We start from the raw sequence: 131560 nt of genomic DNA, 5'->3' as shown, positions 1-131560 counted from the left end.
ATGCACGCTCATAAAAACTGACCTATGTAGTCTATAGAGGACTGTGAGAGACCCATTGGGAATATCTGTGACAATACTAGGTGTGAACATTCAGCAATCTCCTTGACCTCTACAGGATCATTGCAGGAAACATGGCCATTTGTGTCCAATTTATGTCCACATGGCTGACCACTGCTTCATCACTGTCACCGTCATTTCAATTCAAAATTATAGGTGTATATATGAAGAGTTTGGTTCCAAAATGAGATTAAATCATATTTTTTATTATATTATCATGTTTTTATTGTGTTTTATTGTGTTAGCTGAATTTTTTTGAGTTATTATGGCTTAAATCAAAAGAAAACCAACTGCAGTTTGATTGATATTAATTGGAATGCACAATAAAACAACATGATTTTTGAACAATTTAAAAAACGAATTCCTCATTTTGGAACCAAACTCTTCATATATTAATATAGATACGCTATACCTACATTTTGAATTTGGAATTGATTTTCCATTACATTTTTTAAATTTATTTTAAATTGCTTCATTTGTTTCTTCAATCCTGTTATTATTTGACATTTACACTTTTAAAAATATAATTTTTATATACTATTACTGAAGTCTGATGGAGTTAATGATCAGTCGTGTGGAAATAACTGTTGATCTGAGCCTACTTGGATGCTTTCAGCCCTCTGACAGTGACAGATGCTGTCTCACATTCCACACACAAACAAATTGCAAATTGCTGACCAGAACGCTTACATTGCTGCTCTCCAATGAAAGTAACTTTCCCAAGTGAAGTGAAGGACAGCAGCAGCAATGCAAACATTAAAAAATGTTCTGATTAGGCCCCAAATAGACTTTAGGCTAAAATATTGTAATGCGAAAATGATAGCAATGTGTATTTTTTTGGTGGATCTATTGACAGAAATGCAATATAATGTACATAACTATGTCTTGAGAGGTGTATAAAGACCTTACATAACGTTATGGTTTTATTACCTTAGAATGAGCTATTTCTATCAACATACCAGGGGCGGCGCTAGCGGTGGGTTAAGCGGGCTGAAGCCCCGAAAGTTTTTAGTAAAGCCCCGAATGTTTTATTACCATGCTGTAAATCACTTAGGGGCCGTTTACATTTTGCGTCTTTTGCACATCTACCCAAGGGCAAATGTGAGTGGGTCCTTAATTCTCCGTAAAATAATTTTGACGGTCAAAACAACACCACTTGCAAGCAGTTTCTGTGGTGTAGTGAGTAAGACGTGTGACAAGTAGTACTGGCACTACATATGAGTGCCAGATCGACTCCACCTTTTGCCAAACTACATTCACATCACATATCGGACCATACAGGCATTTATTTTCAATAAAATCAAGAAAATATTTGAAAATGGCTAACAGGTGTTTAATAATACAGTGTATGGTGAAGTTAAGGGTAGTAGAGAGGTCTTTACTGTCCCAATTAGTTGTCATCTATTTAATCGTTTTAACACAGATATGCCCGGTCTCACAGACAAGGTTTAAGGCTAATCCCAGACTAAAATTAATGTTTGAGCAGTCTTAACTGAAAATAACTCACCTTAAAACATCTTAAAGGATGTCAGCGCCATTGTTTTGTCTCAAGATGCACACCAGTAATGTTTCTTACTAGGGCATTTTTTATAAAAATATCTTAAATATCCTAATTTAACTAAGTGTTAGTCCGGGCTTAAGCTAAACCCTGTCTGTGAAACCGGGGCATAATCATTTACACAATCATTATTGTATAATGTATCATGTACAACATTACTTTGTTTACCTTGCTGTGTCGAAACGGAATGAAGTTTAATTTATATGGACTCTGAATGAGCTCGTCAATATCAATCTAATTAAGGTGGCCAAACAAATGAAGGAAGGCGGGGTTTTCTATGGACAGAAGCCGAGGTTAAGGTCCGCTTTAACTGTTAAAGAGCCAGCGTGATGTAAGTAGCTAAATGTTTAATGTTTGATAACTGTTTTATCATTGAAATGTTAGGGCCGTTCACATGTCGCGTGTAAAAACACGCACAAAACGCTGCGTCACTTTTTCCCTCTTTCTGGCTCTTGAGAGTTTGCGCTCCCTTGGGGTCTGCCATTACTATTCATCAGCGCGATTGACGCACATCAACATTTAAATAACCTGAGTAAACAACCGATGTCCAGTAATGCGCAATGTGGTCGAGAACAGACAGAGGTGGTCCGTTTAAAGTTTTTGCTAATGGGCCAGGACCTGACTTGCTACAGCACTGTATTCGAACACAATGTGGAGGTCTCTGGGCTAAGCCCCGGATAGCCATTTACCTTAGAACTGCCCCTGCTATATACACCTCGGGTCCCCTTACATGGAATTCGACATGTTATTTTAACAGTACACCTAAATGGACAAACTACTCTACAGAGCCCGTTATGAGCATATATTCGGCAAAAAAGCGAAAACGTGACGACATCTGCACGGCAGCTGCTGTGGTGCCTCGAAAGGGAGAGGTGTAGTGAGCCGTTGGTTGCAGTTCGCAACCTCACCATTAGATGCCGCTAAATTACATGATGCTAGTATAACCCCTTTCGCTGACAGTATTGGCAAGGATTTTATATTTATTTTAACATTTAATATTTAACATAATCTCACAGCAGTTTGTAACTATTTAACGAGGTGGCTAATTTGTATAAATTTGTTCGATCTGATTTGTACGTTTTAGTACAATCTGCTTTCATGCCAGTGATGGTTAGGTTTTGGCATGCAAGTTCTTCATTATTTTTTCAAATAATTATGTTTACGGACAATTCACATCATACCAATTCATACGTTATTGTTTTTTATTTGTATAGGAGCAGTAAGTCCAATCAGAATTAAAGAATAAAAACACGTGTCCAAGTTGGAAAAGATTATTAAACTGCTGGCCAGGGGTGCGTTTCCCAAAAGCATCGTTAGCCAACTATGGTCGCAAGTTCCTTCGTTCCAGCATAGTTCAACGATTTAAGTGTTTCCCAAAACCATCGTTCCAACGATCAATCGCAAGCAGCATCGCAAAGTTGCGTGGTTGGAACTACAGGTCTACAGCTGTGGTTAGAAGCATCGTTCCTTATTATTATGACATGTAGACTTGCATGCATTAAGCTTTTGATCAAAGTAAGCAAGCAACACGCAGTGCATTCCATATCCATCATTCTAAATATATACAAATTAAATTTTACATCTTTTAGTTTGTCACGAAAATAGAAGCGCTGTTGTTTGAGAAGGGCGCATGCGCATGGCCTGCGTTCTCTAAGACCCTGGGGAATCCCTGGGCGGAATGACGTAAGAGGACACTTATAAATGAATTAAATATTGTGAAATAAAATAACAGATAACAAAAATAGAATGCAATGTATGTTATTTAAAGCAAGAATTTGACATTAATTCGATCAGAACGTATTTATTTGTAGACGTCATTACTCCACCACCTGTGTGGCGTCATCAACTAGATTGCTGAACCAACTTGTTTCAAACAATTGATCTCCCACAGAGTTACTACTGTTTCGGGAAACAGTCGTAACTACATCGTTAATTTACCCAACGATGCATCGTACTATAGTGGTTAACCAGTGAGTTATGTCGTTGTTTGGGAAACGCACCCCTGGTCGGAAGTTTAATTTGTAACATTTATTTTTTTATGTGTTTTCATGGCTATCAATGTCAAAAGCAATGCCAGTATCAGTGTTGGTGTAAAGACAACCACATCAAATTGATAAATGTAAGATTGATCAATTTGCTACATGTTTCTGTTTCTCAACTGGTAGAATATTGTGCTAGCAAGTAAATGCACTGTAAGTCGCTTTGGATAAAAGCGAAAAATGCCAAATGTAAGATGATAAATAGCAACAAATTTCTATAAAATCTTGCAGAGAATGTGTTTAGAAGATGCAAAGTTTTTTCATAAAATTAAGTCTAAATGGGGCAATGAAGTGAGATCTTTTATTGATCTTGCACTGTGCTGTTAATTAGGTCTTTGTGACAGCTGAGAAGCAAACATAGTGTAGCTTAAGTAATCATGAGAAGGTGGAGCTGTAAGGGTACGTGCATGGAAAATGCTCACTTCTTCATTAAAAAGAAAAAGCTGCACATATTTGAAGATCACTCCCAATATATGAGTCACTTCGGCAATTACTAATGCTTTTATATGAACAATGTTTTCAATAGACCACCCAAATCCACAGCGGTCATCTCAGAAACAGCCCAAGTAATGACTACATCATCCCGGCCCTTCAGTTCTCGTTCACCTCAATAGCCAGGGGAAAACCGATCCTGAATGAAGAACACCTGAGAAAAAAGCCTTGAATCTTAACATTTGACCTAAACTGTCACGCTTTCATGTTTTATCCTGCCCAGTGCTGCAGTGCTCGGCATAACAAACAGACCATCTCTTTGTTACTCACTCAGACCTAATGGCGCTGCAGAACGGTGCAGGCCTTCTTCCTTTTTCCCCTCGTTCCTTGTTGACCTTACCGATGAGAGGGTCACAAACCACATGTAAAGACCTCCATATTACAAGTCAGCAGTCCACAAAATGGCCATTCACATCTAAACACCACTTTCCAGACCCTCTAATCCAGATCAGTGATGTGGTTGTTCGGAGAAGCGAGAAAAAAGGGGGAGAGAGGAGAAGAAAAATAACAGCTGGGGTCAGTTTACTCTTTAATGGTTGAAGGTTTACAAATTTAGGAAACCGCCGATGCCTAACACAGTGGAAGGATCTCATTTTGAAAAAGAGACGTTTCCGCCCTTTTCCAAGTCAGCTCCTGGAAAGTTTTAACTAGACGTCCCTCTTTATTAGAAGTATTCCCTGTGAATACACCATGTGCATTCAACACCAAGAGACCCAGTAGGAGATAAATCTGAGGAAAACATCTGTTTGTCTTGGCATGGGGATGACTCGGGGCATGGCACACAGAAAGTGTTAGCCATTGCTCTTTGTACTATGCTAAAAGGAAGGAAGCCTCTGAGTAAATCCGTGAATTATGTGGTTGAGAATAACAAAATATTTCGTACTATATTTCATATTTTTTATACGTATGTTGTCAAATATTTGTGAATATCAAATAATTACAATTGTTAAGGCCAACAATAATGTCTCTTTATGTTCAACTTCTATGGATTTGTCTTTCTATAAACAAGAATCAAAATTGGCAAACTTTTGAAAGTATATTAGTGAATCGCAAGATTGCATAATATTTCACATATATCGTTACTGTCCTTCTGAATCCTCGGATGTCCAAATTTGCTGTTTTTCAGGAAATGGAAAAACTGTACGTTTTAAATGATGACAAGCACGTTTTCATACTTTTCATTGGTAATATATTTGCAAAACCCAGTGACAAACATGACTAATAATAATAATTTATGGCAAAAAATAAAAATCACGAAATATGAAGATACAAGGTTTCTGAAGGACAGCAGCGATATCATTAACATTCATGTAAAACACTGTATATATTTTCCACATTCATTGAGATTGAGATAAAACATTTTTGAGAGAGACCTGACCAACACAAAACAAGAAACAATAATGTCAGGGTTGTCCTGGCTTTGTAATCCCAGTCATGGTTGAAGGTCACTTTACACCCAGCCCTCTCCCGTCTCTCTCTCTGTGGGAGTCTGAACAGGGTGGAACTTGCTTGACTTCACTTAAATGGCCTCTGTCCAAGGCAAACGGTCTAAAATCTCCAAAGCAGGGTGCCGCTCTGGGATGCCATTGACCTAAATCACTGGTCTGCTTTATGGTTACAAAGCTCACAATGCTCCTTTGAATTACTTTTGAACACTGGACTCTTTAGCTGATGTATACCTCAAAGCATCTGACAGACTCGCCTTCATATACTATATATAAATGTTGTGATCACATTTTCTTTGAACAAAATCGATCTACATATTAGCACAGTGTCTCTGAATTTCAAAGCATCTGTTAAAAGTATTTATGATCTCTTTGATGATAAATGGTAAGGCTGTGTAGTGAAAATGTTGATGGTTTCTACAGAATATTTGGAATAGTTGTTTTAAAGTTCTTTGTAACATCAGATGCCATTTTTCTCCTTGGTGTCTCATATAATACCTCTCAGCACAGTTGATTCCACAGTCTTTTACTGCAAATCAAACTTCTCAGTTGACTCTCATAGGGGCTTTGATGTCTGTCTTCCATTTGCAAGATCAAACAGCCCAATATGAAAGCATCACTAAATTACCATGGGGTGATGTTCAAAAGTTATCGATGCATTAACTAACTTCCAGCATTACACTATACTGCGTTATACTGTAATGGTCACGGATATTGTTTCTGCTGGTTTGGTCTATATTTAGTGGTACAGAATGAAGGTTTGTAGGATGGGTTTGGATGAACAGTTGTCATTTAAATATCAGAATGTTTTCATTTACAGAGTTGTGGTACAAGATTCTAACCTCTAACTGAAAAAGTCTTGGATAGTTCACCCAAAAATAAAAATTCTGTCATCATTTATTCACCATGATGTTGTTCAAAAACTGTATATGACTCTTCCTGTGGAACACAAAAGAAGATTTTTTGAGAAATGTTATTGTGGTTTGTGTTCATACAATGGAAGTCAATATGGGCCAATTTTGTTTGTTTATCAACATTTTAAGAATGATTTGTTTTAAGTAATTCATCCGGGTCATTTTAATTTCTGGGTGAGCTATCCCTTTAAATGCGCTCATGATCTTGTCTGCTGAAAAAAAGAGTTTTGCATCACAAAAACATCTTTTATCACATCACAAATCTACCAAAAACTGCTCTTCTTTGTCATAACTCATCCAATTCATGCTTATAAGATTGAGGTTCCTGTTGATATTCTCTTTTGTCTGCATTATGAGACTGCTCATAACCAAACAGTAATGAAGTTTGATAGTCCATAACAAAAAAGTATAATATAAAATGTCCCTTTTCTTGTATAATGGTTTTATTTAGAAAAAGTGAATGTCAGTTTTTATTTGATATCATTCAGGAAAACATTTTTATGTTTGTGGGTGTGTGCGTGCGTGCGTGTGTGCGTGTGTGTGAGGATGTTCTATAGGCTCACCCCATATACAGGTATGTGTATGAATGATCTGCATTCTGTTCGGATTTGTTAAATGTTTATTGGACAAATAAGAAAAATGCTGTGAAATTTTATTATTTGCCATTTATTTTCTATGGGTGCCCACAAATTGGCCTTAACAACTCATTAAGGAGTTTTTTATTTTCAGCTACTTAACATTGTCGAATAAAGTCCAACTTTTTTGGGTGTATAGGTGGAAAACATAGGAAAAGAAGCCGGGTTTTGTACCGATCAGATTTAGAGAAAAAAAGTTCTTAGAAAAAACAAAATCATTTTGCACACATTTGTCCCCAATATCACTTTAGGGTTAAAAAAAAGAAAGCAAGCTGACCGTCTCTCCATACTGACCTTTCTTAGGGTACTGAGCGTCACGTGGAAGCTAACAAAGTCCCAGAAGTCTTGAAAAAGGTAATATCTCACGTCAGCTGCAGCCAGTCGGTCAGCCTAATGGTAGACATTTATTCTGGGTGGGAAAATGGCCTCATTTCTACAGGATTTATGTTAACTGCTGGCTGCAAGACAAACTGTGCTGCTTGATTGCAGAGTCATACTGTATTAGTCTCAAGAATATATATGACATTGATTGATGTGCACAACACACAATTTGTGGTCATCATACTTTATTATGTATACAATATACATAATTAAACCACAGTTAAAATGCAAGCAAAAAAGATGACTGAAGATCAATTCAATTATAATTTGAACACTGGAAAAACAAAACATTCTTTAAAAAAACAGTTCACCCAAAAATAAAAATTATGTTTTCATACCCTCGAGTTGTTCAAATTTGGTGTAAATTTCTTTGTTCTGATGAACACAGATAAAGATATTTGGAAGAATGTTTATAACCAAATGCTGTAGTTCTTGGCCACCATTGACTGTAGTTGGAAAAATTACAATGGTTTTCAAAGTGCCCCAGAACTCTTTACTTTCCCATAAAAAACTGTTTGGTTACAAGCAGTTCTTCTAAGTTTATTTCTCTGTGTTCATCAGAACAAAGAAACAAAGAAATTTATACAGATTTGGAACAACTCGGGGGTGAGTTTTTTTTTTATTTTCATATTTGGGTGAACTGTTCCTTTAAACATGACATTCTGTAAAATCTTAAAATGTCTTACTCAACATTTTGACAAGCAAATGGTTAAAAATAGATGGTTTCTTTTTATCCCAGAATAATAAGACCGCCCACCCAATCTAAGATTCCTCCAAGGAGAAGAAGGCAGGATATACCAAAGATAGTGTTTCAGTCTGTCACTGCGAGACAAACATGTAATTCTGGTTTGTATTTATCTGAAATGGAGGTTTGGTGAAAGAACTGATGGAGAAACTCTCTGAGGATCCTGGTTTCCACTTAAAACAAGATTATAAAGCCAGATTAGATTCACACATGACACTTTGCTTCAGTTCACATGACAAAGCAATAAACAGTGTGCAGGTCAGTATGTTGTCTGTTGCCTCTGCTGTAAAATGAAGAAAACGTTATTCATTTAAAGCTTTTAGCAGCCACAAAACTATCAACAACATTTTATAATTGTCAACATTTTAGCTTCAGGGTGAATATAGAAGATTATTTTTGCAAAACATATTCGTAATTATCACAACACAGCATGCCTGTGCCCTTTTCTTACAGCTATTAAAAAACATATCACACCAATTATCACTTATTGATGGAATGTGTTAGTGTTTCACTTTGTGTTAAATATTTTGCTGAAGGCACCTCTCCTGGGAAAAGCATGACAATGACACTTGGTTGTTCCATATTAGGAAGAAGAAAAAAAGTAAGTAGCACTTTCATGGCAATATGCTGATGCTGTTCTTTTTTTGCTATGAAATGAAATTGCAGTAAAAGCACAGTAGCTACCGTAACAAGTGCAGGGCAGACCCCTTGAGAAGAGTAAAAAAGGAATGAATTAAACTAAAGATAAGGTCTCATCTGCTTCTTTTTTCTAGCATGTGGGCAGTGGGCTGTATTCTGACGGCTCTCACTAAATTATGTTTTATTAACTAAGTTCAGTAAGAGCACGTGCAGATAACTAACCCGGCTGGCTTTCCATGACCAATCTCACCAATCAGATAACTAACCCAGCTGGCTTTCCATGACCAATCTCACAAATCAGATAACTAACCCGGCTGGTTTTCCTTGTCCAATCTCACAAATCAGATAACATAACCTGGCTGGTTTCCTATAACCAATCTCACCAATCATCCTTTTAGCTCGGGAAAAAAAACCCTACAAATAGACAAGACGCCTTACCCTCATTCTCTCTACATTTTTGCAGCATCCCTCCTCCACCTCCTTACCATCAGCGCATTTTTACCGCAGTATAACAGGGTGGGGGGAACGACCCGAGTCCGGGCACATACCAGGGCAGGGCCCTCTCCCTGGACAAGGGGCGGGCGCGCCGAGTTCGGAGGAACTACCAAACTCGGAGCCCTCTCCCTGGGACAGCACGCCAAATACGCATATATCCGTCCCTTATCATCCGTACTTATTATCTGAGAGGCGAACTCGTGAAATCCTTGGTGTTTCGAGTCTTATGAAACCCTTACCCTAACCCACACCCTAACCCTAACCTAATCCTAACTATCTAAACTACCTATGATTCTTAAACTTGCCAAAAAACACGGCTACATCTACCTGATGACGTCAGACTCGAAACACCAAGGATTTAGTGAGAGCCGTTTTCTGACAATCAGTTTTTGCATCTTTCCTGTTTCTTACCCAACTGCTGAACTTGACCTCTGGCTAACCATTATAGGCCATAAGATCACTTCAGTTCTTCAGCTGTTCAAATGCACAGCATCTGTGGCCAGTTTTTGATTTTCATTCTTTTATTCTCAGACCTCCCAGGCACCCACAGCTGGCATGATTTGCTTCTGAGGTGCCAGCCAGTCCTGAACAATGCCAGGGCTGAGGAGGATCAAAGTGATGGTTCTTCAAGAGCACGGGTCACCAGAGTGTGTCTGCGCATGTATGTGTGCGTTTTCGTTCTCTTTGAATTTGATACAATAAACCAGTAAAAACTGTTCCCTGGTGCATTTCATTTATATCAAAAGAGCCTAACCCAAATGCAACATCTGCTACAAAATACCAAAACAAGTCTTTCCCGCCTCTCAAGCTGGACATCCTTGCATATCCACACACCCAGCTCCCCATGAAAGACACACCTTTAAACTAAACAGAGAACAATGTGTGCAATACTGTGTTCCAAAATGCAATGTTCATGATTTGCACTTAATTTCCAGTCTGATAAGTGCCAATATTTTTTCTTAAAGGAGTAGTTCGCGTTAAAATAAGCCCACATTGACCTTCCATAGTAGGAATAAAAATTACTATGGAAAGTCAAGGGGGCTTATTTTGAAGTGATAAAATATTACTTCAAAACTTGTCATCTCACATCATTTATGCATTTGGCATTTTTTAGTATATGCAGGATTTTGGCATGGTCATCCTACATTGTGCTTTCCCGTTTGATCTCCACAAATGCTCTCCACATATGATTATAAAACCATTGACTCACTTTAGATCAAGACAGTTGAGTTGCATGTTGTGCATAACAGCAGGAAACTCTTGACCACCCACTCATCACATTGTCTAGACAGAAAATTTGATCAAAGCTGTCATAATATTTGAGCTATGCGGGCGTGGCTGCCAAAACAGAGCAAAGTAATAAGACAGGAATGAAATAAAAGAAAACACCAAAGAGGGATAAAAAAGAGAATATAAGAGAATTATTCTCTTTTTTATAAGAGAATAAAAAAATCGTGGAATCAATGAGATCAGCTATGAATTGACAATATTACTGCAGTCTCATGTGTTAGCCATTCAATGTTTTAAGCTGTGGTTACAGATATTTATGTAGAGCTCTATTTCACTGCTCTTTAAACTGTTAAACGAATTAATATGTGAAGCTCAGTATATGTCAAATTAAAATTCTGTCTGTTCTGTTGATCTAACATCCTTATTTCTTAGAGTAGCTCAGACGCACACCCACCCTCGTTCTTTTTAAGCCAACCTTCAACACTGTTCCTAGATAGCGTTGCTATGGAAATAAGGCTTCCCTTGCAACACAGAGCCAGACACTTGCCATAAAAGGAGAAAGTTATGCAAAACTACCTCTCACAGTAATATAGTACATAGGATCCAGAAAATAGCAGCCATGCGTGGTACAAATAATATTGTGCGCTTTAATATGTTAAATGATGCTGTGATTTCTCTTATTTATTTAGTTCAATTATACCACGCACAATGTTTCTGACCACAGCCAATTTAAAGCTGATTGTTTAAAGTAGCTTGGGGTAAGAGAAAACAACTTCGATTCTACATCACATAATTTGCTGTTACATTAATCACATAATCTGAAGAATGCATTGCTTTAATAATTTATGGCAGTTATTTAAATTTCACAGGGATTGTTTTGTTCAGTTTACAATGCCACAGAGAGAAAAATAACTCAGCTGTTAAATCTTGATTACCCATAATTACCATCGCTGTATCATTAAAATCCTTCTAATTATTTACTTTGCTGCTAAAAGAACGTCCAAGGTATGATTAGAGTTTTGAGAGGCGAGTTAGCTGCCTGTGGCTCTTGGCTCCCTCCCTTTATATTTGTCAGCTGGAGATGAATGATTTGGCTTCAAAGACGACAGAAAAACCAGTTTAAGCGGTGAGATAGTCCTCAAAACAACAAATCTAGAGATCTTCTACAGCCAACTCATTTTGCATGGGATTCCTATCAGGTCCTTTAGCCATTTAAGACACATAAGGACACACACAGATGCGGGTTTGCTGGTGCAACATGAACACGATTGTTGTTTCCAGTTGTCAACTTTAGAATGTTGGTACAGTTTGTTGGTTTTCCATATTCTGTTTAGTAAAAACACCAATAGTGTTAACACACTCATGCAACCAATCCCAATAATTGGAATGCAGTGTGAATGAAATGGTAAATGTAGACTACTGGTTAATGTTGCATTTGTAATTACTTTTTCAATAAAAAGTCTTACAGTCCATGACATTTTTCATTCTTTTTTAAATTTTGGGACACATTCTTGGCACAGATATTTTTTCCATTATGGGACTTACTGTATACCCATTACATTACCCTTAAAGTCATAGTTCACCCAAAAATGTCATCATTTACTCTTGTCATTTCAAACCTGTATAACCTACTTACTTCCGCAGAACACAAAGGAAGATATTTTAAAGAAAGTTGCATCCATTCACTTGCATTGTATGGATACAAAACCAGAGCAAGTAAATGGGTGCCAGTTAACAACATTCTTCAAAATATCTTCTTTTGTGTTCTGCTGAAGAAAGAAAGTCAAACAGGTTTGAAATGACATGAGGGTGAGTAAATGATAACAGAATTTTTATTTTGGGGTGAACTATCACTTTAAGATTATTTGTTTGACTGTAGTTTGGATATGCTCAATAATTTTGATGGATTGACTGTGCTAAAAGGAAAAAAAATAGTTTTCACAGACACAGTATGAGTACATTAATTTTACAAATACAATTAGTTTGCAATTAGCAAATAATGAGACTTGATTATGGAAGCGTTATTCTCATTTAGTCAGCTTTAATAGTTCCCTCTCTAGACTATGACCTCTCATTGGGTCAACATTAGTAACTTTATTTTTGCTATTTAATCAGGTCTGGGCAGTTTGTCAAGTATGCAGAGCCAAATTAATCTCTGTGATTAAATAATCTGTCATCTTTTTTACGTAGCTGGTCAATTTATGAGCGTCTTTGGTCACAGATAATAGTCATGGTGATTAGAACAACTTTAAAAAATACACTTATATTATTTTTTAAAAGACCACTATAAAACCAACTTTTACACATTTTTCATAAATACCAGGCATTCGAAAGATGCAGCTGTAAATTATCCAGGCCAAAAGGTGGTAAAAATATTAATTTCCACTTTAACCCATGCAGATGCATCTCTCAAGAAGTTTTATTCATTTACATTTTTAGCATTCCCTCGCTTTTAACCAACAAAACGCCCCTGATATGCATACATTCAGATTAGGGAAAGAATATTATTATATGAGAGCACGACCATGTTGTGATGCAATGCTTTCATCTCAGAAATCCTATTTAAATGCAAGTGCTTCTCTCACACATTAATCAATCCGTGTTTAGTAACTGGAAAAGGATTTCAAAACGCATTGAGTATTTCTTTTGTTTGCCTGTGCCACTTCTGAATGGAGTGACACTCCTGTCTATATGGCCCGGCCCAAGAGAGATCGATTGGGCAGTCTGGATAATTGAGTTCTAAAATGAAAGGCTTTATTTCACTCTTCCTGCCAAAAGCATTTTTCATTCTGGCAGGGCATCAGTAGTGCTTTACAGCGCTGGATAATTCTGTGACAGTTTTGTGACACAACCTTAAACAGAGATGCTCTTTCCTTTTTTATTTCAGGGAATGTAAAAGTAATTTACCAGCTACATCAATGTTGTTGGAAGATAAACCTTTGTTTTTATCATGTTTGTCAGACTTCTGCATTTTTTCTTTGTGCATCTCATGTAGATCCAACCTCATTCAAAACGCTGGTGAATTATATCTTTGTGCTTCGGTGCTAAATTTACGTTTCTTTGTTTTTGGGAACATTGAGCTCTAAAAGTTTTAGTGGCATGGACACTTAAGTATTTTTGTGCCTTGTTGAGTTTATGTAGTGTACTTGTAGGAAACAGCAAAAAACAGTGACAACATATTATTATATTATTTGCTGACTTTTTATTTATTTATTTATCTATTTATTACTCTGTCCTATTTTCCTCTGCACAACACTTTGGTCAGCCTGCGTGCTGTTTTTAAATGTGCTTTATAAATAAATTAAACTTGAAACTTGAAACGTATTATTATTAGCATTATTATTATACATCATTCACTCCTCATGTAGTCACATTCAGTCAAATACATTATGAGATCATTTTTCCAATGTGTGTTATAATGTTTCACAGAGACTGTATTCCAGCCACTTCACAAGCCGTGTATGAAAATAATAAAAGTGTGGTAATAGTGGTTATTGGGGGTAAATGTATTCTCTGTTCGCAGGCATGACAGTGATGAAGTACTCCTCTCCTCCCAGCTGGCTTGGCAGCATAGCTCACACCTGGATGATCAAACTCTTAACTGGGTCAACTCGATGGGGATGTGGCCACTTACCTCATTAAACCTCCCTCTCATGTCAGCCATTCGTGTTCTACTCTTTGTTTTACTCCACAACAGCAGGTTGTAAAATGAAAAAGGACAATAATTGTGCTATTTAAACCTTCGTCTGAATGTTGTATTCAACAAAGGCAGCACAATAGCCTTTAAAGTCAGAATTTGTAATTGTTTGTGTTGGGCTGTAATTATTTGTTTGGAGTCTTATAACAGTAACTTTAAAGGGACAGTTCACCCAAAAAGTTTAACTAAAATTAATTATTATATTGAAGATCTGTTGAACGCAGAGAAAGATATTTGGAAGAACGCTTGTAACCAAAAGGTTCTTGGCCACCATTGACTACCATAGGAAAAATTACAATGACAGTCAAAAGTGCACCAGAACGGTTTGCTTTCCTACAAATATATATTTTTTGTGTTCAACAAAACAAAGAAATTTATACAGAAATATAAATATATATATTTTAATATATATTTTTCCTATCATGGTAATAAATGGTGGCCAAGAACTTCCAAATATCTTTCTCTGTGTTCATCAGAACAAAGACATTTATACAGATATGGTACAGGTATGGTATATGGTAACAACTTGAGGGTGAGTAAATGAAGGCAGAATTTTCATTTTTGGGTGAACAGTTCCTTTAAATCCACTTTTTGAGGTTTGTAAAACTGTTTGCCATTTTGTGACATCGGGCACATGAAACCCAGTGCATTGTGAAGATACTCTTGTAATGATTTGGTGATGAACAGCTTAAACTGTTGGTAATAATTTAATAATTTAAATATTTTCTATACGGTTGACTGGCAACATTAGATCACCCAAACATAGATGAAACACATTATTTGATATTATTTAATGTTCTGTAATTTCTGTGGATTTGCAGTAGAGTTAAGTGATAAGAGATCTGACCTATGTTTGCTAGAAACATGCAACAATAGACAAGAATCCAGATTGTTCTCTTTTAAAGCTTCCTTGGGGGATGGATCAAAGACACAAATATGAGGAGCGATGTGGAGCCTTTTATTCTCCTTTGCCTGCTTCTCTCTCTCTCTCTTTCTCTCTTTCTCTCTTTCTCTCCTTCTCTCATGTGCATTTGACAGTGGATGATAAATAATGGAGGTCATGTGTAGCCTAGGGCTACATAGCACAGCATCTCTGTAAAATCAACACCCAAAAGATTCAAATGTGGAAAACACACACACAAAACAATTACACACACAAAAATGTTCTTCACAAACTTATTGCAATTGCAGTTTGCCTTTACCATTGACACAAGACTATATTGAGTACCAACACATATTTGTAGATGCTTTCTGCACTAAAAACAGAAATGTTTCCTACTAATTTAACATCACTGTTTTAATAAATACAGGACACATTTCAAGCTTCATATATGTGCAGGATTTGTTCTGCTTTCTTAGTATTATTTCTTGTTCAACCCACCTGCCTGCAACCATTCATGTGCATTGTGCTTAAAATAGTTAAAACAGGGAAAATGTGTTTTATCGTCTTGACTATATCAATATCACATCTGCTTTCACATTCAAACATAAGGAAATTGAACACTCTTCAAGCAGGTAGTCAAACGTTGACATGCTGAAGTCCTTCAGTGAGACATACTGCCACTCGGAGGACATAAGCAAAACTGCACTGCTTTCCCTATTCTTCATTTATTGATCAGGGTTTGTTCAAAAGATTTAGTTAAATTGACTCTTATTGATTATTAAACATATTTAATAATCACCTCCTTGGTCATACTTTAAAACAGAGCCCGCTACTGAACAGCCTTGTTTTACATTGAATGGTTTTCAAAGTGTATTTGTATATATGCTGACTATGTGAATATCCAGTACCTCCATTTTGTGAAAACCATGTTTCCAGTAAGGTGAACATGAAACACATTTTTACTTAAGTGACGCTGTGTTTTGTGTGTGTAGGTGTGTACTCTGACATTTCAGATAGAGCTGAGGTGTATGTGGTGATGTGGGAAGCTGTGTCACTTTTTTCCCTCACCCACACCATCATCTACACAGTCAAACCATGTCTGGGTACCATTCTGAAATCCCTGTTGCATAGCAACACATTTCCAACACATACCGAGACAAGTGTTACTTCTGTTTCACAGTCTCATTCACATGCCTCTTCCTTATTGCTCTATTCTTTACTGTGAACATGACATGACGCATGTATCAGAGATATAGCTATAGACAATGAGAATAAAAAATAGGACAAATAACAAACAAAAACCTTGGTTAACAACAAAGTTACAGGTATCACATGTAATGAATGGCTTATAATTAACATAAATGTGTATGTGAGTTTTATCGTGCTGGCAGAACCGGCACATGGCTTGCACATCTCTCTTTTGTACTTTTGGTCTGTCATACAGACCAATCCTGACATTAATGAATACATTTATTATCTTGTGTTATTCATTTATCCTTAAAGGGGTCATATGGCGCGAATACGTGTTTTTCTGTGTCTTTGGTGTGTTATAAATTGCCCATGCATGTATTAGACTTTGCAAAACTCAAAGTGTGGGAACAAAAGATGCACTCTATCTAAAGCAAATGCTCACCCAGACCTGCCTGAAACGCCTCATGTAACCACACCCCCACAAATCCATGTCAGTTCGTGGTATGAGTTGACTAAGACCGCCCAATTGTATATGCAAGATGGGTGTACCTGTCAGTACAATTGCTTTGGAACCTGATGTTCCAAATATGGTAAGAGGCGTTACATTTCCGGCACACGCTTGCAGTATTCGACCAATCACTACTCACTGGTTAACTGGCCAATCATAGCACACCTCGCTTTTCAGAGCGATGAGCTTTGTAAAAAATCTGCACCTTTCAGAGAGGCGGGGCAAAGAGGAGATACAAACATGCACGGTATGTGGAAAATACAGCGTTTTTGAACCTTAAATCGTGTATGCACATTGCATTACATCTAAAACAAACGATAATATTCATTTTAGCTGTGTCATATGACCCCTTTAAATGTTAAATATAAATGGTTTCATGTTGTACTGCTTTCCCTTTGAATCCAAAGAACTAGAATAAAAGGTTGTATCCACAATCTTGTTTTAGTCCTGCACCAGCTCTGACATTTTTGTATCTAATGAGTCCATTGATTTTCAGTTTGAGCTCTGTCAATATGAAGCAGTGGAGCAGGTAGCCGACAATATTTGTGCTTGTGTGAGTGAGCAGCCTTCTGGATATGGATACATACCGACACTGTGTCTGGGTTGTTGACCTGGTGCATTGAAAAGATTCGTTGCGATCTTTTATTTCCACATTATGGCAGTACTGAGAGTTATATTTTATTTAACTTGTACAGAGTGTACAGTACAGTGAGTCGTCTGATTTGCTGTTTAGATTCTACAGGTGAAACCTTCTAGCTATACTCTACAATAGCTATAGCCTACTGATTTACAATTTCTACTGGTGTTCTAATATTAATCAAAATATTAAGAAAATGTAAAGAAAAGATTGTGACTCTAAAGCCATGATTTGCACACTACACGTAATCCTCCCCAAGTTATGGTTTTGGGTAAACTGCTCAACATTAGTAGACTGTAGTTGTAGGTTTGACTAACAGAAGCATACTTGTTCATTTGGCTGGAGAGCCATTTATTTTATCAAGGGGCGCAGACTCTTCATAGCATGCTAAAAATGCAGCACAAACAAATTGGCAAAATTAAAATGGCAAGCCATGCAGAAAATCCCTTAACATCCAAAGGTGAGCCCACCGCTTCCTGACAATATAGGAGTGGGATGTTAAGAGCTGTTAAGAGAAAAACATGTTTTAATTTAAACTATATTGAACTTCAACAGCAGTGGTTAGGCTGTGTTCCCTTACCATCACAATTATAGATATAATAAACGTAATATTAAACAAATATAAGTGTGCATGGGGTAAACCTTAATAAGACTGTAAGACTTGAAATTGTATTGTAAAACTAAAGGAATTGAAGGACTTTGGCTTTGTTCATAGAGAACATTTAGTTTTAACCATTTAAATAGCTTCAACGTTTTCAATGTCCTTAAGAAAAATTACCTTCAGGGAATAGGCACAGTGCATCCATGTTATACTAATAAATACCTTTTTAATAATCTGCCATTTATTCCGTGGTATCCCACAGTATATTCCAACACTGCCATGGTAGGCCTACTACCATAATACATGTCCACAAAACCACTGTTAACAATGATTCGGTTTATGTGTGTTATGTGTAGTGGGTGCATGTTTTTCAGTTGTAGTGTAATAGTGCATTCTTGTGGCCAACATAATATCCGATGTGGTACCAATTGAATGATTTGGAATTTAAAAATGGTAATGAACGTTATATTTAAATATTTTATATATGTAAAAATATTAAACGAACATTATTATTGTAAATTGATCTTTACTACTAGTCGGTGATTTCTAAACGGAACCCACGTGAAGACGCAATGCTTCCCCACGGAGCACTTTTGTAGTAAACCACCAAAATGGCGGCGCACTAAGTGGTCAGATGTAATGTTATCGCCATTGGCAAAGAATCTATAATTATAATTTGTTACTCGATTTGGAGGAGTTTTTAGGTCTATAAAATGGCTTTGTTCACTGATGTGCGTCGTAGTGTTCGCATTCTCTTAACTCAATGTCAGAGATCTACAGCAGCAGCATGGATTCACTGCCAGTCGTGTAAGTACAGATAACCTTCAAATATTAAATTACTCGTATGCATATATTTGATGAATTTAGGTAGCAAGCATTGTGTGGCAGTTGAACTTGATTTTGCTGTCTAAAAGTGAAAATATTCTCTGCTGAGAACAAATCTACACTATTAATGTTATGAGATGAACGCGTTACTGTACAATTCGGAATGATAATGAGGCTAAAGGAGAAGAAAGCAATATAAAAGAGAATGTTTTTGAACCCTTTCATGCATGAATTATGACAACTTGAGTCACGAGTTATTGCCTTTAGGGGATAAAAAACAAGACTTTTACTGTTTTTTTCAAATACATTTTGTGATGTCCCTTCAGGTGTACACCTGAAGAGGTGACACATTGATGCACAAGTGTCCCCTGTAGTGATTGATGTGCAACTATGCCATCAAAATGGTTCTATGTGTTAATGGGTTAACAACCTTCAACAATGTGAGTTAAGAATTAGACGTAATTTAGTGATTGTACTAAAAAATCCAAACGCAACACACAGGGCTGAAACCTCTCAAACACGATGTTCTTTTTGGTTGTCTTTTCCCTCTAGATCGGAGGTTTACTCAGAGAGCACTTAAGCCAGAGCCAGTGGTTAGCGATAATGAAGCCATCAATAAAACATTTGTCAACCGAAACCCAAGAAACTTGGAACAGATGGCCCTTGCAGTGAAGGATCGAGGCTGGGCCACAGTCTGGCCCTCTAGACAGTATTATCACAGGTTTGTGTGGAATTCTTGAGCACCCAGATACAAATTTAATCTTACATCTCTGGGGGCGCCAAAGACAGTATGAAAGTTATAATGATAATCTTGTTCACCTTTTTCATCAGGTTGGTGTTCAGGCGCTCACAGCAACACGTCACGGCTGAGGTGTTCTCCAGTGACTCGACAGTCCCTGTGCTCTCTTGCTCCACTAAAGAGTGGGCAGTGAAGCGTCAGCTGGGCTCCACGCGCTCTGTAGCAGCTTGTCGTGCTGTAGGTGAGGTGCTTGCCCAGAGGTGTCTTGAAGCAGGCATCATAAGGATTGTTTATCGAGAGGTGCCATGGACGTTTCGGTCAGAGGCGGTAAATCAGTACAATTCAGCTTTTCATTTTTTTGATATATTTGACCTTAATTATGGTGTAAATTCTTTGTCTATTTTTTTCACCTCCATTGCAGAGTCAGACGTTCTGGACAGCCATGAAAGAGGGTGGCGTTACACTTAATGAACCAAGGCGAAAATTCATTTAAATGTTTTTTTACAGTCCTAAAATGTCATAATTCTCTGTAAATATAACTGTTCTCATATTTAAATGGTGTGGTCATTGAGTCTGTTACAGAATGGTGAAGCTAAATATTTTCCACTATTTTTTAGCAATTTCATCATTGCAGGTCAGTTAATTCATTCTATACAAAATGATTTTGTACATCGAGAACAATTCGATTTACTTTAATAGTGAGTCAGTTCAGTTTTAAAATGCTTTTATAGGATTCTTAAAATTGTTCACTTGATTCATGTTAGGCAAGAAAACACATGACATTCTACTTCAGATGGTTTATTACAATAAAAGTAACGTACATATCCTGACCATATAGGATACTTTTATTACAAAATTTAAAATGCAATGTGCAGCTATTTTAAAGGGATACTTTACCAAAAAATGAAAATTCTGTCATCATTTACTCACCTCCGAGTTGTTCCAAATGTGTATAAATTTCTCTGTTCTGATGAACACAGAAAGATACAGTATTTAGAATAATGCTTAACCAAACAAATCTCAACACCCATTGACTACCATAGTAGGGAAAAAAACAATGGTAGTCAAAAGTGCCCCAGAACTGTTTGCTGTCCTAAATTCTTCAAAATGTCTTCTTTTGTGTTCAACAGAACAGAACAAAAAAAGATCAAGTATTTTCCTACTATGGGAGTCAATGGGTGTTGAGATCTGTTTGGTTACAAGCATTCTTCCAAATATCTTTCTCTGTGTTCATCAGAACAAAGACATTTATACACATTTGGAACAACTCGAAGGTTAGTAAATGATGACAGAATTTTCACTTTTGGGTGAAGTATCACTTTAATGCAAATTATTTGTTGCTTAGAAATTGTAATTGGTTGTAGGTGTTAGACAGCCTCAAGAAGCTACTTTGATAAAGTTATATCCCAAAAAGGTTCATTTTCGCTGAGTAGTGGATGAAACGGACAAGACAGTCAAGCAGGAATGAGTGACAGAGACATGAAAGCGGTGCACCACATACCACTCTTGAGAACATTAAAATACATGTTTTTAAAATAAATCTAAACTAAAACACTGTATACTTTGAATGCATTGTATGTTCTTTTAGACAAAAGTGTCGTTCAGATGTAAAATTCCTGTTCATTTATGCAGATAATTAAAAATCCGTATAGGCAAGGTGCTATAGTTGAATTCAAGTAGACAGATTTCGCAAACCCTCATAGATTCATTTTTAATGTTTATAGTACAGACAACCTTGTATATCAAATTAAAAAGATACATTTTAAGAACAGTCATAAATAGAAAAAGAAACAGTAACCTTGACATTTATATTATATTTAACACCACCCGATACCAACAATGGAATCTGAATAACATTGAAATAAAATATAGCATGGTTACTGAAGCTGGTAAGGCATGGCACATCAGGAAAATCAGCTCTGTGCTAAGTAGATTGATCATCTATTATTAATACACATTAGTATTTGTTCTCATGTGGAAAAAACTCCAAACCAGTGTTGCCTTAATATAATCATTCCACAACATGACTTTGGTTTCACAAATATGGCACTTTGTGCAAGAACAATACACACATTTCAACAAATGTGTTTTACAGCAGGTATTGTATATACTCAGGACACATGCTTAACAAAGACAGGTTTACATACAGTACGTAGAGCATGCATACTGTCTGGTACTTAAATGAGACATCATGTGGGTGCTTACAAGGAAACAAATCAATCACTTATAAAGCAAAAGACACCTATGTGTAGAATTTGTGTTATGTTAACTACAAAAACATTAAAACCAACAAATGTAGTTATTTTGGTTTTAAACCCAAAGGCACTGAACCAATACAAGTGTGGCATGCAGAATGAATATGATACAGCAAAGACAGCTTACACAGTAAATCACAAAACAACGTGGCACATTTCTAAGAAAATACTCTTCTCAGGTTTCATCTCCTGTATATTGTACAGATTAAATATATAGATTAAATGTCACAAAACATCTGCCAAATTGAAAGAGTTGTGTAAATAGCTTCATGTTTTTTAAATATATGGTTTTTGATGTATTAAAGCATTAGTAGCTAATTATTTAGTAACTACATGTAATACTCAATTGTGTTGTTAAAAAAAACATTTTCATCCTCATTATCTCCAAAAAGGCAGCACTAAGCTTCACATTCAGAGAGGGAACAGCTATAAAGATAAGTTTGCATAGTTTAAAAAAATGAGGGAGATCACCAGTGATGGGGAAATCACATGCATTATTCATTTATTTATTAAGAATACATAATAAATAAGAGAAAAATCTTTCATGTAGAATGACATGTGAGATCACAGCCAAGGTACTACTCCCTCATAAAACCATAATAAAATATGTGTGAAGTAAACTGAATATGGCTCAGTGTGAAGGTGCAAAGGATACGGAAATTCCTAAAGGCACATTCTGATGGAAACAACAAATTCCTGCTCCTTGTATCAACAACTACTTGACAAGAAAGAAACCAGCCGTTGTGGTTATTTTTTCAAACAATTGATCAGAAACTGAGCAGTTAATGTGTTTTGGGCTAGAAGGATGTGTGGGGAAAAGTAGTGGGATGTTTGTTGCTTATTGCACTAAAATGTCACCATGTGCACTGTGTTGCTGGTAGACCTAATATTAGAAAAGCAATTTTCCTCATCTTATTCTGTTACGATTCTCCAAAGAACTCGAAATAACACAATCAGAGGAATAAGGTCTGTACGCAAGAGTGTCCTATAATTTAATATCTCCATCTGTGTTTCCTTTTCTCACCTTTTTCCGTCTCCAATATATTTCTTAGCTGGAGTATTTCTAAACAGCTTCAGTTACCCGCTTCATCCTGGTTTTTGATCTGTGACTGTCTGCTGCTTGGCCCAGGTGAAACATCTACATGAGCTTTTTGATAGGTCAGACCCCTCCGTCCATGACTTCGCCTTCGCTGTGCAGGGGAATTCCTCAAACCAACGGGTAACTAAACCAAGGAAAAATGTTTATATATTTATTTTGCTAGAGCAATGTTGTTCTAGTGAACCAAAGAATTGCAATTTGCATATGCAACCACCCTACAAATGAACCGGACTCTTTTTTGCCCTCGAGTTCATACCTCTTTATCCTCATCATCAAGCTGAATAGACTGCATTAGAGAAAACAGATCCATCCTTCCACTTCGGCTAGGGCTTGAAGACACCTTGAATAAAAAGTGATACAGAAGTTTATTTTTTTAATTTTATTTTAAAAGTTTAAAAGTCATTATTTATGTCAATATTTTTCAGCCTTTTGACTGTATTGTCTCTTCTTTCTGTATTATCTTTCTTGATATTTATGTATTTGTTCTGTGTCGATTTTTCAGTGGTTTTTCAATAAGAGCCAGCATTTCAAAAGAAAATCCACTTCAGCTAAGTAGTTAATAATGTTTGCAAATAAAATGCAGTAAAAAAACAAGATAAAATTCAACAAATAAAACAAATCTGACGGTCTAACCTTTTCACTTTCCTGTATAGTAATGAGTGGGTTGGATGTGGCTGTCTCTGGCTCAGAAGAGTCAGGAAAACTCTCATCTGTTTGTTCATCAAAGACCTGAAAAAGAAGAATTCAATATTAAGCAACTGACATATGTTATATAAAAACTATAATAATCAAGTAAAATTAGCTAAGCTGAATTACATGATATTAAAAGTCATCAAAAGTTTGTAATGCATAAAAAGCCTGTGTACACGGCTATGCACACAGAACAGGTGCCAAAACTGTTCTTAAGATAAAATATAGGAAGTTTGTAAGAATGTTCCTAACTGTGATTCTCAAAACATTTCTTAAGAAGTTCTCAAATCTTTTCTTAAGAACATCTTAATTTTTTTCGTAAGAATAAATTACATATGCTTTGTCAATTATTACACTCGCCTGTTCGTTTGGTAACTGTACATATTCATCTATACAATAAATTTGTTTTGTATTTGTGAAACAAGCGTCTTGCTGTCTTATATACTGTATATTAGCATGTCATGTGTTAAACGGCATTTACGATCGCATGTTAGCCAAAATATTAGCAAGAATTACAAAATTATATTTATTATAATACTTTTTGTGTTACCCAGCCATAATATTTGTGACCCTCCCCGTTTTGAGTCGCTTTGTCCTAGACAAAAATGTAAAAAGCACTCCGTTTTTAATAATGATAGCTAAAGTAAGGGAGCTAGACCTTGTTGTTACTGTATCAATATAAAAAGTCCTCAATGGCAACTGAACGTCAAAATTATGATTCTGGCTTAATACAATATACTGTACGTCACTTGTAAAAAACAGATCCATGTATTATACATCTTACCTTTTGAGATTTAAGACAACTGTGAGGCGATCTTAATTTTAAGATGATATTTACGACAGCTTTTGTTTCGAGAATTTGGATTCTTCTTAATTTTTTTCCTAAAATCAATCTTGAGAAAAAAATGTAAGGACTGTCTCGACTCTTTTAGGAATGCATAACATTCTTAACTTTTTACTTAAATTATAATTTAAGAAAATATATGGCAGTGGAAAAATAATTTTCTTGTTGAAAAAGAATGTTTTGTGAATCCGGCCCCAGGTTTAGAAAAGCTAGAGGGAGCGCAATGTAAATGAAACAAAGTAGATAGACGAAATGGCACATTTTAGGGTAATCTGGGACATTGGTTCATACTGTTATAAGCGTTGTAATGTAACAGTCTCATTTGTTGGTTTAAAATATTGGGCTGACAATCAAAGATATTTACAAATGTTGAAAAATGTCCCAGATGACCTGTTTTTAACCTATATGACATATCTCCTTACATCTGTTTCCTCCTCTTCACTGCTTTCTTCTTCTTCTGGGCTCTCAAGTTCCTCTTCTTCCTCTTTCTGTTCATGTCCTGTGTCTGGTTCATTGTTGACAGATGGCTGACGGACTTCTGGTTTGGACTTCCTCCTCCAGAGTGTACTGTGGCGCTGCTTACTAAAGGACATAGAAGCGTCAGCATGGCTCACACTCTTGTTTGAAATGTAATACTAACAACCTGCTTACTGTATGGTATACATTATACAGCATAAGATTGTGCTATTGTGTTCCACATGTACATAATTCAACATCAATAAATTTGACAGTTTTAAGATAGTTTTGACAGCACAAGTTACCTGGCACTGAGGATGCCACTATAGGTTTGCAGCTGTTTGAGAAAACCTTCATTGGGCTGCACTATAGGCCGTCGTTCTCTTACGTGGTTGAGCGCATGTTCTAAAGTCCAGCCCTGATGCTTCATGAGGAAAGCCATTACTGTGGAGGCAGAGCGAGAGACGCCCATCTTACAATGCACCAGTACAGCTTGTCCATTTTTCCTGTATCATCGTCAACAGCAGAAAACAGTAACACATAAAACAACATTGTGAGTTAAGGAAAAAAAACTTTAGGTGTTTAGGCTCACAGCAAACAGTAAGTCACATTTTCATTAGTGCTGTACAATAAATGTAAATATTAAAAAATCACAATATGTATACTGTATGTGGCACACTAACGTTACATTTTACATCACATTTTAGTATAGTTTAATTGATTTTAAAAACGTAAGCCATTATTATTATTAAAGACAGCTGTTAGGGTAGGCAGTCTGCAACCAGAAAAACTGAATGCATGCCATCTTCACAGAAAAATGAGCATGTGTTGACCTTGCTTCACTGATAAACATATATGTGTTCTTCCAGTGTGAGAGCAGGTCGGTTGACTCCACATCGTAAACTCTAACATTCAAATAGGTGAAGGATTCTGGGAAAAAGTTGTCAATCTCCATGGTAACATTCAGGATGTAGCCCACACTGTGAACAATAAAATCAGATGTGATTTTAGAACATTTTGCAGTAGAAAAATCTTAAATAGAATAAAAACATTCATCTGTATACTTGTTCTTGTGTAGTTCTTCAAAGTTGGCAGCATTCCATTCTGAACCCTTTGACCAAAAGACAAATAAATGAACACATATTTGTCCAATACTGCAGCAGATTAAACGTAAAACGAGCATCCCCACTCACCAAGTAAAGATAATCCAAGATTCTTGAAGGTTTGTCCATCTGTGCCATTGTGACCATCATCTCATTGTCAATGTTCTCCTTGTAGTCTTTCATGTCCATGCCCATTCTAGACTCCAGAGCTATTCGCACCTACACAAACCACACAGATTTCTTTAGTCCTAACCTTTTTGTTCAATCCCTCTCGAGAGTCACATAAAAACCTCTAAAACACATCTTATATCTTTTACGTACAGTATATACGTTATGTATATGAGTCCCTAATAACTACAAACAGCATCAAAATCAATTGCACGAACAGGAAAATCAAGGTTTACTGAATTACTTAAACCCCACTATATATATTCATAGCATGAAGATTCTCAACATATGACAACAAGCCCAGACACATTACTCAAAGCCCTCCAGCAGGTGAGTCTTGTGAATAATTTAAAAAGGGCATGATAACCAGATTTAGCTCACTGTTTTGAAATAAAACCTATTGATATTCCAGAGTGTGCACCACCAAAATTTCCCTCCGCATCATTAACTCAGACATCATGAAGACTATTTTTCTCTTTGAAATACCATGCCCCAATCATAAGACAACAATAAGACTTTTCAAATATTTTGAAAGTAAATGAAATCAGTTTTATTTTACATCATTTATACACTTTACCTGTTTTGAGGTAATGTTTTCCAGGTCCTCGGTCCTCATAATATCTCTCAGCTGAGCTTTGATCTCCCTCTCCACTGACTCCCGGTTAGATGAGGATCTTCCTACATTGTTCTTCCTGACTGACTCCAGGCCAGTCATGGCCCTCCATTCATTAAGGCAGTGCTGGTCCGATTCCACATGCAGTCTATAATGTTGTGCCCACTCCAGTCCACAGCCAGGGATGACAGCCCCACTTACAGCTCGCTCACAGCAGCCATGCAGCGCTTGCAACACGTACCTCAAGCAAAGTGTGACACAGTACTGTAAGTTGTGAACAAGTAAACCACAAACAGGCACAAAGATAATTCTAAGGCTTTTCACAAATGCCTCAAACAGTGTTTGATGACTAACTTAAGACCACAAAGACAGTTAAAGGTAGTAAACAATTTGTGTGCAGGCTGCAAGGCAAAGCGTCTTGCATTTTGATGTTGATTGAAAAAAAAATAAGGATGTTTTTTCTTCAGCATTTCCTTCTTTAAAACTTACCACATGGTCTGAATGGACACAGGCTTGAAGATTCGTGTCACTTCTGCAGATGTCACACTGAAACCTCTGCAAGAGAACAAGCTGAACTGTTAAAAAAGCAGAACTTTGACGGTTACCAAAGTCAAATGTTCTGGTAAACTGTGCAGATTAAATCCAACTTGGACGTTTTTCATTTCTGTTTTTTTATTATACTGTAATGTATTCGACGAAAATTAGCTAAGAAACGTAACTGTGCTAAACATAGAATGTCGAATGTTCACATCAAGACAAGAGCACTCAACACTAACTGTTGCTGTGTCTCAATAGCTGTTGACTCAAGTCCTGGTTCCTAATTTTCTAAAACATTAAAGTCACGTTACAAGCTTCTCACAACATAAAAATCCTCACAGTATGCTAAAATTATACTTTAACATAATGACAATTTATATATTTTAAGGCTACATACACTAAACATAACACTTCCTGTTATTATCATATGTTTGTCTTTTTTTAATATTCTGGTCATATTCATATGTACTGTATATTCTCACGCTCTTACCCATCTCCATCCAGATAAACCTGCGTGTTGCTCCATATGGGCAAGACAAGGCCAATAGTGCACTCATCACTGAGCAAGAGAAAATACAAAGAAACAGTAAGAAAAAGACCTACTGGCCTACAGAAATAATAGTTTACTCCAAATTGCTACAAAAGCAAAAATGTGTTTTTACTAAAAAATGCAACTACACTATACGTTATTCATTTATGCAAAAAATGAATTATTGCTATCAAATGCAACATTTAGGCTGACCGATTAATAACTGGTAAAGCTGGACATGATGAATCAAATTTTCTCTGACTAAAAATCAGCATTCCTGTTAATATTTCCCTAAACTAACATGCAATGCAATTGATCAGTTAGTCATGCAATAAGTTTGCAACTGGTTCTGTCTATCCATCAATATAATGAAGATGCTGAACATCTAGTAATAACTACTATGTCTGTTTATTAAGTAATATTAATTATTTTTTAAAGTCTTACTACCTGTTTGATTCAGGGAAGTCCATGCCAAGCAGAAGACTCTCCTGCTTTTGGCTAAGGGTGCCGACTATGAGCAAATATCTCACACTAACTGGGCTCCCAGACTCTAAACGCACAGCCTGAGGGAGAGAACGAAATCTTTAACTCAGAATTTAAACTGAACAGACACAGTAGCAAATAGCCCGATTACATTTTTCCTACCATTTTAATTCAAACATAGTATATGATAATAACTCTGATCGTGACAATATGACACACGCACTGCCATTTAGTACACAGACACATGCATAGAGAAGATACACACTCAAATGTCATCACAGAGGTCCAAACACTTCCATAAACTAGTAGACAATACAGTGTGTATAGCCACAAATACATAAGGTATTCATTATTGACCGTGTAGGAGCATTATAGAGTACATGTAAGTTTACTACTGTATATTAACTATAGATATTCGTATTTCCAAATATTTGATTAATTTCCATGATTTATCTTCATGAAATTATGAAAATCACAACTTCATATTTCCAGACTTTTCATGACACGCGGGAACTCTCAATACTAACAAACACAATGTATAGAGGTTTAAAGAGAGAGAGTTGAGGAATCCTAACCAGTTTAACTGTGTCCTCTGGTCGAAGTAATGAAACCATTGCATGCAAATGTCTGTGCTGCGTGTCGGAGGCCTGGCCTTCTTGTCTTGGACCAAGCAGAGGGGGTATGGTTTCTTCATCTAATCCTTCTCTCTCCCTCTCTTCCACCAGAAGCACTGCCCCCTTAACCAGGGCGAAACTTTCTCTGGTGTGTGGAAATGAAAGATTAATCAGCTACGCATTTCTGCAGGAAACACTATACACGCCACAATACACATGCATTACAATCATTCACCTTTTCTGAAGTGGTCCTCGTCTTGGGATGAGTTCATCCTTGAAAACAAAATTTAGCAGACGACAAGTGCATTCAAATTAAGGTTGAACTTTAAGAGCTGCCTGGATAGTGATGCTAAAATGAGTGATGGGTGAATGATTTATAGTGAAGAATTTATGTGATGCAGTGTGCGCTCTTCAACAAACACGGTTTAGCTCTGGCGGATCACCTGTCAGCTCAGTGACAAGTGTTCTATATTAATATGCTCGAAAACGGGCGTAACTGGAAAACAGGAAACCCAGAAACAGAATGACAAGGCGTTCTGACAAACACGTTGAGTTGTTCTGCGGTGGCAGTACGATAAGACACAGAGGAAGTTCATACTGTAGTGAAGATGATAAAGGGTAACAGAGAACAAACACACAGGGAGAGAAGCAACAGCGAAGGAACACTGAGAGAAGGACACCAAAGAGCCTGTTATCAGCGCTTTTATGGAATGAAACAGGAGACAGTAACATTACCTGTTATGTGACTGGCGTGTCCAGACAAAGCCAGGTAGAAAGAGAAGAGAGAGGGTGGAGAGGAGAGGAGAGGAGAGGAGGGCCAATGAGGTTTTTCATAAATCTCTGCTTCTTAAAGAAGATACTATCCAGCTACAACGTATGCTGAGTTTATGGGTGGAAAGGAATTTTGTGTTCTGTAATAAGACCATACCCCAGCCAAAAGAGATACAGAATGATTGACGGGCATTATCAAAGAACAGCTCTTTCAAAGAATCTAAACACTTAAAGTTTGAGGAACTTTTGGTGTGCTACCAAGCAGACATTCCCACAAATAAACAAACACTTTAGACATAAAAAAACAAGAGGATTAGAGACACAAAGAGGGAGTGTGAGAATGGTGAAAATATGTGTGGGGAACTGCAACAAACATACAAAAGTTCCTTATATTTTATATATGTACTCACCGGTGTTGTGCAAATAGACGGTGCTCTGTGCAAGGTCAACAAAGCCATCCCACAACCGGTTATCCTGCATGTACACCGGCAGACGGGTCAGAGCAGAGCACCTCAAGAGTCTCTGCGAGTTAACACTGTTGCGAGTGAAAAACAACGAATTGAAATGACACAATGTTACAACGTCCGAAGAAGAACGGCAGATCTCTGTTACAATGCTGCCCGGGAATCTTAACTACAATCCTATTTATTAAGCCATATAACCGCATTTATCTGTTGTCGACATTCCCACTCCATTTACAAGATGGAGACGTGCTGTTGATTTCTTGGCCATATATCGTTGACAATACAGTAATGAGCTCATCCGATCAAACGAAATGAGACGCCAGCATTTCTGCTCTTTGTTTTAATGCGGACGAAACTGTAATAATACCGTAGTAACGTCGAGGTGCACGTCATCGTACATTCTGCACATCTCAGGCATTTGCTAATTCACCGCATTTAACCTTACTTGTCAGAATAACCAACATCGGTGCCTGTTAGACCGCTCAGTTAAACCGCTGGATTAAAAAAGCTGTTGATAAGTATGACACATACCTAATGTCTTTATAATGACGGTAGGTTGATGTTTAATGCTCCTAAAGCGCAGCCGCGTTTCAACCCAAAACACGACTCGAGGATGTGCATTGCCAGTTCCTCAAGTAAAGCAAAGATGGGCGGACTACAAATGCACAGTTCGCTTACCTGCTACGCACGCGGAAACCCTGCGAAAGGATAAGGATTCCCTCCTTAGTCAAATTTCCTCGAGAAATCAAAGTTATTTTAATCCTCGGGTCACAACTTCTGAACTGGTTCAGATACATTTAAAGGGGAAGGCAGTACTATACCATGAAACCAGGAAGACTTTTCTCGGCCGAGAAAAGTAAATGTGCCCTTAAATGGAAGAGGCGGATCGGGAGTAATTTCTCTATTAAAGAGACAGGGACATTATTATCTACTCGGTTATCGGTTCAGACGTTACGAAACATTTTATGGAAATAAAATAAAAGAATCTATTTTATATACTGTTTAAAAATAATTTCAAGCTATCTAACACAAGATACACATGTGCAAATAAGCAGAAACCCAAACAAAAACAGTAAGGATGGGCTCCTTCATTTCAAGTGGTTTTTGCCTCATGTATAACTCATGTATTACGTAATAATACGTTGCACAATACTACACTACTTATTTGACACCAAATCTGCAACCATTTTAAATTATTACCTTTAAAATTACGTTTTATAAATATGGAATCACAATGTCTGATTTGGCAATATGTCACCAAGGTCATTTTTCATTGCATTGGCAGGATATGCAGTTTTAGTGTTTTCAGTGCGGACACATTTAACACAACAGGTGATTGGCAGTGTTGGGCACGTTACTTTTAAAAAGGAATTTGTTATAGTTACTAGTTACTTCTCACAAATAGTAATTGAGTTAGTATCTGAGTTACATCATTATAAAAGTAGCTAATTACCAGGGAATGTAACTATTGCATTACCTTTTAAAAAATGTTCAAATATATCAAATAACTTGGATGCCCCCAATATTAAATATGTTAAATGAATGAAATGGAAACTAAATAGAATAAATTATTTGTATAAAACATTGTACACTAATCTACGCTATTTTAATGTTTCTGTGGGTCAATGTGAGAGACACCTATTAAATTCAATATTTTATATATCAATATATTATTATTGTAAATATTGTACATATTTTCATTACTATACTGGAACAATAAAACACAATAGAATAGTTCAGAACTTTCAATATTTATTGAACAGACCACAACTTGTCAACAAATAAGTCTAAAGATAAATTATGCTTCTAAAGACATGAGACGTATGGACAAGGTCTCAGCTACTAATTTTGTGGTGGCATGTGACGATGTAATTGTGAGGTGCTTCATTAGATTAGTATTACTTGCCACGGACGTGGAGCCATTACGAGGGAAAAGTAGTGCTTATATTTACAGTTTGCGAAAGCTACATTTGAACTTGTTGCTCTTGCCATCGCTCTCTGACTCCTAGGCATTGGAGTACTCTGTTTGAGGGTATCTGGGGGAAACATGGACAGAGGACCCAAGTGCAGACAGCGGGTAAGGGGTTAACAAAAAGACTTTAATTACAAAAAAATACAAACATGAAACAAAAACCCAGGAGGGGGTAAACAACAAAACAGCAAGGGAATTAACAAGAGGTAACAGGAACATAGACTACACTAAACTAGACTAGACAAGACTAAATATAAACACTAGACATAAACTACAACTAACTAAACTAGAAAACGCAGCAATACAGACCGGGAGGTTGCCGACGGGCAAACAAGGCAAAATGAACCGACACAAGACAGAAAACACAAGGGCATTAAATAAGGGAACAAATCAAGAGGGAACAGCTGACGGGCATGAAACAATAACGAGCAAATGAGGAGACGAGAGGGCGGGAACAGAGACGAGACCGGAGGGAGTATGGCGAGCCAAAGGGCCAAAATTACCTCCCTCCACATGAAACATGAGGTTCTGTCATGGCTCTGCCTCTTCTTGTCATGTCTTTCTTGGTCTTGTGGCAGAACCATGACATGTGACTATTGTTTGTGTGTGAAAACCCGCCCTACTCTGCCTCTGGTTGGCAAAAGATAGAAATTTACTTTACCTAAGCCAAATATCATCAGTTATGTGGTTATCTCCCACCCCACTCACACACACCAATCAAAATCAGTTATGTGTCCCACCCCCAACACACACAGCAGAGAGAAAAAAAACTTTGCATGTCCTTTGGATGAGATCGTACTCATGAGATTGGACCCGAGCGTACTCGGATGAAAACGGCTTCAGTGAGCTCAATTATAGTAACGCTTCCTTTATTGTCAGTAACGGCGTTGTAACTGGGGAAACAGTAATTCGTTTGATTACTCGTTACTGAAAAAAACTGTTTATTTATAACGCCGTTATTCCCATCACTGGTGATTGGTACAACATTTACAATCGGCATTAACAGAAATATTCTTAGTATATTTAAGGATATTGTTTTTCAATTTCTTATTCTTATATTTAAGGATATTGTTTTTTAATTTCTTATTGGCTCTAAAACGTAATGTTTAGTTATGATTAATTCTGTAAGAAAATAAATTCAGGATTTACAGAGTAGTAACATGTCAATTTGACTGAATGATCAAGAAAAAACATTACAACATTGTGCTCTGAAATGCATAGGTTTGAATACCATCTCTGTTATTCAGTGTGGGTTTGGTGTTCAAATGGAAATCTGCCGAAACAGTGCAATTTCGAGACAGTTTATCATACATCATTACCAAGTCAATGACTAGTAGCCTAATAGTTACAAGGCACCATCAAACAGTCCATATAATAATAAGGTGGCAGTGTGGTCAAGGATGGACTTATCACAAAGCTCTAAGTGAGTGGGAAGGTGTGCATTTCTGGATGAATTTGTTGTGCTAAAATGAGCATAATAAATATAATTCCTACATGCTTTCGATAAAGTGAAATTTAAAATCTGCTCAGATTTTAAATTATGTAATTCAGATATATATGAGAAGTTAGCAAAGTATCAGAATAAAAGTATCCGATTTGGAAAAACTGGGCTCCCTCCCACTCTCGTCATTACCCCGCCCACTTTAAGTATGCACTCTGAGGCCATTCATTTTGCACATCTGGGTCTGTGCAACTTCTTGGAATAATACCGTGTGAAAACAGATAAACGGTTTTTGTATAGTGTTGAGTGCCTTCCATTGTATTTTGTTGATTTTACCTGACAAACAGCAGATTTCCAGTGCAGTTCTGTTCACACACTACAAGTATATCCAAACTGCGTTTAAGCGCGTCAGTTTTGTATAGAGCTCGGTTTTTACACAGTGTAAATGTAACATGATGTCGACACGGTTTGCTGTGTCAGCATGGCTTTTGAAATGATGCGTATATCAAGCGTCCATAACTGTATTCAAATGTTTTTGTGCGCTCACATGCGCAATCACAACCGCAGGGAAAGAGGTGCATCAGCAACGCCACCGTTCCTCCTCCCTGCCTCTGCCTCTATGAGGGATTTAAAGTTCGACAAGCGGAAGATATTTGCTCTCAGACTTTGTAGAGACGCCAGTCGCTTTATCACTGCGTATCCTCTGCTGGCAGGAGTTATCCGAACTATTCTCTAATAGACTTACCAAAATATTCATTAGCTACAGTTACAGCTGCTATCTAGGTACATTTATAGTCACACTTCCGCCTGAAATCTAATGCAATGATACACATGTATATTTTCCTTTTAAAGATGTCCATCATATTTCAGACCCTGGGAGAATTCACTGAAGGTAAGATATCTTTATATTTTTTTACTTTATAAGACAATAAGATATTTCACAATAATATCTTTTGTGATGTTTTTGTTTATAATGCAAAAATATTTTCCTGAGCAGAACGGGGAACATCAGTTTTATAGTCGTGATTTTGTTTATCTTTGCCATGCAATGAGCTTTTCCTCCAGAGCATCTTAATGATTTGAACGTGTACACTGTAAAACTTTGCTGTAATTTCGCAGCAGGTTTGCCAGTAACAAACTGTAGATTGAATGTACAATTTTGTTTTAAGCATAAACTTACTTAGTTTATATATTTTTCTTTCATAAAACAAGACTAAATATCTTGGGTCACTTTTCTTGTTATGTAAATGTATCATAATTTAAGTTTTAAATATTTTTACAGAAAACAAGAGAATAATGCTTAGGAAGAATGCCATTTTTTGTTTTTGATTAAAGTAATGTAAAACAGTACTATTGGAAAGTACATTAAGTAGTAATTAAATCTACAGTAAGTTACTGGCAAACCTGCTGCAAAAACTACAGCAAAGTTTTACAGTGTAGGCTATATGTTAAAGCTGTTCTCGTTTTGTGTGCTATCGATCAGTTCTTTATTGCGGCGTTTGAGTCACAAAACCTCGTTGCCTTTGAAAAGGTGTCATGTACTGGCAAATGAGCATAGAGTCCAACTAAAAAAATAGTTTTTTACTCAATGGTTTACTCAGCAAAAGAGTGTGTTTACTATCAAAATTGTTCACTATTCATCATGTCCTTTAAGCATTTGAAACAGTCTTTTTGAACAATCTTAACAGTAGCCCAGTGACTAATGACTGAGTGCAAGCTCTCCAGCTGTGACAGTGCCCTAATGTGACCTTTAAACACAAGGCAATTACCTTTGGGTGATTGTTCCACTCTGGAGGCAATACAGATGATAGTCTGATACTCAGGCTATGTCAGTAAAGATAATGGCCTGATTATAAATTTGTATTCACATATTTTATAAAAGCAAAGAGACCTGAACACATTTGGCTGTCCAGTGGCGACTTGACAAGACTTGGATTTGGTACTACACACACATAGCATTTACATGTCAATATAAGAACAATGTTTTCCTCGCACAAATTGGAACACGGTACAGCTACATCAGTGGTTCCCAACCTTTTTTCCTTGGGGCCCCCCACGTACATATATAACAATCGGAGCCCCCCCAAACCTCATGTGTGTGTGTGTGTGTGTGTGTGTGTGCGTGTGTGTGTGTGTGTGTGTGTGTGTGTGTACACACATAATTGCTACTCAAACACACATATATAGATAGTAAATATAAATAAAGTAAATGAAATAATTGAATAATAAATTAAATGAAATGGTTAAATATGAGTAATATAAAAGATTTTAATTACATTTTTACTTGAGTACTCAAATACATTTTCAGGTGATTTTTCAGGTTGTTTCAGTCTATTTTCAGGTTTTTGTATGAACATACAGAGTATACTGAACGTTATGAAAGAACTGTTAAACATTAACATTGCTGTACTTGCATAACAAGATGGGCTACTGTCAATTACTGCGTATTTTTACAAGGTGTCTTTTCATTTTGCTTGGTTTCATGCTGTCGTTTACCAATTTTTCACCACAGAACACATTCTGGCCTAGACTTGTCTTGTCCTTCAATAAAACTTAAATTTACGTAGGTTTTGTCATAGCGTCTAAACTTTTTCCTTTATTTCTGACGAAGAATCACCGCATTTACGTTTCTCTGCTATTTTTCCTTTGGATTTTTATGTTAAAACGAACTTTGACGCCTGACAGAGGACGTTTCTCATGTGAGTCTCATAGTGAGAACAGCCAATGACAGTGCTTCTGGCTACCGCGAAGCCCAGTGTGAATGCCAATGGAGCCGGAAAATTTGAAATTATTATTTTATACAAGATATAACTATTTTTGACTGCATTATCTTGGCATTGTAAGCACATGATTTTTTTAAAACATACAAAAATATTTTTATTTAAAATGATTAGTGGAACATTTATGCCGCTATATTTAACCTCAAAGCATGTCAGCTCCCGCGCCCCTCATGTGAACTCTGGCGCTCCCCTAAGGGGGTCGCGGACCCCAGGTTGGGAACCACTGAGCTACATGATGCTTTCCAGGGCATAGCAATGCAGTTGTGTATTGATGACTGTTGAGTCACAGTCTGGGTATGTTACAACTTTTGAGTCAGTCTCTGGGTCTATAAAGAACAAATATTGAACGTTTAAATCTGTTTAAAGTAAGATTTTCCACAGTCTCACACATATGACTATTTTCCATAACCATGCATGGCTTGGAATCAGTTTCTTATTTGCTTGGACATGTCTCAGTCTGTCACAGTCTAATGTAAATGAACTCAGCTCTAGATTCGCTAACATTAAACAGTGTGCTACTTCATATCTCTATAGTGGTTTAAGGCATCAAATATATTGTTTCTTAAACATGCAGACATCATAACTTGTGTCCTAAATTAATTTTGTTGACATTTTGAGTTAAAGAAATAGTAAAATCTTCGAATGTATTTTATCTTTAGATAAGGTAAGTTTTATTTTAAGGGACCTCTCTTAAAAAATGTCGCAGTTATAGATTGAAACGTTCCCGGAAAAGCTTTAAAGAGGTTTATGTGTGTGAAACTGGAAAACGTGTGTGAGAGGAAAGAATGATGATGGCAGTTGTGCTGCATGGAAAATAAAACTTCGCTCTAGTTCTGAGGCCACAGGATACTGATGATGCAGCTCATTTGCTGCTGTGATATGCCTGCCAATGTTTTGATTCTTCGGAATGCTTTGAATCTTTTGGAACTCTTAATGGGGACTTATAAGGTTACTTTTTAAATGTTTACTCTCAGGCTCTGCCTCCAGCTACAATGACAATAATGAAGTGCATGAGGAGGAGACTTACTATACCCCCGAGTTAGATTACAAACGTAAGTATTGAAAATGACCCACAAACTGCTTAATAGTTAGTAGTGAAATATAAGTTTCAAAAATATGTAACTTTTTTCTTTACCATCAGATCCACAGTGGTGTCACATACTTAAACTGTCTCATGGGGAGGTATCTTGCTCTTCCCCCCGAGGTGGACGCCACCATAGCACACTTGGAACTCGCTGTTCGCTCTCCTGTGATCGAGGATATAAACTATTAGGACGCTCATCTGTCCAATGCATGCCCATCCGCCGCTGGTCTGGAACTGCTGTCTGCCGGAGTAAGTGCACTTAAATCAAATAAAAGGTGTCTCAGACGCTAGCCCATTCATTTATAAAAGCCATGTAATTTACCAGGTGCTGCAGAGTACTAAACAAAATCTATCCTTACATGAACCATGTGTTTTCCTGTGTATATTATGTCTGAATCTATTAGGGGTGCGTTGCCACGTTTTGCCTCTGGTTGACCATGGTACGTACAGTTGTACCCGTGGCTTTGTGGTAGACTCCAGGTGCGACTACACCTGCTTTGAAGGCTACCAGATTGAGGGAGATCAGTATCGTATATGCCAAGAAGAGGGAAAATGGAGTGGCACAGAACCCACCTGTACAGGTACAGTAAACAAAAAAGGAGACTAGTCATAAGTAATAATTTTGCAACAGGGTCACATAAGTTTAATGTGGTAATTGTTCAGATCAGTTCCTTCTGTTTTCTCACATAACCCAGAGAGGAAACATTGTAAAATGTCCTAAAAATTGCATTGTTTCAGATCATGACCCACCCAAACTGAAATGTCCTTTGTCCAGAGTGAAGATAGCAGAAACTGGAAAGCTAACTGCCACAGTGTCCTGGGAACGCCCTGTTGCTAAGGATACTGCTGACAGATCGCCGCAGTATGTTCGCCATATTTTTCCAAAAGCCACTCTGGTCTGTGTATGTCAAAACAGCAACTTATATTTTTTATCATTTCTTATTAGGGTCTTGAGAAATGGACTAGAATCTGGATCAGACTTTCCAGAAGGAATCCATGTTATTCGATATAAAGCCTACGACCAGGCACGCAACACAGCAACCTGCAATTTTACAGTGCATGTTGAAGGTATAGCTTAAATAAACACTGACGAATGCATATACAGCCGCAAAAAATTAGGAGACCATTCCTAATTTTCATTTAATCAGCATTTATGTATTGTGGCCATTCCAGTCCAGTGTCTGTGGATATTCAACAAAATCAAACCTCAGGAGTGACAAAGTCATCCAACAGCAATGTGAAAGACTGACAGCATGACAAGACACATGAAAACTGAGATTATAAAAAATGTTTCCTAAATACATGTACAGACATTACCGTTGTATTGCTTTAAAGTGAATATGAACTTGAATTCTTTGCAGTATTTGAGGTCTGAAAAAATACAGAGCATCTTATATTTTGACCTGCTTCTCCAGTTTTCATTTTCTGCAAATAAATGGAAATAGAAATAATATTTTTATTTAAAATTTGGGAGAAATATTGTTCACAGAATGAAACAAAAACGATAATCTTACTTAAACACATACCTATAAATAGTAAATTCAGAAAAACAATTTTGAAATGGTCTTTTTAATATTTTTCTGTTGCTATATTGTTTCACAGTATTTAACATCCTTTATACTGTGGCAACATTCTTAAACGAACCTTTTCTTGCCTTCAGTGAGACGATGTCCAAAGTTAAAACCTCCTCTGCATGGCTATCTGACCTGCTCATCTGATGACAATAATTATGGGGCTGTATGTGAAAATCACTGTGAACCTGGATATGAGAGGATGGGGTTTGCAACTCGCGTCTGTCAGCTCAACCGTAGCTGGTCTGATGAAGCAGCTGAGTGTGTTTGTGAGTATCAGTTGTGTATTATTTAACTGAAATAATTTATAAAAATATCAGCGTTAAAATATTTTTTTGTATACAGATATGGCCATTATATTATGGCTTTTAATTTCAACAGTTTTCTTCTTTTCTAAATGTTGCATGATTTCTTTTGTTACAGCAATGAACATAAAAACAGATGTCAGGTCTGCAGGTGCTCTGCTTGACCAGTTTTATGAAAAAAGACGGCTACTGGTTGTGTCTACTCCATATAATGCTAACCAACGCTACAAGCTTCAAAACGTTTTGCTGCAGGTACATCAGATGATTCCTAACCAACTAAAACAAAAATATCACAAGAAAAACGATTTAGTTGTAACAATGTACACATGTATGATTCTGACACAGAAGGCTGAGTGTGGTCTGGATCTGCGACATGTGACTGTGATCGAGCTGTTAGGAACTCCTCCTCGAGCAGTGGGTCGCATCAAAGAAAAACGACTAGAGTCTGAGGTCGTAGAGGGTCTTAGGTAACTTCCTTTATTGTGTTTACTTGTTAAATACTTTGCAGTTGTGATACTGGCAGATGACAACTGCAATGTTACAAACACATGGTCAAGTTCCAGCATATTGACTAATTTCTAATCAAGACCAGACCTTATTTTGATAAATCCCATATGATGATCTTTAGAAAAAAGATGTACGACTCTGCTGTTTATGTGTGTTTCTAATTTAAATGTAAAAAAATAAACAATTGTTTTTTTTACAGACAGGCACTTTATATCTCTACAGCATATTTCACTATGGTGCTGGTAGACGAATATGGTGTGGATCGGGAGCGCTTTGTTAACCCTACCACCTCAGATGAACTGTATACGTACATAGAGGAGTATCTCCTTACAGAAGAGCAACGGGAGAGACTGGAGATGAACAGAGACTTCTGTGACTAACTTATCTCAGATCAACTCCAGATCATTTCCCGGTTCTCGGGCATGGTGATGTGGTGGGTGGGGTTTCCTCTATGTGATACTAACTTCCGCTTATTGAGGCAAAAGACATCTCAACTGTACTATGCTTTTAAAACTACACTATAGAGCTGTAGTGTATGCAGAATGTGAATTAGTCTGGTTTTAATCTGCAGGCGGATGGCAAATCTTTAAACAAATATAATTCTAAAACAATCATTCTCAAACATCTGTAATCCAGTAACAGCACACAGTATGGATTGTTTAAAATATTGAATATTTATTGTATGCTAATAATTTTGTGTAGCTCCAACAAGAATGTGCTCACAATGGTAAACTAAGCTACAGCATAATGACAAAATTAACTTTAAAATGAAAATCAAGATGTTATATGGACATATAAAGTTAGTTAACTAAAGCATTTACTGTGGACATACATTTCAAATTATGTTGCATTTAAAAACATCCATTTAGCTACAACAGTTAAAAGAAATAAATACAATTAATATATCCATACTGCCATTTTCCATTTCAGTTTGTCAGAACGTTTGTTAAAATACAAAAGATGTATAACCCTTACAATTCTTTCTTAAAATCTTGAGCGTGTTGTAGAGCAACACATATAAACAGAATGAATCGCCCTTGTCTTTGATCCCTGGCTGGGTGTTATCAGACTAAGTTCTTACTTGCCCCTTCCCATGGATGAGCGCAGTGGAAGTGTGCCCTCTGCCCATGAGTCTGGGTATTGCATCACCTTCTGCCACAGCGAGATCTCCTCCCCTGTTGAGTCTGCCACCCACTCTGACTTTCCTTGCATCACAGTCACTGCAAACATCAGTTTCAGGTTATTTAGTATGCAAAATATACTGAAGTGCTTTTAAATTGAATATACTAGTACATCTAGTGCTGACTCGCAAAAGGCAGATTTTAGCAGGAAACAATTAATATTATTATTAACTTAAAATAAACATTTATTATACTAAGAGCATCTGCTTGAACCTGCTCCCAAGCTGAGACGAACTCCTCCCAGGAAGTCATTGCTGGAGAGAGCCTCTCTGTCCCAGACGGTGAGCTCTAGACACATGTCCTTCAGCTGTTCCAGGCTCAGATCCTTAAACACAAATGTGTGGTCGTAATGTGGGTTTAATGTCTTCTTCACTATCTGAGTCTTCCTCTTTGAATGATTTTTGTTTTTGGATGGCAGCAGATACCTGAGGGATAGAATTATTAGCATGAATAAAAAAATAAAGCTGTCAAAATAAAAGCAGAGGAAATGAAACAGCTGTTTGCAAACCCTTTCACGAAGGAATCACACGTGCGTCCGGATTTCATGGCGCTCAGATTTTTGGCCTCTTTGATCAACACGTGCAGTTCAGAATCCTCCTCCGCTTTGCTCTTTTTACCTTCAGTTGGGTGAAGAGACAATATTTTGATTTGTAAAACTGGAGCTGGGATCTTTCCAATAGATCTACAAACTGGTTTTCTTACTTTTCCTCTTAGGACTCTCTGCATGTGCCGTATTTGCTGTGATATACTTCAGTGAAACCGCCAGTTCTCCTCTGTATTGATCGAAGGGAGATGCTGCTGTGGATGCCTAGGAAGACAAACAGAACGTAACCTTTTAAAGGTTATACTTCATAAAAAAACTTCAGGAACATTAAGCAAAACAGTTATTCCACAGAAGCTTTACCTTTCCTCTGAGTGCCATACATTCTTCATGGCCTGATTCAATGTCATGGTTGTCCATTGGCACCTCCACCTCACCCAGGAAGACATTGTGGCCAAAACGGTCATAGTGCCAAACTGATAGCTGTAGTCTGCGAGTCAGCAGCTGGGTGCGAGTGATAGAATACTAAAGCAAAAGAGAAGAAAAGAAAAGAGACATACAAAATGAGGTAGAACATAACATGGTAAGCAGGAGATTGTTATGCAAGTGCTTTGTGCAGTTTGTACAGTGTTTAAGTGTGCAGTGCACAGTGTTTACTCTTGTTTAAACAGGGCAAACATTAAAACCAATATTTGACATAGTCACTTGGTGATACAGTAACCTATTACAGGTGTCAATGTTATGAAACCAGGTGTTCAGCGGTTTTATTAACTGTTACTAAAGCAGGGAATATACAGAATGCGAAGAAGCTATGGAAATGTGTGGAGAGTGTAATGTAAATATGAACTCAAAAATACTTCCAAAGGACTTTATTCCATACCTTTAGTGTTTCCTTAAAACTGGGGTTGATGGTGTTATGTTTGATAGAGGTTTTCTTCTTGCCCTTGTCTGGGAGGAGGTAAGACTTCACATACCTGCAGGATGTGACCACAGAAGAAAAATGAACATGTGGGTTGAGTTCAGCAACTGTCTCTGACTGATTTTCCCTCTGATCCCAATGGTATGAATCAAGGATGGAAAACAACTCCTACAACAGTCTCCTACGAAGACTCTCTCAGGAAATAACATGGTTTTTGGCTTAAACTGTATGGAGGCACACTTACGGGTTGCATTTCTTTTTTGCTGCATCAGCATAAGCCAGTCCTCTGCATTCATGAACCAGAATAGACAGACTCTGACTGGAATCATTATAGCAGAAAGAGAAGCTAATATCCCCACTCACGTCCACACTGTCATAGTCTCCTGCTTCACTGTATACAGTCATCGTACTGCCCAAAGTCATCTATAAAACCCAGCATATGAGTAAAATATTCAATTTTTTGATTATTATATTAAAAGTATTAGAGGGGTTACCGTTGAGCTTCGCAGACTTCCGTGACCATCACTGCATTTCAGCCTATGTATATTCACCAAATTATCAATATCTTCCTCCTCTTCCTCATCATCCTGATGAAACATATATGTATGTCAGTATAGTCACTATACATTCAAACTTGTATTTTTAACTACATTAAAAGAAATCAACTTACAGCATTGAGACCTGGAACTGACTTGCTCCTGTCTCCCATTGAGGATGCAGTGGTATTTGTTCCATCTTCACGCAAATCAAGGGTGGACGCTGGTTTAATTTCTATAAGGAAGCACACTGGTTTAAAACAAAGAATGAAATGTGTGTAGATGTAATGTACGGTGGGTTGAACCACTGGGACTCGTGTTATTCCAATGTCCAATGAGATCATTTTCCATAGCATCTTGCTTTAAGGGGATAGTTCACCCCACCCGTTCACATCATTTACTCACTCTCATGTCACCTGTGTGACTTTCTATTTTCTTAAGAACACAAAAGATGTTTTGAGAAACGTTGGTAACCTAACAACATTGTCCCGCTTTGACTTCCCTTATATGGCCACAAAACCACTGAGACATTTCTCAAAATATCTTCTTTTGTGTTCCACAGAAGAAAAGGTCATATACAGGTTTTGACAGACATGAGGGTGTATAAATTATAACAGAATTTTGGGTGAACTATCCCTTTAATGGAGGCAAATAAAACTGGCATATATTCCCAAGACTTTACCTGATAGTTTGTGCACTCTTCTGACACTTTTCTTAAAAAGCCCATCCACATCTTGCAGAGAGTCAGGGCAGGCGTTGATGTGATGAATTAAAGACGCCTTATTTTGGATTGAGAATGGTTAAATATGTAAGAGAACAGACACAGATAAACTTATAAACATGATGAAAGAAAAATAAAAACAAACCCTCTCATTGGTCGGGGTGGGGGTTGCAGGGATGTCAGTGTTAACAGGGGCTGCCAGGCTGGAAACAGTGGAGCCTGCTGGACTAATCTTAGCTGTCACTTCCTCTTTTCTATGCAAATCAGATGTTTGCATTACATTTTATATCACTAGTTATGGATTTCTGCATCTCTGACTAAGGTCTTACCTCTGCATCTGGGGGGTATTGTGTGATGATTCAGTCTCAGTGTGGTTGCTGCCCAGACTGGCTATCTCTGCTGATTCTGTTTCACTACGTTGTTGCTCTTGAACATCAAGTCCATCGTTAGGCTCAAGAGGCGAGCTGAGGGAAAAACGGAGGAAGTACACAATAAACCATTTTATGAAAGGGTTTCTACTGTATGAGATCGACCTGTCTGCCCTTTAAAGGGCCATTGTGTGATATTTAGTGGCATCTAGCGGTGAGGTTGCGAATTGCAACCAACGGCTCACTCCACCCCTCTCTTTCACAGCACTAAGATGTCATCAAGTTTCCGCTTCTATGCCGAAGGAGATAACGTATTTACGAAACACGCTCTGTAGAGCAGTTTGTCCGTTTAGAGCTACTGTAGAAACAACTTGGGGCCCGCGGTGTATGTAGATAGAAATAGCTCATTCTAAGGTAATAAAAACGTAACACTTCCTTATGTAAGGTCTTCATACACCTTGGAAGACATAGTTACGTATATTATATTGCATTGCTGTCAATAGATCCTTCAAAAAAATTACACACTGGACCTGTAAATGACGAAAATATATTAAAGAATGGTTGGGAAAAATAAACATTGTAAAGAAAAACATTTTATTGCTTGATTAGTGGAAACATGTGACTGTATTATTAGCGCCCATGATGACACACCTCTTGATTGATAGCGCGACGTCTTTTAGTCTAGGTTTGGGTACAGGCACAGGCTGGCAAGAATTCAAGTCACTGTTGCTTAATAGTAATTCCCCAGCTGTCTCACGCTTGTTACCTGGAACGGAGAGATTCAAAAGAGGGAAGTGGCAACAAAGCAGTGCATAATGATTCAACCCAAAAGACGGACAGCTTTTTGTTAGTCTAGGAAATCAATTAAATTGATTAAGAAATAACATTTAGAAATTAAATTAAACAAGACTAATGCACGTTTTTACACCCCCCTCTCTCTTTCTATCGCTTTCCTTTACATAAAAAGAAAACAGGTTTTTTAACAAATCTACTTCCCACCCACTGCACTCTCTGGCATCTGTCAGGCTTCCTCTACTTACTTCCAGGCCTCTTCCTGAGGGAAACTCGGACTAAATCATGTCCAGGAGCTGCAGAGAAACGGTTAACTCTCTCATCAAAGAACCAGTCTCCAGTGCTCATCTTCAGATCTCTGCAGAAAAAAAAACCATGCAAGTCAAAGTTCTGTTGAACATTAACCTTTTCCATTAAGCAAGGGCCTCATTTTCCAGTTCAATGTGCCTTTTAATAGTAGTGTTTTACATGGCCCGAGGCCCAACAGGGGAAGCTAGGAGGGATGGGGTACACACTCACATCTCCTTAGAACACACTGTGCACACCCATGATCCATTGGGTCGAACAGATTGACATTTTTTGCAGACGTAATGTTTGCATGCCCTGCACTGGCTACTGTTGCGGGACAGAAGGCTCATGGACTCCTGGCAGCGGCCGCAGCTGTGTTCACTGTATTTCCCACTGCTACGCTTGGCACCCTTTCTTCGGATTCCTAAAAATTCTGCTTTCAGCCTCCTAAGAGAAGACAAATGATTGTATGTATTAGATTCCCCAGATTGTATATTTTAACATCCAGTCATATGACATCCATAACTGACAAGGTTTGAAAAAACATACAGAGTATACACTCACCTAAAGGATTATTAGGAACACCTGTTCAATTTCTCATTAATGCAATTATCTAATCAACCAATCACATGGCAGTTGCTTCAATGCATTTAGGGGTGTGGTCCTGGTCAAGACAATCTCCTGAACTCCAAACTGAATGTCAGAATGGGAAAGAAAGGTGATTTAAGCAATTTTGAGCGTGGCATGGTTGTTGGTGCCAGACGGGCCGGTCTGAGTATTTCACAATCTGCTCAGTTACTGGGATTTTCACGCACAACCATTTCTAGGGTTTACAAAGAATGGTGTGAAAAGGGAAAAACATCCAGTATGCAGCAGTCCTGTGGGCGAAAATGCCTTGTTGATGCTAGAGGTCAGAGGAGAATGGGCCGACTGATTCAAGCTGATAGAAGAGCAACTTTGACTGAAATAACCACTCGTTACAACCGAGGTATGCAGCAAAGCATTTGTGAAGCCACAACACGCACAACCTTGAGGCAGATGGGCTACAACAGCAGAAGACCCCACCGGGTACCACTCATCTCCACTACAAATAGGAAAAAGAGGCTACAATTTGCACGAGCTCACCAAAATTGGACAGTTGAAGACTGGAAAAATGTTGCCTGGTCTGATGAGTCTCGATTTCTGTTGAGACATTCAAATGGTAGAGTCAGAATTTGGCGTAAACAGAATGAGAACATGGATCCATCATGCCTTGTTACCACTGTGCAGGCTGGTGGTGGTGGTGTAATGGTGTGGGGGATGTTTTCTTGGCACACTTTAGGCCCCTTAGTGCCAATTGGGCATCGTTTAAATGCCACGGCCTACCTGAGCATTGTTTCTGACCATGTCCATCCCTTTATGACCACCATGTACCCATCCTCTAATGGCTACTTCCAGCAGGATAATGCACCATGTCACAAAGCTCGAATCATTTCAAATTGGTTTCTTGAACATGACAATGAGTTCACTGTACTAGAATGGCCCCCACAGTCACCAGATCTCAACCCGATAGAACATCTTTGGGATGTGGTGGAACGGGAGCTTCGTGCCCTGGATGTGCATCCCACAAATCTCCATCAACTGCAAGATGCTATCCTATCAATATGGGCCAACATTTCTAAAGAATGCTTTCAGCACCTTGTTGAATCAATGCCACGTAGAATTAAGGCAGTTCTGAAGGCGAAAGGGGGTCAAACACCGTATTAGTATGGTGTTCCTAATAATCCTTTAGGTGAGTGTATTTCTTATGTTCAGAAATGTTCAGATCTGATGACTTACAAATGTTTGAAATTAACTATAGGCAAAATGTTTTTTAAATTATAAGTGAAACTAATGGTTGCATTGGACCAGCACATACCGAAACTCCTTTAAGACTGCTGAATAAAATAAATCTAAGATATATTTCATTGGTATGAAATTCTCTGGCCACTGCATAACTAAAATACCCTATCTGTTTTCATAGTTTTGAAAACTGTACTATTTTTCGAAAATGTAAAAAATATAAGTTGGTTTAAACGTTTGACTGGTAAATTGTTAGAATAAGAATCTGTTTTTCTAGTATTTTTCTAACTGGACAAATGCTCGGTGGGGAGCTCACTTCACACGGAGCTCCTCCAAGCGTCTGAGTTCCTCGTCGCGCCGTAGGACATCCAGTATCAGATCTTGCTCCGAGTCTGTCAGGGTGGACACATTGATCTCCATGTTCTGTACCATCCTCAGGTGTCAAATCCTGCTTCTAAGGAACGATAAAACAAACAACTACAGTAAATGGGTCTGATGCATTAAGTCAACATATTATTTCTTATGTCAACATACAGATTATAGAAACTTTCTGACCCACATAAAGCTATGCACTATGCATGAAACACTATAATCACCTGCTGTAATAAGAATATATTAAAGAACTGTGGTAATAAATCTTCATACAAAAACAAGAATGCGTCTACTCAGAGCGAGAAAGGACAAATATATATATAGTGAGTTACACAAATAAGGGAGGCCCTGCTGTTTGTAAAATGGGTAGAGACTTGGATACAGGGCAGAACTGACAAATAGAGGGAGTGACCTTTATTGATGCTTTCGTGACGTGTGGATGTCAGAGATGCTCACACATCCCTGCAGGAGGCGAGTAATTAATATAGACACAAGAACACCCCGAGACATACAGATCAACATGCAAATCTCTCTGTCAGCTAGCAATGCCAATATCACAGCAGGCAAGCGTAGATACTCCCATTTTAGTATCTACCACAAAGAGCTCAGACTGGACATCACAATGCCAAGTTCGAAGTCAATCACAACCTTGTTTAAAAAAGTGTGCTCATTAAGCATAGAAATACTATAAAATTAATATAAATTATTGTGAAGTATTCTTATCATAACAACCAGGGGTCATATTACAAAAACGTCTTAAATGCAATGTTCGAAATGGTTTAAAAATTGAAATCAGGATATTTCTAAAATACACCCCCAGAATTCAAATTAAATCATAATAAATTACAAAACAACCATCTTGAATTGAAGAGCATAAGAAAACCACGTTGTCTAGATTTGCTCTTGGGCAGTTGGGCACAAAAGTGAAAATGTGTCTACGAAGTGAAAAAAATGGAGTGAATGGCCAAAAATAAAGAAACAAAAACAAAACGGTTTGGTGGGAAGACAGGGACAGAGAGCATGAGAACCCTGTTTGGATTTGTTGCTGATGAAAATGAAGGACTGCACATGAATGAAATTTATGTTTTTGGGATTAAACCTAAAGGGCAACAGTGATATGGTAAAGAGTCAAGAGCCATGGAATGCCTTTAGGAAAAATAACATTCAGTCATCTTATCACAAAGAGTTACCGCCCTTTAAAGACACACGACCATGGGTGGAGATCTTTAGCAAACCTAGTTTGTTTTAAATGATGTACTTATAATGATTCTGACTCAATTTGATTTGAATCGAACTGGTGGCAAAGGTGTGAGAAAAGGACATAATATAACATAATATTCAAGCAACCTTCAATTAAAACTGGTTTAGTCCATATCCAACAAAACATGACCCTCCTTGGCAAACTTTTCCTCATTCTTTAAATGTTTGAGGAAAACAGAGAGGATTAAAACAAGTGCGTATGTGAATTGACCTTCCTACAGCAGCTACTGATAAAGGATTTGGAAGATACGTTATGGAAAACACAAAGTTACACAAAATACTTTGTATTATTAACTAAATAGCAAGTGGTCTGTTTTAATATAAAACACAAATATAACAATACAAACTGACGTATAAAAAGGCTAATATTGCTCTTGTTTGTGAAGGCAACAACAGTTAACATTCATGAATATAAAACACAAAATGTTTATTTATTTAAGATAAATAAATGAACACACTGGAGTTTATATGTAATAGAGGAAATGTTAATTAATAGTGAAATAATACAGAAACTTATTAGCTCATAGCAGGGAAGGAAGCATTGTGCTTAAGCGCAATACAAACAAACAGTGCATACAAGTAGAAAGAACTAACGTGTCTCTGTACAACACATTCAGCGGTAAAACACAATCCAAACGTTACAATTCCACTCACATTCACGAGTAATAACTTTAAGACTTACCGGTAGAGCAGGATTTCCCACAACCTTTCACTTGTCCCAACCGTGCAGACTCCCTGACTTTAGGATTTGCCCAGTAAGCTCCCTTAGGAACGTAAGCAAACTTTGCTTCTGCAGCCCTGCGCGTCAGAGACTCGACCACACCGTGGAACAGGTGCGCGTTCGCGATGCGCGCAAACATCAGCGTTTCCTCTTGTGTTGATGTCGATTCTTTAGTTAAATAAATCCATATTTCTTTGCCCTCCAAACCCAGAAAGCAAAGATAATTGACTTAGAGTTGAATCAATGTTAAGAATAACAAATTTAGCATCGATTCAACATTAGTCATATTTTCTATGTGGGAAATGAACTATTCATGTACAAATAATTAAAATATATGAAAATTTATCCGTGTCAACTACTATGTATATGTTTGATAATTAAACCCTTGTGCTTCATCTTAGTTCTGCCTTACAGAACTGTTTATTTCGTCTATTTTGTCTGCTCTGTAGGAAAAATAAACAGTTTTAGGAGCTGCCATAAATCTCTTTTCTTTAAGAGATAAAATGAAATATTCTGCTCTATAATATACATACAATAACACATTTTATTTAAACGAAATTAAAATCATTTAATGGTGAATTATTACATCATAAAAACAAAGTTTCCTTGTTGCGCAAAGATCTGTCACCAGATCGTAAAAAAGACCAGAAAAATTATAGACTGAGGGTATAGTTAAAATAATTATATATATATTACTATAAATGTGTGTATGTGTTGATTAGAGAGGTCTACACTCCAAATCCAGTACCACATGACTGATATGAGGTGCGTATGTTTTAACATGTTCTATATGCCTGATGTCTGTCGTCCATTTGTCCCCAGTGATAACTAACAAAAGTGTACAGATGCGGCTGCCAGTCTCTCTAGCCCAGGCTGTCCACACTTCCATATCTCTCTGGCTCTTCAGAGGTGATTGCTCAACATCTATAGCAGATGAATGTTCAGGTGTTTCATGGTGCAAGGGTGTTGTGACGTTTTGGTGGATATGCAGTATTCCTCCAGTGCGTCTCTTTAGCAGACGGCATGCCACGGGCCAACCTTCCTCCGAACTCGGAATAAGGCCCAAACTCACACGATCAGCAAGATCACTTAGAGGAAGCTAAAAACGATGTGCAATGGGTAAATTATTTAAACAGATTTATAGTACTGCATTTATTTCAGTTGTACATTTGGACATTTTTACACTGTATGTTGTGTATGGTATCATTCTCGTGCCTTTTTTGTGTTAAAAAACAGACATTGCTTTATTAGTTACTATGGTAACTTTTATGTGGTATAAATTCACACAATGGACATTTTTTATATAAAATAACATTTTAAAAGTAAACAATGAAACTAAACAAATGTTTCTTTTGTTTTTTTAATGCACACACTATAATCTTCACCTGTCTGTTGTCTCCCTGATGGACAGTGCAGCGGTCTGACACACCATTGATCTGCAAGTTTCTGTGAAGAGCCTTTATTGCATCTGGATTCCATTCACAAGCATGCACATGTGAAGCATTGGCATGTACCAGATATGGAAGAGTGAAGTAGCCAATCCCTGAACAGTAGAGCAAAGATGGTGCATTTAAATGTTCAACTAAAAACAAAAAAAATCTTAAATGGTAAATACACAGCATTCCTTTTACCCGCATATAGGTCAACCACAGTCTCTCCATTGCAGTCCAAAGAGGCTATTCTGAGCTTCTCTGTAATATTCCCAGAAGAGAACATGCACTTGGTGATATCAAACTCATACCTGAAATTTCAGGCAGACAAATAAGTCGAATTTCATATTTTAAAAACACTTTTGACATAAAATGACATCCTATGAGTTACCTGATGTGGTTATCAATGTGTGTTACATAGCTGCTGTCTCCTAAAAGCACTGTCACTATGGGTGTGCGGTACCCATCCTGGGAAATCTTTTTAATTTGTGCTAGACGTTTCACTCCCAGGATCTGGGCAACCATGGTCCAGAATTCAGGACCTAAAATAAATCACAAGTGAGTACATATTTAAAAAACATGTTTTATGTATGCAATGCTTCCTGTTACAAAAGATATTTGCACCAATAACTATAATATTACAATATTTGAAATAAATAGAGAAACCAGAAAACAACATTTTAAAGTTTAAACTCACCAATTTCTCTCCATATTGTATTGGAGAAGCAACTGTCGCCAAAGAGGACCATATCTCCATGGCACTGCCATCGACTAGGGATATCTCTCTCAAGATCAACACTCCATGTCTCCCCTTTGGAAACTAACAAGGACTTTGCAGTCTCTATCAGCCTCTCATTGAAAGACTTAACCTTTCCCTTCTTTGATAGTGGGGGAGCCTTATAAAATCAAAAAGACACTTTGATGTTTTTGATTATCTATTAACAATTTCTTACCTGCTCAATGGTAACAAAAATATATGCATACCTGTATATCAACAATTTCACAAAAGCTGTCCTCCTGTGCTACATATCCCTTTAGTGCCACCAGATCGAGGCGTGGCAGAACTGATGCCACCACTGGAAAGGTTACAGTTCCGTCTGAGTGTTTTTGAGTACAGTATCTAAGCTCCAGAACACCTTGTGACTGCAGGTATTTCCTGGTAAACAGTTCGATTAATACCAAATATTATGACCATATTATTGTTGTTGTTGTTAATATTATAAAACACACAAATACAAACTAACTTAGTTTTAACTCACTTGTACAGTTGTGCATGGCGCTGCGGCACTTTCAAACACGGAATTACAACCATTCTCTGCAAGAGGTGTGAGAAAGCATATCAAAATATTTCCTTGATCTAACCAAACATTCACCTTGCATCAAAAACTGTCAGACAAGCATCAATGTTTTACGAAACACACTCGCCTTCGAATGAGATCGTTCCTTGGCGGTTGCTTGCTTCTAGTCGGAATTCTTTAGTGTTGTACACGTTTGCAAGCAGTAGTTAGGGCACTGTAAAAATAAAAAAAATGAGTTGGGGTTTTATTAATTAAGTGCATATCCATATGGTTTTACTGCGTTTTAATAATAATAATTACATAATAATAACAACAACAACAACAATAAAATATAATAAACAATGAAACACCCTCTGATTACTTCCATGAATCGATAGATGGCAGCATACTTCAACTTGTACCGCGAAAAACGTGTGCATGTTGCCGAAGGAATTTTGTCTGTCCAATCACAGCACACATAGCACGCTGTAAACAGTGTTGAAACTGCACAAGGTAAGGATGAGAAGTGTAGTTTTTTAGTTTAGTGACTAATACACATTGTTCTGCTGCATACATGAAAGTTTAAATGTCATGCTAACTTTGTATGTATAAAAGTTACATGAATTCATTCAAATCACAGTTTTAGCAGATACGACTTTTAAACACTTTACCCACTGTTTTACTAGATGTCTGCAAACAGCTGTGTTACATCTTTTCGGCTTGACTCCATCAAACAAGCCGACAAACCTCAGGTTCACCTGTTTCCTTGTGAAATAGAGCATGACGGACCTGCTGAAGTCTCCGCATTTTTCACTCCTACTTTGAAGGAACGCAAACACGGTTAGCCTTTTACCACTACAGTGTTTAAAACATAATATGTTTTGACATCTTGCCAGATTAAGACATTGGATATTATGTTCTGCAGAAGTGTCCGTGTCATTCAGAGGTCGGGGGATGAAGGGACAAGAACTAAACTGCCCACAAGGATACACAGGACTGGTGCTGAAGGAGGTTCAGAAGCCCGCATCAGATCAAGAGGTGCACTGTCCTTTACTTTTTCATTTACTGAGAACTTACAGTCATCAAAATAATATTTAAGTGATCGTTATAAATGTGTATTTTGCTTACATTTTATTTTAGGACAGAATAGTCAAGGTGTCTTCAGTGTTCCATAATTTCACATACTGGAATTTGGAGACACCACCAACATCTGATGATGGAGTTGTGATGGCAATGGAATGGCCTATGCTAGCAGAGGCAGTGAGTAACACTTCATAACATGCTATTTGAAAAGTAACTGGTGTTAAAGTGATGTAAATCACTTGCAATATTAATCTACTAATATACTGTATATGTCTTTTTGTAGATACATGGACCAGTTGACAAGTGACGGTCTTTGTTTTATTAGGAAGACACCCACCTACTTTTCAAGTACAGTGTTACAAATAATAAATGTGAAATGTTGTCCGTTTTTTGCAAGACAGAACCACACACACACACTGACCTACTAGCTTATGGTATTGACAAACATTTTAACTTAACAGATGTTGGAGTAAGAATGTCACAATTTAATAAGATTGTAATATGATAATCAAACTATTAAAATGTCTTGTTTTATTATTTTCCCAGGTGATGACTTTTACTTTTGCATATTTGGCTGATACTTATAAGTTATTGATAAAATTGTATTTAGCTCCCCATTTTACAGGAAAATAAAGAACAATGATACTTAAGGCTATTTTAATTCAATAAATATCTAAACTTTTTACCGTGTCAGAAACAAAATGCACAAAACACATACACAGCAAAACTCTTTATAATAATGATACAATCTGCTGCCATGGACCTTGATGCTTTATTGGTATCACAGCTACAGTACTTTATAAGAGACACAAATAACAAATAGAACAATAAAGAAACTGTACAATTCAACAGAACACCACTATAAAAAGTTATTTGATATACAGTGCCTTGAAAAAGTATTCATCCCCTTCATTTTATTCACATTTTGTTATGCTGCTGCCTTATCTTAAACTAATTTAAATTATAATTTCTTTACAGTAACCTACACTCCATGCACAATAATGACAAAACAAAAACAGATTTGTGAAAGCTTTGCAAATGTGTTAAAACTAAAATAAGTACATTGCATAAGTATTCATGCTCTTTTCTGGGACACTTGAAATTTAGCTCAGAAGCATTTAGATTTGCTGTTTGCTGTGCAGAGTGGAGTTAACCTGTGGCAAATTCAATTGAATAAGTATGATTTGCAGAGGCACATACCTCTCAATAAAAGGTGCAACAGCTGAAAATGCATATCAAAGTAAAAACCAAGACATGAGGTCAAAAGAACTGCCAGTAGAGCTCTGAGACAGGATTGTATCAAGGCACAGATCTGGGGAAGACTTCTGAAAAAAATCTGCTGTATTGAAGGTTCACAGAAGCATGTAGCCTCCATTAGTCCTTAATGAAAGAGGTTTGGAACCACCAGATCTCTTACTTGAGCTGACCTCCTGTCCAAACTGAGCCATCGATGGAGAAGGGTCTTGGTTAAAGGGGTGACCAAGAAGCTGATGATCACTCTGGTTGAGCTCCATGATCATATATGGAGATGGGAGAAAGTTACAGAACGACAAACATCACTGCAACACTCCACCAATCTGGGCTTTATTGCAGAGTGGCCAGACTTGAGCCTTTCCTCAGTGAATACACACTTGAAATATGCATATACGTACTTCAACGAATCTTTCAAACTGTCAGAAACAGGATTCTCTGGTCTGATGAATCTCAGTTTTGTGCATCATGTACAGGTGTTGAGCAGTGCCTGGTTTTCTCCAGACAATACCATCTCAATAGTAAAGTGTGTTGGAAACAGCATCATGATGTGGGGGTGTTTTTCAGCTGCAGGGACTGGGGCATTTTCTCAACGTCACAAAATACAGAGATAATGATCATGAAAAACCTAGCCCAGAACATTCAGAACCTCGGACAGGGCAGAAGGTTCATTCTCCAACATGACAATGATCCTAAGCACACAGCTAAAACAATGCAAGAGTGGCTTATGGACAACTCTCTCTATGTCCTTGAGTGGCCCAGCTAGTGCTTGAACCCAACTGAACACCTCTGTAGAAACCTGAAAATGTCTGTCTACTGATGATCTCCATCCAACCTGACAGAGTTTGGTAGGATCTGAGGAGAAGAATGGCAGAAAATTGGCAAAAGCTTGTCACATCATACCCAAAAAGATTTGAGTCTGTAACGGTGCTTTAACCATCTTCTGAGTTAAGGATATGAATATTTATGCAATGTACTTATTTTAGTTTTTTACTTTTCATAAATTTGCAAAGCTGCCACAAATCTGTTTTTTGTTTTGTCATTATTGTGCATGGAGTGTAAATTGTTTTTAAAGTAGTTTAAGATAAGGCAGCATAACAAAATGTGAATAAAATGAAGGGGGATGAATACTTTTTAAAGGCACTGCAAGTTTGTGTGCTGGAACCACTCTTAAAAATGTCATATTTACTTACACACTTATATTTCCATTCTTAGGGAAACATTCAGATCAAAGAAAACAAAAGATATAAAAAAGGACACTTATAAATTAGAAAATAAAATGTGATTGTCCACATTTAATAAGTCCCAACTATGCGTAATCAGAACACTAATGCTAAAAATATCCATTGGTTATTAAAAGCACCATGGGTCTATGTCTGGGGAGCATGAGGAGGGGGCGGCGACAGAGGAGGATCAGACTCAACTCTGGTGCGTTTTACTGGCAGGCCCTGATCATGTGCCTTTCTGATGTGTCTGTACAAATCTCCAGACTGTGTGTAACTACGATAACAGTAGCTGCACTCATAAGGGCGCTCTCTAGTATGTACAATGGCATGTCTTCGCAGGGTGTACGCACAGGAAAACGTCTTTCCACACGTGTTACAAGTAGGTACATCCTCTACGTAGTTCCCTAGAGAGTCCTGAAATTCCTCAAGAAACATGACATGCTGCTCAGACTGTGAATTGGCTGGAAAAAGGGATGATGGGAAGCCGGAATTATCTGTTGCAGAGGAATTAGGACCTTGTGGTGAAGGAGGTAAAGAGAGGGGTTCTTGATGGGGAAGGTGAATTAAAGTGTGCGCAGGCATGAGTTGCATGGCTGTGAGCTCCTCCACATCGTGGCTGTTGTCATCATAATCATCCCCGTGATCTGAACCTGTATTTCTGTTCTGACTGTTATCAGTGACCATAGTATCGTCCGTTTCATCAGATTCTTCATCAGAAATCACAATGGCCTCCACTTTCACCTTCACATTATCCTCATTTTTCTTGCCTGTTTCAAGTCTATCAACTGCTAATGGATCTTTTGAAGTCTGGGAAAGAAGCTTTTTACCTTTATCACTACTTTTATTAGTGTCCCCCTGCTTTCTTTCAGTTCGGCTCTGAATGTGTTGTGATGGCCCTGGATTTCCAGTACACGGTCCTTTATTCTGAGCTCGATTCGATTTTTCCTGACTGAACATGTTAGACAAAGCGTGATCTTGGGCTGTGGTGGTGTTGTCTACAATGCTCAGCGTCGTTGCAGCGATTACAACAGGTTGAGTCTCTGTACTCGTCTGAATAATTTCTGTCGAACTGCACAGACTTGAAAGTGCAGACTCAAGGCTAGCTGATCTTGCGTGTATTCTTGTTGTGTCAGTCCTAGATGAAGAACTATATGCAGGCAAACTTGAACAAGAATTGCTTATGGGTGGCTGGGAGTCCATTCCTAGCTGGGTACTGTCAGCCATCTCTGAACTTTCCACACCACTATGTGTGAGAAGACTGGCCACCCCTGCTTGTGTCTCCGTCTTGGTATCAGCATAAAATGACATCTGTTGGCTGTACTGAGGACAGTGTGTTACAGAGGATGAAAACGGAGGATTTCCAACGGTTAGCGCTCCATCTCTTCCTAACCTCCTTCCTGTTTCAGCAGCAGGCACATCATCTGAACCATCAAGCCCTCCTCCGGTCTTAGCCAACTCATTTGATCCAACTTCAACCCTTGTGCTGTCTGCTTCCGCCAGTCCACGACCCTGCAGTCTTTTCTTACAAACTCGAACCACATCATTCATATGTAAGAAGCTGGCGGCAGCGAGCACGTCCTCTGGAGGGGGGTGGGCTTCTAGTCTCAGCACTCCCTCGTACATAAAATCGAGAAGCAACCCAAAGGCTTGAGGTGTCACTATATCGCCATTTATAGAGACTGTGTCTCTCTGTGGTCCTCCGTTGACTGTGCTGGTATTACCTATCGACTGATCCGAGTAGAACATGTGGAAGAAAGGGGAAAAAGATGCCAACACAGCCCGATGAGCTACGAAGCGAGTTGAGCCGACCTGCACAGTGGAGTCACAAAGGAAACCTTGCAGACGCTGGGAGTGCAGGGTGGTTAAGAGCTGCTGACTGTGTCCTGGAAACTCCATTTCTACTGACAACCTATGAATTAAATAAAAGCAGAATTATGTTTATTAATGTTCTCTAGTAGGCAGGCTGTACTTTGACTTGTTCAATAATAAATGAAATCAGTTTACACAATATATTACTAAAATTTTACGCAGAATATAGAGGACAAAATGGTTCTGACTCACAGAATTATCAGTCTCCACACCCACTTTAAAGTCAGGTCCAATGCATGTTATGACTGCATTAAAACAGTCCAAAATATCGACTCTCTATCACTTTATCGATCAAACACATCGAGTCAAATAATCGTAGGATTGAAAAACGAATGTAAAGAACGGCTATTCAATGTTCTACACAAATACATTAGTTAAAACTTTTTTGAGAAAGCTGCTTTATTCTTATTATTTGTAAAGAGCGCCTTGTTATGGTTGGATAACTAGACCATACCTTTACCAGAACACCGTATGCCAAACTCTAAAACAAAGAAACGTGTAATTAAAATATGAGCTATATCACCGTTTTAAAAAGTAATATTTGTTTTTCAAGATTAACAGATACGACCAGGAATGTTTTTCTTTAGAACAATACATCACGAACACACACTTCTACGTGTATTGTGTAAAAGTAATGCGAAGGCTCTGCTCTGCCATCTACTGGCGTGGAGGAGAGGCGAGCTATACTTACAATAAATTACATTAGCTAACGCCTACACCTACACCTACCCCAACCCTAAACCTAACCTTACAATAATACAAAAATATTAATCAACTGTTTTCATCGTGACAAAAATTATGCGGTATTGAAGTGCGCATGCCCAGTGGAGGTAGCTGTATCCCTTCTAGTCAAACCCCAAGCAAGGCAACAACGTAAGCAACTTTTCTTTATCGCCTTGATAAAAACTACACATCCCACATTATTTAAATAACTCTACCAACACAAAAAAATTAAGAATAAATAAAATGATGATTATACCTTTGTAAACTTAAATCCACAAAATATAGCTACATTCAACGTTATATGTAAGAATTGTGTAATTCATCAATTCATTAAATTGTTACACAAAAAATAACACCGCAAATTATAATAACGAATAAAGGTACTACGGTACAGTAAACAAAGGAAAAAAAATAAAAATCATAAAAGAAGAACAAATACTTCAAAATAAGATACGTATAGTGTGCTTTCATTTAAACAGGGGCAGTGAAGTATCATAAAACGGCCTGCATTCACGTAAAAGCTTTCCTATTTAAAAATGCATGTACATGGACACTTTTATGTGCTCAGTGTGGCTACACAGGAATAAGTTTACCCATGATCCTCTGCGCGGGCCGTGGAGTCTGCGGCTTATTCAAAAATGGAGGAAGATGTGAGAAAGTCAGAAAGTGAGCGTTGTCAGTCAGCTCTCCCACAGACGTCTGACCAGCAAACTACAAGCGAAACCAGCGGTCAAAACCCAGCAGCTGACGAAGATGATATCCAAACTAAACTGGACATCAGTTCGGATAAGTTTGACCCTCTTCTTGCACTGTATTCCCCACAAGTGCCACTGCCATTCCCCAAAATCAAGTGCTTTAACAACATAGCAGAATATGAGAGCTTCATGAAAGGCGGTCGAGGCAGAGCCAAGCCCGAAAATGTGGAGAAACGGCTCAGGAAAGCACAGAAAGGCAAAGTAGACCCGGAGAGGATAGAAAGACTGAAGAAACTTATGGTGAACAACCCGGTGGAGGAGGAGGGAGAAGGAAGCGGAGTGAAGCGAGCTTCGCGACAGCGAAAGACTGTAAAAAATGTGCTCACGAGAATGCCACGTACGTTTACCTGTTTATATACATTTTACAACAGAGAGTACACAGTGCAAAACTGTTCTGGACAAACAGTAGTTTGTTCTGTAAAGTGTAGATAAACCAGTTACTACGCTCTGTCTTTATTTACAGTGCATGGAGGCAGTCCATTAGGAGTACTCAACAGATGTGTCCAGGAGAAAATCAGAGTCAAAGTTCACATACGGACCTTTAAAGGGCTCAGAGGAGTGTGTTCTGGATTTGTGGTGGCATTTGATAAGTTCTGGAACCTGGTAAATATTAAAACATAATTACTGTAATCATTTATTATTAGTTCTGTTAAATCCAATTGTTTGTTTCACATTTTCTCCTGCTGTTTTTGTTGGTGCCAGGCAATGGTAGATGTGGATGAAACATACAGGGACCCTCTGCTGGGAGAGGCACTTTACCATGAGAAAGCACTGACTATCACAAGGGTAACAAATTTCCTTTAAAATAATATTTGAATATTTAATTAACACCAAAATCTCGAATTATATATATTACATTAAAAGTTTGGTCACTATGCGTGACTGTTTAAATGCTCTTACTGGTTTTTCACAGCTCTTTGAAAAGCTAAAAGTGCAAGAGACTGCGGCTCTGGCTGCGGTGGAGAAAAAGGAAGCAGAGATCTCGTCAGGCTCAGATCCCCACAGTAGTTTACCTCAATATTACAAAGATGCAAACGAAAGGCGTACTGACCCTAAACAAACCCAGAAAAGTTCCACAGTCTTGGAAAAAGATCAGTTAGGTAAAAAAACCTCAAAAGTGACGCAACCTGAAATAAAACGTAAGGTGGAGTACGGAAGAGTTCATACACGTCATGTCAATCAACTATTTATACGAGGAGAAAATGTTCTTCTCGTAAACATACAAGAAGACTGAAATATTGGTCGCCATTCTAGTGATCACCTGGAAATGATTTGCTGTGAGGTCTATAAGTGTATCATATTGATATGTATGTGAGCAAGTGGAAAGAATACATTTGAATAAAATGAACTCTGGTTGTTTTTTAGGTTGTCACCCACTTCTTTCTTTAAATGACCACTAGGGGGAAGCAGTACACCAAAGCTTAGTGAGCATACATATGCCACACCATTCAAGCATGCAGGGGAACATTGTGTTTTAAATTATTGCAAATATTCAATTCCCTCTATGCGAAAATGTCATAAATCTTTGTCTTGTTGAAACTCACTTATGGCACTTATCAATACTTAAATTAAAAGACCAACTCTGTTTATGCCTGTCTATGTGAATAAAATGACAGCAGGGTCTCTATAGATTTCTTTAAACACTTTAAATGGGCTTTTAAGGTAGGAAATTGCATGTGGCACTCAATGCTCTTGCCATTTTTGATTACTGCTTGTACTTGCTGCGTGTATTCAGTGTTCACACAATACTAACCTCATGAATTGTCTTTTTTACTTTTTGGTTTTGAGGTTTCTTTGTGATACCACACCCATGCATGATGCAAAGGTCTTGCATTTTGTCACAAATTCATAAAATCACCAGCTGGGGAAATAAAGATGTACAGATGAAAATAAATACACAAGACTACTTTATGTCCGCATCGAAATAGCACACACAGCACAAATTTATGTTAGGGTATATAATCATTTTGTGCAATTTTTTTACAACATAGACACTCTTGTGTGCTTTACCAAGTTTCTTACTAGCCATGTGATGTTTATGCCAATTAAAGTTTTCACTGGGAAGGAATCCAATAAATATGGGTCATACGGCTATAGCGCTTTCATCCTATTAATGGATGCAAAGTTAATGTTTGGAGTGGAGTCCTTGGAGGATCTATAAGAACAGACTATTCTGAACAGATGAGATTGATTAGTGAGATAAAAAGCAAGCTTTACAGTGAAAATGGAAATCAACTCTTTATTGTCATTCATAAAAGATCATAAGTACAATCAAGTCATTGTAAGAAATGGAAAACATTAAACATTCTCAATGGAAGATTTTTTGTTGCTTGCCGTAGATTTGCATAAACATATAGTGTTTCCAATAATATTCCCTAACCCATAACCAACTGAATTGTTGAGATCCTACAGACCTGACTACAAACATATAATCCATACCTTCAAAAGGAAAAAAGGAAGAATTTGGTCATTCTGTGTGTAAAAACCCACAGAACGGGTGAAGGCATCAGGGACAATACAGTGATGGTCCTCTAGATACAGCATCAAACTCACAGTGCTATACCTGCGCAAAATTCACTGGTTACACAGACTATACACTCAGCATGAGCAGACGTGTATAAAATACGAACCCATATCAGGTTCAAATGTATATAAAAATCCTCTTAGTCATCCAAACTCTTCCTTATAACTTAATCATGCAAAAACATAAAAAAAGTGTGCGCATATATATATACGTCACTAGATGTGTATCTATAACAGTACTTTTAGGAAATACTGTTCTTTTCATATTGTCTGATGAAATATTTAGGAAAATAGAGGCAACAGACGGATAGGCACAATGTGTTCTTATGACTTAGACTTTGCACTTTCATAAAGATGCAAAGTAGATCTGATTTCTATTCAAAAAGTATAGACAAACCATTCAAAAAGGCCACAATGGTTTTCATTTGTAATTGTCATTGTATATGTTTCTTCATTTTACTTCAGAAAATGTTTCTTAATAAAAATCAAATACAAAATGGCAAGTGATTAGAGGCTTTACTCCACACAAAAATCCTCACCAGCATAATTTGTTAATAATCTCAATAATTTATTGTCCGTGTGCAAATATATTTACATATTGTAATTTTAAGGCATATAGGGAAGGCATACTATAAACTCATCATTAGGACCTTTCTATAGCATAGGAACCCAAGTACATTCTGGGTTAATTCAATAAGTTGTGTAAGTGGGTTGAAGTCTACAGTCAACCAAAGAAATTCATTATTACATTTCTTCAACCAATCCTACAGTAAGGCTTGTTTTTACTTAAAGCGAAATCCCAACGTCATAGAAGTGTGGGATGTGCATGTGCAATGACCGACATGATTATCAGAACTAACCAACCGCCCTCAACAGGGCTCCTTGGTACAGCTGAACAGAAGAACATAGAAAATAACAAAATCATCCAGTTGTACATCATTACCATTTAAACAAACATTTCCTGCGTGGTTTTATTTGACATCTTCAGGTAGTCTTTGTATTCTAGCTCTTCATTGCTTCTTCAGGGTCGTATCGCAGAAGGATGTGTTTACCTAATACTCTCACCCATTCATTTCCCAAAGTTGGCAAAATCTGCAAAGGCATCTTGCTTAGGTTGTCCCACGGCCCCACTCATCCCCATGACTTGCATTCCTGTGCCCATGTTTCCTGTCATGCCCATGGCAGCTGTAGACATGCCCATGTTCATATTCATTCCCATCATGCCCTGATTGAGTGGCATTCCTCCCATGGCTGGCATGCACATAGCACCACCTGCCATACCAGGCTGCATACCCATGTTCATACCTCCCATCATGGTGTTGGCGGGTGGTCTGACCGTTGTCGGGGTGGCCTGCATGCCCAGGTTCATTCCAGCGAAACCCTGAGTCATCATGTTGACTGGAGTCTGAACTCCTATAGCACAATAATTTATTAATATTTTTTTTTAATGGAAAAAAGGGTTTTGGAATCAGATGAAACTAACAATCACTTGCAAAACATGTTCTAGAAAAATATAACCCATCCTTACCTTGCTGCATCATGCTGAGTGTCGGCTGAGAAGGTTTGGGTGGGTGCATGCCGGGGCCGAGGTAGTCTAGGCTTATGTCTACAATAGAATTGGACCAAGTTGATGGCATAGAGGCTTTGGGACTGGGCTGCTGGCCTACTGGTTGTTGGGGCACCAGTGGGTCACCTATAGTCTGCCGTGGCAGCAAAAATAAAAAAGTCAGTTTCAAGAACAAACCACACGAGATCCGATACATCTGATCAAAAACAGATTAACTTCTGATTCTGTAACAGTGATGCTGTTCTACTGCCGTTCCAGCATGGCAATTAAAATTCTACAATGGAAATAAAGCTTGCCAGACAAATCAGAGGAAGATCGAGCATATTAATACTCCACAACATTACACAGTGGTATTTCAGAGCTATTGGTTTATAAAAGACAGAAATATTGGTTGGGAGGCATTGTCTTCTACTGAAATTATTTCAGCATGTTAAAATGCATCTCAAGTCCCTCTAATTATACCATCGGAGGGCTGCTTTTGTCTTAAGCCAAACAAAACTTGCCATTTTAAAGTAGGTCAGGTTTTTAGCATGCAAATATTATCTTTGTGCAAGGCTTTTGTTTCAATTTAATGGTTTTCTGACTTAAACTTGTTCCTCCTCATTCTGCCACTCTCTGTGATGGGCGTCCCCAGGGAACTGGGGTTGATGTGTAATGTAGAGGGGGTGGGTGGAAAATTGTGCCGATGCTTCGTGTTAACCCTCGCTCGTTTTACTTTCATGTTGCCTGCTCTCTAAACCTTGGCCAGAATTGTCTTTTGTAGTGCAAGTAGCGTCTAGTGTGCAGTTCCAATGAGATGAGCTGCATTAAATACCATACAGATGAGGGACTTAAATCTATCTATATAAAACACATGATATATGTTGCTTGGCTTTATCTTTATATTTATGCATTTGGCAGATGCTTTATTCAAAGCCAATGACAGCACATACACATTATTTACTTTATCAGTATGTGTTCCCTTTATACTGCTAACGCAATGCTCAGCAACAATAACATATTTATTTATTTATTGTGTTTAAAATGTAATGTTGAAGCACTTTAAATATGAAGTGCAGAGAAATTACTTAATAAATTAAGCAAAAAAATATGTATGGTTAAATGACTATAATATTCATGCTATATAGTTTAGCTTATCAAAAACACAAAAAGTCTATAAAGTCAAATCATTGCACTGAGAAACTAACATACTGAAGGCCAAAAAAATAAATGTTCCTCATTTCAATGCAAAGCCCAATCATGTTTAGCTGAAAGAAAAAACAAACTGTGATTTCTAGAAAAATAATTATAATTAATGTTTTGCCTTTAGTCCATATCTTAAGGCCATTTATATGAGATATGCAAGTTGACTAAATAAACTTTGAGATATACACAACAAAGACATGTATGTTTCCTCTTCTGGGAAAATGAATCAAAAATATGACCAAAATCTTAAAGAGCCCAAGGGAAATAATGAAAGCAGCAGACACCTGAGATTTGGACATTGGCAGACCCATGGTCTGAGAGTTGGTCATGGAGAAGTTCATGCTTTGGGATGTGCTGAAGCTAGTGCTCTGAGAGGAGCCCATTAGGTCAAAGAGGTCAGCGGAGGGTGCTGTGGAGACAGGAGTAGGAGCAGGAGCGGCCTGGAGACCTGAGAAAAGATCTATTCCTGAAGGGTTAACAGGCTGAGCTGCAGGCGCGGTTGGCTGGGCAGAAGAAAAGGCGTTCCAATTCCCAAAGTCTCCGTTTCCACTAGATGCCGGGGCTGAGAAAAGACAAAAGTCTCCTATAAAATGCCATAGTGCAAATATACTGTATGAATTCTTTAACAACTTTGCACAAACTGGTCTTATGTCAGGCTTTATCATATAGCATACAAAGTAAAGAATAAAGAGAAATAAAAGAGAGGAAAAGTAAAAAAAACAATCAGGGTTTTGAAGACATGGTGCATAAACATCAAAAGAATCTCAGACTCTCAGTCATTTTAACTCGGTCCCAGAAATGTAGAGAATGACATGTCACAACCAACAAGAGTTGAAATGTGTCTGTGCTCATTAGCTTTTAGCACAGCAACCCACCATATGTCTGCCCTCCCTCTCACTATTTAAAAGCTTTCTGCATGGAGTTTTTTTTATAAACGGCCAGCTGAAGATTGCAAACTCTGGTCCGGCAGAAAATAAGCAGCCTTCTTTAATATTCCCAAAATATTAAAATAAAATGAAACGGCACATATCACCACCCCAAGACTTTGAGGTTGAAATTATATAATTTGTTATTTATACAAAATGTAAAAAAGCCAGATTTTCTTCTGTTGGTTTTGCCACGTTTTAAAGTAAAAAAGAAACAGAGGTTACAGAGGTTACATAAACATACCAGTGGATGATGGAAGACTAGCCGCAGCTGCAGGAGACGAAAAATCGGCAAACCCTCCAATCAGATCAGAGCTTAAATCTAGAAAGAGATTGATTCACAAATTAAAGAAAATAATCTGAATTTAAAACTAAGGAACATCTGTTATTCTCTGTAAGGGACACACACTCTCAGGTCATTCCCGTTCAATTCCAGTAGCCTGTAGCTACAGTTATGTGGAGGAGGACATATGCAGCTGTTTGGATGGTGGAGGAGAGAGCAGGTCAATGTGGAAGAGCAGCTACGCATCTGCTCAGACACCACACACCCACCAGGGACAGTTTTAACATCTGGCCTCGGTGACTAAATGCTCCAGGAGGCAGTAGGAACATAGGAAAGCAGATATGATAAACTTCACTGTCGGGCCCATCTATGCATCAAGCCACAGGGCCCCTAAAAACCACACAGTAAAACTACTGACAGGAGTATCCTAACACTTTATGGTACTTTTAGTAATCTCCTCATCTATTCCCATCAACCTTCGGGATGTTTAGAGAGAAGTGAAATACAAAAAATAAAAGACATGACGCTCTCCTAAAATTGCAGATGTTCTATAGTTACAGGTTGAAATTTGTAGAGACACTCAACCATGATGTGTTACTATTTTTACCTTTGGAGGCTGGCTTAGCAGGTGCAGGATCTGCAGAGAACAAGTCCACCAGACCAGAACTTGGCTGGCTCACTGCCGATGTTGTCTACAACAATAAAGAAAGGAGATGTTGAAACACAGCCAACTGCACAAGAAGATTAATCGATGTATTATCCAAATACTATAGAAAATTAACTATAAAACACATTAATTTAGCATGAAAACAACGGGGTCTCTATAGCTTTGCTACCTGGCTGGGGTTTGCCTGGGTGGAGGGTTTATCGCCAATGTAACGTGCAGCTGCTCCCAGATCTATTGTTTTGGAGGGGACGCCTCCTCTTTTTCGAGTGGCAGTGGTCTCTGTGGCCTGGACGATCTGAACGCTTTTGGTTGTCACGGTCTCTTCATTATCTTTGAATTCTGTTTTTCTCGACTCCCCGTTTCGTGCTCCCCGACCTCTGTCCTCATCTCCCTCACTACACAGAAAAGAACAAGCATATTAAAGTGGTGTAATGAAATGTTTTGTGAAAATTGTGAATTTTTTTATGAAAATGTTTAATGAAACTCATCTAATAAAATTTTTGCTGTCAGGAATTTTTGTCTGTATAATTACTTATACAATTCATTTCTTTTTCAAGAAAAAACCTCACTGTGTTCAAATTTGTATGAGGTGATCTGAAAGGGGAAGATAGAAAGGCCTGGGGGTGCTGACCTGAATCTGTCAGGTGAATCGTCCCTATCTTTTTTGCGGAACATGTTGATGGTGTCATCAATGGTGCTTCCAATCTTATCGCTGATCTCTCCCAGTGTCTCACTGAAAGGGAACGGCCCCTTGCTCTTGTCCCAGTCTTCATCCCATTTAGAGCGAGATTCTTTGAAATCAAACTTATCCTCCGCTGTAGAACAAATACAGAAATAAAATTTAGCTTTTACCATATACACTTTACAATATAAAGACAAGTTTAAAAACTTGGATACAGGACTAAATTGGGTGAACCATTAAAAAAAATAACATTGCAATGCAAAATTTATGACAACTAGGCATATTTTGGGGCCAAATTCTTATTTCTGTAATGCAGTGGGATGTTTTTCTTTCAAGCTTGTTTGTAATTCTCATTATTCTCAATGGCGTTTTTCATCAGATTTTAATTACTGTAAAACATGAAAATGTAGTGGAAGGCAGTGTTTTTTAATTAAAATCAGAATATATGCAGTACAAATTTTATCATGCTGTACAATTAATTTATTACTATTCTTCTTCACAATATTGACAATTAGGAGGAAAATGTGTTTAACTGTCATTGTATCTTACCTAAAATACACTTAATTTTGTTTTGGCTTATTATAATTCGTAATGTTTTCTTATGACTTGGTGAAATATGACCCAGAGATACTGTACCCCTGACAGGTTTAATAAGCCACAGAGAAAATAAGAGAAATTATTTTCAGTTTTTCAGAATTAATTATTTAGTAATAGTTAACAATTTACAAATTTACTATATTAAAGCAACACTATGTAGTTTTAAAATAATGTCTCTAAAATTATTACTCTTATATGCATGAATTCTACTGCCGCTGCTACCTGAGCAGCCTCATAGCGGCTACAACCACACTCTGCAAGTTCTGTGTTCAGGTCGGTACACACAGCCCCGCCCATCCCCTGCCTGCGGAAAAGTGTGACAAGGTTTCTAAACGACATTTCTTCATTCGCTGGTTCCATCAGCTTAGTCAACAAATTCATGTGTATTGCCCTGCCCACGCTTATACAGCGACAGTATTTACGACACTAGTAACAGACAATTGCGATTATCAACCACATGAGGGAACCCCGTGAGCAAATGTTCCATAGTGTTGCTTTAAGATTTAGTGTTAAACATCTGACAATTATAAACAAGCAGAGCCGATCCTTCCTATACGCAGACTACGCAGGTTGCGTAGGGACTTTGCAACACCAGGGGGCCTCTTGAGTACCGAATCAAAAACATTACGTAAACTAGACACTATTTTTATAACTTTCGGATTAAACTTTACAGGAATCATTTAGAAATTTCCATTTTAATATTTAATTTATTTAATTACTTTACTCGTACTCGGACATCGTGTAGTGCGCGGCAGGTGATGACATGCGCGTGATGTGATGATGTGTTTACATATGGCCATGGCTTTAAAACGAAGCTATCCGCCTGTGGCGGGAAAAAACGCCAACAACGTGAAGCAAAAGAACAAGAAGGTGTTTTTGTACTATTTTCAAAGTCTTATTTAGTTTTGCCAAATTATGCAAGTACAGATTTACAAATTCAGTATTTATCCACTGCCATTAAGTTGGTTTGATGTTGAACATTCGATTGTCTGAATTTAGGGACAGTCTCCAAAGTTACATAGGCTACACATTTCTAACTTCAATAGTATTTAAAGGGAATGACTTGCAGTCTTCAGCTGTACAGTTGTACAGCTGTACAGTGTTCATGTGGGTTTCAGCTATAATGCACACCTTTTATATTTTTGATATTTATTACAATAAACTGTCAAATAATATGTAAATATTGCTGTGTTTTTAACAACTGTATGGGTTCACACACACATTTTTTTTTTTTTTAAGCTCAATTGCATTTTTTACAGATATAAAACCAACTGTACAGTGTTCATGTGAGTCTCAGCTATAATGCACACCACTTCAATCCACTGTATTTCGTTTGCCCATGATGATATGTAATTTTTGTGTCATCACATTTAGAGAATTATGCTTAGCTTTCTTGAGTAAACTATATTTATCATGTTTTATTTTTGTTAATTACTCATTTGGTTAGTATAAACACACCGCATTTGCGTGTTAAAGTTTTTTTTGACAGCTAGATGGTTCCAGAGCCACGCGTTACTTAAGATAAAGAATTACTTACATGTGAATCAAAATGTGAATTTAATTTTATACTTACAGTAACTGTCAGTTGAATCTTTTTTGTCTTTAAGTTTTTATTCATAAGTGTGTTAATTGATTTATTATTTTTAATTTCTTTTAGTTTACAGTTATGTTTATCTAAATTAAACTATGACAAGGGCCCCCACAAAGGTTTGCTTAGGGCCCCCAGACGTCTAGGATTGGCACTGTAAACAAGACACCAATTAAATCTAAATCTGCCTTTATAAGTCATTCATTTTAAATCGGTAACATCAAATCTGTCAAGTTGCTGTCAAGTGGCAAGAAAAAAAATCCATATTAAGTAACAGAAAAACCCTACAGTTCAGTCATCTGGAAACGCAAACTCTCCAGGGATAGTGACAGTAAAGTAGAAACCGAGAGCCTCTTTTATATTACACATAACATTTAGTCAGAGACCTTTTAGATCTCTTTAATGAGTGTTTTTGTGTAGTAAAAATGATCTCCTATAACATCACACTGTAAATATGAAAATGTCACCTGTCTGCTGCAGCACATCAAGTTCAAAACAAAAGATGTGTAGCAAGTGTATAAGAGGAAGCTCGAGACTTACAGTATCTGTAACCCGACATGCTGTCAGAAGACACTCCGATGTATTTGTCCCTGTTTTTCTTCGCCTTCTTCCTCTCCTCCCTCAATCTGTCGTCATCCTGGACAAGTTCTATCATCTCCTTCACCTTCTGACGCACATTGATGCCCTGATCCTTCCCATTTTCGTCTGGAACACAAACCACATGAATACATCACTGACCAACTTCTGAGACTCCAAACTCCAGCCGTGTGGAAGCACAAGCGTCACATCTCACCTGTGCGGTGTTCACTCACCTACATAATGATAGCTCTCGATAGAACGCAGGTCATAGAGATGCTCTCTTGCGCTGGTGACCACCCGTTCAGATCCGTTTCTGACCAGGTATGCCAACAGCAATAAAGACTGAGGTGAAAAGGACAGTAAAAATCAAAGCACGTTACACCTGAATTTTGAAGAATAGTAAAAGTCTCTGAATACAATCCATATGTACCTTGTAAACTCTTCTCCAATTCTTCTTGTTGTCTTTCAGCATTCTGGTCCACAGCATGTTCATGACCTCTGGAAACTGCTCGTACATGAACGTGGCTCTGAAATGAAACAAAAAGGAAACCAAATCTTATCGAAGCAGAATTTTCATCTCTAGGAGTTGACAGATACGATGAAGTTCACAGAAAGAATCCTGAGAAGCCGCAAATCAACCATCAAAATCATCTCCACGTACCTGGCAATTTCCCCCATTAACTGTCCAGAAGGCCCCCATGGGTCGTCGTTTGTAGCTTCTCGAACTTTAGACTCAATTTCTGTGTAGTTCATCACAACATTGGTTCTGTTAGAAAAAGATTGAAACACATCCTACATCATTCAAAGCCTTTCAATAATATCAAACATCACAGTTATCAGTCACAACACCATCCTTTAAAGTCCTTAGAACAGTTATTCAAATGATTCCACTAACTGAAATCTCAGACTCCACTTTCGTTCACATACCGAATGAAGGTGATCAGTAAGGCAGGGCACCAAAAGCTATCATTATGTGAAATCAGTTTAACACCAGAGGGACATAACTAGAGCGACAAAGAGAGTGGTTATACAAGCCATGCAAGTGCTCAGGAGGTGGGTGGGGTATGATGAGCTCGCTCTAAATAGAGGGTGGATCAAATGCAAGAGCCCTAGTAAGTCCCCAGTGTTTCCTTCTTTGTTTTACAAAATATCTGCCCATGATATTATCTTAAAATATGTTTTGTCATTTAAAAGTGAGATGGGAGCTTTGTTAATTGTAGGGTAAACTTGTTAAGCAAGCTAAAATAAGCTTAGTAATTGCAAACCACACACATTCACAAGCCCTCTACATCTTAATTCGTCGTCATATAATGTTGTATTTGATAATTGGTTACAGGCAAACGTATGCAAAATGCAATCACTTCCTTTTTTAAATGATCTGGAATGAACGCTCATACTCTACTCCAATGACACGGCATGAGCTGGACTGATGGTTTATTTTTTGTCCCCAAAATGTATAGCTGTAATTCTTTACAACTGAAAGGGATAGTTCACACAATATAATGAAAATTCTTTCATCATTTAATCCCCTCATGTCATTCCAAACCTTTATGACTATCTTCTGCAGAACACAAAACAAAATATTTTGGAGAATGTTTGTAACCAAACTACCTGGGATCCTAGGACTTCCTTTGAACGGATTGTGTTTAATACAAAATATCTTTTGTGTTCCACATATGAAAGAGTCATTAACTGTACATGTTTAAAATGACAGGAGGGAGAATAAATGATGTTTTTTTATTTGATGTTTGTTGCAACTAAATACTGACTTCCTGTGATATCAGAGGTCTGTTTTACTTCACTTTGGAACAGTCTGTTTTTTTCACTTTACCAGCATGAAGCTAAATTCCTTTCCCTTCTTAATCTCACCCCCACTAAGGCCCACATCCAGCTGTTAAAAGGTCAGAGAAACTGATTTTGGACAAACTAAAATAAACTTATTTTCTTTGTTACATTTTTTCAAACTTTATTTGCAAATACAGGAAATGACAATGAAGGTAAAATCGTTACAGTAACTGGAACTGACAAAAAAATTCAATAAAGTTGTGGTGAATGACTCAAAAACTATCAATTTGATCAATTAATGACTATTGACAAGCGTAGAGCAGCACAGTTTCACAGATAGGTAATGCAAAATCCACTCTAAGGTTTGTGCAAATTATTGAACTGAACTCAACATCAATACACTGGGTGCACTGCACGTTTCATATGTCATACACTTTATTCAAATCTCCATCTGTAGTTCTGAACTGCGGATCTGTCAGAAATATCTGTCAGAAATTGACAAAGTGCAGTGTGGGGGTCACCTGGACCAGAACTGAGAACCATTGAAGTAATAGTAGCCCGACTGGTAGAGCATGCTGCTAACAACACCAATGTCATGGTTTCAACTCCCTCAGAACACTCACTAGCGTAATACTGTATATTGAATGCACTGCAAAATATTTATGTAAAAACTTATTCAAGGAACACTTAAATGTTGTCAAGTTGAACATTACAAAACAATTTTAACTTTTTAAGTTAAAATCACAAATGTAGTAACGTAGTAAAAAAACAAGCAAGTCTGTGGTTCTTTAAATGAGTTAACAAATATGGCATGTCTATAAAAAATACACTTCTGAAAATTAAATATAGCAGTTATATGCACTCTGTAACCACAGTTTGTTTAAAAAAAACTTGTCCTTGACTTTGGCTGTTTTCAGATTAAACATAATAGCCAACAAACCTTTAAAGACTAAACAATCCATTTTAAAAACCAGTGCACATAACAATTAGCCGGAAGTGAGTAAGAAACATGTTTCTATCTTAACAGCAACACGGATACCAACAGTTTCCACGAAACTAAATAGGCTTTGATCGATCAACCTTTTTTTATAGTTACAGCATTTATAATAATATTACAAACAGAACGTATTAACTGATAGCCAATTGTATTGCACACAACACAGATAAACAACATGGATCTTTTGTCATAACTGCTAGCTGGTTAGCTTGAACACCCGACATTACCTGTCAAACATTAAATAAATGTATGCCACACTACTACTAAAGTGTGTTCTTATTACATTCGACTAAATAACATAAACCATATATAAATGTTACTGTAGACACGTAATACTTTGTCAGCAAATACTTTAAAGCACTTTTACATACACAGGCACAATGTTTTGACAGCAAACACAAGTTTAGCAACTGTCACTAAATTAGCCACAGTTAATAGGAAGGCAGGGAAGTTTCACGATGTACTTTTCTTTTTGAAACTACTTTACCCGTATTATACAAATATAGAAACCCCTTAAAAGCACCATAACCGACTGAAATGAAAGATTCTACAAAAACTGGCGAAACAAACGATGTTTCATGGGTCAACAAGGCTGTAGTTAGCTAGCGTGCTAGCTCCTGTCTCGAGAGTGTGGTGTGACGTCAGCGACTGCGTACGTGTCTCTTTTTCAACAGGTACGAGACATTACACCGAAATCCCTTAAAAACCGTGTATAATACTCACGCTTTATCAACCAGATCCCTCACTTTCCACATGTTCAACATCTTGGCTCTGTTGTCGTGGCTTTCGTTCGCGAAAACAGGTGTTCCAGCCCTTGAAGTCCGCTGGTCGTGCCAGTCGAGCTGTCACGAAACCCACAGCATTAACTCTGAAGTTACGCCGCTACAGGAGCTTCGGGCCAGACAGGTTTCTACGGAAATGCGCTGTCATCTACGGAAATTTCGTAGGCTGCTTCAGCAGAACACCACCACATCCTTTGATAAGGATGTGACAAAAGGCAGATTAAAGAACCCCTTAATTTACAAGTAAGTGAGAATAAATCTAACATATGGGTGTGTTTAAAATATAAGGTTATTTCTGGTAAATTGGGACAGTGTGAATTACATTTCTCACTTGAATTACATTCCTACATTTATCCTCAAAACTATTTTTTAGCATAAAATAATGAATAAAATTAAGAAACATATGCAGAAGTATCATGTTTTATCATTTTTTAAGTTTTAGCCTAATTGTGGAAATGATAGCTTTTTCTAGCCAAGACTTTGCTTTAAGCTTTGTGTGGCTATACAGAATTTATTTTCAAAATAAAACTGTAAAATATAGTAAAAATTGCTAGCAGAGTTCAGCAAATGCCACTGCCAAACTGTATCAATCACGTCTGCTTGAGACAAGTATGAGACAAAAAAAGAGTAAGTTTCTGGTTGTCAGCTCCAATAGGCAGTCCATTTCTCAGTAGCTGAAATGCCAAGACTCAGTGTGTTCTGGTAGATGGGCCATCTGATGGGTGAAAATGGAGGCCCTTCCAACAGACAGCCCCTTGGGATGGGGAGAACCTGTCATGGAAAACAAGCATTAGGGGCTTCTTACACACTTTAACAAAATAAATAAATAAATAAATGAAGAAAATACACAATGAAGAACAACACAGGAAACCGACAGAAAAGAACCAATTTTACAAAAACACAGCATGACAAGAGACAGCACTTAACGTCCCCAAATGCACTACACCCATGGGAGCCACTTCAATTACGACTGCAAGTTCAATGATAAAAGCCATAGACAGCATGACTGCACAGATCAAGCCTATGAAGAAAACACTGGGATGTCTTTGAGAGACAAATCCCTATTCCTAACAATTTTAGTAACTAAAAAACATTTTAAAAGGCCATGTATCCACATTTATGTACTAATTAATAGCTATAGAAGAAATTGCAGATTTATTTTGAGCTGTGATTTACGTTTCAACCATAGTAAGACTTTTATAGTATACCCAAACTTAATACATGCTTAATAATGATGTAAATTAAATACATTTAGAATATATTTGGTGTTACTGAGAAAAGTCATTACAAAAAGTAATTATAAAGTCACACATATTTGGGTGGGTGGATATTATACTACTGAAGTAATAAAAATAATATAGATTATAAATTATATATCATATAGCTTATAAAGTGGAAAGTGCATGAACTTGAAAATAAATTCTGCTAGGGAGATCGTGCAGCTGCAAATGTATAATGCCTTATTGTTTAAAATGATAAATAAAGTGGAATTCTTAAAATCTTAAAATGCTGTGACATTTGATCCAACATTCAATTTTTAAATAGTAGATGTTCTGTTAAAACCCAAATTTTGTCTAAAAAACAACTTTTATTCGCAGAATGTGACCCAAACTGTCAGTAGAGGGCACTGTTACACAACATAAAGAGCTTTCTCTCATTTCTTCAACATACACAATCACATTTCACTGTGCATTATCATTTGAACTATGGTAGTAAAACAAGTGTTGGTGAATATATAATTATAGTTAAATATATATATATATATATATAAACATATGAACACAGTTTTGGAAGAGTTTGACAAGAAACCCTAGTGAGCTTAAGAGGTTTAAAAGCACTATTTGAACTTCTGAAGCATATTACATCTATATTATGAGCTATGTCTCAACTTTATATAACAGTTACAGTCCCTACTATATAACACTCACACAAACATGATGCATCCTGGTGGAAAAGCAGAAGTGACCTGTCATGCAGAGAGGGGTCAGATGATGGATGACGTGTGGGTGGTTCTATCGCTTGGGAAAAAGACCCGGGGGTTGACTGTGGCCTGTGCAGGGGCCAACAATAACATCCTTAAATAAAACAGTATGAAAGAGTCCCCATATCCCATAGTCAGTATATGGATTAAGAAGCTGAGGACCGAGCATATGGGTATAAAATAGTGCAAGAGCTGTTAAATTAGAACAAATGCCACAAACAAAGAACATTGTTTTGTAATGGCATTGTAAAGAGGGGAAAAACCCAACTATGCTGTGTTTCTGCAAATTGGAAACATGTGTGATGGATAAAATAAATAATGTTACAGTTCCCACTCCCACTCTGAAAAGATGTCCTGACCACATTTTCATGGGAAACGCTACAACATAAACTGTTCGTTTTCACAAACTGTTGTGGAAATTAACTAGTCATCATTGTCCCATGGTCATCTTTTATTAAAGACAGTGTTCACTGGCCTCTTGGGGCTTCAGTGTTGATTATCAACAACGACATGTTATTTATTAAACAATGCTATGAGGAGTAACAGACATTTAAAATACTGTATGTAAATAATATTTAACTTTCAATGTAAAAGCACTAAAGAAAAAGAAATACTTTAATACTAAAAGTTGTGTGTATTATTATGTTCTTGGAAGGTACTGTAAACAATTTTCTTGCGTTATTCCAGAAAAAAAAGTTTTACAATGCTTTCCTGTGGCTCAGTGGTAAGAGCATGGCGCTAGCAACGCCAAGGTCATGGGCTCAATCCCAGAGATTGCACATACTTAGAAACAAATGTATAACATAATGCAATGTAAGTCGCTTTGGATAAAAGTGTCTGCCAAATGCATAAATGTCAATGACAATGATAATGAACAAACACATAATGTTGTAAATTGTTAAATGTTGTAAATAGTTCACAATCCCCCACACATACTGCATAGAATAATACATAGTTCTGGCAAGGAAATAGTTAAAAGCCACTCAGTGCTTTAGTTCAATTCCCAACATGTTCCTGTCATTTTGTGCCCCTGACACATTGTGTTCTGAAGCTGAAAGCATCTGCTCTTTTATGGGCAAATTCAATTAAGCTGAATAAAAAAGAGGAGTCAACATCTGGAGTCGTTACATGTTAATGTGATAAACTGAAAAAAGGTAAGATAAGAGAATACGGCGATGTAAAATGTTCAAGGGCATTGGGCTCAGAGAAACTACTTTACATATTAAGTTTTGGGTTAAATTGTAGATATCATGATTACAGAATACACTTTGAAAGATTCGCTGTTTTGTGTAATGAATTTGTAGCTGTACGTCTTTAATAAAAACTCTCCCATATCATTAATGATGTCCAAACATTCTTTTTATGAAACTGGCAAAAAGTCTTTGGGATATAGAGAGAAAAATCACTTTCATTCTCACACCCCCTAAAACCCCTATTGACTAAAAGAAAAAAACAGACTGTGGTATTGCTGGCTTGTAAAAAGGAATGATTCCATAGTAGAAAAACTGAAGGGAATTGAGATAAGACAAGCAAACAAGACCCAGCTGTGTTGGCAAGCCTCCAGTGAGGTTGGGGTGTTGGGAAGTGTTGCATCTTCACCCACAACCATTACCTAATTAGTCCATATGGTGATATTACACCTATACAACGATGAATACATAATCACTTTCCTCCTTTTAAGCAATAAACGAAAACAAATGATTAGTAAACCATAGGGAAACACACACACGTTGTCAGTTATTTGAAATGTTTAATAAAGAAACCTGTTTTAAGGTTTATGTGGAATAGCAAACAGCAGTTAAAAATGAGCAGTACATGTATGAAAAGCGTGAATGATGTCACGCGAATCTTGTTGGTTTCACATAAACGGCAGAATTTTATTGAGCCAGAGAAATAAAGCTAGTCAGTTGCAGTTTAGGAAGCCTGGGTTCATTGAGTAAGTTTTACTGGAGATGCTGTGCCAGGCAACAATTAGAAATGTTTTCTACATGGAAAATATTTTAAAAGCGAGTGTGAAGTACATGGGGGGCTTTATTCATGAATAGATTATGTTTATTTACCTGAATTCGCATATAAAATGTGTAGTTGGAAGGCTTTGTCGAATCTAAATGCGTATCCACTTTCCTCATTATTGGCATCATAAATGGAGCCTCCAATTTGCAGCTGCTAATAAGAATATAAACCAAAACTTAGAGTTACTTTTTGCATTGACCCCTGATATATCAGAAGTAATTGTGATTTGTTAAATATGATATGCATGGAAAAGACAAGCAATAACATTAGTGTCCTACTTTGTCCATATTTGTGTGCATTTTTTTTGTAGGCCTACATTTGTGCTTTTTGCACTAGAGGTGTCAGTAACAGCAAAGGGTATTTAGCCTTAGTCATCACCAAAATGTGTTGTGTTGAAGGCGTGCCACACTATGTTCCATGCCTGGAGCTTAAATTTTAGAAGTCATGAATGAAGTCAAGAGCACATAGATGCAGCAATTTAATAATTTGGGCACAGGAACCATATCAGGACAGCTCAAAAACAGAGGTCTCTTTTTTGTCTTACCAAATCTACAGAGAAGTTAACTCAGGCCACACTGAACGTGATCCAGTACAGTGCTTCTTCACTAACTCACCAACTTTTCTCCTCGGCTCTCAGCGCATCGCTTCATTGGTCTTCATTTCCCCCACAAACTTATGAAAATGCTCAGAGATGATTAACACAGACTTAATGACCTGCAAAAACAACAGCAGCTCGTGAGTTTCTTCAATTTGCTGTTGCCCACCTCCCTCCCCCATATAAGGGAACAATATACCCCTGCCTTGCTCTCATAAGGATTCATTACCCTGCTCTGAGATTTCCAGGCCAGGCGAGGGAAGCGTTATTTCCCCTGTGTTGGCTCTCACATTGGCAGGGCCATTACTCTTAACACTCCTGCAAAGGGGCTAATGGGGCAGCTTTACTGACAGAGAAGAGGAAGGGGAGGCAGAGAGGGAGGGGGTGGGAGGGAAGGGGCTGAGATGATATGGTAATCAGAGAGGGAAGGGATTTGGGAATTCCAACTGTATAGAAGAAGTGAGATCGAGAAGTAGAAAATGTAATTTGTTGAACTTGGGCCAAAATTACAAAACCTTCCTGAAAAATGAGATAATGAGGCAAACTATTGTTCCATTTATGGATGTGATTATAAAAAACATTAATCTGTGTAATGTAGTTCTGTAATGTGGATGCTCATTTATGCATATGAGCACACTGTCTATACCATAAAGTGTCTGTGATGAGTTTGTGTCGAACAAGGATGGTGCTAAAAAGTGAATGGGCAGTGTAATTGCAGTCAAACTTATAACATATGTCCCTTGGTAAGCAGACCATCTGAATTCCAGAATGAGAAGACATTAAGGCTACTGACCATGTTACAGCGATCATCCCCTGCCAGTACGACCTCCTAGCAGGCCCAGCTTCAGAGCAAAGCAATTATAGGGGCAATTAAACTCAAATGTTGAGATGTAAGATTGGGGACCCCAAAAAGACAGCAAGGACCCTGAGATTTGAAAAGAGCATAAATTCTGGGGTCGGCAGTACCACTATAGGTTAAACATCAAAAGTGCACATAAATTTAGGGTTTAGAAAATAAAAACAGGAAGGACAAAACTGCAGAGGTAAAGATTTCTTTTAAAGAATTTTCAAAAGACAAAAGGAAAAATATGTGATGCAGAATTTATTCAAAACTAGGCCATGGGGACTTTTATAGTGGCAACAACTGCTAGTTTACCCAAAAATGAAAATGACCCTCATGTCATTCAAAACCTGTAAATGACTCTTTCTTCTGTGGAACACAAAAGAAGACATTTTGAGAAAGGCCTGAGAAAGGTTTTGTGTCTATCCAATGAAAGTCAATGGGGTCATTTTTCAAAATATCTTATTTTGTGTTCTACAGGTTAGCAATGAGGTTGAATAAATGAAATTTGTATTTTTGGGTGAACTGTCCCTTTAAGTAAAAAGATAACTGAAACCAACCAAAAAATACATATACTTAATACAATAGGGTTTCCTGATATTTTAAAAGGGTATGAAAAAATATAGAAAAAAATCACAATTTCAACAGAATTTTTATTGAAGTGGCTTTGTGGTCTTAACTTGAATGTGGTTGAGGTTAAATTCTACAAATGTATTTATTTGTAGCCACTTTAAAACGACATCAGGAATACAGCAGAAATGCTTGCTGTATTAACCAATACATAAATGAATTTGAAACCAATCTAAATCTATATTTATTAAAACGTGATGTATTATTCTGATCTCACAAAGTATCACTTTTTATTTTTAGTTCCAAACTTCCTCTTCCCTTCGATAAAAATTCTTATGGATAATAAACCAGAAGACTAATATTGTTTAAGTCCCACTAGGTCCCTTGGTGCATAATGTCACTATCTCCCACAATGCATTGCTTAGCACGGTGCCCTTGACTTCCCCCATACTAGTCTCAGCCAATCAGCCACCTCCTCCAGGGACCAAACCTCATTAACTGCTTACAGAACGATATTCTCTATTTAATTGCTCCTCTTCATAGACCAGAGGAGCATGCGGGAGTGACAGCTGTATACATACATGCACAAACTCACACACATGCAAAAATGCTGCAAATCCACGTTTGGTTATCAACTTTCTTTAAAATATCTTCTTTTGGGTTCTGGAGAAGAAAGTAAGTCATACAGGTTGGGAATGATTAAGCATGGCTTAAACTACAAGATACAGTGCAGAACCAACAGTCTTTTGGGCTTTTTGACCATTTAAAATCTTCGAAACTCAAGCAAAACTTCTTACAACTATAGTCATCCTCAAACCACAATCCTAAATTCCACACAGGCACCATTTGGCAGTCACTCAGTTAATCCCATCCCTGCTGATTTGAAAGAGGAGATAGATAGGATATGTGGGAAATAAGTTACAGTACTCATCTCTGCTGCCTTTGGGACAACAGTTCACAGAAGCCTGTCATTTGGGAAACAGGATCGTAATTGCTTTTTGTGTATTAAAGAGAAAAGTCAGGGCCAAAGACAGAAAGGGCTTGCCTGAGTACCACAGGAGACCTCATCCCATGAATGAATTCATCGTTGCAATGCCTTTCGTAAGAAGATTCTTTGCTATTTACCATTTCCTGAACAAAAGGGGAATTAAGGGCCTGTTGGCGAGGTGGTAAACAGCGAGAGGCTTTGTAGAGCAACGCAAGGGAAAGGAGACTTGCATTGTCTCTTTGCACTGATTGTTTTCCTGTAGTCACAATGAGTCTGTGAGTCAGTCTGGCAGTCAAAGCCAAGGTCAGACCTGAGGAGAGGTAGAGGCACAGCTATGTTACATGCCCAATTTTAACCACAGTATACTCCTCTCTCGAGCACAGATGGGAGGTGACACGCAGGGAGAGTTTGTAAAGGGGTGGTGAAAGCGAGGTGGGGGGTAGACAGGTATGTAATTATGTATGTCGCATGACAACATACGATGCTGTGGGATGCAAAAGGTATACACATGAGGTCGTGGCCTTTGTGTCTGCAAATCAATTTTTCACCAACATTTCATTAACTCAAACTGGCACACATTTGCTGGCTCGTTCACCTTAGGGCTCTTGGGTTTTTGTACTGCAGTTGTTATCAGTAGAAGGTACATTAGTTATGTAAAGTGTAAAATGGTCAGCATAGTATGCTTTTCTTATTTCATCATTAATATCACAAAGATTATTTTAAATACGCAGCAGTCTTCTGACATTTAGTTTTATAGATTTACTAAAGTGACATTTCCTCTTTGTTTCAAAGGTTTGAAGACTTGTGCAGGACACAAAAGAAGATGTTTTTAACAAGATTGGTAACCAAATAACACTGGCCCACATTGACATCCATAGAGACAAAACCACGTAAGACATTTCTCAAAATATCTTCTCGTGTTGCACAGAAAAAAGAGTCATAGACGTGTTTTGAAAAACCTGATGGTGAATAAATATCACAGTTTTCTCCCTTTCCCCCTTTTAGTCTTTAAAAAACTGCACATCTTTATATAAATATGTTATATCTTTTAAGTATTACAATTTTACAACATACATTTATTACTTTTCATTACATCATACATTGTCAATATAACCTTTGATTTGTTTTTTTTAAACTAAGCGTTGCATTTTCTCGGTTCCCAGTTTGAACCATAGCGCCTCAGACAGGTCTAAGCTTTAAAACTCCTGACTCTTTATGTGTCAAAAGCTTGGCTTCTATTCACTTTCCATTACAACCCATTGAATGGATTTGTTTGGTTTTCCGCTGTCTCTAAATGATCTTGCCGAATAAACACCCACTACATTTGTCTTATTGTGTATTTTTTACGTCTATTATTTTTGTTAATAGCAAGACACAAAACACAAATAAATATATAAAAACAGGCATACTAGCAGCAGATGGTGGCTGATGCCTAAATGACAGATTTTAATGCCCCATGAAATCAGAAATGGATTCGACTTTGACCTTAACTAACGGCAAGGCCTTTGAAGAAATTATCCCTTTGATATGTTCTGCTTCAACTTCCTGTTTAAATAGGAAATACAGCAAAACAGGAAAGAAAACTGTAATAATTTAAGATGCTGTATTGGAGTCTTAAGAGAATCATTAACCTTTAACCAAAAATGTTACATTTTATGTTACAAATCTTACATATTTTATTTTCAGCGTTCATTTGAACAATTTGACCTTCCACTACTCTAACATTACAGTCAAGAGCGCTCTGTACTAAGAAGTTGATAAATTATACAAAATTGATACCAATTAACTTCCTAACATTGGTTAGGACATGTATATGCACAGTTATGTTTGGACACAATGATATGTGAGAAGAATAAATTAATCTCATATTTAATCACTGTCACAACAGACAGAACAACAATAGAAAGTGACAAAATTCTCTCCCGCGTGACAGTGCACAACATGACTCGCAAGACGTTCGTGACAGGTTGCTTTTATCTTGGGAGATTACTGGTATGGCGGTAATTAGTACAAAACCCATCACAAACAATTACTTGAACGTACTCTGCATCAACAAGCCAGTAACATTGTGATCCATGGGAAATTCAATCAAGTCATCTTTCTTCTGGGCATTTATTAACACTTACGTGTCCATGCTTGAATGACTGCTGAATTTGAATAATTTATGACAGGATGGGATCATTTTAATTTTTTTACGTTTTAAGAAGCCCTTAAGGCTTTATTCAGATACATACTATTTATTTACTTTCGAAGGTTTGGATCAACAAAGACAAAAACTTAGGAGAATGCAGATGTTAACAAATACCCACAGTATTTGAAGAGAGCATGCTGAAAAATTAAACATTACAGGATTCTTGGGGGTTTTATAATCTGTCAAATGCGTCCACATAACTAATATCAAAGATCAGTAAACATCCATTGTGAAATGTGACATGCTTTTCTTGTGGCACTAATGGAGAGAGGTGGTGACCTGCCATACATGTCTGATAGCACGTTGGATGCAGCCCCACAATCTGCTCCATTTCTATTTACATAATTTACCCATTGCACCCATATGCTACCAGGACAAACGCCATTGTTCCTGCAAGGGCTGTCTGAACACTCCGTCCTTCTGTGTTCCAGTGTTTCAAGAACACACAGGGAGAGCCTGGCCAGTCGTAGTTAACTATTCCACTGCTCCTCCCAAACAGCAACCCAACTAATGCTGTTTTTGTCCCTCTGTATTACCAAAGAGGAACTGGCCCATAAATGCCACTAATAAGTATACAAGTGCAAAATCGGATCAACTCTCAGACACTCTCGTTTTATTCCTTTTTTTCGTCTCTGGGCCTCCAAACAAGTGTCGTCCCTGGTGGCAGTTGGTGGCCAAGAGCTCAGTGGTTGTCACTGCTTAAAGAAGGGGGACTGGGATAGGCTCCAGCCCATGAGAGTGAATAAATTCCCACTCTTTCACAAAGTGGCACAGATTAGCCCTGTTGAAGAGGAAACAACACTATAGAAAGACCAAAGTATAGAGCCAAAATGGATTAGATAAGTGAGGGTAATGCATTTGTTTGAAAAGGCCCACACAAGCTCAAATGTACAAATTTGGAAAATGCATGCAAAGCAGAAAAACAATGCAAGAACAATTAGGACTGTATCTGTATTATAATATATATTATTATTTTTAAATGTTTTTCTTAATTAAATGGAATAGTCCAAAACTGAACTACTTAAAGTGTTTGTTTTGAAGCACACACGCAAGCACAACCACAGAAATTAAGAAAAACAATGCGCACTTGTAGCATACGAGTATTTGGTTGATTATTTTCAAAACAAACCAAAAGAGGGCAGCATGGAGCTATTAGGGAACGTATGTTAAATTGACGCTGTCTGTCATCGTCAGATCAGGCTGTATCTCTCAAATTGAGCGCTTGAGTAAAATTGTGGTAGTTCGTCAAAGGTTGTCACTGGATACATTATTGTTTTGCAAACATTACAGTGAATTGTGAGTGTATCCCGATACTTGACATCTTGCAACATATGCGTAAAACCATGTAGCCTACACCATATTATTAACGCCACTAATAAAAACAAATGAATAGGCTAAACAAAGAAATAATGTTGACAAATATCCTTGTTGAGAAATATTGCTGGCATTATAGTACAACGGTTCAAAGCATATCAAAAATATAGGCTATTGTTAATGCATTATTTTAGTAGGCAACATAAGAAACAATTGTTGATTTTTAAGAATATCAACATTTGCAATAGAGTTTGCACTGTCATTTATAAGCTACATTGATATATGCTGTGTGTGTGTGTGTGTGTGTGCACAATTTTCAAAAAGTATTATGCACAATTTTAGTCAATAAAATATTTCACACGTGTAGGCTAATAGAAATAAACGCTTATGGCAATGTGTTTCCATTCTTTAAGTGACATGTGCAGAAATTGTTACCTATTACAAAGACACTGATGTTATCTTAAACAATGCCTCATTTTTGTCATATGCATATAATATTTATTTATTTGTCAGTTCTAAAATATGTTCTTATTTAAATAAAGACATACTAATTCTACTCCTGATTGACACTTTACTAAAAACAAAAAACAGGCTTGTTTTTTCTTCAACAAGAATCTCAGCATCTTTAGTTATGGCACGTCCTATCAGTACATGTGAGGGCCAGTAAAGTCTGTGGCTCATGCAGATGACATATCAGTTCAGATGTAAACATTATTCTGGAGACATTTATGAACCGCGCTGTGTGGCAGCCAGCATTGTTTATGCTCTCTCTCTGTAGTGAGCAGAGAAGTCATATTTGACTTGCGTGCAGAACAACATCATACAATTTTAATGACTCTTAAGTATCACATTTTCCTCCCTATTCTTCTCGCAACGAAACGGCTTAAAATGCATCAGCGGTACTTGTTAGTTTGCGGTGACATTTTTATCATTCCAGCCAGCGCTCTGCTATTTATTTACGCGCAATGGACCTTTTTTAGTTGAGAAATGGCGCAATCATGCCATGGCATAATCGCTGGCATTTCTGAATGCTGACAGATTTTAAGTGCCCATGCGCCGCTAGAGAAACCAAAATAAATCATGTTTAAAATTATGTTAGGACACTGTTGCTTACAGATCCAGAGCTCATGTTTTAGCTGTAATTCATGTTCAGAAAGAGTTTCGAGGCCCAAATATGCAGTCACACCCAATTTCAATAATGAACCATGGTTTTGCTACAATAAACAACGTTTAACTAAAAACAATGACAAAATACAAATTTTACTATAATAAAACCATGTTTTTTTCATAGGGGGTCAGGCTCTTTGCTTTGGATTCATGAATAGATTCATTTGATGTCTCCAAGATCGAAGGCACTGTTCAGAGTGTGTTAAGAATGTGAATGATTTTCCAAGACAAAAACGCAATGGTTAAGCAATGGTAGCACAACAAATCTCTTTTACTTTAAGCTAAAGACACAATACATTTGAAAGACATCATAGTTCACTTTAAAGTCCCCCTCCAGAACATCTAAAAAAAGAGAAATTACAAATGTTAAATCTGTGGCTTCTGATTTACTTCTATCTGTGTAAACCTGCCCCATTCCAAAAATTGCCACATTTTCTCAGATCTCCCCCATGACTGGACACTGACATACAGGTTGTGTCATACGGGCACAGGTAAAAGACTGCATTCGCCACAGTTATGGTTTCACTGGACTGTTTTTCAATTGAGTCAGCCAGCAAGGGATAGCAATAGGACATGTGTCCCTTCAAAAATAGCAGAGGGCAGCTGGTGTGTGCGGTCTTTCAGCAGAGCCCTTCTGGTCCAGGACTTGGAGGCTGGTACATTAACTCCTGTACGGTCCTGTACGGCCTCTCCTCAGCTTTGGGCCAACACTTTAAAGGTTAATGTGGACCCTGAGGTTTCACCCAGCCATCTTCCATTACTGCTCTGCAGCAGTATGGGTTACAAAATCGCTCCCAGTTGACAATGAAGAGTGCTCGTGTACCCACAGTGAGACAGTCATGGAAATCATTTACACCTATTAGCTCCCCTGCCCCAACATGCTGCAAAGACAGAGCAGCGCTTATAATGTTTTAATGCTAACTCATTTATTTGAGAAGTCTCTGTCCCTGAATCCCACCTGCATTTAGTTGTGTGGTAACAATGTACATTGCCATATTGTGTGGTTTTAGGAAATGTTTTTCAAAATAACCCATCCAAGTTTTAAAGAACATAGTTGCACACAGAAATATGCATAAATTAATAATGGCATGCAGGTTGTCCAAAAAACAAAACTTGCTCACTTTTGTCAGATGTGTTTGAGGGCTTCATATACTGGCAGAAATAAAGCCAACCCCAACGCCCCATCATGCTAATTGAGACATATTTGCGCAACAGTTGTTTGCTCTCAAGCTGCCAGCAGATGTCCCCTGGTACAGGGTTTCACTATGTTTGACAGGTCAGCTATTCACCTGTCAGTCATGGTGGAATTTAGCTGTTCTCTCTCCACCTCCTACCCCCTACATGTATGACCTAACCGTAGGCCAGCTATCAAGAACCGCTCTTTTTAAAACTTTGTTTGGAATAGTGCGGCCACATGTGTCTCTCTGCTACTGACAAACTATGTGCAAGTGGTGACTGAGCTATCATGACAAAGACATTACCCAGAAGCCCCATTGCTTCAGCTAGAGCCTACATGATGTGTTACAAACCAGCTGTCTCGCATATGCTGCAATGACTGGGGTCAAAAAGAGAAAATGAAAGACTTACCTGATATAAGACCTGCACATCGGAATTGGGTTTCTTTTCTGTTGACATTTTTCCTACTGAAACAGAATTTTGCCCTAACTATTTAAAATAGCCAAAAGGATGTAGTTATGTATTCAGCGGCAGGTGGTATTAGGGGGCGGGACATTCATATTGTAGAGAGTATAGACCAATTTGGAGTCGACGTCACGTCACTGACAGCTGCGCGTGCATACTGGTTGCAGAAAAACAGTGGAAACAAAGCAGCAATGAGTGAAGTGGAGGAGACAATTCCTCCAAAAACGTGTTTTTGTGTTGTATAATGTCAAAATAGGAATGGCAAAAATGATGGTATTATTTCCTATGGAATACCGTCGTTGAATATGCCATTTTAAGCTAAACAAGTCATTAAACGAACATTTTATTTCAGGTAAGGTTTTCTATAATCATTCTAACTCTTAACTATTTTGTATACCGTATCCGTGTAATTCTCGTTATAAAGGCTCGTATAGTCGTTATAAAGGCTATCTCTTCCGGGTTTTTCTGCAACCAAGATGCGCGCATCCCGAATGTTTACAAACTTATAATTAGCCTTTTGATTGGACGATCGTCCATGTGGTGCAGGATTGCAGAGTTACACAAAATCTGATGGAAATACGTGTGGCTAATTCGTACGAATTTGTACAATCTCATGCATTTTGTATGATGCGCCAATGACGTTAGGTTTAGAGGTGGGGCTTCAGTATTGCTTTTTCCCATTAATCGTTCGTTTTTGTACGATTCACAGCGTACAAATTCATACGAATTAGCGACCTCGTAAAATAGTTATGAATTCCCGTGAGATCAGGTTAAAACAATATAAATTACAATTTACATACATTTTAAAGTGTGTTTATCTGCTAAAGTTTAATTGTGTCAATCTGTCTTTCATAGCCACAGTAGCAATTATTTATTTAGAAGTCCATTTAAAATGAAGTAAAAAATAGTCAGTTTGGTGACACTAGTGGCACAAAACACTTTAAATTCTGTGGCACCACATAAACAAGTGTGGCACCTCAGGGATGTATTGTTTAGATAAGGCCTACACTATAATATGGTGACATGCAGGGCTAGTAGCAGATTTTATAACATGTCAGTCAAGTGCTTCCTGTTAAAACAAAGCTCTTAAGCACCCAAAATGGTCCCTTCTCTATCTAGAGTAATATCTATTTCTACTGTTAGCGTGAAAGTCAGCCTCTGGCTCACACTGCATTCTATTTGAATGGTAGAGAAGAACCTGACTTCGTTGAGCACTGATACAGTGTGATGCCTGTGGCACAACAGCAATAGAACAAGTGGAAAAGAAGATCTCATTTCTGTCCCATGGCATGAATAATACTGCAAGAGCCAGATGTTTATTTAATGGAGGCCCTTGCAAAACTCACCAGAGCGCCTCTATTATTTTAAAGTCTTTAATTCTGCGCCCTTCAATATGCTTTAAACTCTTTAAACATTTATCAAAGTGCAATCAGTATTCTCTAGGCAGATGGAAACATTGAAGGACAAAACCAGAGGTTGCTTTTAAAAAACATAATTTCAAAAAAAGCATAAAACACACATACTTGAAATGCACTGTAGTCCTTTGACTAAAAGTCCTTGTAAATGTTAATAAACCTTTCTTTTAAACCTCTCATTTAATTTTGATATGATTTAAGTTTGATTTTCAGCAGTAAGGCAGTGATTGTGGGGACTTTTTTGAGAAACAAAGCAGCTTAAATGATCTGACAAAGTTCATTCTGGTGAGTCAACGTCATTCACTCCTCTTCGATTCCATCAGCCTGTTTCTCATTTGTTTGGATCGTTCACACTGTGATTTCATTGGCTGATAATTCAGCCAGTGTCAGAGGAGTTAGGGACAGGTGTCACAAACAACTTCTGTCTATCCTGCCTTTCCTTTTTCTCCCCAAGGGCCAGCTGGATTCTGCAGACTAGACACTGAACAGAGGTTAACTGCAGTGACCTCAGAGAACACAACAACCTGCATCTTACAGAGTGGGACCTGTGGGAGTTTCCTCTGGGTGTGTTATTGAAGTCTTTGGGCCGTGGTACTGGAGTCAGACAGACTATTAGATGATCACAAATAAGCTTAAGGCACAATTGCAAACATATTAAAACATTTTAAGGTGTAGTCAGAAAAGTGTGTGTGTGTGATAGCTAAACAACACTGTCATGTGATGCTTATTCCTTGTATTAAACACCTAGTTATCTAAATGCGAATATAGCATAATATAACATTTTCATTTATTGAATGTTTTATATAAATTATTATTAAAATTATTAATATGAATATAATATTTTAGTAACTAAATAATATATTTAAAAAATGTGCTTACAAAAGTACAATCCAAACCTAAAAAAGCTTTTTGCAATGAAGAAAAAAATATTTATAAATAAATTTTCCACTTTTCCGTCCCTAAGTACACTCACAAATTGTCAGATTTAACTCACATCTGGGGATAATTTTGTCTTCAAACTATAGGCCTGGTTCTAGGCTGGCTTGACTGGGGGCAATTACATATTCTGGTTGGGCAGATATATAAACAAAGTTCATTACATGCATAAGTTTTACATTTTTCCGTGATTAAATTGACAGATCATCGTTTAATAGATAATACAAATAAGTAATTAATGACAAGTATTTCATTTTTAATTATTTGAATTGTCAGCTGTATACTTTTGAAGGGGTCCAAGAAAAATATGGGGGGGCAATGCCTCCCCTTGCCCACTCAGAGCCGTCCCTGCCTCAAACTACTGTTTAGGCATAAAGCTAAGTGCATTTGTTCTAGTTTTTTTAATCATTCTGGGGACTTTCCATTGACTTTTTTTACCCTTAGCCTAATATTTAAATGTCCATGAAAACATTATTTACTGTTTATCAAGCCATTACCTTATTGTTATTTTCCACAGTGTATTAGATTTATTTTTAGTTAAATCTTGTGGGCACCCACATCAGCTTGAAAGAAGTCAATGTGAGAGAACATCACATCCTACTATGATAGTATAATTATGTATGCTATTGCATAAGTTCAAATTGAAACAGTTTCTCCACATGTGCGCACTGGGTGCAGGTGATCTGTGCAGCTGTAGTGAGTATGGGATTGGCAATAAAAAACGTGGTTGTGGCAGCGCACGTCCTGTTCTCCTGACAGGCAGAGCACTGTTCGCACGGCCGGGGTTGAGGCGATGAGAGTCTCAGATGCATGGCCCAACTCAGAAGTGGCACACAGCTCACCATCTTCTGATAATGATGTGCCGTGTATCCTCATCTGTCTGCGTCTGCTCTCTAAATGTTTTTATGACAGATGGCGCAGCGAACTTAAAGGCTGTTTAAAGCTGTCAGGATCTGACAACCATTACCTTCCAATTTACATGTCTCCATGCATCGTCACAGAGATTCGACCAGCTTGGGCTTTTAGGAATTACACCATTCCATCCCTCGCGCCTTTCTAGTCTGTTTTCTCAGAGCTAGGTATAAAGAAATCATATTGAGTAAAATGGAAGTATTCAGAATTTTATAATCGAGACTCTACCAATACATGAGTATGAGTTTGAATAGGACACAACGCAAACATTTTTTAATTGGAGTTTGTATTGAATTGGACACACCCCGCAGATGTTAAGAGTGTCAGAAAGTGAAAACTAGTGAATTTAAATGAATGTCATTGTTCCAGTAAGACAGCAAAATAACTTTTTTGTTTAATGCTTCCATCTTGTCATCGTGCTTAATTTTGATTGGCTTAATTTTTAAGACTTGGGTTAATTTAAGCATCCTGGGATACAATGTGTTCTTTCAGATTGACCCCAAAATGCATTAAGTATAATTAATTATATCTAAATCAAATAAACATAGGAGTCATTTTAAACAGTTTTTTAATATAACCTAATGTTTCTTTAAATACTACTGTGATCTACAGTATGTGTATAATAACATAAAATTCGAATTAATCATTAAAAAAATGACATCATTTGTATCATTTTTCGGTTTGTTATTCCATTTAAATTCTACTTTGCTAATATTAATATTATAAATTTACTTCCATACTTCACTAATGAATGTTCAGAGTCCAGTAATAGTGAAGGGGCATTTGGACCTTAGATGGAATAAGGATTTCTCTTCCCAAGACAAAGTCACCCCACGTCTGCAGCGTGTACAGGTCTGACATAAATAACACCTGCCCTGTCTTTGTGACTAATGATCTGATATCATAGGAAAAACATTAAAGGCTGCAAACAACACCTTGAACATGTACTTATACTTGAAGTGTCATATAACTTACTGAGTAAGTTATAAAATTCATTTTTGTGTTCCTATCAGTCTCTCTGAGCACTTGCAAACAATAATCTGCAAAAAAAGACATTGCTCAACGCAGTAAAAATGACTAATCCCCCTTTCCCTAATATTGTATCAAATGTTGCTCTCTTGTTTCATTTCACCTGCTCTCTGACCTTCTTCATTTATCCTTTCCGCCTCCTTACATTCTCCATCCTTTCTCACCAACCATCTCTTCTAACCCACCCCTCGTTGCTTATGTTTTCCATCTTGACAGGTCCATGGTTTGAGTCGGTGGGTTCGGCCTCCTGCCCGGAGCCCTCTATCTCCTCGCAGAAGCAGCTGTTTTCACACAACTGTATCATCCTCTGGGACTCCTGTGGGACTCCATGCAGCGTCGTTAATCACAGCACCTCGTGCCTTCCTGGAGCTGAACCTCTTCTGCGGTACCATCCATCATAAAAAAGCAGAGTATGTGCTTTGGCTTTTCAGAAATAAATTTAGACACTACAAGAATAAAAGCAATTAGGGAAGGTCTTTGGCCTATCATTCACAGGCTAATGTATCAAAATCCAAGATCACAGAACTGGATGATTTTTTCTGTATGTTTGTTTTGATCTAATCAATCAGATTGAAATTGATAAAGAGACGGTCTTTATGGTTTCCATTGGCACTATTGAGCTTTATTAATGAATCTGTGGTTTTGGCTGAGCTTAAGGGTTGAGCTTGAGTGTGTTTGATTTGGCAGCAAACCATATCACTAAGGCCAAGCTGAGCCCAGAGGCTGGTGATCAGTCGTGTTTTTTTCTGTATAAATATATTTAACCTATAGGGCTGTCAATTTAATTTGTTTATTTAGTAATTGTATTCAAATCATGTCTGTTAACATGTTCAGAAATTCTGTAACATGGGATTTTTCGAACGTCACGTGAATGCAAGTTTTTAACCTTTTTGTGGATGTGCAGTTGTGGTGGCTCCTCTGGTTTATGCAAAATTTGTGAAAAAAATAGTTACGCACATAATGATCAGAGGTATCGAGACATGCTTTTAAACGTTGAACTGTTTATAATCTGACGTAAAGCATTTTATGCCCCAATAAGGTAATCTCTTAAAGGGATACTCCACCCCAAAATGAAAATTCGAAAATTGTCATTATTTACTCTCCCTCAAGTTGTTCCAAACCTGTATAAATGTCTTTGTTCTGAAGAAACACAAAGAAGGATATTTTAAAAAATGTTAGCAACTGACATTTCTGGGACATCGTTGACTACCATAGTAGGAAAAATGTTTGTATACTTTTTTTGTGTTCTGTTGATGGGAGTAATTCAGGACAGAATTTAAATTTTTGGGTGGAGTATGTTTTAGGCAAATATTTATTTAAAGTTTTTATCTATACAAATGTGATACATGTACATAATTAAGCAAACAATAAACGTGATTACAATTTTAGTCAATTAACATTATTAAAACATAGCCTATAGACCTACAAAAATATAGCTCTGTACACATGCAATATATGTAACACATGTAATATAGCCTTTAAACCTAGATTGTTGGATTAGTCCTCATTATGCTAGCCATTAGAATTGAGAAATTAACTTTGGATAAAACTAAACTCCAATCTCTTTGTTTAGCATCCAAGCAGGCACGTAATCTTCTGATCTTCACAAAGAGAGACAAATGGAGATAAAGATTTTGCTGTTGATAGCAGAAGAATAGATCGTGTATGCTGAGTCTACGCCTTGAAGATATGAGCAGCAAGGAAATGTGGAAATGGGTAATGAATTTCTCATTAAGTCCTGGTTAAAGTGAAGTAATGAAGGGCTGATATTGTGTAATTATCTGTCTACATTATACTCATAGTGAAGTGATCCAATGCATTTATTGCAAATTGACCATAGTAAGGAGGGCGCAAACAGACAGAGATGCATAAATCAAAATAGTCACCTTACCAATGCTTGTGGTTTAAATTAAATGAAGATTAGGTTTTGGAATATTTTGTTCCTTTAAAAGTAATTATAAAACATTTAAATGAATAATCAATAAAATAATAATAATCAATAAATAATTTGATTTAATGATTTAAACCATATTTATATTATGGGTAAGTGGTCCACAGTGCGTAATCATTGTTAAATGTGGTAGTATGAAGTGGTTTTTGACCTATATATTTGTTATTGTTATTATGTACATCAGTTATTATTATTGTTGATGTGTTTAGGATAATGATCACATGTCACCTGGTTTGGCTAGGCAAAAGGTCCTTGTTTAATAAGCCCTGATTTCAATTCAACCCGAGCTTAAAGAACGCTCTGTCAAGAGAGATGGAAAAAAAAGGAAATGACTTGGAAACCAAAGCGGGTTCAGTGAAAGTACATGAACAGTACTGTTTGCAGTACATGTTAACTTGAACAAAAACCTCTTAGGCAGTTCCTACAAAACATTTAATGGTCCCTTCATACAAATGGCAACATCATTTGCTTGGACCACAAATGTGATATAATAACTCAATTAGTTGAGATTTTAGTGAAAATTAACTCCAGCCCATCTTTATTTCAGACTTACAATTACTGGAGATTACAAGAGAATTATTTCCACATGTTCTCAATAAAAATGCCATAATCTCTCTCTCCCAGCACATTAAGGTGCTTTTGTTTGGCATTCAATTGAAAGAGAGAGGGAAAAGGGGGGTGAGGGATATTGGGAACATATTGAGTGACAGACTAATATTGTGGGTTAGTACCGTAATTATACCTCACACATTTATGTAGCGTTGGAAAAATCAGTAAATATCAAATATAGCACTGGAATGTGTTTAAGAAGGGGATTTGGCTGAGTCCCGCTGTCAGAAGCATATGTGTGTGTATATATTTCAGATAGAGAGGTCATGCACATAGCTTCACATCTTACATGAAGCTGCATGAAGGTTTAAATTTTGTGGAAAATCCTTCTCCAAAATGTCACAACACATTGTCTCCGAAGTTTCATTTGCTATTATCTTAAAACTCCAATCAGATTAAATTTCCCAACAGACTAAAACAAAAACAAATGTGGTCTTGGGACATCAACAGCAGGAAAGGCAGACATCTCTGTATAGTCTGAAAAAAGCGTCAAGGGGAAAAACAATTAATAAACAAACGCTTCTACATCCGTGTCAAATGATTTTTTTCTTACAGGAACTGAATTGAAAGATTTTAGCAATGCCTAATCAATACCAGTTTTCTTTTAGTTTTCCTATTTGAACATGATTTTTAAAATCAGCCAGTCATGAACCCTGAGTTAGTGACAGGTTGTATTAGAAGGGGAAACCTTATTTTGGAGATTGTGTCTAAGATCACAGAGATCTGATTTCAAGATGATGTCATTAATATTAGTTCATTTTCTCAGATAAAACAAGATAAAAGGCTTGAAAAAAAATTAGATTTTAAATGTGTAAACTTGCAAGATTCTGTCAACTTTCTCGAATTATGCTATGACCTCACATACTGTACACTAAAAGTGTCATCTATTTTTTAATAGGAACATTTCACCCAAAAATGAAAATTCTGTCATCATTTACTCACCCTCGAGTTGTTTCGAATCTGTATAAATTGCTTTATTCCAATGAACACAATGATATTTGGAAGAATGCTTATAAGCAGACAGTTCTTGGTTACAAGCATTCTTCCAAATATCTTTCTCTGTGTTCATCAGAACAACGATATTGATACAGATTGGGAACAACTTAAGGGTGAGTAAATGATGACATAATTTTTTTGGTGAACTGTCCCTTTAAAGGAATATGGAGAAAGCTGTTGATAGATGTATAGGGCTAAATAAGGAAACACACTAAGTAAATGAAATCCATTGCCCATTGTATGTGTGTTGGCCGTGGGCAACTCCATCCATCTGGCTGAAATTCAAGACACACTTCAGAGAAGGGCCAGAAAAAACAGGTCACTCCTGATGAGAAAACAGCAGTGACAAAGACCTTTCTCATCGTGCTTCACTGATGTTCGGATGTTGCTCCTCACCGAGACTGTGATGCTTTGTTTCACTTTAATTTCAACTGTGATCAGTCTGTGTGTTGAGTTTATGAATGGGTGTGTCAGTGATCCTAGGCAGAAGTCAGAAAGGAAATATACACGCAAGTTCACGAAAAGTGCATATCAATATAAACCTGGTCCCCTCATGCACACCTCTGTCAGTGTGCGCTATAACAAGTACCTTTTATTGTTACAGAGGAAATAAATACATGTCTAACAGTGATCATATGACAAGAGATTAAGAGTATTCACATGACCTTCCTGGTTCTGTGTCGTTTTAATTCCAAAAGCATATGTTTCAAATATAGATAGTTGTTTTAAGTTTTTCAATTCTGCTGTCAAACAACTTGGTTGTGTTTTAAAATGTAATTGTGGAACTGAAATGTCGAAATCAAAACATCGCTATGGTTTGGGTTTCTAATGTTTCTAATTTGTTCAAATATGCTGAGTGAATGACAAAAGTTTAACTTGAGCTGGCCAAGAAAAACACATCAGACACTGGTCCGCTGTGGGGCAGACTTTCTTTTAGAAGCATAATCAATGTATCCTTTGTTACTGGTGAAAGGAAAGAGAACTATTGTCGGATACAAGGTATTTTTCATAAGAGAAGCATGACTTTTAAAAGATTCCCATGAGCACTTCTCAAGATGGAGGTTCAAAAATAGACCGACATGTTCAACCATGGACCACCGGAGCATCTGGTAAAATCGTACATATGAAATACAAACCCTCATATTGCACAAGAATATGTAAAACAAAACCGGTAAATGTAGGGGTTAGATTTTAATGTGAGAAGCAAGAGAACGGTACACACAATACTGGAACGTAAATGGTAAATGTAACCCAATCCGGTGTGAAACCAGCATTCTTGCCTTAACTTCTTAAATCATTCAATGCGAACAGCCAATGAGTCATTGATGATTTTAAAACAGTGAGGAAAGATACCCAGAGGAACACTATATAGCTCAGAGGTTGCTATTTCATAGCTGAGGTGAATTTTCAGTTGTTTTAAGTACTAGCTTCATCTAGTTGTTTCTCCTAAAATTCATTAAAGAAATATAAATATATTTATAACAAGTGAGATGATTGTTTGCATACAGTAAGAGAATCAAACTTATAATAAACTTATAATAAATGTAAAAAACACTTTTCAAATGCAAATCAGAGACAATGTTGAGATCATTGTTGAGCATGTGAGTTTATTTTGCTGAAGAAAATACAAAAGCAAATCTTTCCATTGACTCTCCATCTAATCTCATTACTATCTAAAGAAAATATGACATACATTTTTTTTTGTGCTTTGTCTTTCCAACGAGTACATAGAATGATCTATCTGATTTAAAGGGTGCTGTGACCTGCCCAGGTCAGGCTAACCTGAGGACTGCTGGATGCTGCCGGGGGCATTTACCATTAGCTGTTAATGTGCGTGTGTGGCGCTTTGAGGAATCCGGAGGTCTGAGAGAGGCCAAAATGTTTCATACCTGCCTCCCACCCACCGCCCCCAGCTCCAGCACAGAACAACGGCCCCTTACATCGTTGGACTTTCTCACCTCCCTGATCCCAACACAAACAGAGCGCAATGTGGAAAAAAGATCCCCTTTTCCCAAGAGTGTGCAAGAGAGCTTCACCAGATGTTTATAAACCATAACTTTGAAATATGGCACAAAAATGCTTACAGGCTGTCATGTTGCGTTAATGCTGAGAGGAAGACAAAAAAAGCCTAATTATTTCCAGATGAGGACGTTTTTCCCTCTCTTTCTCATGTTGGAACGCGAGGAGTGTCCAAACTTCATAAATCTGAAATATGTGCTGTGCTCCCCATTTTTGCTTCCTCTGGATGCCCCCCCACCCAGGCGAAAAGAAAAAGCGAAGAAGAAAAACACAGAATGGAAGTGGGCTAAGGAGAGCTTGGCCTCTGGGGTGGGGGTAGGTGGAAGAGTTACTGCCCTCTAGTTCATTATAAAAATCAGTTCGGATTGTTTGCCTTTCTGACCGGTTTCCTCATGCTGCGATTCGGTGGTGGAAAGAATCTAAGGTTTATCATTTCAATGAAAATAAATCCATAAATCCTTAAAGCGTGTAAAATGCGTGTAAAATGGGCTCATTCTAGCACCCTCCCATTTTCACCCATCGTTTAATCCAAGACAAAAAAACTGGTCCGCAAAATGTGCCAAACGGCAGCCTGAGCGTGAGGATGTAGTTTTACAAGCATACCGTGTAGTACCTGTGAGATTTGCTCCCTGGCTCTCAGCATAAGAGGCGAATTCAGATTTAGAAGTTGAGGGCCAGCATAGAGTACTGTAAAGCCCACGGGGCGTTTGGGCACCGTGATTAGATCAAGTCTAATAGTACACCCAAGATGTCAGAATGATGGAAGAACACACAGATGACCTACAGGTCTGGAAGCCATTAGACAAGTTCGAGGCAACACTACACCAGACACAGACAGCTATGGCATCTATAATAACCGTGGGTGCTTGCTATTACATATTTCCTCCTTTTCTGTTGCCATAACCTTACATTTTAGTCTCCTATACGTATACCTACAAGTCTGTTTAACATCTGCCATCTTGACCTTACAGATAATAGCTGTAGTTTGCGATAACAACCTTGTATTTTCAGTCTGACAGACACACACGCACACGCACACAAATAAACACACAGAGCCAGACTCACACTCACACACAACCCACTTCATCATAAACACCTCACTGTTTATTGGGGTTACAAAGTGCCAAATTCACGTCTTCACATAATCATTCCCAGAGTTCTGAAGTCATGGAGAATCCTTCTTATCCTATCTTCCCCTTCACACCAGATGCACACCACTGTTTAAACTCATTCACAAAAAAGGTCCATGCGAATGAATTGGAAAGCATTCCCTCGATACTGTACAGAACACGTATCCCCCGAGGACAAGGGCTCTTCTTCATCTCTCCCTCAAACCTGTACACGCTCACGCCTGTGTACGCTCAGCCGTAATTGGGCAACATACATAAATTAGAGGTGCGAAGTTTCCTCCCCCCGGGTGTAAATTGCTTGGTCCTTGAGATTAAGCACTCATCTCCGTATTGACATGTTTGTGCGGCTGTAGGTGTTTCGATTTAAGCCCGATCGATTCCTTTAAGTATCTAATATAAGGAAGGCAGGCCGTAAACACGTCAAATTAGTGGTAATGAATAGCGGCACACAAGTAGAAGGGGCTGTTGAAGCCTGTACGAGGGACAATACATTAGGAAGAGTTATATGTTCCTGCCCTCTCCCGCACACAGGGTTAAACAGCGCCTTGGCAGCCTCCTCTCCAAAGTGGATAGGGCTGTGCGGTGGTCACACACTGTTTCGTTGGCTGGGCTACAACAGCAACAACCAGAAATTAATGGGAATCTGTAGCTGATTTTAGTGGGCAACAGGGCCTGTAAACAGGAGGCTTTCACAAGCCCTCAAGCCCAGAGGAGATGAGCCAGGAGCCGGCTAAACCCGCGCCAAGGCGGAGCACGGGGGTGGTGGTAGGGATGAATGTGTGGATGGAAAGAGATATTTCACAATCAGACGCACGCAGGAAGCAGAGATGGATGGACAGACATGTAAACTATGAGGAGACCCGAGAAAGACAGAGAGAGAAACACAGATAGGAAAGGAAAACAAACGTACACATTTATTTTCTCGTGCCATGTTTATAAAACAGGGAGCCCCCGTATAACAAACCATAATTCCGTTCGCAGGATTTTTGTGTATTGTTATAAGGACAGCTGTGGCGTGTTTTGTCTTTGTGTTGAGGTTCAGAGATAGATAGCCATGGACAGCTATAGCCATATACGTTTTTACAAATTCAGCATTTAAATACAGAACTGTCTCATTAAATTGCAAATCTTCCGTTTTCTGTCACTGATACACAACATTAATCACCAATTAGCTTGTTTTGTGACTCCGCAGTTTTCTCATTACAATATAATGGCACTTAATGATGCTTAGGAAACTTAATTAAAAGAAAAGAATATATATAACGTGTGAAATTGCTACGACATCAATCAATGTGTCTGTTTAAATTTAGAAGCCTGTCAAACAAACACGCTTCCATTCTGACCCTATTAAGAACAAATCAAGGGCTGATTTGCAACATGTTCAAATGTCACCCAGAATCACTTCTATACAAGACTTCTAAAACAATTACACGTTCCTATGTTATAATCAGTTGGGACCATCACTCAGGCATAAGAATAACAGGCTATGGTAAATATTAGTGGTGTTAATTGAAAACAAGTAAAACCTTAAAGGGACAGTAAACTGAAAAATAAAAATTCTGTCATCATTTACTCACCCTTGAGTTGTTTCAAATCTGTATACATTTCTTTGTTCTGATGAACACAGAAAAACATATTTGGGAGAATACTTGTAACCAAACGATTCTTGGCCACCATTGACTACCACAGTAGGAAAAATGACAATGGTAGTCAAAAGTGCCCCAGAACTGGTCACTTTCCAAAATTCTTCAAACTATCTTCTTTTGAGTTCAACAGAACAAAGAAATTTATAAAGCAATATTTCCTGCTGGTCGTCAATGGTGGTCAAGAACTGTTTGGTTACAAGTATTCTCCCAAATATCTTTCTCTGTGTTTATCAGAACAAAGACATTTATAGTTTGGAACAACTTGAGGGTGAGTAAATGAAGACAGAATTTTTATTTTTGGGTGAACTGTACCTTTAAAATTGTTTTAAAAAAAGCTGTTGAAGGTCACCCTGGTCAATCAGGTACGAGAGAAGCCAAAGATCACATATAGTCCCCCAAAATGCACCTGCCATAATTTAGTGACGTCCACATGCTCTATTAGCTTTGTGGATTTATCGTCATGTCCCTGTCCATTTATCTGCTTTATGATGTAGTAATCATAACCACACATTGTGATAAATAATTACCGCCATGGAATAAACAGCTAAACACACCGATACCTGCACTAATGGCTCCACATTCATAATTCAGCTATCTCACTCCTTTGCCACTCTGCAGACAATTTACTGAATCACAGCCAATTGGCAGCCACAGCAGGAGGTGAGAATAGCCAGAGCAATCAAAAGAACGCTAATATATGCGGGTTTGTCTAACAGAGTTCACGCAGCCTCGTTCGCTGCCGTGCCACCTGTGATATGGAAACGACTAAATGCAGCCTCCATCATCCATTAGGTCCCTCCGACCTTCTCATTAGTCCTACTCACAGCAAATTACCCGCAGCAATTAGAATAAATATCAAACACAACAAGCACGGCAGTGAGACCCAGCCACGGTGCGCTGGGGTGCGACACCTACTGTGGGTGTTATTAAGGTGAGATTTACTGACAGTCATGCTGATGATCATGGGTAGGACATTGGAAGTGTCATGTTTGTATTTCTGTTCGCATGGAACTTGGAAAATGCATGTACAGTGGAGAAGATGGGTTTACTGATAAGCAGCACCAGATTGCCCTTTAAGGGATAGTTCACCCAAACATAAAAATTCTGTCATCATTTATTCACCCTCATGCCATTCAAAACCTGTTTATAACTCTTTATTCCAAAAGAAGATATTTTGAGAAATGTCTCTGTGGTTTTGTGTCCATACAATGATACAAAATCCTTCAAAATATTTTTTTTTCTGGAGAAGAAAGTCATTCAGTTTGAAATGACATGAGGGTGAGTAAATGATGAAAGAATTTCATTTTTGGGTGAACTATACCTTTAACTAGCCCGTGCATAACCTTATCAGAAAATAACAACCACCTAACCTGTTTGTGAATTGATAAAGATGTGATAAGGCTAAATATATAAAATATGAAAAAAAGCTGACGTTATTTTTTTGTTTCAACTGGAAAATATATATATTTTTCAATGTTCTGTTAATGCCCGATTATATTAGATGGGTTATGATGTATTAGTTACAAGGTCATTGATTACACTATTGTAGTCTTTTGTAGATCTACAGCAGAACAAAAGCTTTCCATGATGTCTCAAATGTTTTAAGTGACATACATTACATTAAAAATGCCCACAACAAATATCAGTCACAGCCTTTGTGGAAGCTTGATCATGGGGGAACTGTGAGCGTGTGATGCAAAGATCAAACTGCTGAAGATGGACCCTGATGTGCAGAATATGAGGTAAATCCTGATTTATGATTTTGCCCTTTTCTCTCAGTGCACGTTAATAGCAGTAAATCTTCAGTCATGTCTAGAGCGAACTGTCCACAGTGAAAAAAATCTAGAAGGCTTTTACAAGTCAAGCCTGCATCCCTGTTATTGGACAAACATGCAACAATCAAAAAGTAAGAATAAGATTGCTTATGACAGATTATTCAAAAGACTATGGAGGTAACATTTTCTCTTCCTTTTGCTTGTTACATATATGCGGCACAAATATTAAAACACTCCAAAAATATTTTGCTATGCCTTTACCAATTATTTCTGTATTGTTCAAATACCTTTAACATGATTAAATATGTACCCCAGACACATACTTCAGTTAGAGCAATCCATCATAATAAATGAAGAGTTCATTTGCAAAAACACTGACTAAACCTGAAAATAAACAGATAACATTTTGTGCATTCCAATTAATATCAAACAAACTGCAGTTGGGTTGTTTTGATTATGTAATAATAACTAAAAAGTACAGCTAACTAACACAATAAAACACAATAAAAACTACATAATAAAAAGCACAATGTTAGATTTTTCACACATGAGGACACTACAGTGAAAAACAACAATATCTTCTGACTGAGGTTGTTATAAATTAATTCATGGGCTTATATATTTACTATATATTAACTATAACATAACTATATTATTGAAATCTTTCAAACTTTGGATAGCTAAATAAAGATAAATAAAATAAAGGTATTGTGTAAAAATAATGTAAATAATTCATGCAAATTATGTCTGTCCCTTAGTTGTGGTGTCAGTTGTGGTACATTCTACAAGTAAAATTAAACAGCCACAACAATGAACAATGAAGACATGATAATAAAAATGCATCTTGTTTCACCTCAGAGTGGGAATTTTCACTCATCACATATAATGTTTCGGCAATACATGTCCTTTGTGACCTGTTGAAGACTTAATGAGTAAAACAGCAAAGTCATGCAAAGGTCATGCACATTTGGATTCTTTGTATCATTCCGTTCCTCTTAAGTGCCTGGCACACAGGAGGACGAACAGCGTCTATACTTTACATTGTGTGTGTGTGAAGAGGCCCTGGGCTGAAACAGAGACCCAACCCCCTCTACCCTTAATTCCCCACATCCCACAATCCCCTCGGCTCGGCCTGCAGTGTTTTTGTATTTTCTGATGACAGGCCTGGGTCCCTCGGGAGGGCCACCCCCCTACCTGCACCCCCAAGCTCAGGGACCAGGCAACATTTCCTTCTCTCTTTGGGTTCTGTCCCGCATTGGTTCGAACATTGCTTTCTGATCTCCAGCGATTCGCTCTATTCTCTCCACAGGCTGTGAAGACCCTTCGCTCGCCGTTTCTCTCTGCGTCCTCTCCTTTTCTCTTGTGGCTTTTTATTCTTTCAACATTTTTTCGGTTTCTTCAGTTCTTCGTCTTTGTCTTTCTCTTTCCTTGTTTTCTCCTTTTCTTCGTTCTCCCCAAGCTCCCCAGTGGGACCCCTGTTTTCCCTCTCAAAGATTTCTTGCAGCTCTCCTTTCTTCGTTGTATTCCTGCTCATGGGAGAAACTTTATTTATTTATTTTTTGGTTTAGGCAAGGATATTTGCATGTATTCCTTTTTATTTTATGGTAATCTTAAAGGTTGTTGAGCAGGCCTCTGTGCAGTAAAGAGTGTCCACACCCGATGAACAATTTAATGACATGCCTTGTAAATAAAATTCTACCTGCTGTGGTCGAAACATCATTTTTACTTTGCAGAGACTTTATAAGGTCTACTGCTATGCATATTTTGTCAAAGCTTAATATCTGCAGTACTATTTACAATAATTTTATAGCCCTTTCCTTATATAAAATACATTATTCTTCTGTTGCGCCTGCTTTTCAAGTGCCATATAAAAATAATCAGCACACTCATTAATGCTGGAAGAGAGCCGATTTGCTCGATAGAGTTCTGTCATTGACTGTCAACATCGATGGGGAGAGATGCACGCACACCTCTGTTCAGATTGTCATCTATCACTCATTCCTGTACATTAGCTTCCAGACAGCCTTCCCCTGGGTTAAGTGATGAAGACAGAGAGAAAGATAGGGAGAGGGGAGAGAGAGTGAGCTGTATGATCATTTGCTTGGGATGTTTAATGTGCAAAGCAGTCTTTGTTTGCAAAGTGCTTCACTGCGGGGTGTAGACTGAAGGTTGGGGGACGAGGAGGGTGGTCATGTCTCTCAATAATCCATTAGCTAATGGCTATCTAAAGTTCTGCCATCTTACGTTCATACAGCAGCTGGCTGAACTAAAATACGAACATAAAACGAACAATTAGCAACACGAAACACTGAGGATTTGAAACCAGACGGCTAAATAAAAATTGAAAGAACTGTAGTGCTTTAAAAGCAACCTGTGGCTTCTGATGCCACCAAATGAAAAATACTGTAAGTTTACCACTGAGGTGCAAATGAATTAAAGCTGGAATCCATACATTTGAATTATAGGGACAGTTCAACCATAAATACTATTTTTACTCACCCTTGAGTTGTTCCTAATCTGTGTAAATGTCTTTGTTCTGATGAACACAGAGAAAGATATTTGGAGAAATGCTTGTAACCAAACAGTTATTGGCCACTGTCATAGTATAGGAAAAATTGCAATGGTAGTCAAACGTGCCCCAGACATGTTTGCTTACATTCTTCAAAATATCTCCTAACAAAGAAATGTATATAGCAATTTTAACTACTATGATATACTCAATGGTGGACAAGAACTGTTTGGTTAAAAGCATTCTTCCAAATATCTTTCTCTGTGTTCAAATAAATTTATACAGATTTGGAACAACTTGATGGTGAGGAAATGAGAGAATTTTCATGTTTGGCTGAACCGTCCCTTTAAGATTAAAACTCAATAATTCGTCAGGAATCATAATACACACATTTAAAAATTTGTTGAGGTGAAATTTAAAAACATTTTTTAAAACAAAAATATTTTTTCATCTATTTGGTGATGTTTATTCTTGGTTACTCTCTTTGTTTAAGCTAACTTATAACTACCGATTTGACTTCTAATGAACCCAGTTTGTCTTTTGATTTAGTGGCTGATGATATAAACTATCAAAACTTAAAAGCATTTCAATAATGTTTCTGGGTCATCTGAAGTTCTCTTTCGAGCCGTGTGCTGGGGTGAAGTTCGCCTCATGCAATCAGGTCAGCAGAATCCCGCCAGTGACTTTTACAAGCTAATCAGATCAAGAGCATCTTAAATTAAATATGCAAACTAAAAAAAGAGATACATTTTTGCTGATGACCATAAATGCAAATGATGAGTCAATTAAATGCAATGTGGAATTCAATTAATAAGTTGAGGAGCCCATCATTAACATGTTTACGAAAGTCTGAGCCCACATTCATTATGCTATCAGGTACATAATAATTTAATGAATGGGGCTAATTAAAATATGCTACTTTAAGGGGAATCGGTGGGTTGCGTATAGGGGTAGACGGAAAGTGGGCTGAGCCCAGCGAGAGATCGCTCCCATGAGATAATTACTGATCAGACATCTGTTGGTGATGAGACAGTACAAAAATAAAACACTGGGTACTTTTGTAATGTCTACGTTCCTAACATGCCCCCAACATCTGCTTCCCACTTCCACACAGCGTAAGAAACACAAAAGACTAATAACACAAATCACAGACAAGAAGAACTTTAATTTAATATTGTGAACTTTGAAAAGTTATTTTACAACTTTCATCAAAAATGATAACAATCTATACAGTAGTTTTTGTCTTGAGTTTTCCTATCAATAGAACGGTTCAGTGTGTATCCAGTCAAAAATTAAACGAACAAACAAACAAACACAGAAATAGGAGGCAGAAAAAGGAGACCAGCTTTTTGGTTAGAGTTCTGTTTCCTATCAAATGCTTGTTGCTTTATCAGAGGCTCATCTTAATCGCTGTGATAGAGCCACTAACAAAGTAATCATTGTGTAACAGCCGCATTTGTAATTAAAATCACATGAAAAGAAAAATCCAGCTTACAACATTAGAGAAGTGGCCAAAACGGGCCTCCATCGTCAGTCCTGTTTGCTTAAAAAGTCCTCACGCACATAGACCCCACACTGGCATATTAAAAGCCACTTTTCATGTTAGATGGCAGAATGCAGACACACACGCTACAGAATGACACTACTTAAACCATTCAAGAAAGAGCCCTGAAGCTTAAACGTTCATGGTTCCATTGGCGATATTGTTACAAGGCCCGAGAAAGAGAATTGATGTGAGACAGTGTTACAGACTGGGCGTCAGCACCTCTGCCCCGGGGGCGAGGCATTGTGCTCTGATGTTAGTCATCTCGCTCGGGGTGAGAAATGTGTCGACTGTACCTTATAGAGCGCTGTAGAGCACGCAGGGTTACGTGCACCTCCAGCTAAAGTGTAATATCATCAAAGCTTCACCTTCAGAGCTAATGGTGACACTGTAGAATATGGCTTTTAGCTTCCCCCTTAACTTGAACGTGGCGGACATTACTACAACATCACAAACGAAAATAAAATTAAAAGGCAGCGTTTTACTTTAAATGAAGGAGAAAGTGCAAACCACAACCCAATGCTGCAACATAAAGTCTGAAACATAAAGTCTCTCTTCAAATACAAAGTTCCTTCTCATTATCCTTCATACAAACAAGTGAAATTTGACAAAAAAGTCTTTGCTTTTAGGTAAAAACGACCAATTTGTGCTTTTCGCTGATAAAAATGCTATTCCCTTAAGTGACTCTGTGGATACCGTGGTGGTGGTTCTGAGATCTGTACAAATGATTTTACGCTTATGGGTTTGCATTGTTAAGGCATCTATACTGCTGGTACTGATATGCGCGAAAGAGAAAATGGAATAGACAGATCCATAAGCAGGCATAAATAATTAGATAAATAAAAAAGGACAAGAAGAAACAGGGAATAAAGTATAACAAACATCCTTCAAGATTTGACACACAAAATAAAACCATCACTCTCATAGAAGAGCCCATGCATATTATTACAATAGTACAGATTCTGTAAGCCTCGAAGAAAAAAAGATATAGATTTATATATTCATCATATATATATATATATTTTTATATTTAAAAAATCTACATAACTAAATGCTGTGAGATGCTACGTTTTTGCCATACATTAAAAATTTCCAAAAGGAAAACAATTGCTTTTTAACTTACAAATTATACAAAAATAGACAATGACTTTCTCACGAAAAGAACTTAAAAAATGGAAGCCAAGCAACGTGATACAAAACATGGACCAAAATGCTGACATGAACAATAAAAACCAGGCTGGGTGATGAAAGTGAACAGATCACAAAAAGTATTTTAAAATAACTTTAGGGAGAAAAGAAATATACAAAGTCAGGATATACATACATTATTTATATGGATATTTTACAGAGATTCCCCTCTTTTGTCCAGAATCCATGTTTCTTGTTTGTAGTTTGCTGATGTTGGTGAGATTTTTGTAACTTATTACATGAACTCATTATCAGTGTTGTTAAGCTGCCTTAAGCTATTTTGAGATAAATACAAATAAAACAAAGACTTTGGCAACAGAAAGTAAATCTACAAAAATAGACAACCACCAAATTTAGCCAATCAAACTGCTATACTGTATGTTGGGTGTTTGACACATTTGAAGAGCATTCTACACAGTGGTGTTGAAACATATTTTGCCAAATTCAAGTCATGTCCCTCAAATCAAGCCAAAGAAACAGACGGGGGGTTGTTTTAACAGTCTGCTCTGATACACTTCATTTTACCTACATCCTTCATTAGCGACACAGCAAACCAAACACATCAAATCTATATCACAGTTTAAATTTTTCCATAAACAAAGCAAAACAAAGATAAAAAGTCATCATATGTCATCACATTCTTTGAGCACGCATACAATTCATAAGATTTTTAAAGAACATGAAATGGCAGCTGGGGGTTTTTGTCCTTTTCCTTCAGTACAGTTGTTTGTTTACTGCATATCTCTGCTTATCAAATATTTGCCTTAGCATAAATACGTGGATTCATATTTCAACAGGATTAATCTCTTTGAGAAAAAATCTGGGCCTGAGCGAATAGTTCACAAAAAAATTAGAGCATGACAGCTTTTAATAACTTTTAAATAGCTTTCGTACATCATAACCATCCCGGCTGGTACCCAGATGCTTCGTGTTTGACTCTTCGCTCGAAAATTATGATACAGAACTGAGTATGGCGAGTATGGTTTAACTTTGAAACAAAACAAACAAAATTATGGCAAACTATTTGTTGGCTTCTCCCTGGGGCAAAAATTCCCCCCTCTTGTTTTCAAGCAGTTGGCCCACATCTTCTCATTTCTGAACTCTGAGATTTGTGTGTCTTGGATTTTGCACAATTTGAAATGTATCTGTTTTTATATAAAAAACACAGGTCAGTGTTAACAGAGATCTGCGCCATCGCTCATCACTGCTGCACAACAGCCAGCTCTCAAGAAACGTTGTGGCGCACCCACTCCTAAAGTGTCACATTTGTCATACACGATACGGTCCGTAAAAAAGGCATATGATCATTAAATTCATCAAAAAAGCCCATAAAATCAAAAGGAGATCAATCCCTCCATTCTGCATGGGTACGTGGGGAAATGTCCTTCTGCTGAGCAGTCCAGAACGTAGCTTAAAAACAAAAGAAAACAAACACCTTCCCATAAAAAGAGATTCCTTTTTTTAAAAGGCCTGAGTTTTCGAAAGTTCGGTTTTCTCCTCCACCAGCAACTGCCTTCAGATTCTCTGGCAAGAGCTGAAATCAAATGTGCCTCTTTAGCAGCCCAGAAGCCCCTACATGGGAGGAACAATCATCCCTTGGATCACTAGTCATGAGAAGATAGACAGAGAGAGAAGAGAAGGGGAGAAAGAGAAGGAGAGTAAGCCATGTGATTGTTTGGTTTCATCTGTCATGCAATAATCCCCAAAGAAAAGCTGTTTAAGCATCTGGAGAACATTTCCCACTCAAGCAATATGAACAAACAAGACACAGCCAACCTGGCACAAAGAGAGAAAGAGAGGGTGTTTGCAATCTACCTCTGAAATAAACATTTCTTCCATTCAAACCATTCCCTAAACAGTTACTGAGGTGTTGTGCAACAGCATGCAGTTGACTGAAGTGAATACAGTGGCCCTACACTCTTAAAAATAAAGGTGCTTCCTGATGCCATAGAAGAACCATTTTGTCTAAATGGTTCCATAAAGAACCTTTAACATCCGAAGAACCTTTCTGTTTCACAAAAGGTTTTTTTGTGGCTAAAAAGGTTCTTCAGATTATACAAAGGTAAGAAAGAGATGGTTCTTTAAAGAACCTTCGACTAAATGGTTCTTTGTGGAAACAAAAATGGTTCCTCTATGGCAACGCTGTGAAGAACCTTTTAAGCACATTAATTAAAGTGTGTGCAAAGTATCTGGAGATTTAAAGCACACTCAAGAATAAATGTATTCATTTGGCTTTTTATTATCTGAAGAACCTGTTTTCGCGACAAAGAACCTTTTGTGAAACAGAAAGGTTCTTCGGATTTAAAGTTTTTTTGTGGAACCGTTAAAACAAAAAAGTTATTTTATGGGATCATGAATCACCTTTATTTTTAATAGTGTAGATATTTTAGTTTATAGTGTGTTAGAGATAGAAGTTAAAAAAATGTAATCCAGAAGTTGGCTAAAAATCATTGTACTGTAAAATGTTTGTTCTGAGAAAAGATCTAACATAAGTGAAAAAGTGATAATATCATTATCATCTGTCCATGCCCCTTATGTTTAGTGTAATGGCGTTGACTTAACTGTCCAAAAAACTTTGGGGCCAGTGTATATGGAAATAAATAAAAAGAGGCACTCTGGATAAAACAAAATACATGGAAGACAATACAAATGGATCACATCTAAACAAACAGACTATCGCTTTGGGTAAATTATGGCTTCAATCAGCTGAAGAAGGAGGGACAGAGAAAGTCTAAATGAAAGCAATAATATGTTAAGGGGACCCTGATCCTGTTCAGCCGTAATTCTCCAGGCTTTCGATCATGGCGAAGTTGTACATTAATCACAAGGATGTACAATTCCCAGAGAGTGGTTGAGAATAATCTTTATTCTGTATGATCCAGGGAGGTTGCAGTTCCTCTGTGTTTAATTGGAGTCATTGTCAGGATAAATAGTGACTTGCTTTACAGGCTGTATATCAGTCTTCCCATCAGGGAGCCATTATATGAACAATTCATCAATCCAATTAGTGATAACACTATAGGACGGCTTTGCAACGCATTAGCTAATGCTTCTCTCCCTTGAGGACAAAGCTGTATAGGTTTGCAGGAGACATTCGGGATATTCTTACAGTCAAAGGACGGGACTTTGGGTAAGCGTGTACATGTATAGCATGAGTGTAGCGGACAAACTCAGTAAGGTGCAGAATTTATAAGGTGCAGTTGTTACCTAAAAGGGATCATTCGAAAAATGTTGTTCCAAATTCTTGTGTGGAGCATAAAAAATGATGTCTATCCATTTTTTTCTACACAATGAAAGTGAATGGTGACCACAGCTTTACTCGTTTCCCATTCATTTTCACTGTATCCACTTCAAGATTTTTTGGGTGTACTATCCCTTTATGAAGCTATTTCTTCTAAATACAAACCTTAAAATGATTGTAACAGGTTTAATGTATTATATTCCAAAGGCTTCAGTCATATTAAATAACACATCTCCCCTGAATAAAACTAGTATATTTGTATTTATTATTATTTGATGAAACCTTTTTTTACAGTGCCTCTGCATTTCTACGAGCGTTTATTGTTTATTGCATGTGCCTTTGGGGACTGACACACATTTTTGCGAACATCATTTTTACGAGACAATTACAAACAAACAGCAACACTAATAAAATGTGCTCGCACTGTATACACAGCCTGACCCAAATTAACTTGGTTGCCAACACTTAAACAAAAATAGCTTCAGCTTATATAAATAATTTTTGTTCTCAAACATTAAGCAACTGTACGTTCAGTCCAACATTTGTCTCCGTTCTATTCATTATTGGCCGAGAGAGAAACTCCCATGAGCACCGAGAAGTGTTTCTCTCTCCATTCCTCAGCAGACCACATCACTGTACCAGATTTTTCATGTAACATATTGGCTTCCTATTGATTTCCTCTCTCTGGTCCGTCATCTCTAATTCCTGGGTTATTTCCTGAGTGTCTCTGCCTCATTTGGAATGGAGAAAAAAATGAGTGGTGACCGGCAATCGGGTCAGAGTGCCGAGTGCGTATCAACACACAGAAAGGAAGCACTCCACACTCGCAGATAAGGAATGTCTGCCTCAAACACTCAATTACTTTTATATTGTCTCAGTGTGATGTCGAGATATTTAAGATCAGCGCTCAGGGCAAAATGCTACATAGAGAGTAACTGTCATGAATATTGGTAAGATGATAATGGCATTGTTCAGATAACAGTCAAAGTATGTTGCTATTGACGTCAGACAGTAATACAGTTGTGGGGTTTCTCTTATGTGTCCTATTGGTTAGGGTGAGTCTCACGTATTCTGTCTGGAAAAGTCTGGGTTACATTTCACCCTAACATCAGAAGTTGTTTCATAAAAAAATCTGATGTTTAATCGCGATTAATCGATTCCAAAATAAATGTTTGTCTTTATACATTATATATATGCGTTATATGTATATATAAATGCACACACATCCATGTAAATATAACAAATCTTTACATACATACATATACTGTACATTTATATTAGAATATAATTTATATTATGTATAAAAATGAATATTTATTAAATATATACATGCATGTTTGTGTGTTTATATATACATATAAATATACAAGCCACACACAAAAATATAATAAAAACATATATAATATTGTATATATAATTGATTAAACACGTGTGAGATGAGACATTACTTCATGAGTTTCACCCTTTTATTATTTTTAATTCAAGGTAATGTTAACTGACTTACGGTTTGTTAACTGACAGAACTCTTTGTATACTGCACCCACAGCCACAACTAAACCAGGATAGGAGCTGACACAGATAACAGGAAGTCAGACAGGAAATGAAACGCATATGGCAAGCATTCAACGACACACAGCTGGCCCCGGTGAGTGAGCATGAGGAGGGCGAGGCAGTATGAAGAGGATGCGCTGACGGATGGGTTAATGGAGAGAAAGAGAAGATGATGAAGAAAGAGTATAAGACAGGTGTAACGTACTTCAGGAAAAGGCCAGTCCCTGCAGGGAGCTGGCGGTGGAGTACTTGCTAGAGTCCACAAAGGATTGATCTACTGGATCAGAGTGAGGGAGCAGAGGGACGGGGGAGGAAGATGAAGGAAACAGAAAGAGAGAGAGTTATTTCTTTAGTACAAAAAAGAGGAGCAAATATACAAACAGATTACTGCAAGTTAGGACAAAATGACAGCTGTCTGAGTGTTAGATGGGTGTCAATCAAGACACTTTAAAAAAGAAATGCAGGTCTGAGGGGAGAGCTTGCACAGGACGCTTTTTGTGTGCATAATGTTTGGATTTAAAAAATGCGTTCATGGGCACTGTAAATGCTGCTTGTCTATATATAGCAGTATTTAAAAATGCTTATCCTTCCGACATGATCATTGCCTTTTAAAACTGACATCTCTGTGCTGGAAAAGTTAAACTATTTCAACTTGTATCTTTTACACACACAAACACTGGAAAACATGTGAAGGTTAGGAGAGGTCTGTCCGGTCTACGTTTACTAAACAACGAAAAAGCACAACAGAATGCGTCCTGTAAGAACGGCCCCTTTTCCTGCACAGAAATAAAAAAATCGACAGCACTGGCTTCCAGTATTGTAAACAAAACCAAAATACAGAAGCACCTGTTTATTTCGTGTTAGATATTTATGGGCAATTTTCACATGTCTGATGGATATTCGGCTGTATCGCTCACCTTGGAGGCCATTTCCATTGGCACTGGTGCAGGTAGGGGGCGGTGAGGTCTGGGGCCGTACGACGGGAGCAAAAGCGCTTTTCTGTTTAACTGCGGACACCATGTTGGCCGGGGAGAAAGAGAAGATGCCCGAGGAGCTGCTGCAGTTGGAGGGAAGACTGGTGGAGGAGGCCATAGTGGGACTGGAAGGAACGACTGATGAGGAGAATGAGAAGTGTGAAGAGAAGTGAGAGGTGAGAACATACTTCACAGTCCTACAACATGCAGACAGCAGAGACAGACTGAACACCTGAGCCAAACATACACCGTGAGAATGTTCTCGTGTACAGTTGTTCATGAAAACAAAAGGGTCAAATCAGATTTCATTGATATTTGTAACAATTGCAGATTATGATATTTTGTAAGGTGACTTGATAAATTAAATAAAAATGATTTAATGTGGTAATGGAATAGAATAGAATATCGAAACAATATTGTTTTATGAGGTACTGTAACAAATAAAAAACAATACAGGAAGTTAGAGGACTAAATAAAAATATATTTATATTAATCTTTGTTCACATAAGGTTCATTTCATGAAATTTATGGTTCCTGGTCACAGAACATAAAGGACCATCCCTCCCCTGTCCCAACCCCACCGCTTCTCCTCTTGTCTATTAATACACTAAGAGCATTTTCCCCCTCAACGATTTTACAATTACTACTGTCGTATTTCTGCCACTCTTTTATATCCTGGTCTACCTTTATTGTTGTTATTATTCTACGCTTAAATTTTATGGCACTCCTCCAAGTAAATTCTCCTGATAGTGTCATAATCCATTTATGAAGGCCTAACTAATCAATTAATGAAAATTGGAGCCCAAAGCCCACTCTCTCACATTGATTGAAAGTGTCAGCGTGGAGTCAGTGAGCCTGTTAAAATACTTGTTAACATCTCGGAATCAAAGTAGCGAAGTTGAATTGCTTCTCCTGCAATTAGTTTATTGATTTAATTAAGACGCTTTAATTTAGAAGCCGCACAAGAAGATTGGTGTTGTACGAATGGCTAAGCATTACAGACAGGCTCTGATCGTGTCTGAAGACAAGAGAGGGTGGGGGGATTTCATTTCACCTCTTAAAGAAACAGACATAATAACAGAGATTGCTGTGTGGCTCTGTCAGGAGTCACACATCTTTTGACAAATACATTTTTAGGATTTTTTACTGTAATTTTAGACCACTGTATAAGCATTTTTGTTTAGGTAATTGCACTCATACGTTTCTTGACACCTCATGACTTCTCATTGATAAGTACAATAATACATTAATACATTTGCCTGTGAATACCTCTATTTGTATTTTAATTTAGCCTCTCGAAGGCTGAAACATATTTCTGGTTGGAACTACTGCCTACTGATTTCGATATGCAAATAATCCTAAACATGTTTTTATCAGCTAAGCCTTGTAAAAAAAGAAAAAAGAGAGAGAAAAAAGGGAGAGTAAAAGAAGGAGAGAGCTAGGAGATGTTCATTACTCACTGGCATAAGGAGAGTTAGCAGCAGAGCCGTTGAGGAAGTTTGGTGATCCTCCCAACGTGTTCATGCCTGTGTTACCGTATCCATTCATACTGGTGGAGACGGTACTGTAGCTGCTCTGTTGGGGTGTTGAGCTGGGCACATAACCGTGAGGAGAAACACTGCTCGTGTTTCGACTGAAACCTGAAACACAAACACAGAATCACATGAGAATCAGACGAGAGGAACAACATTTACATTTTAATATAAAAAAGACACATTACAGTTTCTGTATGGAATAGGCACCTCCTGAAATAATTTAGATGATCTGATCACAAGTGGTCAGACAGATTTTTATTTTGACCTGAAAGTAACGTGAATGTCTTGTGATCAGATTTGTGATCTCATGAATTCTTCTCATATTGATGCCCAGAGAAGTTCTATGGAGTCTTGTGCATGCATATGTATGGAACGGATGTATGAAACATATTACACGATTCACAGTACACTATGTGTTTTCAAACCTTCCAAATGTGATAAAAGTGACCAGATTTTTAAAGGTCATGTTTACAACGGCACTGTCCACTCAAGATCAGATCAGCCAAAACAGATATTAACACCACACGTCTAAAATATAATGTATCTCCTGCTTTTCAGTAAGTGCCTTTTAAAACACATGCATGTGTCAGTATGATACAGGAGACAAAGAGGAGACTATATGGAGTATAAATATGCATCAGAATATTAAACGCTGACATGGGTGAAAGCAGCAGGAAGTTCTCGCTGCAGGAGTCCCTACCGTCTGGTTCAAAGGCAGCGCTCATCTCTGCACTGCTTACTATTCATTCTTCCTTTTATCACAGCGCTGATAGATTACTGCTGACTTTACACAAATCATTCACTGTCACAGAGGCAGAGGAGTGCTGAGGTAACGGAGCCTGGAGGTTCAGGGAACATTGCTGAAAGGTTGTATCTGTCTGTACACTGTCTATCTCTGTCATCTTCGCCCACTTCCCTAAGCACCACGTTCTTTCTTTCTGCAGCTGTGCCTTTCTTTGTTTTGCACTCGCATGTGCACACGTATTAAAACGTGTGAAAAACTACATATTTGTTAAATGGACTCTCACCCTGATTGGCTGCTTGTGTGGACTCGGACACATTGACTGCGAGCTGGCTGTGGAAAGAGTTCACTCCCATCATGCCCGTGTGCACTGAGTTGTTGGCTAAACCCGGCAGCTGGTTGTGACTCCGTGGGACGTTGTAGAGCGCTTCTGCGATATCGGCTGCTCTTTTCAGAATGATCTCCTGTGGGGATCAACACAGCAAGGATTAGATAGATGACATGATTAGAGGGACGATAATAAGAAAATGAGTGGCCAAATTATGAAATGAAGCAATGGGGCAACTTGGGAAATGATGATTTAATAGGGCATAGCTGTATATGTAAATATGCAATAGTTCAGATATGAGCTTTAAGGTGCCTGGGTGATGATATTAAAATAGACTTTATTGTACACTAAGGGACTCTATAGTGCTGTGAGCATCAAAATACATTGTTTTTTCTCTTCACAACATTATATTAATAACAGCAGTAAATAACAATATCACGCAAAACATCCATCACAATAAAATCATAAAAATCATTATAACTCAATAAACATACATAATAAAAAGCCTTATAAAGCATATGAAGAGTTTGGTTCCAAAATTTGATAATAAATCAAAATAGGCTTTTTTATTGTGCATTCCAGTTAATATCAAAGTGCAGTTGGTTTGGTTTGATTTAAGCCGTAATAACTGAAAAGAATACAGCTAACTAACACAATTAAACACAATAACAACATGATAACATAACAAAAAACATGATTTTTGAATTTGTTTTAAAACGGAGTTATCTCATTTTGGAACCAAACTCTTCATATATACAGGCCCATTATACACCATAAGAGAAAAACAGATACGTACACCCAGACGCACCTTATATTTTTTATATTTTATCTGCACTGTATTTTGTAGTATTTAAATAAAAACAGGTATGAAATATTTCTCAAATTCTTTGCATGGACAGTACAAAACATAAACGCATCTCTACTATTCACACTAAAAAACTAAAACTATACTCAATCTGGTATAGAATGAAATGCTCATCATTTGGGGTCGATGGGGGAGGACTGCACGTTGTGGTGGGTCTCATCATAATTCACCCTCATAAAGATGACAAGAGCATGTGTATGAGGGGATAGGGGTTCCAGTGAGGGAGCTCTTTGAGTGGTTCGTGCACTGGCCAGCCTAAATAATTCAGTACGGCTGCTCTCCTGCTCAACCCTGCAATCGATGAGCATGTGCCCTCCATTCTCAGTTCATAACTGATCTAACATTGAAGATGCCCTTGTGCTCCTCCTAACCAATGAGAATGAGCTCTTGAGAAATTACATTGGGGGATTCATGTTGAGGGAATATTACAGATGACACTCTTAAAGCTCAGAAATGGATTTAAGATTTTTTTTTAAACCCATTTACACTTACTTTTTACACTGTTTGTATACACAAAGTTCTTAGAGTCATGTGCGCTATGCTTACGTGAGTGTTTATGGCCAGGTAAGGAATTGTTCACCTAAAATGAGAATTCTATCATCATTTACTCACCCTCTTGTGATTTCGAAGCTGTATGACGTTCTTTCGTCTCTAGAACACATGATGATATTTTGAAAAATGTTGGTAACCTAAATTGCTGGTACCCATTTACTTCTATTGTGTGGACACAAAACCAGTGCAAATCAATGGTACTGCCGATGTTCGGTGACCAACATTCTCCAAAATATCTTTTTTTGTGTTCTACAGATGAAAGAAAGTCATCCAGGTTTGAAATCACAAAAGGCAAAGATGACAAAATTCTCATTATTGGGTGAACTATTCCTTTAAGGAGACCCAAAATGTGTAGTGCTGCTGGTGCACGTTGCCATAGTATTTGCTTGTATCTCACCTGATTATTGTGTGGCATCCCATATAAAGCTTCAACAAGGTCTGCTGCCCTCTTCAGAATCACCTCCTACGTGAGAAAAGATGAAAGGGGGCACTTTAGCTCACAGTACATCAATAACACAAACTCCTTTTTGTAATCACCTTGATTGATTCAATTAACCAATGCACTACATTCAACTTTCATGTCTGCCTTGTCACCCAAAGGAACTTTTTATTTGAACATTTATTAAAAGGACAGTCCCTCAAGTACAATCCTGGTTAAGTGTCTTGCTAAAGGGCACAACAGTACAGCAACTCTGTAGCAGTTCATAGATCGCCCTGTCAGGTTTTGAACATGTGACCTTTGGGTTGATCGTCTAGAGCTTCTCGCAACACCCCTAACACAAACATTTGCACGTATAGTCATACAAGAACCCTTGTGCATCATCTACTGTACTGTAGAGATTCTTACTATTATTATTATAAATACATAATACATGAACACAAACACATTTAAAGCAAATACATGCATGTTTGCTCATGCAAACGACTTCTCCGCAGGAGAGCACTATTTTCATTCTAGGTAATCGACTTTCACACCCGTAACAAAAACCTATTTATTACAATCCCTTTACGCATTAAACATTTATTTACAGTGTTTTTACTCTGTGTATTCATTTTATTTCTTCTAACCCCTCTCTTCCCCTCTCTTTTTAAACCCCGAAGCACCAGTGGCACCCTTTTTAAAAGTTAATGTGCTGAGGAAATAAGCTCGCAGCGCGACAACCAGAAAATTGTTCTCACCCTCCGCGTGTAACCCTCTCTGCGAACAAGCCCCCGAGCATGTGTGCCTGCCTGCCAGCCGACATATTGCCTTTCAATCAGACCCCCGCCTCTCCATCCCCCCACCCCGGTGGCCCCAGACGCAACTCACAGACACGAACATGACGAGGGGGTCAGCAAAGCAATAAAGATTTTTAGTGCGCTGTCCAAGGTGCTAAATTCACTCAATAATGGGAGCTCTGGCACTGCGTTAACCCCTCGTTAGGGGTGCTTTGCGGGGGAGGCGCCCGTCTCGGCTAGCCCGGGCTCGGGCTGGGTGATTGAGAGAAGCGAGGGAGCCTGGGGAGGCCTAAAGTGGTTCTTTAGTATGGATGTGTGACTCCGACGGGCTCTCTCCTCCTTTACCCTCTCTCAGTACTGGATGGAGAAGGAACATAAGGGATGAGAAGCATTAGTCCATGGCCGTGTCCCCCTCCGCACCGCCACAGTGTCATTTATTCAGTGTAGCTCTATACTCGTTCTTAGTTGTATTTCTCTCGCGCTCTCGCTCGCTCTCTTTCCTTTGTTGGAAGGTCTCGTCCCTACCTATCGATCTTCTGTCATTACCATATTGGGGGGTGAGGGTGGGGGGTGGGTGATCTGTTGAGAGGGTAAATCCAATAAGGAAGGGGCCAAAAGTTTGTCCAGATAAACAAATAAATGCTATTAGTACCGGCCGTGTGTGGTGGCCCTGTGTCTGGAAGCACAGCCCATTTCCTGGGCGAATATCAGGGCTTCCAGTAAGGGCTGAGCAGAGAGCCAGGAGCGGTAAACAGGAAAGAAACCTGATCTTGGATCTGCTCGTCTGTATAGCTGTCTATCAGTCAGAGGCATCATAACCCGGATTCGTCCCTCCCCCATCTCTCCAACCACTTTGGTCTGCAATACGGCTAAAATCAGGACGGCCGTGAGCTATGAGGACTATATGAGCGTCCCTTTAACTAAGACAGGTGTTTTTCAGATTTGTTTTCCATCAACGGGAAAGCTGAGACGTATGTATACACATTCGCCGTAATACATACACAAGCACATATAAATGTGAACGACCAAACAACCTCAGGCGTAATGTTTCGAAGATGTATAATATCAAATAGCCACACAGCAGCAGTGCCCGGCCTCCACATTAATGTGCTTCGGACATTGAATCTGTTCCTGTGTGTAAATTATGGTGGCTAGTAATATGATATACATTCATTAGGAAGGGGACTGCTGAAAAATGAAATAAGGCCCAGGTCACATCTGGAATGTTAAGGCAATGGCGTCTGCTCATTTACAAGGAAGCCAGGCCTGTAAAAACATGACAAATCTATTCCTGTGCTTGTTCATTTGCAATTTTATCATCTCCTAATGTTCTATTAGAGCAGTAATACCAGCAGGGTCACTGTCGTCGCTCATGCGGAAAGGAGCGCGGTGATGATGTCATACTTCCTGTTCTGCTGCTCTGACCTCATGGTCTTGTGGAGGTTCTGATTGTATTAGTTTAACTGAGGTCTGTCACAATTACAGCTAGAAATGACACAAAACCAAAAAATTATATTCTCACATAGACTATTTCAGATTTTATCTCAAGTATGTTCTTTGAAAAAATGTATTAGTAAAAAATTGTTGATTGTGGTAAAAGTTATGGACATGGTGATGAATTACTTTTACACAATACATTTCAAAATGGTTTATGTTCATTTCACTGTTTTGTTTAGATTATCAAAGGTTTTATAAATCTTATAATTATGAAATTTAAATGTGACCTTAATTTAACAATAAGAAAAAACACTCCCAATAATGCCCACAATTCAAACAAAATCCAAGCGTGCTGTATATACTGTATAATCTGTTCAAGCTAACCACACAGACTCACATGCCTCTATCTGTTTGCATTAACGGTAAATGCTTGGATCAAACATTGACCACACTGGTGTGTAATGTCATGCCGTTTACACCCATCAGGGCTGCAATCCATTTTGATGAATGGGGGCTATCATATAGTGAAGCATTCCTTATCCTGACGATAATGTAATCTTCAATTTCAAAAACACCATTTGTTGCAGATGTAAGAGATAAGATACTCTCAGCTGTGAGACAACAAAAATTTGGACTATTCCCAGAATAATGTGTCAGGTTGTAATCTGATGTAAACATCAGATCTCTATGGTGGAATTAGTCATTGGGAAGCATGAGATCACTCTGAATTTGTTTATCAGAAACAGGTTTTTGTGGTATTATATCAAATGGATAATTCCCACTCTGAATCCGGATAGATTTAAATACCCACCTGTCTATATTATGCAAGTTGCTATGGAAACCATTCCGCGCGGCTCCATCAACTTTGCTTACTTATTTGTTTTTTTTCTGATTATTATTAATAATGAACTGCTTACTGAACAGTATTAACATTATGTTATAATCAGCAATACACGTAACAAACAAAATCTCATTACTTAAATAATATGTCACTGCACCCTAGCTTAGCAATGTTTACATATACATACAGTATTAACAATAATACATATTTATGAAATGAACAGACTACAGCAGGTCAAGCCAAAGCTTTCAGTATGTAGTATGTGGCTTCTCATGCTGAATGTTTATACATCACCTCACCACAAGTGTCCATTGACTGGATCGTATTGGGTGGTCGCGGTGAAGTAGAGCAGCATGTCCATTCCATGCGTATATGAGCACAGCTGATGCACAGTTCTTTGACTTTTGCTAATTTGGCTCATCCACCATGCTTATCTAACAAAAATCAAATATCCTTAGTCTCTCTCTCCCCATCACCCTTCCCCCCCATGTCTTCCATCCATCAATATCTGCCCATCATAAATATCAGTCACTGTGCTCTTTAACTAATGTGGCTTCATTGCATAATTCATATTCTCTCTGGACCTAAAAGGTTACTGTCTGAAAGTCAATAATAACCTGTCTATCTGAATAGGAACAGCACAGAACGCAGCCACCAAAATTTCTAGACCCGAGGAACGCATCACTTCCTTATCAATGATCAAAATAACAAAAAGTACCAATGGCCAAGTTTCACTATAGTTTAAGACAGGTAGAGTATATACTGTATATATTTAAGAATATGACATATTATGGATAAAGATAAGACCACTACGCTACCCGGGAACACAAGGTTTTTCCTGGAAGCACAGATTGAATTCTAGACCCTGTGGAGGAGCCAAAGAGGGATCAGGTGGATGTGAAGTGACAAGGAAAATGTGGGAAACAAAGGCTGATAGAGGAAACGGAGAGAGCAAAGGAGCCATGACCCTCTAAGAGGCCTGTGGCTGTACTGCAGGGGGACTGGATATTACAGTTTGATCAACAACAAAAAAGTATCATGAAGCAAAAATATAACATTAAGTGGTAAATTTGATGTTTCAGCTAAATATTTAATTTTCTCACTTCCATTTAAATATGATAAATTAAAAGTGTATATTAAAATGAAAACAATAAAAATAAGCAAAATGAAAAATATGATGATTAAAAGCCAAGCCTAAAATTATAAGCCAGGCCTAAAATGCAAAACTATTAATTTAATGTATGTAACGTCCCTGCTTCCTGATCTTTTAATCCATTAAAGGGGGCTTGTGACCTCAAAAAGGTGGAAGACCCCTGCATGTTCACTGCTCAGGATGACATGAACACTTTTGTTTGTTCAATTTCATTATCACCAGTACCAGCGTTTGTCGATAAAGCTGTTATTAGAAGCGTCTCCATGTGATAAGTCAGTTTTCCAAAATTTCATAGAAAAACATCTTGTCGAACTACAGCTCTGTAATAAATTACACAGCTCGGCAAACATAGTAGCATGCTTGTTCAAGGACCAAGAGAAACAAGTTAACCTGCCGTGTTCCACACTTGGCCCTCACCTGTGATTGAGTCCAGCAGTTTAGAGAAGTGCCGTCAACAAACTGTTATTGCCTCAATAAAGGGCAAAATCAATAGTGCTGAAATGAGTGGCCAGGCGCAGCAGCCGACGCTGTTAATAACTCGCTGCCAGTGTTAGAACAAGAGGAGGAGGAGGAACAGAAGAGAGATGCTTAAAACTACTTGTAGGAAGTCAGGACAAAATCCATCTTCGAACATCAGCCTTGTCTCGACAATCAAGCGGACACGTAGAGGTACACGAGAAATGATTTCTCATTTACCCTTCCTTCTTTTCTCTTCTCCCTTTCAAACGCTGCCATGGCTTCTCTTCCCCCGTGTGGTGACTCAATTATTGTTGGGCGAGCAGTAATAAAGTGAGGGCTGTGGTACCTTCGATCGGCTGACCTGTGAGAAGGCAGCACCGGACAGCTGACTTCACCATGATGGATCACCACACTCTCTCTCCATCTCCCTTACTGCCTGTGTTTCTTTTGTTCTCTCTCTCTCTCTCTCCCTCCCAAACTGGACTGTGTTGGTTTGTGCTTTTGTTTAACATTTGTGATCTGCAATCTTTGAATCAACCTTAAAGGAACAGTTCAGCCAAAAATGAAAATTCTGTCTTCATTTACTCATCTCAAGTTGTTTGGAAGAATGCTTGTAACCAAACAGCTCTTGGCCACCATTGACTAGGAAAAAAATCTTTATAAATTTCTTTGTTCTGTTGAACACAAAAGAAGATATTTTGAAGAATGCAGGAAAGCAAACAGCTCTGGGGCACTTTTGACTGCCATTGTAATTTTTCGTACTATGGTAGTCAATAGTGGCCAAGAACTGTTTGGTTACAAGCATTCTGCCAAATATCTTTCTCCGTGTTCATCAGAACAAAGACATTTATACAGATTTGGAAGAACATGAGGGTCCGTAAATGATGACAGAATTAAAATTTTTGGGTAAACCGTCTCTTTAAGTAATTGGGCACACATATGAATTCTTTTGTGTAGGCCTTATTTTTAACACGTGTTATATACAGTAAATACATATGCAAATATATCAACAAAATTGGTAAAGTGCAGTAAACTTCTACAGTATATCCATGTATAGGAAGCAGGCCACGCTGCACAGGGACCCCGTATCCTACATACAGTACTTCTGTCTCCTAATATAACCAAACCAACATCTAACTGCTTCCTCGGGGACTTCCCCCATGCCTGACCCTGGAGACATCTCGTAGAGCTAGACAGCCAGGCAGTTTTCCCTGTACCCATTTTATTCAGCACCTCTATTAGAGCAGGGTTGCTCATAACCGGTGGGCCATTCCACCCTATTCATTAAAAGGGAAGGGAACGGTTAAAATATGGGCGTCCGTTAGGCATGATCTCCGGGGAGCGAGACCACAAGTGTATTCTGCATCCCTCATGCAGAAAAAAAAAACGGTGAGAAAGATGTGACAAGTGACCTAAGCCGTGACCCACCTAATGTATTCAGATTCATCATAGGACTAGCAAAATGGGCCCAAATCAAGCCAAGATTAAGGCCACAACAAGCATATGTGAGCAACACGATGCCCCAATTTCAATGACATTTACCAGACGTTTTCAACATGGCAGACAGAAAAAACAACTACCTTGGGATTCATTTAACTGATTAACAAAAACGTTCATTTTTTAAATTCCCAGCAATACATAATTTCATATAGGCATGCAATCTAACATCATTGTAAGGGGGTATTTATATATCTTCATCAGTGACATCAACAAGCCTGTAATCTAACACTACCCCATCAGTGTCAGAGAAGCAGATAGCAACAGATGTGTGTACTGGTGATTTTCACAGGGACCTTTAGGAACTGGGTCAACTGAGCTCCTCGTGATGGAGGGCAGAAGTGTGTGTGCGTGTGTGTTAAGACTGGGTTCAGACTGTGGGACTGCAGAGGAAAGGTATTCAAACAATGTCCATGTGGTTCATTAGGGACTCAGATCAAACGTTGCTGCCCTCTTTAGCTTCACTGACAGGAGACAGAAGATCTGTCCTCTGCCCACCAGCTGCAGAATGGACGCTAGCATGAAAGGAATTGTGGGGGACTAGTGAGGGAATGAGGCAAGAGAAAGAGAGATAGAAGAAAAAATTGTATGTGAAATGCAAATCTGCAAAATGTTAACACTGACATTACCGAAGCACAGCTATGATATCACTTCCTGTCAAATGCTTTGGTGTCACATGGGATTATTAAAAGTACATGACGTCTTTTGCTTGTTCAGTAGGGGAGGGCACTATTCTTTGTAAATCTGCTTCAGAACAATATGTATTGTGAACAGCAGTATGGAAATAAATTGAATTGAATTTAGAATGTTTGACACACACAAAAATAGAGCAGGCAGGCAACTCCAGTCAACCAACATTATATAATAAAAACTAAAGCAAGATTCAAAATCATGGAGAAAATAAACGTTTTCTACCATACTTGCCAATAGTAAGTGAATTAAAAGAAATCACAAGACTTAATATTGTTGACCAGCCATCAAACATTTTCAAATTATTAAAACCATATTTCGTCCAAATTGCATTGGAAATATCAAAGTAGCTCTTTTTTGTGTTTTATATTAAATGCTCACTTAATGCAGACTTTGATTTATATCTTCCCTTCTTAATAAATAATAAACACATGTTTCTTATTTATACACTACCGGAAGTTTTAGAACACGTACTCATTTATATTTTTCCACATTTTATAAAGATTGTAAGCTCATCAAAACTGTATAACACAAATGGAACTATCATGTTTCAACTAAACGAAAAAATAAAACTTATAATTTAGCATCTTCAATTCTCTTGGCATTTTCTCAAGCAGCTTCTTGGGATTTTACCCCAAGATGTTTTTTAAAAATATATTAAAGGAGTTCCCATCTATTCTGAGCCCTTACTGCTGCTCTTTTTTCATTATTCTGTCAAAGTCATCCATTTCAAAGTCATTTTTAATTCAAACAAATTTGATTTGTTTATAATGATAAAAGGTTATGTTTGCACAATTATATTTTTGTCTATAAAACTAATTAAATCAATTAAGCATATACCTTCAGATGAAAACTTTAATTTCATTCAAGTGTTTCATTCAAACTTTTAACCAGCAGTGTACAACAAAGCCATTTTCCACATACCATACTAATTTTGACTTAGTTTCCAATACAGAAAAGATTGAAGTGACTTTTCTAAATCAAAGAATGTTTAATCTAAACCTATGCAGCACAAAACACTTTAACCACTTGACCACGAACTCAAGATCTGCCTGATTCTTCTAGATTGGCTTTGATGCTACACCCATTGACCTCACAGTCTAATTTAACATGTTTAAGGTGTAATGGATTGGGAGTCGACTCATAGGTCATGAATACTGACGACCCAGCTCTGATATAAAGGGCGTCAAACAGCACAAGGTCAGCGCTGAATGTGAAAAGCCCCAGCCAGCCATAATTACTCTTTTTACACTATTAAGTGGTGCTGCAGGAGCAGGACTCAGGGGTATAGGACACATACAACAAGATAAAGTAATGTTTATTTATCCGTCCCTAAGGATCCATTTACTTGGCCTGGCTTTCCTTAAGAACCGTGCGTGGCAAGAGAAATAAACACCCAACTGGGTCCACAACTAGGAGTTTTCTTTTTTTAACAGAGCATCCTGAACCCAACTGCTTAAGATTGCCAACCTGAATATACAGTATATAATCAATGGACTGTAGGAGCCAGTAATGAATGCTTCAAATAACAAGACTATGCTTCAGCTAAGGATTAATAGGCAGCGGTGGATAATAAAAAAAATCCAGTGTGTTTGTGGTGGTAATTGCTCTGTGAAAATACAAGTGAAATAGAGATATTAAAGCGCATTGGTTATGTGATGTAAATGAACTGACCTTTGGTAAGCGCTCAGGGTCGCCTGGGTGTCGGGGAATGACCTTCTGTAGCCGCTGGAAACCGTAGTCAATAGTGGGCTCATTCAGTGCTGCAGGAAAAAGAGAATTCAACCCTGTTACCACAAAGAAATTCAACACCCATCTGTAATTACTATTAGGCAGACATGCCTATAAAAATATACGTGTACAAGCTTCATTTTATTTAGACCTTAGTATGTTTTTTAGATATGAAACAAATTTAGAAGTGCGAACTGCAGTATCAAATATTATGTTTTCTAAGCAGTTAAAATAACAATTCCCAGAATGCATTCTGCAGTCTGAAATCACAACTCACCACTTAAAGTGATGAAAACTGCATTTAAAAAAATGAAAATTCGGTCATCATTTACTCACCCTTTTGTCATTTCAAACCTGTATCACTTTCTTTCTTCTGCAGAACACAAAAGAAGATATTTTGAAGAATGTTGGTAACCGAACAACGACATCTAGCCATTGACTTGCATTGGTTTTGTGTCTATACAATAGAAGTGAATGGGTACCGCCATTGTTTGGTCACCAATATTCTTCAAAATATCCTGAAAAATTTGTGTTCTGCACAAGAAAGAAAGTCATACAGGTTTGAAATGACAAGAGGGTGAATAAATGATCACAGAATTTTCATTTTTGGGTGAACTTTCACTTATAAAATAACATAAAATGGGTTTGTGTTTTGGAACCTGACTGTCTTTTCTATGCGCAAGACAAAAATTTGGAAAGCATCACAAACTGGTCATGAGTAATGAGCTATCTGACATAATTAACTATAACGCAAAAATGAGTTTAACAGCCATGTAAAGCTGAACATCGTAGTGATGAAATGCCATTTAAGATCTTCGATCTTCGATCAACTACAAAGCGCTTTTTACATTTGCTCCGTCCTTATGCAAACTCCAATAACAAGCAACATTGTATTTGACTCTCTCTTCTGTTTTGTTTATAAGCACTGCTAATCTACAAAACAAATCTATAGACCTCCATTATGAGCAAATAATTCAATTAAAGTTTTCATTTCTGTAGACCGCCACCTCCTTGGAGGACCACAGAAAGCTTCATGAATCTTCATGGAGCACAGAGCAATAAAATAATATTGAAAAAGGAACCCGATCTGTGTGATAGGGCCAAACATCCTGCACGGGTGGACCACATGCTGCTTGGCCCCATGTTTTTCTAACCTCCCCGGATTGAGGGGACTCTCACACTGAGACAATGGCTCTTTCTCCACCACCAACCCTCTGAGCTTGTTTGTGTGTTTATCTGTTGTGGTGCATAACCGAAGCCCTCAGGGGCACATTTACACAGGGACATTCTGTGGTTCATTGAGAGAGAGAATGAGAGTTTGAGCAATGTAAGTTAGCAAAGACTAGAAATTTGATTTGCATCATACAGTATCACAATAAGTACTTTTGACTAAACCACATTTTAAAAATGAAGGAATTTAGCTGAAAACAATGTTTCTCATCTCATCTGGTCCGATTATCATTTTAGTGGATTTAGTACCAGTCAGATTCCCTCGAGTTCAAATACACATACGCGCACACGCATACACGCACACGCACACACACACACACACGCACACACGCACACGCACACACACACACACACACACACACACACGCTTTGGTTGACTATCCCCGTGGGGACAGTCCATAGGCGTAATGTTTTTATACTGTACAAACTGTATATTCTATCCCCTATCCCTAACCCTATCCCTAAACCTAAAGATCATAGAACACTTTTTTGCATTTTTAGATTTGTAAAAAATATTGTTCTGTACAATTTATTAGCTTTTTTGCCCTTGTGGACCTCAATTTTGGTCCCCACGGTGACACGAGTCCCCATGTGTTGGTGTGTATTCAGGTTTAGGTCCCCACCGGGATATACAAACATGAACACACACACACACACACACAAAATGGGGCATGACGGTTTATTAAGGAATACTAGGAAGTTCGAGTTTTTTTCTTTCCTCAAAAAAATTTCACTGTAAAAATTATTCTGTGTCGTAGTAGATTTCATGAAATTAATTGAGTAGATTTTACTTAATACAATTGAGCTTTTGTTTTTTAACCAAAATTAAAATTATAGAAAAAAATCTTGGAATTCTAAATGATTAAATTATTGATTGAATTCAATTTAATTTGATCATGTTCAACCCACTTAAACATGTATAAAGGATCCTTACTTCATTTTTTTGTGGTGGGACTACATGAATTCTTTTAGTTAATTTCACTAACTGAGCAGTGCATTTAGAGTTCCCAGCATGCTTTGCATGCGACAGCATTAGGAGAGTCATTTTTGTGAAAAAGTGCTATTTTATGTGCTTTACAATAAAATGTAAGACTTGACAGTGTTTGTTGTTCAGTTGTCTTTAAGATTTAGAAGAGATTCTGTTTGTATTTTTGAGTTTCGTGGTTACCATCAATCAGAAGAGTGGTGCTTTTGCTAAGGTCATGGGAGAGCTCATGATGTGTGTGTTTACACTCAGTGAACCCGACACGAATGCCGCGCCACATCCAATGTGGACAACATTTAAAATTATAATGGGTTCTAATGCGTTTCTTTTGTCGTGTCGCGTCGCGCCAGTCGTGTCCGGTGTAGACACAGTGTAATAGTGCTAATGCCAGTACTGAGACAATTCTCAGCTTACGTGTACATCATATACAGTATGTTGTAAACAATAATAAACGTTAAACTGAAGTTTAAGATTAAGAAGTTAACTCCAATGCTCAAATGAGTATTTCTTCTTGATTTTTTAAAGTTTATCATGTGACGTGCTTAAAGACTCTTTGGCCTCTAATAATTCCTCGCCCTTTACTCCCTCTTTCTCTCTCTCACAGACACACACACTTTATCTGTCTATCTACTTTTCTCTCGTGATGGACTGACTGCCTTTCCTTTGCCCGAAGCCTCAAATCTTGAACACAACTGAGGAGGGGCAAAAATAGCAATCAAGGACTGGAGTCCTTTGGCCCACAGTTAATTGTTCTGTTAAAGCTCAGGGACGAGCAGAAATGTAACAGCCTCTTTCTCTCTTTTCCGGCCTCCCTTCTGTTTGCCCTGTAGGCCGCAGCCTGGACGTTTCCTGAGGGAGTTAACCCAGCTCCCCTCAGCTCCACAGCTGAGAGGACAGACTGTGGGCAGCCTCTGAGTGTAGTGGAGTGGATTCAGATGGCGAAGGGCCCGGACAGAACCAGACCCCTAGAGCCTTAAACACAAGCTGTGCCCAGCCTGGACCACCTCTACCCCCCCATAAAAAACCAGAGCAGTTCTGACTGCAGCTCAATGCGTTTTAACAAAATTACATCCAAAGATTGGTGCGACCTATTGGTTTATCAAAACGATTAGCTTAAAATGTATGTCTTATTTTACAACATACAACTGCATGCAGCGAGACACAGTATGGTTGAGTGGCTCTCTGATTGAGAGCTAGCATTAGCCTGAACTCTCTCGCCCCGCCACGGTCGCATGGATGCACAGTCACTTGTTCTGCTTTGTGATTGACTGACTGTTTACTTAAAGAGCAAGAAGAAAAAAACAGTTAAAACAAATCCTGGAGCATGATGGAGAACAGACCACAGCTATCGGCGAAGGAAAGAACAACAAAAACAGCAGAATGTGACAGAATGATTCAAAGCCGCCCCACGGCTGACAATACATCATATCTAAATAGACTTCCTGTAATCAGGCCTGTTGGTGGTTTGGAGACGGGGATATGGAAGTGCGGACCGGGACAGAGCACAGAACGTGGAACGTGAATGGGGGATGTGGAAGTTGATGGCGGAAATTCATAATAACGAACGAAAAGACAGACAACGTGAAGGATGGATGCATCTTTGTGTCACATTCAAAAAATACTGACTATGTGAACTCTATCTCTGAAGTTTAAAGACAAAAATGATTTAAAGTAATATAAAAATGATTTAACAAAATTTTCGTAGTGTGGCATATGTGTGGTGGTTACTATTTATAGTATTAAATAAATATATTATTTATTTATAATATTTGGCAACAAATAATGTTGCAAATAAAATAAAATAATTTCATATTATAATATAAATATATTATTTATTTATAATATTTGGCAACAAATAATGTTTTATTATTACAAATAAAAAATAAAAAGTAAACAGTTATTAGACAATATAATTATAAGTATAATATTTTATTAATAAAATATTGTAATGTATTAGTGCCCTTTTTTCTGATTATGGCTATGCAAATAGAAAAAAGTTGGGCTGTGTAAGTTATTACATGCAAATGAAAAAATATGAAAACAAATATATTTTTTTAATTAGAATAACATGCAATGATGATACATCAGAAAAACAATCGAAAGTTATTAAGAAAGTAAATTGCTTCATGTTAACTGCACATTGTATGTGAGAACACAATAAAAGCTGAAGAAGAGCTGGCCTCGAATAAATAACCACTAAACACTTAAGAGTGAATAATGAAGTGGATGTTGAAGCAGAACTTTGTGAAGGCCTGGACAGGGAACATTTAAAGTGAGTCTCTTTCAAAAGGACCCATGTGCTGGCATAATGAGGAATGAGAATGTGCATCAGAGGACGGTGAGTTAATGTGCTGATATAGAGATGGATGGGCCAGATCTCAAGCTAAACTATACTCTGCCACACTTCTAGACATCTGCACATGTTTACTCTCCTTTATTGCTATTGATTTTCCCATACTGTACAATCCTCTCACCAGTCGAGAGAGAGAGAGAGAGAGAGAGAGAGAGAGGGTAACGCACTGTGTACTAAACAGTCATCTAATTCTGTGTACCAATGCCACCTGCACGCCCACCAAAAACAATGATGCAAACATTTCATGTATGTGTCAAAAATCTGCTTGACATTGACCAGTGACAGTAAATAAGTTACCTAATGTGCTGGAGCAAATACTGATTTCCAGATTCTCTATTTCTTATTTAGTGTGTAATCTTGTTTACATGTACTGCAGAACTGTATATTTATAGAGAAACACCTTTCAACAGTCCAGGCACTTGTTTAGTTTTACAATTTCAGGCTGAGAAACTTGCAAGCTGCTGTTTCCATTTCTTTCTGGGCTTATATTGTGGCTTCACGACAAAAATAAGGTGATACTGGATAGCATCCCAACATACATGATAGAGTTGATCTCATGTCATCACGGATTCATGGCACCTCTCCGATTTCATATGTGAAGGGGAAGGAAAAGGTTACGCGTGATGTCATGAGCGCTCGGCCTGAAATAAAATCTACAAAATCAATATTGAAAGGAGCAGAATATCTGCTGTATTCTATGCCATCTCATTAGGTTTAATGAGCATAATCGATCTAAGCAAATATAGGACTGTTGCCCATTCAAACGGACTTCTGAGAGGTGCGAATTGAATTTTCTGCCCCTTGAACACAGAAGCTATCAAGGAACAGAACTGACGTTCCAAAAAAAATGAATAAAACAATGCTACAAATATATTAACAATCATCCCCTCTTTCCGCAGAAGATGGGATCAAAGCAAGTAAAACATATCAGCAATAAATAAATAAATGAACAACAACCATTGCTTGAAGGATCCCTTGCAATCACGCAGATCAATGCTCATTGAAATTTCATGAAGGCAGAGCCGGACCGCTTCATATTTCACAATAATAACTACAGGCCCGCAGGGGTGAAGAGAGGGGAGCGGAGAAAGGAGGATGGATGGGTAAAACTAAAGACAATACTCTAAACGCTGTCAAAACCAGATGGAGCACAGTCAAAACATCAACTTAAAAAAAAAAACGTATACTACGAAAAACCACCACATTTAATATCTTAAGCAAAAGCCTGGAGGCAGAACACAGGCGGCGGTTTTTAAACCAGAGAACACAGCCTTTATGGCGTCTTGTTTTGGAGAGCAGATGCAAGCTCGGAGCCGCTGGTGGTAAATTGAATCAGCTGACCACACATAGACCCGCAGGGCTAGAACAGTATCCCTGACTGACGGAGCAGAAAGGCATGCTGGGTAATTGGTCTTTAGCAGAACCTTTTAACAGGCACTTGTGGGCTTTGTACAGAGCTGTTAATGTCAGGGTGGTAATGTTCTGTACATGTTAGGCAATGGCAGACTCCGTTTCACACTCTCTCTCTCTTTTCCCAAGAGCTCTCTTTCATTCAGGTGTGATCTCATATGCTGTGGATAGGAATCGATAGGCTCAGTGGCAGGGTGTTCGATGCCTGCCTGAATTATTGCTTCATTTCTCTCCCTATATAGATGAGGCCTGTTTTTTCTCAGCCTTCCCCACACTGGGATCAATACCTTACAATCTCATTTTTATCCATTTTTCCATAAACTCGGTGATTGCGTTTATTTGGAAAATCCGACAAGCTAAATATGGCATCACTTTAAGACACGGGAGGGGGGGGATTCTTGGACCCTGTGCCTGTAAAATGGATGACTTGTTTTTCATGATTCTGAGCAGCGGATTCTAAAAGTCAGAGAGATCGGTGTAAAATGGCCCACCGAAGACGCCCTGCTGTTGAGCAAAC

General features: G+C 37.8%; 10 protein-coding genes across 16 annotated transcripts in view; 4 read left to right on the top strand and 6 right to left on the bottom strand.

Annotated features, from left to right (window-relative positions):
* Positions 1-18741: 18741 nt before the first annotated feature.
* On the top strand, positions 18742-21277 carry mrpl18 (mitochondrial ribosomal protein L18). Of its 2 annotated transcripts, XM_057349794.1 has the most exons (4): positions 18742-18954; positions 19525-19693; positions 19804-20038; positions 20133-21277. In XM_057349794.1, the coding sequence occupies exons 1-4, from the start codon at positions 18861-18863 to the stop codon at positions 20202-20204; spliced, it is 570 nt and encodes a 189-aa protein (XP_057205777.1). In that variant the 5' UTR covers positions 18742-18860; the 3' UTR covers positions 20205-21277. The 2 variants fall into 2 exon arrangements, with proteins under 2 accessions (XP_057205777.1, XP_057205776.1); XM_057349793.1 differs by having other exon boundaries at positions 19804-21277.
* Positions 21278-21405: 128 nt separating this feature from the next.
* On the bottom strand, positions 21406-31166 carry si:ch211-203d1.3 (protein phosphatase Slingshot homolog 3). Of its 2 annotated transcripts, none has more exons than XM_057349791.1 (16): positions 31016-31166; positions 30284-30408; positions 29338-29375; positions 29064-29247; positions 28453-28568; positions 27967-28035; positions 27429-27494; positions 26904-27180; positions 26249-26377; positions 26120-26166; positions 25889-26035; positions 25361-25561; positions 25022-25181; positions 23699-23794; positions 23322-23405; positions 21406-23189 (listed from the first exon to the last, which is right to left on the bottom strand). In XM_057349791.1, exons 2-16 carry the CDS (start codon positions 30329-30331, stop codon positions 23040-23042), a joined length of 1812 nt encoding a protein of 603 aa, XP_057205774.1. In that variant the 5' UTR covers positions 30332-30408; positions 31016-31166; the 3' UTR covers positions 21406-23039. The 2 variants fall into 2 exon arrangements, with proteins under 2 accessions (XP_057205774.1, XP_057205775.1); XM_057349792.1 differs by lacking the exon at positions 31016-31166 and adding an exon at positions 30869-31000.
* Positions 31167-34313: 3147 nt separating this feature from the next.
* Positions 34314-40387, top strand: srpx2 (sushi-repeat containing protein X-linked 2). Its single transcript, XM_057349416.1, has 10 exons — positions 34314-34642; positions 37505-37582; positions 37672-37863; positions 38019-38195; positions 38353-38476; positions 38561-38682; positions 39275-39454; positions 39609-39742; positions 39836-39957; positions 40197-40387. Exons 1-10 carry the CDS (start codon positions 34573-34575, stop codon positions 40375-40377), a joined length of 1380 nt encoding a protein of 459 aa, XP_057205399.1. The 5' UTR covers positions 34314-34572; the 3' UTR covers positions 40378-40387.
* A 686-nt stretch (positions 40388-41073) lies between these two features.
* On the bottom strand, positions 41074-49724 carry sytl4 (synaptotagmin-like 4). 2 transcript variants are annotated; one of them, XM_057349413.1, is made up of 17 exons: positions 49451-49724; positions 47481-47618; positions 45575-45790; positions 45304-45413; positions 44915-45029; positions 44225-44359; positions 44041-44149; positions 43857-43953; positions 43309-43409; positions 43133-43225; positions 42883-43061; positions 42600-42693; positions 42083-42244; positions 41881-41986; positions 41687-41795; positions 41392-41603; positions 41074-41217 (listed from the first exon to the last, which is right to left on the bottom strand). In XM_057349413.1, exons 2-17 carry the CDS (start codon positions 47594-47596, stop codon positions 41075-41077), a joined length of 2097 nt encoding a protein of 698 aa, XP_057205396.1. In that variant the 5' UTR covers positions 47597-47618; positions 49451-49724; the 3' UTR covers position 41074. The 2 variants fall into 2 exon arrangements, with proteins under 2 accessions (XP_057205396.1, XP_057205395.1); XM_057349412.1 differs by having other exon boundaries at positions 49479-49724.
* Positions 49725-50095: 371 nt separating this feature from the next.
* Positions 50096-52402, bottom strand: trmt12 (tRNA methyltransferase 12 homolog). Its single transcript, XM_057349417.1, has 8 exons — positions 52373-52402; positions 52207-52262; positions 51932-52103; positions 51645-51843; positions 51339-51489; positions 51149-51258; positions 50903-51060; positions 50096-50616 (listed from the first exon to the last, which is right to left on the bottom strand). The coding sequence occupies exons 2-8, from the start codon at positions 52257-52259 to the stop codon at positions 50236-50238; spliced, it is 1224 nt and encodes a 407-aa protein (XP_057205400.1). The 5' UTR covers positions 52260-52262; positions 52373-52402; the 3' UTR covers positions 50096-50235.
* A 243-nt stretch (positions 52403-52645) lies between these two features.
* Positions 52646-53852, top strand: rnaseh2c (ribonuclease H2, subunit C). The gene is made up of 5 exons (XM_057349418.1): positions 52646-52737; positions 52911-53064; positions 53150-53262; positions 53365-53484; positions 53591-53852. Exons 2-5 carry the CDS (start codon positions 52911-52913, stop codon positions 53612-53614), a joined length of 411 nt encoding a protein of 136 aa, XP_057205401.1. The 5' UTR covers positions 52646-52737; the 3' UTR covers positions 53615-53852.
* A 208-nt stretch (positions 53853-54060) lies between these two features.
* zbtb3 (zinc finger and BTB domain containing 3) lies at positions 54061-58268 on the bottom strand. 2 transcript variants are annotated; one of them, XM_057349414.1, is made up of 2 exons: positions 57846-58268; positions 54061-57693 (listed from the first exon to the last, which is right to left on the bottom strand). In XM_057349414.1, exon 2 carries the CDS (start codon positions 57678-57680, stop codon positions 55929-55931), a length of 1752 nt encoding a protein of 583 aa, XP_057205397.1. In that variant the 5' UTR covers positions 57681-57693; positions 57846-58268; the 3' UTR covers positions 54061-55928. The 2 variants fall into 2 exon arrangements, with proteins under 2 accessions (XP_057205397.1, XP_057205398.1); XM_057349415.1 differs by having other exon boundaries at positions 58108-58268.
* Positions 58269-58876: 608 nt separating this feature from the next.
* On the top strand, positions 58877-60984 carry lsm11 (LSM11, U7 small nuclear RNA associated). The gene is made up of 4 exons (XM_057349896.1): positions 58877-59468; positions 59595-59734; positions 59834-59917; positions 60045-60984. Exons 1-4 carry the CDS (start codon positions 59015-59017, stop codon positions 60363-60365), a joined length of 999 nt encoding a protein of 332 aa, XP_057205879.1. The 5' UTR covers positions 58877-59014; the 3' UTR covers positions 60366-60984.
* A 372-nt stretch (positions 60985-61356) lies between these two features.
* Positions 61357-73419, bottom strand: clint1a (clathrin interactor 1a). The gene is made up of 12 exons (XM_057350044.1): positions 73234-73419; positions 70390-70494; positions 70159-70255; positions 69962-70070; positions 69690-69854; positions 66914-67097; positions 66452-66677; positions 66223-66307; positions 65577-65654; positions 64691-64968; positions 63183-63354; positions 61357-63067 (listed from the first exon to the last, which is right to left on the bottom strand). Exons 1-12 carry the CDS (start codon positions 73272-73274, stop codon positions 62724-62726), a joined length of 1884 nt encoding a protein of 627 aa, XP_057206027.1. The 5' UTR covers positions 73275-73419; the 3' UTR covers positions 61357-62723.
* A 31238-nt stretch (positions 73420-104657) lies between these two features.
* The window catches only part of ebf1a (EBF transcription factor 1a), a 126524-nt gene continuing 99621 nt past the window's right edge, over positions 104658-131560 (bottom strand). Inside the window, exons 11-17 of one of the 3 annotated variants that reach the window (XM_057349501.1) lie at positions 125009-125097; positions 116437-116502; positions 114581-114758; positions 113478-113657; positions 111961-112155; positions 111249-111320; positions 104658-107855 (exon numbers count right to left, since the gene is read on the bottom strand). In XM_057349501.1, the coding sequence (XP_057205484.1) occupies positions 111250-111320; positions 111961-112155; positions 113478-113657; positions 114581-114758; positions 116437-116502; positions 125009-125097 (779 nt within the window). In that variant the 3' untranslated portion in view covers positions 104658-107855; position 111249. The remainder of the gene's footprint in view (positions 107856-111248; positions 111321-111960; positions 112156-113477; positions 113658-114580; positions 114759-116436; positions 116503-125008; positions 125098-131560) is intronic. The other 2 variants (XM_057349502.1, XM_057349503.1) reach the window with 2 other exon arrangements.

Source organism: Triplophysa rosa, linkage group LG13, assembly GCF_024868665.1.
Source record: "Triplophysa rosa linkage group LG13, Trosa_1v2, whole genome shotgun sequence".
Lineage (NCBI taxonomy): Eukaryota > Metazoa > Chordata > Actinopteri > Cypriniformes > Nemacheilidae > Triplophysa > Triplophysa rosa.
This window is presented reverse-complemented; position numbering and strand designations above follow the sequence as displayed.

What these genes read in the sequence shown, in the direction of transcription:
- mrpl18 (XM_057349793.1), top strand. Translation starts at nt 18,861, where the DNA reads ATGGCTTTGTTCACTGATGTGCGTCGTAGTGTTCGCATTCTCTTAACT. An exon ending in ATGGATTCACTGCCAGTCGT is followed by an intron (nt 18,955 to 19,524) that starts GTAAGTACAGAT and finishes TTTTCCCTCTAG; the next exon opens with ATCGGAGGTTTACTCAGAGA. An exon ending in TCTAGACAGTATTATCACAG is followed by an intron (nt 19,694 to 19,803) that starts GTTTGTGTGGAA and finishes CTTTTTCATCAG; the next exon opens with GTTGGTGTTCAGGCGCTCAC.
- si:ch211-203d1.3 (XM_057349791.1), bottom strand. Translation starts at nt 30,331, where the DNA reads ATGGCTTTGTTGACCTTGCACAGAGCACCGTCTATTTGCACAACACCG. An exon ending in CGTCTATTTGCACAACACCG is followed by an intron (nt 29,376 to 30,283) that starts GTGAGTACATAT and finishes TTTGTTTTCAAG; the next exon opens with GATGAACTCATCCCAAGACG. An exon ending in GTGAAGAGGAGGAAACAGAT is followed by an intron (nt 23,795 to 25,021) that starts GTAAGGAGATAT and finishes CTTCTTTTTCAG; the next exon opens with GTCTTTGATGAACAAACAGA.
- srpx2 (XM_057349416.1), top strand. Translation starts at nt 34,573, where the DNA reads ATGATACACATGTATATTTTCCTTTTAAAGATGTCCATCATATTTCAG. An exon ending in CCCCGAGTTAGATTACAAAC is followed by an intron (nt 37,583 to 37,671) that starts GTAAGTATTGAA and finishes CTTTACCATCAG; the next exon opens with ATCCACAGTGGTGTCACATA. An exon ending in TGAAGCAGCTGAGTGTGTTT is followed by an intron (nt 39,455 to 39,608) that starts GTGAGTATCAGT and finishes CTTTTGTTACAG; the next exon opens with CAATGAACATAAAAACAGAT.
- sytl4 (XM_057349413.1), bottom strand. Translation starts at nt 47,596, where the DNA reads ATGGTACAGAACATGGAGATCAATGTGTCCACCCTGACAGACTCGGAG. An exon ending in AGAGAGTCCTAAGAGGAAAA is followed by an intron (nt 41,796 to 41,880) that starts GTAAGAAAACCA and finishes ACCCAACTGAAG; the next exon opens with GTAAAAAGAGCAAAGCGGAG. An exon ending in TGTGATTCCTTCGTGAAAGG is followed by an intron (nt 41,604 to 41,686) that starts GTTTGCAAACAG and finishes TCTATCCCTCAG; the next exon opens with GTATCTGCTGCCATCCAAAA.
- trmt12 (XM_057349417.1), bottom strand. Translation starts at nt 52,259, where the DNA reads ATGGTTGTAATTCCGTGTTTGAAAGTGCCGCAGCGCCATGCACAACTG. An exon ending in CGCCATGCACAACTGTACAA is followed by an intron (nt 52,104 to 52,206) that starts GTGAGTTAAAAC and finishes ACTGTTTACCAG; the next exon opens with GAAATACCTGCAGTCACAAG. An exon ending in CACATTGATAACCACATCAG is followed by an intron (nt 51,259 to 51,338) that starts GTAACTCATAGG and finishes CTGAAATTTCAG; the next exon opens with GTATGAGTTTGATATCACCA.
- rnaseh2c (XM_057349418.1), top strand. Translation starts at nt 52,911, where the DNA reads ATGTCTGCAAACAGCTGTGTTACATCTTTTCGGCTTGACTCCATCAAA. An exon ending in AGCCCGCATCAGATCAAGAG is followed by an intron (nt 53,263 to 53,364) that starts GTGCACTGTCCT and finishes ATTTTATTTTAG; the next exon opens with GACAGAATAGTCAAGGTGTC. An exon ending in GGCCTATGCTAGCAGAGGCA is followed by an intron (nt 53,485 to 53,590) that starts GTGAGTAACACT and finishes GTCTTTTTGTAG; the next exon opens with ATACATGGACCAGTTGACAA.
- zbtb3 (XM_057349414.1), bottom strand. Translation starts at nt 57,680, where the DNA reads ATGGAGTTTCCAGGACACAGTCAGCAGCTCTTAACCACCCTGCACTCC.
- lsm11 (XM_057349896.1), top strand. Translation starts at nt 59,015, where the DNA reads ATGGAGGAAGATGTGAGAAAGTCAGAAAGTGAGCGTTGTCAGTCAGCT. An exon ending in TGTGCTCACGAGAATGCCAC is followed by an intron (nt 59,469 to 59,594) that starts GTACGTTTACCT and finishes CTTTATTTACAG; the next exon opens with TGCATGGAGGCAGTCCATTA. An exon ending in AAGCACTGACTATCACAAGG is followed by an intron (nt 59,918 to 60,044) that starts GTAACAAATTTC and finishes GGTTTTTCACAG; the next exon opens with CTCTTTGAAAAGCTAAAAGT.
- clint1a (XM_057350044.1), bottom strand. Translation starts at nt 73,274, where the DNA reads ATGTTGAACATGTGGAAAGTGAGGGATCTGGTTGATAAAGC. An exon ending in ATTGGAGAAGAGTTTACAAG is followed by an intron (nt 70,071 to 70,158) that starts GTACATATGGAT and finishes TTTTCACCTCAG; the next exon opens with TCTTTATTGCTGTTGGCATA. An exon ending in TAGTCTTCCATCATCCACTG is followed by an intron (nt 64,969 to 65,576) that starts GTATGTTTATGT and finishes GTCTTTTCTCAG; the next exon opens with CCCCGGCATCTAGTGGAAAC.